The sequence below is a fragment of the Dipodomys merriami genome, unplaced genomic scaffold (genome assembly GCF_024711535.1).
Source record: "Dipodomys merriami isolate MVZ:Mamm:240054 unplaced genomic scaffold, mDipMer1.0.p SCAF_19, whole genome shotgun sequence".
In the NCBI taxonomy this organism is placed as follows: Eukaryota; Metazoa; Chordata; class Mammalia; order Rodentia; family Heteromyidae; genus Dipodomys; species Dipodomys merriami.
In genome coordinates, this window is record NW_027203270.1 from 29,390,833 (window position 1) to 29,518,024 (window position 127,192).

At 46.3% G+C, this 127,192-nt stretch overlaps 3 protein-coding genes across 4 annotated transcripts; 1 reads left to right on the forward strand and 2 right to left on the reverse strand.

Moving 5' to 3' along the window:
- Positions 1-16,905: 16,905 nt before the first annotated feature.
- On the reverse strand, positions 16,906-54,051 carry Socs7 (suppressor of cytokine signaling 7). Of its 2 annotated transcripts, XM_070028199.1 has the most exons (10): positions 52,935-54,050; positions 44,095-44,159; positions 39,101-39,205; positions 38,582-38,683; positions 37,613-37,743; positions 36,656-36,824; positions 32,291-32,419; positions 26,199-26,334; positions 25,188-25,337; positions 16,906-22,795 (listed from the first exon to the last, which is right to left on the reverse strand). In XM_070028199.1, exons 1-9 carry the CDS (start codon positions 53,924-53,926, stop codon positions 25,217-25,219), a joined length of 1,950 nt encoding a protein of 649 aa, XP_069884300.1. In that variant the 5' UTR covers positions 53,927-54,050; the 3' UTR covers positions 16,906-22,795; positions 25,188-25,216. The 2 variants fall into 2 exon arrangements, with proteins under 2 accessions (XP_069884300.1, XP_069884301.1); XM_070028200.1 differs by lacking the exon at positions 38,582-38,683 and having other exon boundaries at positions 52,935-54,051.
- Positions 54,052-61,251: 7,200 nt separating this feature from the next.
- Gpr179 (G protein-coupled receptor 179) lies at positions 61,252-78,966 on the forward strand. Its single transcript, XM_070026925.1, has 11 exons — positions 61,252-62,045; positions 63,902-64,010; positions 67,701-67,788; positions 68,293-68,525; positions 69,579-69,647; positions 69,787-69,896; positions 70,147-70,385; positions 70,610-70,748; positions 71,935-72,040; positions 72,560-72,706; positions 74,062-78,966. Exons 1-11 carry the CDS (start codon positions 61,252-61,254, stop codon positions 78,964-78,966), a joined length of 6,939 nt encoding a protein of 2,312 aa, XP_069883026.1.
- A 4,955-nt stretch (positions 78,967-83,921) lies between these two features.
- On the reverse strand, positions 83,922-98,642 carry Mrpl45 (mitochondrial ribosomal protein L45). Its single transcript, XM_070028201.1, has 8 exons — positions 98,538-98,642; positions 97,595-97,772; positions 96,062-96,179; positions 92,485-92,583; positions 88,987-89,035; positions 85,923-86,072; positions 84,562-84,735; positions 83,922-84,361 (listed from the first exon to the last, which is right to left on the reverse strand). Exons 1-8 carry the CDS (start codon positions 98,601-98,603, stop codon positions 84,275-84,277), a joined length of 921 nt encoding a protein of 306 aa, XP_069884302.1. The 5' UTR covers positions 98,604-98,642; the 3' UTR covers positions 83,922-84,274.
- Positions 98,643-127,192: the final 28,550 nt, after the last annotated feature.

A 127,192-nucleotide genomic window follows, 5' to 3' on the forward strand; every position in this document is an offset into this window, starting at 1 on the left:
CTCCAATAACCAAGAAAGGGTAGCCCCTCCTGTCTTTCACTGTGCTAGAAAGGTGTTTCTGCTAAGTCCTAGTCTTCCTCCTCCTTACTTCCTACAGCCCATGATGACCTCATCTCTATGCCTTTTTGCAGATTTTGTGTTTTTATTTTTTATTTATTTTTTGCTAGTTAGTCCTGGGGCTTGAGCTCAGGGCCTGGCCACTGTCCTTAAGCTTCTTTTGCTCAAGGCTAGTACTCTACCACTTGATCCACAGCACCACTTCCGGCTTTTTTCTGTGTATGTGGTACTGAGCAATCAAATCCAGGGCTTCATGCATGCTAGGCAAGCACTCTACCACTAAGCCACCTTCCCAGCCATGTGTTTTTATTTTCATTTTGTTATCCTGGGGCTTGAACTCAGGAAGGCAAGCACTCATCCAATTGAGTCACACCCCCAGCCCTTTGCTTGCTTTTGGCCTGGGCTAGCTTGGGACTGAGATCCTCCTACCTTTTCCTTCATGTAGTGGAAATTATAGATGTGAACTTCCACAACTGCCTTGTTCTTTGAGACAGATTCTTTCCCAGGCTGGCCTCTAATTGTGATCCTCCACTCCTTCAAACACTGTTTCCTAAGTAGGCCTTCTTGCAGATTTTTTGTTTGTTTTTTGTCAGTTGTGGGACTTAAACTCTGGGCCTGGGCACTGTCCCTCAGCTCTTCAGCTCAAGGCAAGCACTCTACTACTTGAGCCATAGCATCACTTCCAGTTTTCTGGTGGTTTATTGGAGATAAGAGTCTCATGGACTTTACTGTCCTGGCTGGCTTTGAACCATGATCCTCAGATCTCAGCCTCCTGATTAGCTAGGATTACAGGTGTGAGCCACCAGTGCCCAGCCCTTCTTGCAGTTTTAAAGGTTCCTGTAATTCCTGGGTTATGAAGAAAAGATAGAAGCCATAAAGAAATAGGAGATTTGGAGAGGGCAGGCCAGGGTAAGCAGGGAGCTGATTCTGTTTATTGGAATTGCCAACCTTTTGGACCAAGGAGTTCTCTTTTTCTCCTTTTCTTTTTTTGGCAGCACTGGGGTTTGAACTCAGGGCCTCCGGCTCTTTTTTTTTTTTTTCTTGTCAGTCATGGTGCTTGAACTCTGGCCTGGGTGCTATCCCTCAGCTCTTCAACTCAAAGCAAGCACTCTACCACTGGACCACAGCGCCACTTCCGGTTTTCTAGGGGTTTATGGAAGATAAGAGTCTCATGGACTTTCCTGCCTGGGCCTCCACCTCTTTTTTTTTTTTTTCTCTCAAAGTTGTTGCTCTACCACTTGAACCACACCTCCACTTCTGGCTTTTTGCTGGTTAATTGGAGACAAGAGTATTTTGGATTTGTATGCCTTGACTGACTTCACCCTGGGATTATCAGAACTCGGCCTCCTAAGTAGCTAGGATTATACATGTGAGCCACTATTGCCAGCCCAAGGAGTTCTCTTAACTTCTGTTTTTGTTACCCTCAGCAGCGCCTGAACACTGGTCAGCCCCAAGTCCCATGTTTGCACTTTTGACAAGAGGTCAGGAACTCAGGTCCTGGGAAGAGACTGAAGTGGCCCAGGCTCCAATTACATCATCCCTACTCCTGTGAGCCTCTGGGAGATCTGGACTGTTTTCTTTTCTATTTTATTTATTTATTTTTTTGGGGGGGTCCAGTCGTAGGGCCTGAATCTGGGCCTGGGCACTGTCCCTCAGCTCTTCAGCTCAAGGCTAGCACTCTACCACTTAAGCCACAACGCTACTTCCGGCTTTTTTCTTATGTGGTGCTGAGAAATCGAACCCAGGACCTCAGGCATGCAAGGCAAGCGCTCTACCATTGAGCCTCTTTCCCAGCCCCATGTTTTCTTTTTTAATTGTATGGCTTTGTTTTGTGTTAGTCCTGAAGCTTGAACTCAGAGCCTCTTTTTTTTTTTTTGTAAGTCATGGGGCTTGAACTCTGGGCCTGGATGCTGTCCTTCAGCTCTTCAGCTCAAGGCTAGTACTCTACCACTTGAGCCACATCGCCACTTCTGGTTTTCTGGTCGTTTATTGGAGATAAGAATTTCATGGCCTTTCCTGCCCAGGTTGGCTTTGAACTATGATCCTCAGAACTCAGCCTCCTACATAGCTAAAATTACAGGCGTGAGCCACAGGTGCCCTGAGAGCCTTATAGTCTTGCTTGGATTTTTCATTCCAGATTTGATATTCTACCACCTGAGTCACAGATCCACTTCTGGCTTTTTTTTTTCTGTGTTAATTGAAGATAAAAGTCTCACAGACATTGGGATTCGGGGGGAGGGGGAGGCTGGGAAGGGATGTGAAGGGTAAACAAAGGAGGAGGCTGCAATGCTTGGTAAGAAATGTACGCATTATCCTGCCCATGTAATTGTAACTCCTCTGTACAGTATGTTCACAATAAAATAAAATAAAATTTAAAAAAAAAGTCTCACAGACTTTCCTGCCAGGGCTGTCTTTGAACTTTGATCCTCAGATCTCAGCCTCCTGAGTAGGGATGATTACAGACTTGAGCCACTGGTGTCAGCCATTTCAAGCTTTCTTACTTGGAGATAACGGTTTCATAGATTTGCCTGCCCAGGTTGGTTTCGAACTGTGATCCTCAGATCTCAGCTTGCTAAACAGCTAGGATTATAGATGTGAGCCACCAGGGGTCTGCTGGACAATGTATGCTTTTTTTTTTAAGTCCCCTGTAGTCAACAGAAAAGAATCCTCTTTTATAATTATGCAGGGGCAGCTAATGACGCCTTTTCCTCTCCACCCCTTTTCATCATGGTCTTGTGCAGCCAGAAGGGATCCCCTTCTTCTAGAAAGTCCTTCCTGTGCTCTAATTGCAATCTATCATAGTGCCCGGATCTTGTTCCTTAATCCAGTCCCTGCGCTGCCTCTTTCTCCCCTGGACCTCCAGGCGCCCATTGTCCTCTGGGCACAGAGGTCTTTCCTCTCAGAACAAAGGGCAGTGAAGGGTTGGCATCTGAAATCCAGGCTGCACTGAAACTGTGGGGGTCAGGAGAAGGGTGGTGGCCCCTGGGGTACCCCTGGCTCATTTTTTCCAGAGCCTGATGCCCTCAGCTCCTGTAGGAGGTGGTGAGAGGAAATGAGCTCACACTGACCGGCAAGCGAATTCCTCCCTCCACAATGCACTCACAAGCCTCCCCCACCCAGTCCCACTTCCCAGAAAGTACTGCTCTCCCCCACCCAGCTGCCCTCCCCACCTCTTCCTGCACCTTGACCTGTACCCCCCTCCTGCCTGGCCCTTCCCATCCATCTTCTCCAGGCCCTCTTCCCCTTCTCTTTCCGGCCCCTCTAGTCCCTCCCCACCCCCTCCCAGCTTCTCAGACTCTGTGTCTCACTCTCTGCATCCTGCTGTATACCCCAAGTCCAATTTTCTCCATGGATGTTCTTTCTTTAGGATTTGGAGAAATAGAACTCCATATGTGGCAGGTGGAGCATGACCCACCTTGAGAATACTTTTTTTTTTGGGGGGGGGGAGGTCAGCCGTGGGGTTTAAACTCTGGCCTGGGCACTGTCCCTGAGCTCTTCAGCTCAAGCTGAGCACTCTACCTCTTGAGCCACAGCACCACTTCCAGTGTTCTGGTGGTTAATTGGAGATAAGAGTCTCACGGATGGACTTTTCTGCCCGAGCTGGCTTTGAACCGTGATCCTCAGATCTCAGCCTCCTAAGTAGCTAGGATTATAGGCGTAAACCACTGGTGCCTCGTAAGAATACTTCTTATATGCCACCTTTTCAAGTCTTTCCCAAGCAAGTGTCCTTTCTGCATCCACAAGAGTAATTTGGAATCCCTCACCTGGGAGGGCATAGGGGAGATCAGGAGGGCAAGCTAGGTGACCTTGGAGATATAAAAACTGTTGAACTTCTCCTCTTAATGGGCCTGGTCTTCTTTTTCTTTTTTCTTTTTGGTGGGTTGTGGGGCCTGAACTCTGGGCCTGGGCGCTGTCTCTCAGCTCTTCAGCTCAAGGCTAGTGCTCTACTGCTTGAGCCACAGCGCCACTTCCAGCTTTCTCTGTTTATGTGGTGCTGGGGAATCAAACCCAGGGCCTCATGCATGCAAAGCAAGCACTCTACCATTGAGCCACCTTCCCAGCCCCAGGCCTGGTCTTCTTAAATCTTGACTCTACCATAAGATCCTGCCAAACAGAGCTGGCAGGCCAGAGAGCTGACTGCAAAAGATGCAGTCTGGCTCTTTGGGATTTTGTGAGACAGGAGTGGCTGGAGAATGGGGCACCCCAGAGAGAATGTTTATCTTGGACAAAGGTAGAGTGGCAGGAGAGAGCAGGCTTCCGTGGTTGCATGGGTAGGAAATGTGGAAGGATGTGAAAGGAAATGCGGGATGTGACAGAGGAATGATGGGGCCTACACACTTAGATTCTAGACTGGCTTAGGCACAAACTTTGAGAAAAGATGTGTCACGTCCCCTCTGGCAGGCAACAGGGATGACAATGGAAAAGAGCAAGCTAAGAGATTAGATGAGGAGGAGGATTACCAGGTCAAGGGGCAGGGAGTAACAAATATCAGAGCTTTGAGCCCTTAGGACCTATGAAGGAAGAAGAAAAAAGATAGAAGAAGCTGGGTTCCAGTGGCTCATGCCTGTAATCCCAGCTACTCAGGAGGCTGAGATCTCAGGACTGTTTCAAAGCCAGGCAAGAAAGTCCATGAGATTCTTACCTCCATTTAACTACCAAAACAGTTAGAAATGGAATTGTGGCTAGCCTTGAGCACAAAAGGTTAGGGACGGTGCCCAGGCTCTGAGTTCAAGCCCCAGGACTGGCGTGCACACACGCGTGTGCATACACACACACACAGAGTTAAAAGAATCTAGAACAATTCCAAGACTTGGAATATGAGACAATCAGTTGTCTAGTTGTTCCCAGAGAGAGTGAACAGGCTAGTTGCTAAATCCTTTGTAAGGATTATTCCAGTGAAACTTTACAAAGACTCTGTAAAATACATTACTTTGTTTAACAGATAAAGAAAGGGAGGCCTAGGAAACTCAAGTATCTTACCCAAGACAACACAGGATTTTTTTTTTTTTTTTTGCCAGTCCTGGGGCTTGAATTCAGGGCCTGGCCACTGAGCTTCTTTTGCGCAATGCTAACACTCTACCACTTGAGCCACAGCACCATTTGCAGCTTTTTCTGTTTATATGGCACTAATGAATCGAAACGAGAGCGTCATGCGTGCTAGGAAAGCAATCTACCACTGAGCTACATTCCCAGGCCCAACCACACAGAATTTAAACCCATGTATATTAGCTCCAGAGTCCACACAGGACTTGATACCCCTGCCCAATAACCATGAGGCTCAATACCCTTGCCCAACATCACAAGATCTGCTTTATTAAACTTCCCACTTTGAAGTATTCCTATGGAATTTGTGTTGATATATTGGTTCACACAAAGTCCAAAGTCAAAAATTACTGTCTGTGGAGCTGGGAAGGAGGCTCAGTGGTAGAGTGCTTGCCTTGCATGTATGAGGCCCTCGGTTCAATTCCCCAGCACCACATAAGCAAAAAGAAAAAAAGCCGGAAGTGGTGCTGTGGCTCAAGTGGTAGAGCGCTAGCCTTGAGCTGAAGAGCAGAGGGACAGCGCCCAGGCCCAGAGTTCAGGCCCCACAACCGGACCCCCCACCAAAAAAAAAAAAAAAAAAAAGAAAAATACTGTCTGTAATGTGTGACCTGTAGGTTTCAAGAGACTAAAGGACATGACTAAAGGCTACAACAGCGGGGCCCATCCACCAAAGGGGAAAGCGCTCCCCCTGGTGGATGAGAAAGCAGGTCTTGCACCCATGGCTTTTCACCCCCACATTTTCTCCTGTCCCCTCAAGACAATTCTACATCCTCCCAATTTGATTCTCTAAAGCAGGTGGGATCCAGTTCAATTAAGTCAAATGATACTTATTAAGCATCTACTGCATGCAAGCTTCTGTGTGGGCTACTGGGGACAGTTTGATGAATCAGGTGTTGTGCCTGCCATTAATGAACCCCTATACTAGAGAGGGCAGTGAACCCAAACAAGGATGCCTGGGGTGCTACAATGGTGCTGAAATGAAGGAAGAAGGCAGGGGGGCTTGGAAGGCAGGCCAGACTTTGAAGGCCCTCAACTGGCACAGAAAGGACAAGGTAGGGTATTGGGTGGGGCAAGGAAACACTAAAGATCATGCCAGTCCCTACTGCTATCCTGGTTGCTAAGTCCCTGAGGAGTCCTGTGAAAGAAATCCCACCTGAATGCCCATTGGTGGGGGGAGGAAAGCTAAAGCTTTACCCATGGGAAAAAGAACACTGGGAAGCTGACAAACAGCCAGGCAACCTCTGAACAGCTGGCTCCAGGTGCAAATGAGGGACTGCAGTTTCCCTGGGCCAGCAGCAGGAAAAAGAGAACTACAGCCAGGCATGCCCTGGTCTGACAAACTGACAAAGATGCCTTGTGCCTGCCACTCTAGACCGGAAGTCTTTGGGAGAGTTGTGCTTAGAAAGCCTATGTCATGGGCCAGGAGAAGAAGAGGTCTTGGGCTGGGTCTCAGCTCTACTGGCTCCTAACTATGCCACCAGCACCTGAAGCTCCAGCAACATAAACTGCATAGTTGAGCATGTAACAAGGCTTCATGGTGACTTATAAAGATCAGGGCATCCTCTAGCAGGGCTTTGGAAATAGTAAGAGAGCAAAAGACCTGAAATGCGGAGCACCTCCTATCTACCACACTCTTTCCATACTTAATGCCCACAGCGGCACTGGAAGATGAATTGTTAGCCCCACTATGTAAATGAGGAAACAGGCTCAGAGAGGTTAAGTCATGTACCTAGGAACTTCCAGCTAGAGCTCAGGACTCCACAGCAAAGCCCTTCTTCTTTCTGGGGTGGCACATTCTCTCTGGAGAGCAGGGGAGACCTATCAAGCAGACTGTTCCAGCTCCAGGATACTGGATCCTATAACTCTGCGGTTCCATGTGAGGAACTTTCTGTTCTTCCTCTTCTGCTGTAGTCCCTGCCCCCACCCAGACTCTATCTAAACACCCATATTACTACCACAAGAGGTTTGTCCCACTCACCTGCCTGTCTATTCTGCCCTTCTGAAAGGTGCTTCTTTGAGAGATTCCAAGAAATAAAAGGGGAAAAAGAGCTCAGCCTCCAGTGGCTCACACCTGTAATCCTAGCTACTCAGGAAGCTGAGATCTAGGGATTATGGGTCCAAGTCAGCCTCAGCAAGAAAGTCTGTAAGGCTCTTATCCAATTAATTACCAAAAAGCTGGTAATGGAGCTGTGGCTCACAATGGTAGAGTACTAGCCCGGAGCACAAAAGCTCAGGAACAGTGCCCAGTCCCTGAGTTCAAGCCCCAGGAATGATAAAAGAAAATAAAAATTAAAAGAAGGGTGCGAAAGGAGGGAAGGGGGACATGGAGGAAGAAAGGAGAGGAAGAGAAGGGAGGAAAGGAGACAGGAGGGGTGGTTCCCACCTCCCCCAGGAAGCTCTGGAAATCCCCAGCAGCTGCTCCTCTCCCCTGTCTGGCCCTGAGCCAGACGTGGGTGGAGCAAGAAGAGTCCAATGAGGAGAAAGAAGGGGTGGGCCGATTATGGGGTGGGAGGGAACCCCCTTCAGTCCTGTCGCCCACTCCACCCGTAATTCCAGCCCCTTTGAGAGATTCCAGGCATGCTCCCCTTTAAGGAAACCTTACATGCCAAAATCCACACATACCAAGCAGACATATCAGCACTTGCTCTATAAAAGGATTCCTTACTTTACAAGAGGGCTCAGCACATGGAGAACTTAAAATAGGAGCTCTCCCAGTACATGGAAAGCAGCTAGGATCTCAGAAGCACCCATACACGCTGTTTTCTGAGACCTTGAGCATCAGCAACTAGCCTGGCCCACCTAGGCCCACCCCCTCCATTCTCATGTGTGCATCATGAGAATGTCTATCATGAGAACAAGCTTCTAAGTGTCCAGGGAGCAAGCTGAGGTGCTGTGCTTGAGAGAGGTGTCTAGAACATCTAGAGAGCCACACCCCCATAGCCAGGAGAGATTTCATAGCAATCTAGAAAGTGCATGCCTAGCTGAAGCCTCCTAGTGACTCTGCAGAGTCAGGGCAGAAGCCCATGGCCTAAAGCTATGCATGGTGGTTGTACACCTGTAATCTCAGACTCAGGAGGCTGAGGCAGGAGGACTACAAGTTCAAGGCTAGCCTTGGATACATAGTGAGACCTCAAGAAGAAAAAAGAAGGAAGAAAGGAAAAAAGGAAGGAGAGGAAGGAAGAAGGGAGGGAGAGGGAGGAAGGAAGAGAAGGAAGGAGAAATGAAGGAGGTATGAAGGAAGGAAGAAAGGAAGGAAGAAGGAAGGAAGGAAGGAAGGAAGGGAGGGAGGGAGGGAAGGAGGAAGAAAAGGAGGGAGGGAAGGAAGAAGGAAGGGAGGGAGGAAAAATAGAGGGATGGGGCCATAGGTAAAGAGATCAACACAAGCAAGGAAGAAAGAGAGAAAGGGAGAGAGAGAAAGATAGAGGGGGGAGAGGGAGAGGGAAGGAGGGAGGGAGGGAAAGAGAAAAAAAGAAAGAGAGAGAGAAGAAAGCAAGCCAGCTCAATGTATGATGCCCCACTCTTCTCCCAGGGGAGGGGCTGGCCAGGTCTGGGTAAAGGGAAGCACTGGCCCCTAGAATAAGTAAAGAAAGGAAGGAGCACTTTGACTGTGCTGTAGAGGACAGAATTGGTGTCCCTCGCCTTGCCTCTACTTTAAAATTGTGTGTGTGTGTGTGTGTGTGTGTGTGTGTGTGTGTGTGTGTGTGTGTGTGTGTGTTAAGGTGAAACATAACACAAAACTCATTCTTTTATAATAAGCATTTCAGTGGCATTTAGTAGCCACTTGCTTTTTTTTTTTTTTTTTTTGGCAGTAATGATAACAGCAGATAATGAAGAACGGAGTCTTTTTTGCTTTGCCAGCCCTTAATGCTCTGGGGAGCTGCCATTGGACATTTAAATTAATGCCCAAGATGCCAAACAGATCTAGAGGTAGAGTAGCTCACAGCCCTGCCCCAAACATCCTGGCCAGCCAGAGAAGATGCCTAGAATACTTCAAACCTCCTCTGGACCCCTCTCGAAGCCCCCAGATGGGAGCTCCCCATCACAGGGAAACCTCCACACAAACCCCTCGGCCTGAGCTTCCACAGAACCCAGGGCCCCAGAGCAGCCCCAAGGAGCCTGGGACAGGGAAAGAGAAGCTAGGTGGAAGACTCAGAACTTACAGACATGACTAGTGCCAGGAAAACTCACCCCACCTCTCCAGACCACACCCCAAAATCTCACTCCCAAGAAGCTGGGAAAAGAGAGAGACCACAAGAGGAGCATCTTAGCTAGTGTACTTTGCACCCACCAGCTGCCCCTCTTAGGAGCAGGGGCTGTGATCATTGATGGTTAGTCTGGCATTTGAGAAGTGCATCCAGGATGAGAGCTGGGACTGGGAGGAGGGTGTGTGTGTGTGTGTGTGTGTGTGTGTGTGTGTCTGTGTCTGTGTCTGTGTCTGTGTCTGTGTGTCTGTGCTTTCCCTGGCTACTATGCCCAGCCCACACCTTTGGAGCCATGTGAGGGATCCGGTGTGAAAGACAGACAATCTCCCCCTGCGCCCCCCCACAACACACACACACACACACACACACACACACACACACACACACACACACACTGGTTGCAGTGCTGCATTTGGGGCACATGTGAAAACGTCTCCCACCCCACCCCACCTTCTCACTGCCATGAAATGGTGGCAGCAGCTGCTGCAGCTGCTCTAACTGGGAGAGGACGCAGCCCGGCTGGGAGAGGTCCCTTGACGGGGAGGGGGAGGGGGAACTATATTCTAAAGTCCCACATGGGGGGCCGGGGTGGGGGTGGGGGCAGGGAAATTAATTGTATGGTTGGGAGACACCTCTCCTTACCCGCCCTCTCCACACCCCCCCCCCCGCAATCGCCCCCTTCATTCTGCAGACCTGCTGCTGCCCCTTGTTGACGAGGGCAGGGCTGGACTTTGCCTAGAAGGGGTGGGGGGCTTGTAAATGTGGGGTGCTGTCTTTCCGGAGCGGAGGTGGGGAGGGCGCGGTCTGCCAGCCTTCCCTGGGTGTCAGCGTGGGGACTCCGGCCGTGCCCCGCCCAGCGCCCCCGCGCCCCCGCCGGGCCCCGCGTGGCCTGGCCCACTCTGGATCCTCACGCGCCCACCCTCAACCCGGTCAGAAAGCCCGCACGCCGGCTCGGAGACCCGCACCCCGCACCCCGCGCCCGCTCACCTGCTCCATGCTGCGCCCGCTATGTCGTCCTCGCCGCGTCGGCCCCGAGGGGCGCAGGGGGCGGCGGCAGCCCCTCCATGCAAGACCTGGCAGGGGCAGCTGCACCCGGGGACCGCGCGCCGCCCGGAGCGCCTGCTGTCAGCCACCCAAGCCCCCTCCCCGGCCGCCGGCCCCGCCCCGGCCGCCCGCCCCGCCCCTCCGCCCGCCCCCTCCCCCAGCCCGGGGTGGGGGCCGCGCGGCCAGAGGCACCCTCCCCGCAGTCACCTTGCCACTCCCGGGTGCGCGCGCGCGCACACACACGCACACGCACATGCACAGTGCACACGGGCCTCACACACCCCCTCCCCCCCAATTCTGTCTGTCCTGGGGTCTCGCAGGGGAGGGAAGGTGCCCTTGTCATTGCAAGCGAGGTCGTCCCTCTCCTCACTCCTGAGGTTAAGGGGGTCAGAAGGACTCCATCTCACATTTTACAGGCTTTAGAGAGGGGCTTGGGCAAGGTCACACCAGACAGCTTGGTGGCAGAGCTGACGCCAATGCCCCACACCGATGGCCTCCTAGGCCAACGGGCCACTTCAGAGGTTGTCTGAGAACAAGAATGTCAACCCACAGAATACAGGGAGATGCGTCCCCACCGGGGATGGAGGTATAAACACGCAGCCATTTGTGTGTATTGGGGGGGGGGTGGTTAGCTGCTCCAGGCCACCAGGACCCAGCCTCTAGGCAAATGGATGGATGGAGATTGCTGCTACCCAGCCACGGTGCCAAGCTCCAGCCATGTGCCAAGCAGGATGATGACTTCTTTATCCACCGCCAGAGAAAGAGCATGTGAACTCCAGATGTCACCTGGGAACTTGAGTTGGGGATGGGGGGGGCCACCCACTCCGGCAAAGACTAAAGAGGTGTCAAACAGACTACTTCCCCAAGTCGCCTTTAACAGGGGTGGTTTCTGCAGGGCCCACTGCCTGTGTCCTGCCCCCAACAGGGCAGGGCCAAGCAGTTACATCACATGATAAGGCATGTGAGAAGCAGGGGCGGGGTATCCTTGTGGCAGGCAGTGAGGTGGGGCATCCCTGTGCAGAGGCTGGCTGCATTAGCCCTCTGGGCCAGTGTCCAGGCCGGCATGAAGGTGGCTTCATTCCTTCTCAATAAGCCCTGGCCTCTTCCTCAGGCACCCGAGGGTAAAGGGAGAAGGGGGCAGGGAGCGGAGATGGAGAGTTAAGATCCTCAATGGGCTAGACAAAGGGGGCTTTATAGTCTGGGTGCGTGTGTGGGGTGTGTGTGTGCTGGGGGTGGGAGGCAGGAATGTAAGCCCAAGACCCTGAGCTCCCAGCTGCTCATTTGGGGGCTGAGTTGGACCCCTTAGGCTCTCCCATCATTTGCAGAGCATTGGCAACTTTGCTCCTGAAACTAGAGCCCCTCAGGCACTCATCCATTCCTGGTGAAGGTCTGGTTGGCACTTCCCACTTACTCTGCCCAGCTGCCTGTGGCCTTTCTCAGCTTCCTTGCCATGCCCTCTAGGTGGCCTCATGCCCCTATCTGCTATGCAGGGCTGCTTGGGGAAGGGAGGGCACACTTGGGTGGGGTCATAAGGCTATGAGGTCAATGGGGCTCTTTGTCCCTTCAGATGAAATCTGTCCTGAACTAAAGAGACAGAAGACAGAAAAGGGCCAGGCCAACAAGTATGCTGTGTAGTTCCCCCCCCCCCCCCCCCCCCGCCAGCTTCACCCCACCCTACGGACCCTGAACCGGCCTCTCTCCCAGACCCTGGTAGAGCTTCCGCCAGGCTCCATTCTTTCTCATTGGCTTTCCCCTGGTTTGTCTTTCAGTGCCTGGGAGAGAAAGGTAATGGCAGCCACCCATTCTGAGCTTGATCAAGTCTAAGTTATGGTATTCTGCTTTACAAAGTAAAGAATTCTCTATGTAGTCAGGCACTGGTAGCTCACACCTGTAATCCTAGCTACTCAGGTATATGAAGTCTGAGGATTGCAGTTCAAAGCCTGCCAGGGGGAAAAAAGTCTGTGAGACTCATCTCCAAATAGTTGCCAAAAATGGAGCTGTGGCTCAAGTGGTAGAGCACTAGCCTTGAGCACAAAAACACAAAAGCTTAGGGACAGCCCCTAGGACCTGAGTTCAAGCCCTAGTACTGGCACCAAAAAATAAAAATAAAATATTAGCCAGCAGAGAGTAGAACTGGAGGTTGGCTCAAGTGATAGAGTGCCAGGAGAACAAGCAAGCTGAGTTAGAAAATCAAGCCAAGCAAGGACGAGGCTCTAAGTTCAAATCCCAATACCATTAAGAGAGAGGAGAGGGAGGAGAAGAGAGATGAAGGAAGGAAGGAAGGAAGGAAGGAAGGAAGGAAGGAAGGAAGGAAGGAAGGAAGGAAGGAAGGAAAAGAAAATGTCCAAGTTTCCTTAGCACCACATTTACCAACCATCTCTTGGTAAGGCTTCAAGTCCCACTAGAGGGAGACAGATCAAGATTAAAATGCACGAGTGGCCGGGCGCTGGTGTCTCACGCCTGTAATCATAGTTACTGAGGAGGCTGAGATCTGAGGATCACGGTTCAAAGCCAGCCCAGGCAGAAAAGTCCATGAGACTCTTATCTCCAATTAACCACCAGAAAACCGGAAGTGGTGCTGTGGCTCAAGTGGTAGAGCACTCACCTTGAGCTGAAGAGCGCAGGGATAGTGCACAAGCCCAGAGTTCAAGCCCCATGACTGACAAAAATAAATAAATAAAAATAAAATAAAATGCGTGAGTGGTGATCAGCTGAGTGATGATCTTGGGCAAGTATCCTCACGTCCCACACACAAGCTTCCGCTCTGTACACCAGGAATGATAATAGTGCTGCCTGACAGGCTTCTTGAAAGATTAGATGCAAATGTGGACAAGAGGGCTTGGTCCACGGGCAAGCTTACAAACACCCAACACTAGTTAAGTACTTTCTACAAGGGTTGAATAAGTTCATTTGACATTGATTACTAGCTTTAGTTTAGCAGGTGACAATTTCTGACCTTGTCACCCAACTCTGAGAGGCCATACCCTAGCTACAACCCAGTGTTCTTACAGGGGAGAGCACAGATATAATCATGGGTACACTCTAGCTTGGTCTCCTACTCCCTCCCTGTGCTTAAAGAGCTGAGAGCCATCACGGGAGGACTCACAACTCAAAGGTGCCATGGGCCTGGGAAGGTTGGGAGGAGGGAGGAATGGGGGGGAGGGGAGGTCCTGCACCTGCTGCTCTGAGAACAAAACCAAGCATGATGCAATCCTGGCTGGGTGCAGCTGAGGCTGCCAGGCCCTGAGAGAGGAAAGTGGGTATTGGGTAGGAAGGGCATGGGCGGCAGAGTAGACACATATTTCTTTGGACACCTGATTCTGGATTCACAACCCAACATGTGGCTCTTGTGTGGCTTCTGGCCCCCTTCCCAAGCTCCTTACCCAACAAGGCTAGGCCCCTCCCCAAATAGTCCCTAATGCCTTATGGACAGGAGCCTGACATGATGCAATGAAGGTATCATTGTAGGCAGCCTCCTCCCCTGGGTGAGGGACACATGAGAGTGTTACCCAGCATGCCTTGGGGTTCAGTCTCTGCTCCTTTCTCCTCTCTCCTCTGGAGACAAGAGGGCAAATCCTCCAGAGAAGGTGGGAAGGCGGCTTAGGAGAACCCCATCCCAAAGCCTGCACAAAACTGAATATGTTTATAGAATTAAATAGAACCTAGGGCAGACACTAAATAGAACCTAGGGCAGACACTTAGCATCTGTCACTAGCCAATGCCCAGGCAGCAGGGGTAGGGTGGGGCATGAGCCTCATACACCAACTTGGGGCGCACAGCTTCAGTTTCTAAACCCACCACCAAGAAGCCCATAAAACAAATACTTCCCACTCCCCCCTACCTGCACCAAGGTAACTTGTTCTACAAGCAAGGGACAGGTGGAGGATGTGAAGACCTGTATTGTCCAGGAGCAGGGCATAAAATGGGGCAGAAGAGGACTGGAGGTGATGTTTAAGAATATTTAGCTAGCCAGGCACCATTGGCTCACTTCTGTAATTCTAGCTACTCAGGAGGCTGAGATCTGAGGATCACAGATCAGCCTTGAGCAAAAAAAAAAAAACCTAAGGAACAGGGCTGGGAAGGTGGCTCAGTGGTGGAGCGCTGCTTTGCATGCATGAGGCCCTGGGTTCGATTACTCAGCACCACATAAGCAAAAAGAAAAAAGCCGGAAGTGACGCTGTGGCTCAAGTGGTAGAGTACTAGCCTTGAGCTGAAGAGCTGAGGGACAGCACCCAGGCTCAGAGTTCAGGCCCCACGACTGGACCCCCCCCACAAAAAAAAAAACCCTAAGGAACAGTGTCCAAATCCTGAGTACTAACTAGCATACTGTATTTCTTCACCTATCATTGCCTAAACTTGAGGGGCAGCTGGGTGGTCTAGCCTGTGCAGCCACTAGGTGGCAGGAAAAGGCCAAAGACTCTGGCTTCCCTTTATCACTACCAGCAGCAACTTCCTCCCGGGCCTGCCTCCTAAAGGACAGCCAGCCCTCAGCAGCCTCCAGCACAGGGCTCCTGAAGTCTATACATTCTTCTCAATGCCTTCTGAAAGGCAGACGTTCTGCCTTCAAAACATCATTTAAAAAACGATCAGACCAAACACCCATGCCTGTAATCCTAGCTATTCAGGAAGCTGAAATCTGAAGATCGTGGTTTGAAGCTAGCCAGCGCAGGAAAGTCTGTAAGACTCTTATCTCCAATTAACCACCAGAAAACCAGATATGGAGCTGTGGTTTAAGTGGTAGAGTGCTAGCCTTGAACACAAAGAGACTCAGGGACAGGCCCTGAGTTTAAGCCCCACAACAACAACAACAAGTCCCTTGAGATGGGTCCCTATTAGAGATTTAGCAATTTAGCTAGTACCTTTCCTGAGTTGGAATCAATTCTGTGTCTTTGGCTGAACATGAGAGGAAAAATGGTGGGTGTTCTGAACTAAAAGTGTGCTAGGATTGTACACAAGCCACAAGCTTCTCACACTATGAGGGGTTGGAGGGAACCAAGAAAGATAAGGAACCCACTTTTTTCATCTTCAATCAGGCGACATACAACTGACTGGCATGGGGAATCACCTACATTGTTTACTCTTGGCTTGTAAGTTACGTGTCTATGTGCTTTACCTTGGCTATAGAAGGCAGACAGAACAGCCTTTGGGATAGAATAAATGTGGTAGTTGGAAAGTGTAAACAGGGAGCACAAGAAATGGAAGTTTCACGGAGGGGGATGAAAAAGGCAGGAGAGGTAGCTTTATATTTGACTTTCCTGTCCAGACTGACTTGGAACCATGATTCTCCAGATGTCAGCTTCCTGAGTAGGTAGGATTGTAGGCATGAGCCACTGGTGCCTGACCTACCTATACTGTGTGTGTGTATATGTATGCATGCACCAATACTGGGGCTTGAACTCAAGACCTGAGTGCTATCCCTGAGCTTTTTTGCTTTGCCCAAATAGCCATAATTTACTAGATTCCAAGTGAAGCATTTTCCCTTGTAATATTCCTTTCATTGTTCAAGCTATTTCTCTTCCTCTTTCCCCCCTCCCTCTTTGTCTTTCTCGGTTTGTGTTTTGTGAGGCAGGGTATCACTGTATAACCCAGACTAGCCTCAAATTTAGGATTCTCTGATCCACCCATTTCATCCGAGTGCTGAGATTATAGGCATATACCACCATGCCTGGCAGAGGCACCCTTGCTTCTAAGAGGGAATACCAGGAGCTAATGCCACCAAAAAGACTATCAGAATTGACTAGATATGGTTCCATAACAACAAAAGTTGTACTGGGGACTCGTAAAGGATTTCAAGACTCCTTTCCTTCTCATCAGGCCCATAGAAATGACTTCCTAGACATGGAAGTCATCTTATTTGGTGTGCTTCCCTATTCTCTGCAGAGAATTTCCCCAAAAGGCACAAAGGTAGTCCATAGCCTCCTATAGGGTGAATTTGTAGAGAGATTGGGTGAGAAAGTGAAGCCAGGAGATCTGAGTGGGTCCAGGAACAAACTGGTGGTAAGTGAAAGGAACATAGCAGGTATTCTCTCCAAACGGCTCAAGAGGTAATGGATAGAAAGGCAGTAGGAAGGAAGAACTGGGCATGATGATTGCTGGTGTTTAATCCCAGCACTAGAGCAGTTAAGGCGGGATTACAAATTCTAGGCCAGTCTGGACTACATGGAAACTCCCTATATAGGCTCAAACAAACAAGTCAACTCCAAAATGGTAGCTGGAGAGATACATAGATGAAATGTATAAGAAATCTTGACTACCCACCATGGGATAACCACTGCCCAAACATGGGAAAATACAAAATCTTGTAGGCAGAGCCTACACCACTGCTCACCAAGGCAAGAAGCACCCAGAGGCTCTCTGGAATCTCTTGCACTTCCTGGGGAAGACCAAAGAGCCTTAAACAATGGCCATAAGCCTCAGGGGTTTTCCAACACCTCTACAGTGACCAGCTCAGCATCGGGTGTGTCCGAGCTACTAACACCACACCCTCCCATGCCGAGACAGGTGAGGAGGCAGAAGATGGGAGAGAGATTGAAAAACCACAAACTCCAATGGGATGAAATGATTTCTAAACATTTTTATTTCAAATCTCTTTTCACCCCTCCCCAAAAAGACATGGGTCGGTACAGCAATCATAAAAAGGAGATACAAACACAAGAGTCAAAGGTCTCCCGCACTGACACTTACAAAAACCTGGGAATTGTACATGGGATTTCCAAACAGGACCTGCAGCAGCTACTAATGTCCCTTTACAAGAGTCAAACATGCCTATTAATACAGTATATACAGACACCCCATTCTGGAACTAGTCTACAGGGACATCCCAATGCCCACCCCTCTATACCCAGAAAAATACCAAAACACACCCAAAGTGCATTTGTTTTGTTTATATCAAAACATCTTTCCCTCTCCCTAGCCCTCCCTCAGGCCCTCCCCCCCCCCATTTAAGATTGGCCTGCAAGTCTATTTTAACCATTTAGTCATTTTTTATAGTTTATGAAAATAAATTATACAGCAACTATTTTAATAAATTAAGCACAAAAGGGGAGAGGGAAAGGACAACTAAATGGGAAGACAAAAGCCAGGCCACGCTTTGGCTTGGAGGGCAGGGGTGGCTAATTGGGACAGGGTGGTTGCAGGGAGTGAGGCTCCCCTTCTAGTGAACTGGCAACCACACTGAAGCCAGAATGACACCCTTCATCATGGACTTCCTTAAAAACAACCAAAATGTACAGCAGTGGCTGTGCCATGGCAGCACCGCTTTGGGCACCCCAACAACTGGCCTGCCCACAGGGTGGTGCCCGGATCCTGCCTGTCCTATGAAGCACCAGGGATGGAGTGGTCAGACCAGCCTGCCACTCCATCGGAGCTGGTTAGGGAACTGTGGACACAGCCGAGTGTGGCTGTGTACAGGTACATGATTAGCCCGGATGGGTTCTAATGAATAGTGTCCTGTTTTCTTTATGTTTTGTCTCCAGGAGCAACTACAATCGCAGTCCAGCTGCGACCTGATGTAGGTGTCTTCTCGCCATGGTTGGCTGCTTTTGCCGGCCCCTTTATGCCTCCTGGCATGGAGGAGTAGGAGAGGGGAAGGGAGCACTTCTAGGAACCCTCTAAAACCTGCTGAATGAAATGGGAGTGAAGGCATGTCACAAACTCAGCATGCAGGGCTGGCTTCCTGGGAGGTAGATGAGAGTGGGAAGGAATGGGAAAGGTGCAGAGAGGGCAGGAAAGGAGACAGGAAGAACTAGGTGATCCCCCCTACCCCAATACACCCCATGCCCCAAAAAGCAATGAAAAGGACAAAGATGACATGAAATCTGCTGTAAGAAAGGTCTCTTCCTCTGGCAGATTAGAGAATCCATATTGTAAATGCAACTCATTCCTCTGTTTCTGAACTGCAGTACCTGAGTCCCCAGTGCCTGTCTCTGTGATTCAACCCATCTCATTTCTCCAAAAACGTTTCCATTTGCTCGAGGCCTCCTGTCATTCTGTGCTGAGCATGAGGGCTCCAATGTCAAAACAGGATACATACTGGGACTTGTGGACTTCTGTGGCCCCATAATCCTACAGCTATCATAGTATAATAGGGCATATTTTTTTTCTTTTTCTTTTTTCTTTTTTTTTTAATAAAAAAGGTTTTACTCCCCAGGAGCAAATAAATCATTTTGAACTACTGATAAACACTGCTGCAGTGAAAAAGAAAGATGGCTACATGTATGCAATAGCACAAATTCAGTGTAAAGACAGCTGTGTTGACGACTAGAGATAAAACCCACTTATCCATCTCTCCCTTTCCCACAAACCAAACCAAGAGGATTCCCATAGGGAAAATGTCTAACTCAAAAGCTCTTCCCCTACACATGGGGGCCATGTCATTCTCTTTAAGTGGAAAACAAATTCCAGTCCCCCACCAGTGGAGATGCTCTCAATACTCCAACTAGACACAAGACTTCTGCAAATGAAGACACATATACTCATTCACTCACCACACACAGACTTGCAGACCTTTCCAGTAGTCAGAGCTACATCCTAGTGCCTGGTCCTCTAACCTCTGGGCTCAAAATGAAGGGAGAGACAGCAAAGAGGAGAAAAATCTCACTTTGGGGGAGAAACCTCATTCTATCCCCAGTTCCTTCTGGATGGGAACTTCAAGCAGACTGTACTCTGCTGGGAGCCCAGTAGAAAAGGTTGGCTCTATTCCAGTCTCACACGCCTGGACCTGGGAGTTCTGACTGTCTCCACTCCCCAATCCTTCCAGATGAATCCTGGAGAGGATATGCTATCTCCATATCATTTCCAACCACACAATCAGCCCAAATGAAAAGAAGGAAAGTAAGGAGAAGAATCCAAGAAGCTCCCTGTCATCTTTCTTCTCAGGAGGTTGATACTGCCATCCATGTTCTCTTTTATCTTGGCATAGGTAGGAGACCAGGCCAAGGTCATCATAAGTGATCCCCAAATTATTTCAAGGACCAGCTGTCACTCATTTATCTAGTTCCCCACACCAAAGCCCCCACCCTGTTACTCCTGTGCTCTACATATAATACAAGCATTTCAAGTAACAGCAGGTTGCAGCAGTAGTTGACATTAGCTCACATTGGTACATACCAAGCTGAGCAATACAGTAGATCAGTCATAAACAAGTAAAGGACCTGAGAGTACTGACACTCCCCACCCACAACAGAGAAACCAACAATGGGTCTCTAGAAGTAAGAGCCTTTCCCAGTTCATGACTTTTAGCATAAAAGTAGAGAGGAATGAGTACACTGCACACTGCATTTCCACTGGCATGCTCAGCCCTGGACAAGTGCTAACCACCAGCCCTGCTCCTACTTTCCTCTGCCCTACTGACTCTAGCCAACCTGCACTTTAGTCAACAGTCTCAGTCCCCTTCTCTCCACTGCTTATCTAACTTGTTCTATACAAGGCCACGCCCATCTGCACCAAACACTCATACCTGATGGAGATTGTGATGCCCTTTGCAGTGTATTCAACTAAGGAAGGGTCAGGCCAGTCTAAGCTGTGAGAAAAGCAGATAGACCACATATGTGTAAACAGTCTTCCCCAGGAACTGGTGGGGGAGAGAGAGACAGGCAGTTGGGACATGCCTCTGCAAGCCAGTTTGGTTTTGTTCCTGAGTGGATGAATTCTCTACTGCAAACCTCAGTACCACAAAGGTACTCACTGTTGACTACTATCATCTCCTTCAGAGTTTGAGCAGATAAAGGTCAATAGTGAGGGGCTGGGCCATTGATAGTCACTTGGCTGATTTCTGGCTTTGGCCTCCACCTACCAGATACTTTTAACTTTTAGACCTGCCTCATGCCTGAGAAGCTTCCGTCTAGACCACTGCACTGATCAGATTTTGTAATGATGGTGCTCTGAAAGAACAGTATACGGCTCAGCACACACCATGCAGATTTCTGCTTCATTGCTTTTGTTCTGTATTTCTCTTCTTATGCTTCCCCTGCCTACAACCCAAAGCCTCACTGCTGCAGCACTCTCCCAGACCATCTGGTCTTCCCTGATCTCACCCACTCTAAATGTCTTTAAAGACAGGCCTTGATTCTCTGCTACAATGAGTCATTCTCCAATTACATCATGAGCAGCAGTGACTTGAAAGTTCCCTCAGTCCAGGGAACATGTTTACTAACTAGCCCTCAGCCATGAAAACACACTAAAAAAATAATTTTTAAATTATGAGTAGCTAAAATGGGGGGGGTGGGTGGGATGAAATTACAGGTAGTCTGCATATTAGCCACTCAAAGACCTCACTGGGTTTCATACCTCAGGCTCTATGGTAGGGTAACACTTTCTGCAAAATGGCAAACAACTTACACTCACCAGAGGCAAGACTCACAGGTTAAGCCAAGCTTTGGATCACTGTGTGTGTGTGTGTGTGTGTGTGTGTGTGTGTGTGTGTGTGTGTGTGTGTGTGTGTGTGTGTGTGTGTGTGTGTGTGTGTGTGTGTGTGTGTGTGTGTGTGTGTGTGTGTGTGTGTGTGTGTGTGTGTGTGTGTGTGTGTGTGTGTGTGTGTGTGTGTGTGTACTGGGGCTTGCACTCAGGGCCTCGTGCTCTTTGCTTGGCTTTTTTGTTCAAAGCTGATGCTCTACCACTTGTGAGTCATACCTTTACTTCTAGCTTTTTGCTGGTTAACTGGAGATAAGAGTCTCATGAACTTTCCGGCCAAGGCTGGCTTGTAACTGTGATTTTCAGATCTCAGCCACTTGAGTAGCTAGGATTACAGCCAAGAGCCATCGACACCTGGCTGGATCACAATTTTATACAACTGGTATTGAAACCCAAGAAAGGAGAGGTACCGTAGGATATTGTGGCTGGGTTTATGCTGCAAAACACATCTTGTGGGTCATCTCTTTATAGTAATAATGCATATTTCCTCTCTGTTCAGCTACAAGGAAGAAAACTAATCCTTCCAGGCAAGGCTTCCAGATGAGGCAATCCTATAAAACAACCAAGACACAGGGACCTTGCCCCCAAACTGACAGTATTATTTGTCTCCTGATCTGAGGCAGACACAGCATAGACATCCAAAAGACAGTCACATAGAACACAATGTAGAAGAGTAATAAAGACCCAACAGCTCAGCTGTCACATTTTAACAGCAAACCTCTCCCATAGAGAGTAACTATGAGAAAGCAAACTCACAATATTGTATGATTGGCAATGGCTGGCTGCAGGCATAATTAAAGATCACTGAAAAACACTTGAGTTTTTATCCTCCCTTTTTCATGTCCAGTTGTGAAACAAGCCATCTGACAGAACTTCCCACTGAAAGGAGGGCAACAGGATCTGACTCAGGAAATGTCTTGGTTGCTAGGATGAACATAAAAATAAAGAAGCCATTGCTATCTCTAGAACAACAGATAAACCCAAAAACCCGAGGTGATGCTCTTCCTCTGCACTAAGGAAATCTCATTAAGGCTGAGACACTGGGCTTCCTCTAGGAAGAGCACAATACTGTTTCTCACCTTCTTCTACATTCCCTTTCACTAACAGATAGATGGAGGCAACAAGGACGCTTAAACCATGGCCCCTGTTTGTCATGAAGCTACCGGAAGCATGTTCCATTAACCTCAGCATCCCAGATTGGAGCTCTGTACTGCTCAGGTGATGGAGCAGCCTCACCAGCTGGTAGAAGCAATAGCAGTGGAGGCAACAGGATGTTACCAGACTGAAACGAAATGGACAGTATCTCAGGGGAAAAGGGCTAAGGGTAAAAGGAAAATGGTGGTAACTTCAGGTGACAGAGCTTAAAGAATGAAGTAAAACAGAATGAAGACATATTCTGAAATCAAGTTCCCAACCCTTAAAAGGGAGGCTATGAGGAGTCACTACTTCCTCTAGCTAAGTATTTGCCAGTCTAACAATCTTCCTGCCGAGCACCACCCTCCTTTCTCCCATTCCTACTGACTCTTGGCAATGAGGAGCTGATTCTCCTTCCTGCAGAAACTTCCAGTTCCACTTTGCCCTTCTCTGACTCCTTGCCCTTCCTCAAGATCCACGGTGAGGACTCATATTTTTTGTTACTAGCTGAACTAGACTCCTCTACTCCCAACCCTTTGGACCTGATCTTCCTTTATACTACTTTCAGTCCAATGGGCACAAAGCTTAGCTGCCTTCAAAGTGAGTTTTCCATTCTGAGAAATGGAAAAATAAAAAACAAAACTTATTGAAAAAAAAAAACAAAAATAAAAACAGTGTTGAGACTTCTTCCAGTTTTTCAAGGAGCTTATCTAGTTCTGGGGTACCATGGGGTATGCAAAATGCTGGAGCCCCACTCAGAGTATGGCTGTGTGCTTCTTCCAAGCCCCAGGGCTACAGGGGAAACAAAGTCTGCACAGAGACTCCCAATTCTTCATATTCTCTCTTGTTTTTCCTAGTTCTTCTTTACATTTGGCTCTTCAAACTGGAGCTTGGCAATCATATGCCTAGGTAAAACACAGAAGGAAGAAGTTAGGATAGTTTGGTTCAACAGTATACAACCAAAATGGAGTGACAGAACAAACTAGCTGCTGGAGATTGGAGAAGTAAAGCTGAAAAGGAGAATAGAGCTTAGACAGCCAGATGCTTGTGCAAATATCACAGCTGGCTGGGTTAATGGAGATGACTTCTGTGTCAAGCATATTATTGAGTGCCAAAATGAGGTTCTGAAATAAATGAGGAAATATATCCTATAACATTACTCATATTCTCTATTCTCTTACCTTTTAGTTTACTACCACCCACTTTCCCTTACTTTTTCCTCTGACCCACTTGGTCTAGAGGCTAAAAAGAAAACTAAGACAGGAAGTGGTATATTTTTCAAAGACAGTTATTTTTCAGATAAGGTCTCTTATTTTTGCCTAGAGCTATTCGCAGACCCCAGTCTTCCAACTTATGTCTCTTGTATAGCTGGAATCACAGCTGTGAACACCACCACCTAGCTTGTTAGTTGAGATGAAGTTCTCACTAACTTTTTGCCTAAACACATTCCACATTTTCTTTCTGTATTTTTTTTTTCCCGGTTATGGTGCTTGAACTTTGGGCTTAGGCGCTGTCCCTTTGCTCTTCAGCTCAAGGCAAGCACTCTACCGCTTGAGCTACAGTGCCACTTCTGGTTTTCTAGTGGTTTATTGGAGATAAGAGTCTTACGGACTTTCCTGCCTGGGCTGGCTTTGAACCGTGATCCTCAGATCTCAGGCTCTTGTGTAGCTAGGATTACAGACGTGAGCCACCAGGGCCCAGCTCCTTTTTTTTTTTGGTCAGTTGTGGGGCTTGAACTCAGGGCTTGGGTGCTGTCCCTGGGCTTTTGTGTTCAAGGCTAGTGCGCTAACACTTTGAGCTATAGCACTACTTCCAGTTTTCTGGTGGTTAATTGGAGACAAAAGTCTCACAGACCTTCTTACCTGGGCTGGCTTTGAACCATGATTCTCAGATCTCAGCTTCTTCAGTAGCTAGAATTATGAGCATGAGCCACCAGCACCTGGCTACTTGGACATTTTAAAGTATTTCCTGTCCCCACCCCTCCCCTCCTTTTCTTCTTTTAGTGGTAATGGGACTTGAACTCAGGGATTTGCATTTGCTGGGCAAGTGTTGATCCCCTGAACCATGACCCCAGCCTTCTTTCATTCTTTCCTCCTTGCCTCCTCTCTCCTTCTCTCTTTTTCTTTGTGCTGGGCCTGGGACTTGAACTCAGGGACTAGATAGGTGCTATCTCTGAGTATTTTTGTTCAAAGCTAGTGCTCTACCATTTGAGCCACAGCTCTACTTCTAGCTTTTCTTCTTCTTTTTCCCCTACTTAGAGATAAGAGTCTCACAGACTTTCCTGCCTAGGCTGGCTTCAAACCACAGTACTCAGATCTCAGTCTCCTGAGTAGCTAGGATTACAGGCATGATCCACTGGCACCTGGCTTTATGTTTTTTGGGTATATGTATTTTTTTTGTCAGTTGTGGGGTTTCAACTAAGGCCTGGATGCTGTCCCTGAGCCTCTTTGTGTTCAAGGCTAGTGCTCTACCACTTGAGTAACAGTGCTACTTCTGGGTCTGAAGTGGTTAATTGTAGATAAGAGTCTCATGGGCTGGCGTTGAACCATGATCCTTAGATCTCAGCTTCCTAAGTAGCTAGGATTACAAGCACCCAGCTCTTTTTTTTTTTTTTTTGGGTTCCGGTCATGGGGCCTGAACTCTGGGTGCTGTCCCTCAGCTCTTCAGCTCAAGGCTAGCGCTCTACCACTAGAGCCACAGCGCCACTTCCGGCTTTTTTCTTTTTGCTTATGTGGTGCTGAGGAATCGAACCCAGGGCCTCAGGCATGCAAGGCAAGCGCTCTACCACTGAGCCACCTTCCCAGCCCCCCCCAGCTCCTTTTTTAAAGCCTATATATAATTCAGTCTGGGAGCTGGGAATGTAGCTTAGTGGTAGCGTGTTATCTAGCATGCATGAAGCCCTGGGTTTGATTCCTCAGTACCACATAAACAGAAAAAGCCAGAAGTAGTGCTGTGGCTCAAGTGGTAAAGTGCTAGCCTTGAGCAAGAGAAGCTCAGAGACAGTGTCCAGGTCTCAAGATCAAGTCCCAGGACTGGCAAAAAAAAAAAAAAAAAAAAAAAATCTAGTCTGGCTTTGAATCAGTAATCCTCCTGTTTCAGTGCTAAGATAATAGTCATGCACCATGCCCAGCCTAAGTATTCTTGTCTGACTTTCTTCTAAACAGAGTACATACTCCTTGGTGAGTCCAGATGCCTGGATTGGGGGTACACATGGGGAATTGTGGGGAGGCATGATGCTCAACACATGATGAAAACTGCCCAGTACATAGGCTGGGCAGGGAAGCAAAGAGTCCTTACCCTTGGTGGTGACCAACAGGAGGCCCTCGCTACGTGGAGGGCTCTACCTCTTGCTTCTGTTTGGAAATGAGCTGCGCTTCCTTAAGAGACAGGTATACCTCTTCCTGAGGATCATAGTAGTAGAACTTTCGGATATAAGATATCAGAGGTCTGTGAAAAATAAGGAGACACATAAAGGATAAAATTATAAGACATACTCTTTTTTTTTTTTTGAGTCATGGGACTTGAATTCTGGGCCTGGGCATTTGAGCCACAGTGCTACTTCCTGGTTTTCTGGTGGTTAATTGGAAAGTCTTATGGACTTTCCTGCCCAGGCTGGCTTGGATCTGCAATCCTCTAATCTCACCTCCCAAGTAGCTAGGATTACAGGCATGTACCATCGGTGCTCAGGCAAAATATACTATACTCGGTTTTTTTGTTTTGTTTTGTTTTGTCGGTCGTGGGGCTTGAACTCTGGGTTTGGGTGCTGTCCCTGTGCTCTTCAGCTCAAGGCAAGTGCTCTACTGCTTGAGCCACAGCACCACTTCCAGTTTTCTAGTGGTTTATTGGAGATGAGTCTCATGGACTTTCCTGCCCGGGCTGTCTTTAAACTGTGATCCTCAGATCTCAGCCTCCTGAGTAGCTAGGATTATAGGCGTGAGCTACCAGCGCCTGGCTACTCCTTTGTTTAGCTCTTCTTTCTTCTTCATTCCTCTATGACTAATATAATACCAAGGACTTTCTGTCAACCTAACAAAATTCCTGCCTTCTCCTTCATTACAGTTTTGTCTCTCTCTCTCTCTTACCACTCCTACTCTGCTCTCCATGGGGCCCATAAAAAAGGCTGATAAACTCTCTTTCTCCATTTTCAGCTTCACTGTGACAGTTCTAGAGTTAAGACACACGAAAAATGAAAGTATACTGCCTGTGAATACTTTAGGCCAGCCTCTGCCTGTGTGGGCAGCTTGCAGGACTCATTGCTATATGTAATCCACCCCAGTTCCTTCCCCAATCTAAACAACCCCACTGTACTTAGGCAGTGGGAGATCCGGGATGTGATCTATTCGGACGAGCTGTCGGATCCGGAATCTGCAAAGGTGCTGCAGGGATTTGACATTGCTGAATCGGGACACTGGATAGAGCAGCTGAACTGGAGTTGGCGGCAGTCCTTCAAGAATGAAAACAAAGAATATTCAGAGGGAACGATGAAGCGAACTACAACTTCCTTATGAATAGAGTTCAGGGAGAGGTAATAGGGCTTCTTTATATATACATTCTGTATAAGTCTTTCCACAAAGGGCTCATTTTCCACTTGCAAAATAATTACTACAACATTTCACACTCAAGGAACTTGTTCTCCTCTACTGATGGCTTCCTCAGATCAATTAGAACCCAGGGCCCAATGCATGCCAGGCAGATGCTCTACCACCTTAGCAATGGACCAACCCAACATCATCATTCTTAGCTAAGAATCTTGCTCCTCAGAAGAGCCCAGTGTGAAACGCCTAGCTAGAGGGTTTGCTTGGGGCCAATGGCCAATCCCAGGCTTGAAGCTTTCAGGGAAAGGCAAGAATTAAAAATCTCCCTGTTGGGTCTGAAGAGGATGAAGGTAAAGGAGGAGGTGGGCAAATGGTGAGTAAACACAGTCATAACAATACTCAATGTATATATGTGAAACTTGAGAGAATGGGTGAGGCTGGGTTAGATGCAGGGAGACAGGGAAGGGGTGACATTGATCAAGATGCTTATACAGGGTTAAGAGATTTATCTCAGTAGAAGAGTACTTGCCTAGCAAGTACTGAATTTAGTTCTCAGAATCAGGGGTAAAAGAAAAGAATCTAGGAGTAATTCTAGTTTGCAAACATTCAGAAGTGAATCTCACATAATTGCCATATAGGCAACTATAGCCATGCAGCCAGAGCAAGGAGGGGAGCACAATGTATGGCACAATTCTGTGTCCCTAAGAAAGGACAAAACACTTCTCCGGCAGGCACCAGAGATTGATCACAAATCTCTAAGATGGGTCCTGGCTCCTTTCACAAATATCCATGAAATTACTTCTTCTGAGTATATCTTTCATCTTAGCAGCAATTTTATGTGTGCTCTTCTATGGAATCATACAATATAAAGCAATGAAAGACAGTTTTTGCCCTGGAATACTGGGCAGTCAGATATAGAGGATGAAATAGCAGCAAACGCTACCTAGAGTCCTAGGTAGTCCTATCCGGTTCTTCTATACCTTAGAAACCACTGAGAAAAAAGTAACATATCTGGTGTTTACTCTTTATTTTTCTTTGGTCATGGGGCTTGATCTCAGGTCTTGGGCATTGACCTTGAGTTCCTTTTGCTCCAAGGATAGTGTTCTAACACTTTGAGCTACAGCTCCACTTCCAACTTTCTGGTGGTTAATTAGAGGTAAAGAGTCTCACAGACTTCTGCCAAGGCTGGCTTTGAACCATGATCCTTACTCAGCCTCTTGAGTAGCTAGGATTACAGGTGTGAGCCACCAGCACTTGTCTTACTGTTTACTCTTTGTTTTTTGCTTTTTGGGTCTGGTCGTGGGGCCTGAACTCTGGGCCTGGGCGCTGTCCCTCAACTCTTCAGCTCAAGGTTAGCACTCTACCACTTGGGCCACAGCGCCACTTTTGGCTTTTTGCTTTTTGCTTATGTAGTACTGAGGAATCGAACCCAGGGCCTCATGCATGCAAGGCAAGCGCTCTACCACTGAGCCATCTTCCCAGCCCTTGTTTACTCTTTTGTCAGAATTATCTTAAAACTTTTACATAAATTATTTTCTGCATTTTTTAAAACAACCCAACAAAATCACATACTATTGTCACCTTCATTTTGCTGATGAGGAAACTGAGGCAGACTAGTGTAACTAGTAGGAATAGGGATGGCACTCAGGTGTTTTGACTCCAGAACTGACAATTCATACATTTTCTCCTTGGCAGTGCTGGCTTTGAACTCAGGGACTTGTACTTGAGGGCTAGTGCTCTATCACTTGAGCCCTAGAAACTACACTTTTGTGTGTGTGTGTGTAGAGCTCAAATTGTGTGTGTGTGGGGGGAGAGCCTGGGCACTCTTCATGAGTTCTTCTGCTCAAGGCTAGCGCTCTACCACTTTGAGCCACAGCATCACTTCCAGTATTCTGGCGGTTAATTGGAGATGAGAGTCTCACAGACTTTCTTGACCCTGCTGACTTATAATCATGACCCTCAGATTTCAGTCTCTTGAGTAGTTAGGATTACAGGTGTGAGCCACCAGCACCTGGCTAGAAATACTTTTCAGCTCTACAACATATATTATTGGTTCCCAGCTGGGAATGATTTTGGCATCTGAGAATATCTGAAGGAATAATTTTGACTATCACAACCTGGGGAAGAATGCAACTCTACTCAATAGAAGTCAATGATGCTGCTAAATGTCCTCCAGTCCTCTAGCACAGGATAGCTCTCTGTAACAAAACTGTTCAGCCTAAAATGTCAAGGTACCAAGGGCCGCAAGTTGAGAAACCCTAGTACCTAAAATAGGGAAGGAATGTCATAGAGTGAGTAATTATAAGCTTAATGATGGTTACAAAAGATGAAGTTATTTTCTCAAAGAGTTGTCCAACCAGGCACTGGCAGCTCATGCCTGTAATTGTGGCTACTCAGGAGGGTGAGAATGAGGTTTGAAGCTCCCACTTGGCCAAAAAAGTCTGTAAGTTTGTTATCTCCAATTAACTACCAAAAAGCCAGAAATGGAGTTATGGCTCAAATGATAAAGCATTAGACTTGAGTGAAAAAGCTCAATGCCCAGGCCCTGAGTACAAGTCTCAATACCAGCAAAAAAAAATCCAATTTAAAGTGTGATTTTTTTGTGGGGGGGCTGGAGGGGTGTCAGTCGTGGGGCTTGAACTCAGGCTTGGGCATTGCCCCTGAGCTCTTTTGCTCAAGGATAGTGCTCTACCACTTTGAGCCACAGCACTACTTCCAGTTTTCTGGTAGTTAACTGGAAATAAGAGTCTTTCAGACTTCCCTGCCCAGGCTAGTTTTAAACCATGATCCTATTAGATCTCAGCCTCCTGAGTAGCTAGGATTACAGGCATAAACAACCAGTGCCTGACTCTCTCTCTTTTTTGTGCCAGTCCTGGGGCTTAAACTCAGGGCCTGGGTGCTATCCCTGAGCTTTTTTGCTCAAGACTGGTGCTCTACCACAGCTCCACTTCTCATTTTTCAGAGATTAATTAGAGATAAGAATCTCACAGGGGCTGGGAAGGTGGCTCAATGGTAGAGTGCTTGCCTCCCATGCATGAGGCCCTAGGTTGAATTCCTCAGCAACACATAAGCAGAAAAAGCTGAAAATAGTGCTGTGGATCAAGTGGTAGAGCACTAGCCTCGAGCTGAAGACCTGGGGGACAGTGCCCAGGCCGAGTTCAGACCCCACAACAGACACACAAAAAAAAAAGTCTCACAGGGGCTGGGAAGGTGGCTCAGTGGTAGAGTGCTTGCCTTGCATGACTGAGGCCCTGGGTTCGATTCCCAGCACCACATAAGCAAAAAGAAAAAAAGCCGGAAGTGGCGCTATGGCTCAAGTGGTAGAGCGCTAGCCTTGAGCTGAAGAGCTGAGGGACAGCGCCCAGGCCCAGAGTTCAGGCCCCACGACCGGACCCAAAAAAAAAAGAAGTCTCACAGACTTTCTTTCCCAGGATGGCTTCAAACTGTAATCCTCAGATCTTAGCCTCCTGAGTAGCTAGGATTACAGGCATGAGCCACTGATGCCTGGCCTAAAATTCTCATTTTAAGTTATTGGTTTCCTACAAATATCTAGTGCTTGTCAGTTTTCTTTTCTCAGGGCTAGAAAAGCAGATTCTGGGAATGGGAAGGTGGCTCAGTGGTAGAGTGCTTGCCTCACATACATGAGGCTATGGGTTGGATTCCTCAGCACCGCATAAGCAGAAATAGCTGGAAGTGGTGCTGTAGCTCTAGTGGTAGGGCCCTAGCCTTGAGCTGAAGAGCTGAGGGACAGCGCCCAGGCCCAGAGTTCAGGCCCCACGACCGACAAACAAAACAAAACAAAAAACTAATAGAGATGGCAAGTTTAGCACAATATGGGCAACCCTACAACAGATACAACAGATACCTCCTAAGAGAGAATGAATCTGGCCTCCTAGACATTTACTCACCATTGCCTTTTTGGTGAACACCTCACACACCTTTCTGCTTCTTAGAAAATGACCTGAGATGTTTTGGGGGTTTTGTTGGTGGTGGTGGTGGTGGTGGTGGTGGTGTTTTTGCCTTTTTTGTTTTTGATGTTTTTCCTTTTGGGAGAGTAACAGGGGTCACAGAAAGGATGAACAAAAGCAATCATGAGGACTGGGAAGTGGCTCAGTGGCAAAGTGCTTGCCTTGCATGCATGAGGCCCTGGGTTTGATTCCTCAGTACCACATAAGCAGAAAAGGCTGAAAGTGGCATTGTGGCTCAAGTAGTAGAACACTAGCCTTGAGCTGAAGAGCTGAGGGACAGTGCCTAGGCCAAGAGTTCAGGCCCATGACTGACCCCGCCCCCCCCTAAAAAGCAATCATGCTATTCAGTATATACAAAGTGAAAAATGACCTATGTAACTTGTGGGCAGAGACAGGAGGGTGAAATTTAGGGAAAATAAAGGAAGAGATAACATTATCCAAAAAAAAGAAATGTACTCATAACTTATGAAATGGTGGCCACTTGTATGACACATCAAAAGTTAACAACATTTTTTTTTTTGGGGGGGGTCCGGTCATGGGGCCTGAACTCTGGGCCTGGGCGCTGTCCCTCAGCTCTTCAGCTAAAGGCTAGCACTCTACCACTTGAGTCACAGCGCCACTTTAGGGTTTTTCCTTTTTTGCTTATGTGGTGCTGAGGAATCAAACCCAGGGCCTCAGGCATGCAAGGCATACGCTCTACCACTGAGCCATCTTCCCAGCCCCCAATTTTTTTTTTTTTTTTTTTAAGAAAATGAACTGAGAACACTCTCATTGTTCTTGCATGCAGTGTTGAGATGCCTGGATCATCAAGAAGACATTGTAGAATTTTAAATGTTTACATGATGCCTGGACATCAGGTGGGAGCTGTTTTCTCAAATTTATTAGAAGCTAAGTATGTTGCAGGATTAACATACAAAGGCAGGAGATTAGCCACTGCACTTTAGGAAGAATGCTTTTTAATTTTATTTTTTTTGGGGGGGGGTCCAGTCGTGGGGCCTGAACATTGGGCCTGGGCACTGTCCCTCAGCTCTTCAGTTCAAGGCTAGCGCTCTACCACTTGAGCCACAGCACCACTTCCAGCTTTTTTTTTCTTTTTGCTTATGTGGTGCTGGGGAATCAAACCCAGGGCCTCATGCATGCAAGGCAAGTGCTCTACCACTGAGTCACCTTCCCAGCCCTAATTTTTTTTTTTGTCAGTTATGGGGCTTGAACTCTGGTCCTGGGCGCTGTCCCTCAGCTCTTCAGCTCAAGGGGAGCGCTCTACCACTTGAGCCACAGCGCCACTTCTGGTTTTCTGGTGGTTTATTGGAGATAGGAGTCTCACGGTCTTTCCTGCCCGGGCTGGCTTTAAACCACAATCCTCAGATCTCAGCCTCCTGAGTAGCTAGGATTATAGGCATGAGCCACCAGTGCCTGGTTTTTAAATTTTTTTTAATTTTTATTTTTTATTGTGATTAAGTGATTACATACATTTCACAAATGTCATAATCTTGTGAGATAGTGATACTTAAAGTCACAAACACATTCTAAACTTCATGGGGCAAATTGTCTTTATTGTGGGGAAGAATGCTTTCTTTTTTTTTGGGGGGGGGGGTCCAGTTGTGGGGCCTAAACTCTGGGCCTGGGCACTGTCCCTCAGCTCTTAAGCTCAAGGCTAGCGCTCTACCACTTGAGCCACAGTGCCACTTCTGGCTTTTTTCTTTTTGCTTATGTGGTGCTGAGGAATCGAACCCAGGGCCTCAGGCATGCAAGGCAAGCGCTCCATCACTGAGCCACCTTCCCAGCCCGGAAGAATGCTTTCTTAACCACTAGGGAAAAAAAGCTTAAGTGTGGCCTTTGGAAGCAGGGAGAATTTTGATACTATACTGGATCATACCAAGTTTACAGACAGCCTTACCTGGAACCCTGGATCTCAAGAAATAGAGAAATTTCCCATTTTTAGAGTGCATGATGGCTCTCTTAATGAACTCAACCACAGACTGACAGCGATCTTCAAACTTGGGATGGCACCATAAGCTGAAGGTTCCTGAAATGTAAAGTTAAGAAGTAAAACTTTTAATATGGACATGGTAGACAGGGTAGCTCATGCCTATAATCTGGCTACTTGGGAGGCTGAGATTGGGAGAATCCAGGTTTAAGGGCAGCCCAGGCAAACATTTCAAGAGATTCCATTTCAAAAGAAGAAGCTGGGGCTGAGAAGGTGGCTCAGTGGTAGAGCACTTGCCTTGCATGCATGAGGTCCTGGGTTCGATTCCCCAGCACCACATAAGCAAAAAGAAAAAAAGCTGGAAGTGGCGCTGTGGCTCAAGTGGTAGAGCGCTAGCCTTGAGCTGAAGAGCTGAGGGACAGAGCCCAGGCCCAGAGTTCAGGCCCCACGACCAGACCCCCCCCCAAAAAAAAAAATCAAAAGAAAAAGTTGGGTCTAGTGGTATAAGTCTGTCTTGCGAGCTACAGGAAAAAGTATAAAATAGGAGGACTGAAGTCCAGGCCTGAGCAAAAAGCAAAACATATCTCAATGTGAAGGTTGGAGATATGGCTCAGTAGTAAAGCACTTGACCAGGAAGTACAAAGCCCTGATTCCCTAAGTTCAAACAATAGTACCACCACAAAGAGTTTTTTTTTTTTTTTTTTTGTCAGTCATGGGTCTTGAACTCTGGGCCTGGGCGCTGTCCTTGAGCTCTTCAGCTCAAAGTGAGTAACTCTACCACTTGAGCCACAGTGCCACTTCAGGTTTTCTGGTAGTAAATTGGAGATAAGAATCTCATAGACATTCCTGCCCAGGTTGGCTTTGAACCAGGATTCTCAGATCTCAGCCTCCTAAGTAGCTAGGATTACAGGTGTGAGCCACCAGCACTCGGCAAGAATTTTTTTAAAACATACTTTTTTTATGGAGGTACTGGGGATTGACCTCAAAGCCTCATATAGATTAAGAATTCTATCACTTAAGCTAAATCCCCAGCCATTTTAATCAATTAATTAATTAATATTTTGAGACAGTCTCCCTTACCTTTGCCTGGGCTGGTTTCAAACTTAAAATCCTCCTGTTTCCAACTGTAGAGAAGCTGCTATTTATAGACATGTGCCATCACACCTTGCTATAAACTTTAGAATGATGAGAAGTGCTGGCTGTGGTGATACACATCTATAATCCCAGCACTTGGGAAGTTAAGGTAGGGTGATTTGGCGTTTAAGGCCAACCTTGGCAACACAATGAGTTCTAGGCCAGTTTAGGCTATATGGAGAGATAATCCAGCACCTCATCCTCCATGGGGGTATAACTTCTAGAATCCTATGTCCCAACATGTGACTACATTGCTATCTTAGGCTCAAGTCTAAAATCCTAGCTATGCAGGAGGCTGAAATCTGAGAATTAAGGTTTGAAGCCAGGAGACAAATCTGAGACTCTTCAATTAATCATCAAAAAGCTAGAACTAGCCAGGCACCAGTGGCTCGTGCCTGTAATCCTAGCTACTCAGGAAGCTAGATCTTAGGATCACGGTTCAAAGTCAGCCTAGGCAGGAAAGTCTGTGAGACTCTTAACTCCAATTAACCACCAGAAAACCAGAAATGGCTCAAGTGGTAGAGTGCTCGCCTTGAGCTGAAGAGCTCAGGGACAGCGCCCAGGCCCAGAGTTCAAGCCCCAAGACCAATTAAAAAAAAAAAAAAGCTGGAACTAGTGGCATAAATCAAATGACAGAATGACTGTTGTGAGTGAAAAAGCTGAGCAGGAGCTCAAGGCCTTGAGTTCAAGTCTCTACTGGCATTTATAAAAACGAAAGACCCTACTCAAACTTCAGAATACCAAGCCAGAAGGAAATGTGAACGTTCATGACTTAAAAATCAAAACAAACAACCCAGAAAGCTTCAAAAGCTAAAAGCACTAGATTCCAAAAGAATACCCATAAAAAATGATACAAAGGGGCTGGGAATGTGGCTTAGTGGTGTGAGTACTTGCCTAGCATGCATGAAGCCCTGGGTTTGACACCTCAGAACTACATAAACAGAAAAAGCCAGAAGTGGGGCTATGGCTCAAGCAATAGAATGCTAGCCTCGAGTAAAAGAAGCTCAGGGACAGTGCTCAGGCCTGAGTTCAAGCCCCAGAACTGGCAAAAAAAAAAAAAAAGACACAAAGGAAGTATACTAATCACTCCAGGTAACCGCAAATTTCTTTTTCTTTTTCTTTTTTTTTTTGTCGGTCGTGGGCCTTGAACTCTGGGCCTGGTGCTGTCCCTCAGCTCTTCAGCTCAAGGCAAGTGCTCTACCACTTGAGCTACAGCGCCACTTCCGGTTTTCTGGTGGTTTATTGGAGATAAGAGTTTCACAGACTTTACTGCCCAGGCTGGCTTTGAACCATGATCCTCAGATCTCAGCCTCCGGAGTAGCTAGGATTACAGGTGTGAGCCACCGGCGCCCAGCGTAACTGCAGATTTCAAACCTCTAGCTACTCTTACAGTATATCACTTAAAATGATAAAGAAAAATGTCCCACTGCAAACTGGCAACAGAAAGGCCTCCATTTATTCAAGGGAGAAAAGCTTTTTTCAACAAGAAGTAATTAGAGAAAGAAGTTAATTCAGAAAGCTTTTATACCATCAGGAACCTAAAGACCAGATATTCGTCATTCTCAAAATATAGTCATTTATCATTTTCATAAGTTTAACAAACAGCTTCCCTCTGAAACATTTTGTTTTGTATTTCTGTTTTGTCTGTTTGACTTTGGTTTTAAGGAACAGCAGGAAAATAGGTAACACTCTCCCTGGTTGTTTGGGTTTTTTTGCTTTTTGTTTTTTGTCAGTCCTGGGGCTTGAACTCAGGGGTGGGCACTGTCCCTGAGCTTCTTTTTGTTCCAGGCTTACAGTCAGGGCCTAGGCACTGTCCCCGAGCTTTCTGGCCTATAACTAACGGTCTACCACTTGAGTCACATCTCACCTCTACTTTTGGCTTTTTGATGTTTCATTGGAGATAAGAGTCTCACAGACTTTCCTGCCCAGGCTGGCTGAAAAACCTCAGTCTTCAGATCTCAGCCTCCTGAGTAGCTAGGATCATAGGCATGAGCCACCAGCACATAGCTCTTCATGAATTTTTCATTTTTGGTGCCCCCTCCCCCATCCTGGGGCTTAAACTTGGCCTCAGCATTGTCCCTAAGTTTCTTTTTGCTCAAGGAGAGCACTCTACCACTTGACAGACACAGTGCCACGTCTGGCTTTTTTGAGTAGTTTATTAGAGATACACGTCTCATGGAGTTTCCTGCCCAGGCTAGCTTAGAACCACGATCCTCAGATCTCAGCCTCCTGAATAGTTAGCATTATACATCGTGGGGGCTGAACTCTGGGCCTGGGTGTTGTCCCTCAGCTCTTCAGCTCAAGGCTAGCACCCTACCACTTGAGCCCCATGACTGACAAAAAAAAAAAAAATTCCATCAGTCATGCTTGAACTTGGAGTCTGAGTGCTATCCCTGAGCGCTCTCTATTCAAGGCTAGCGCTCTACCACTTTGAGTCATAGTACCACTTTTAGTTTTCTGGTTAACTGGAGGTAAGAGTCTCATGGACTTTCCTGCCCAGGCTGGCTTTGAACCATGATCCTAAGACCTCAACCTCCTGAATAGCTAGAATTATAGTTGTGAGCCACCAGAGCTCAGGTCTAATATTTCTTCTAGTGACTAAAATTAGAGCCCATGTAAACATTAAAGAGCCTATGAGGGGCTGGGAAGGCGGCTCAGTGGTAGAGTGCTTGCTTCGCATGCATGCAGCCTTGGGTTCGATTCCTCAGCACCACATAAGCAGAAAAAGCCAGAAGTAGCGCCGTGGCTCAAGTGGTACAGCGCTAGCCTTGAGCTGAAGAGCTGAGGAACAGAACCCAGGCCCAGAGTTCAAGTCCCACAACCGACCCAAAAAAACCCAAAACAAAACAAAACAAAAAGAGCCTATGAAATTCCCCCCATCCCCAATTTCTAGTTCCATTCCTGTAAATCCTTCCCATGAGGGCTGGGAAGGTGGCTCAGTGGTAGAGTGATTGCCTTGCATACATGAGGCCCTGGGTTCGATTCCTCAGCACCACATAAGCAGAAAAAAAAGGCCGGAAGTGGCGCTGTGGCTCAAGGGGTAGAGCACTCGCCTTGAGCTGAAGAGCTGAGGGACAGCACCCAGGCCCAGAGTTCAGGCCCCACAACTGGACCCAAAAAACAAAAAACAAAAACAATCCTTCTCATGAAAAAGTCAAATACCATAGAGGGAAGAAGGCTAACAACAGTAATACCTCTTACCTCTATAATGCTCCATTCTAGTGTGGTGGGTGATACCCTGGGACCGGAAACTGAGGCTCAAGATGTAACGAGGATCGGAGCTGTCTCGTACCAGGAAAGAACCATCGGGTTTCCCTTTCAGCTTCATCTCTGCATCTTCCCAATTCATTGGCCCCCAATACCAACCACACTATCAAAGACCGGAAACAGCCAATTAGTTAGCAGAACAGAGAAGGTCAAAGTTTTCAGCACAATCTGTCTCACCAGGGGGAACCCCCCATTCTCTAAGTCATGGGAGTATGTAAAAGCCATTAGAAGAATCCCAACTATGCTTCTACTCCTCTAGGTAACAAAGACTCGGGGGCTGGGAAGGTGGCTCAGTGATAGAGTGACTGCCTTGAATGCATGAGGCCCTGGGTTCGATTCTCAGCAACATAAACAGAAAAAGCTGGAAGTGGAGCTCTGGTTCAAGTGTAAAGTGCTAGTCTTGAGCTGAAGAGCTGAGGGACAGCGCCCAGGCCCAGAGTTCAAGCCCTATGACCAAAAAAAAAAAAAAAAAAAAAAAGACTAATTCTACATTTTATTACTCAGGGACTATGAAGAAAATACTAGGTTTTCTGGTTAACTGGGTTAATCTAACAAAATCGGACTGTTTAAACATTTAAACAGCTCCATTTGTCTTTTCTGGGGGTCGGGGGGGTACTTAATGGAAGATAAGAGTCTCATGGAGTTTCCTGCCTAGGCTAACTCAAACTTTGATCTTCAGATCTCAGCCTCTGAGTAGCTAAGATTAACAGGCATGAGCCTGGTGCCTGGCTCCAAAACTCAGTTTTATTACATCTCTGGTGGAGTAAAAAATACTGTTCTGTCACTGTAAATATGGAAGCAAGGAAACTACTTCTAAAAATAATGAGAGCCTGGGTTCAAAACTCAAAACACAGGAGAAATGGTACCTGCCAGTCTTCAGGAATGACTTACCTTCTCCAACTCTCGGAGGCTGGCTGCAAAACTGCTTGAGTCAGGCCGGTAGAGGGGACACTGGAGGTGCTGAGGGGGCTGGCTATGCAGAGATTCAGCTGCTCGGATGGGAGCAATCCGGGGAAATGCATCTACAGGGCAAGAGAGTGAAAGTTACTTGTTCACCATCACTGCTCCCACCCACACGCAAAGCGCTCCCCCCAAAAAGAGATGCTAACTGAAGAGGGGAAAGGCATTAGAAGCTAAGCTGGAAAGGGTAGAAGCCAAAGCAGTGGGAAAGAGCTGAATGGGCTGGAACAAAAAGCTGTGTGGGCTCGTGTAAGCTGTGAAGGATGGGTGGGGGCATTTAACCCCAGAAAAGAGGTAGGGGAGCTGCTCACTAACCTGACTAAGGTGACTACTTCAGGGACTTCACCAGCCTAGAGCGATTCCAACTTCTCCCACCTAGAAGTGAAGTGCCAGTAAAGCAGCCTTGGAAATAGTGACTCGCTTACTTGCCCATGGAGAGTAATGATTTTGCCAGGCAAGTAGAAAACAATATGGACTGACTTTGTTCATTTTATTCCTTGGGTACAGGAGGCTGGCAAAGTAGATATGGGCTACTAAATGCTTAGTACTTATTTACAAGGCTGCAATAAATACTAAAAGCTTAGAAAAATCAAAGAGCTTTGAAAACCAGCAACATTAAACCTCTTCACTCTCCTAAGAGTAAGGCAGGTTCCTAAGTAACAGCAACTCAAGGACTACAAAGCACTGTCAGCAGTAGGCATGGAAAATTCAGTAGTCTTTTATCCCAAGAAAAATCAGATTCATCTCCGAGAAACTGGTTAGAAAAAATAGTTCTCGGCCTCAGTTCAAAGTTCTAGTCCAGCCATGGGGAAAGATTTAAGCTTTCTTAAAAGTTATTTCCATAAATAGATTTCTCCCGTCCTTCCATTCTGACAAGTCTTGCCTCTAAGCTAAGCTAACCTGGGGCATGGGGTGGAGGAGGCGGAGGTAGGGGGAAAGACTGCAAGGAAGACCCCATCGGAGCCACAAGGACTGATGTAGGCAGCGTCCCACTGATATCATCTAGAAGAGAGAACAAAAGTAAAAGGGTCATAAAAATGTGCACAGAATGAAGTGAAGGCAAAGAATGGGAGGATTATTGGGCTGCCCTCTGGGGCAAAGTGGTCTGACTTTTACCCTATGTTTTACACAACTTAAAACTGGTTTGCTTTGCTTAGAAAGCAGTAGAGTAATGATATTTGTGGCTGTTAGATTGAGGGCAAGATGAGTATAAAGCTAATTAACATATGAACAGTAAACATTACAGCATGCAGGTTTAACTGTCTAGGACGGTGACAGGGGAGCTGAGAAAGGGACAGGAAATAATTGGGCCATCATTAAAAACCCAGGAGCCTGTCTGGCTCCTAGAAAAGAGTAAATCCCTAGCGTTTACCCTCCCATTAAGGTGAGCTGGTAGAAAAGGGAGGAAGGAGACTATACCTAGGAGGCTGAGGCTTCTTCTTGGAGGAGGAGGGGGAGTTGGAGGATGTGGAGAGGTCAGGCCCCGCTGAGAAATATCCACATCCACAAGTGACACTGTTTCACCTGAGGGATTCACAGAGAAAGCAAGTTACAGAAGCACCTTGTCCGAAGCTGAAGGCAAAAGCAAAGTGAAACAAAGGGCAAACAAAGGAGGCTAGAGGTCTACAATTTCAAAGTGCACCCAAAATCTAATACTTCATAGGGCTGGAATCACCCTGAACACTAATTAAAATTCTATCATTCATTCCTTTGCCCTGTTAAGAGCCAAGGTTTATTTATTAGGTTATGGCTGGTACTGAGACTTGAACTGAGGGCCTCACACTTGCTCAGGTTGAGTCACACCTCCAGCCAGCTTTTTGTTGGTTAATGGGAGATGGAGTATTATATATTTATCTATGTGGGCTGGCTTTGAAGTACAAGCCTGAAGATCTCAGCCTCCAGAGTTGCTAGCATTACAGGTGTGAGCCACCGGTGCCCAGATGGGCCAAAAAGTTCTTTAGGATTGACAGTGGAAAAACCATCTAATACTTTCTGTCACTGATTTACCTTAAACTAGAGATGTAACCCTGAACAAAGAATCTTTTTATCATATGAAACAATATCATTTGAACTTGCAAACCAATTTCTGCCTTAGGGAGCAAGGCAAGTGGCATGTTATATGCCATGGAAACAGCTTTGCCACAAAGTGTTAAGAACTGCAGGGTAAAGCTGAATGCACATGAAGTTTCCCCAGGTTAGCTTGGAGGGCTTTCCAGAGTATCTACCTGTAAAAAGTATCTAACTATAACATATGAGTTAATTCTTTTCTTTTTCTTTTTTTCTTTTTTTTGGTCAGTTGTAGGGCTTGAACTCTGGGCCTGGGCACTGTCCTTCTGCTCTTCAGTTCAAGGCTACTGCTCTCCCACTTGAACCATAGCACTACTTTCGGTTTTCTGATGGTTTGTTGAAGATAAAAGTCTTACGGACTTTCTTGTCTGTCTTGGCTTTGAACTGTGATTCTCAGATCTCAGCCTCCTTAGTAGCTAGGATTACAGGTGTGAGCCACTGGCGCCCAGCTTCAGTTAGTTCTTAATAGCTGAGGTTACAAAGTCTGAAAGTACACTTGTAACCCTAAAAATTAATTTCCATAATCAGCTAAAAGTCAAAACTTAAGGGGAAGCTCCACAAAGAAACTTGGTGGAGATGGCACATGGTTTCCCTGACTTTCCAGCATGTCATCCAGTCTGTTCTCTGCCATATACCCATATGTTCTTGCCATTTGTGCCATCTAGACCCTAATTTGAATCACCAGAAAATAAAGGGTATTTCATTATCACAGGTTGGTGGTCAGGTTTGCTTTGGAAGGATTCATCTGTAGGTCAAAACACAGAACTTCTCAAACTGAGCCCTTGGAGTGTGATTTCCAATACCTTTTTCATATTCAGGGTTTAATTAGCTCTCAGCTGTATTTTAATGCTTCCCAATTGAAGCAATGAGGTGTCCAATATCTCTATAACCAGGAGCTAGGTTTTCAGAATCTAAATACATAGTTTCACAAAGGTCTTAAACACTGATTAAGGTAAAAGTAGAGGGCTGGAGGCATAGTAGTAGAGTGTCTAACATGTATGAGGCCCTAGGCTGGGCTTGAATCCCAACATTGAGGAAAACAAATGAACAGAAAAGCTCTCTTCAAAGTCACCACTTGAGGAAGCTGGTTGGACTCAACACACAGTTTGGTAACCAAGGACCTTGTTGCCCTGAGCAGTGCAACAGGCATGGACAAATGTCTCCCAACATATTAGAGTTCTAGGTTGGAGGTGTAGCAGTTAGATAAAAGATGTAATTCAAGGACTAGAGGTGTGGCTCAAATGGTAGAGTACAAACTATGAGCAAAAAGCTTATAAGCAGGCTCAAGACTGGTCAAGTCAATAAAAAAAAATGTAATTCAAGAGTCTGAACCTGAAATTACAAATTTGAGTGTAACTTACTTTACTTAGAAAATAATTACTCAATAGAAAGACATGTGGCCAAAAGGATAAGAAATCCTAGGTCTGGAGTAAGAACAGCAGCCACATTTTCTACTACAATCAATGTCTATACAGATACAAACTCATTAGTCCTGACAGCACAGCCAGCACAGCCAGCACAGCACAATCTATCCAGGTTGGGGCTGGGGGGGCGGGGTGTTGGGGGGGGGGAGGAACGACATGATGACAGAACTCACTGACATGTTTAACATCTTCCTTGAAATGCCCATTCCTAAATCATAATCCTTCTAATCACTTTTTTTTTTGTCGGCTGTGGGGCTTGAACTCTGGGCTTGGGTGCTATCCCTCAGCTCTTCAGCTCAAGGCGAGCGCTCTACCGCTTGAGCCACAGTGCCACTTCAGATTTTTCTAGTGGTTTATTAGAGATAAGAGTCTCAGGGCTGGGAAGGTGGTTCAGTGGTAGAGCGCTTGCCTTGCATGCATAAGGCCCTAGGTTCAATTCCTCAGCACCACATAAGCAGAAAAAGCCAGAAGTGGTGCTGTGGCTCCAGAGGTAGAGTGCTAGCCTTGAGCTGAAGAGCTGAGGGACAGTGCCCAGGCCCAGAGTTCAGGCCCCACGACTGGACCCAAAAAAAAAAAGTCTCACAGACTTTCCTGCCGAGCTGGCTTTGAACCGTGATCCTCAGATCTCAGCCTCCTGAGTAGCTAGGATTAGAGGCGTGAGCCACCAGGGCCCAGCTTCACTTTTTCTTTTTGACAGTTCCAGGGCTTGAACTCTGTGCCTCAAACTGCTGCTTGGCTTGCTTGATCACAACTGGTGTGCTATCAGTTGAATCATACTTTCAGCCCGGCTCTTTGTTATTTTGGAGATGGAATCTCTCAGACTTTTCTGCCTTAACTGGCTTTGAACTATTATCCTCCGATTTTAGCCTCCTGAGTAGCTAGGGTGTCAGGCATGTGCCACCAACATGCAGCTCGATCACCTCTTTAGAGGACACATTATACCCTCTTGCCTCAAACTCCCCAGTGTGAATTACAGGTGTGTGACAACATATCCAGCGAAGATTGACATTGTTTTTTAATGGCTTCTCAGTCACAACTAAGGAAAATATAACTTTCTGAGACTTGAGGTAACTTGAAAAAGACCTTCTTTCCTACAGTTTTTTAAATCAGGAGCTTCATATCCTATGAACAGAACAGAAGGTCTCCCTCTGAAACAGTTTGCCATAAAATGAGAAAGTAGTTATCCATTACTCAGAGGACATTCAACAGCTTTCCTACTTTAGCAACTGTGTTCCTTGCTAGAAGAGGAAAGACTTAAATTAGATAGAATGAAGAATGCTAACAGCTGCAAGAACTGCTAGCCCCTAAAATAGGTAAGATAAGCGCTCATGTAATCCCTTATGCCCCGAAGTCTTAAAAATAGACCAGATAAGCTGGACACCAGTGGCTCATGCCTGTAATCCTAGCTACTCAGGAGGCTGAGATCTGAGAGTTGCAGTTCAAAGCCAGCCTGGGCAGAAAAGTTCATGAGACTTTTATCTCCAATTAAGACTCTTATTCTCTAGTTAAGAAGGGGAGCTGTGACTCAAGGAGTGGAAAGCTAGTTTCAAGCAAAAAAGCTCAGGGACAGTGAGTTCAAGCTGCAGGATAGGCAGGAAAGAAAAGAAAGGAAAGATGAGACAGACTAGATAAACCAGGGGCTGATAGCTCATGCTTATAATCCTAATTACTCAAGAGAAAGACCTGGAGGACTACAGTTCAAAGCCAGCCTGGGAAGAAAGTCCATGAGAGTCCATCTCCTATTAATCAGCAAAAAGCTAGAAGTGAAGCTGTGGCAGCTGTGAATGAGAAAGCAGAGCAAGAGCTCAGGGTCTGGAGTTCAAACTCAAATACTGGCACAGACAGACAGATAGACAGACAGACAGATACACCACACACACACACACACACACACACACACACACACACACACACACACACACACACACACACACACACACACACACACACACACACACACACACACACACACACACACACACACACACACACACACACACGCGAGCTGGGCACTGGTAGCTCACACCTACAATCCTAGCTACTTAGAAGGCTGAAATTGAAGATCGAAAGTTAGCCTGGGCAAGAAAGTCCGTGAGACTCTTATTTTTATTTTTTTTTGTCAGTCGTGGGGGCTGAACTCTGGGCATGGGTGTTGTCCCTCAGCTCTACAGCTCAAGGCTAGCGCCCTACCACTTGAACAACAGCGCCACTTTCAGCTTTTTTCTGCTTATGTGGTGCTGAGGAATCAAACCCAGGGCCTCATGCATGCAAGGCAAGCACTCTATCCCTGAGCCAACCTCCCATCCCCACATGGATCATTTTTATCAGATAATCTATGAACTCCCTTGGAAGTAAGGATAGGAACTATATGACTTCTAGAGTTTGTGGGGTTTTTTTTTGTCGGTCGTGGGGCTTGAACTCTGGGCTTTGGCGCTATCCCTCAGCTCTTCAGCTCAAGACGAATGCTCTACCACTTGAGCCACAGCGCCACTCCTGGTTTTCTAGTAGTTTATTGGAGATAAGAGTCTCACGGACTTTCCTGCCCTGGCTGGCTTTGAACCATGATCCTCAGCCTCTTGAGTAGCTAGGATTACAGGCGTGATCCACCGGTGCCCAGCTGACTTCTAGAGTCTTTAATGCATTGTGAGACTATAATTTCTACTTGTATTTTATATGTGATGATTGTGAACTAAGCACTGTATAACTGCTAGGGATAGTCAATCATCAACAAGCAGGCTATCCCTCCTGGTACAAAGCACCGAAAGTCCAGAACACATTCTACACCATAAAAATAGCTTCACTCTAATGAGGGAAATTACTGTAGGCATGCCCAAAGCTCCCCTGGGAGGCATCTGCAAATGTTTTCTTGACAGGTCTCTAAACACTCAGATGTCAAAAGAAAGAGAAAGACATCATCCTTACCTGTGAACAGGGGACTGAAGGAGACTGGAGAAAAGGCACTTTGAGTTCTTGTCAATCTGGGTTTCCTGGGGAGTAAGAATAGAATAAAAGGGAGAAATGAACATGTATGCATTTAAATTACTACAACTCAATTCCAGATGCATTGAAAAACAAAGCAAAACTCCAGTCATCGTCAGAAACACTTTTTGTGATAAAGCCTAAAATTTAAGGGAGAATAATTAAAGCAATTCCTTAAATAGATTTGGCTACCAAATTTACCAGCTTACAAAGCAGTGAGAAATCCCTTTGAATCTCTCTAAACTCAACACATTAAAAAAAAGTAGAACACCTTGAATGGTAATTAGCAAGTCCATTTCAAGAGAAAGAGAGTCAGATAGAGTTGATTTTCATTTGGGAGCCAAGAAAAATGCTCTAGACTTGACTAGGCACTTGAAACAATAGCTTTCCTTCTGGGTCCACCTCTAAGAGCAAGAGGTCCCCAAAGAAATTGGTAAAACCAGAAAGCATATTCAGACTTGAGAAGGGCAATACAAGACACCTAACTTTCAACCAGAAGACTATTTCTGCCCAATTGCCCGGAAAACTGGGCCAAAGCCCTGTCTAAGCATTCTCAGGACAGAGGCTCTGCCTAGCAGCCAAGCACATCCCTTCCTCTCTTAGTCACATACTTCTCACTCTGACTCCTCTTTAATGCTGCTCCAGGAACTATACCTTTGATTACACACCAAAGACTGCTTTGTACAAATTTCAAATAGCATTTCAGAGAAAATCAAAAGAAATGAAGCCAGGGAATCAGTGGTTCATTCCTGTAATTCCAGCTACTCAGGAGGTTGAGATCTGAGAAGCCAGCCCAGGCAGAGAAGTCCCTGAGACTCCAATTAACCTCCAATTAATCACTACAAAAGTTGGTAGTGAAGCTGTAGCTCAAGTGGCAGAGTACCAGGCTTCAGCAAAAAAGGTAAGGGACAGTGCCCAGCCCCTGAATTCAAGCCCCAGTATTAGCGCGTGCGCGCGCGCGCACACACACACACACACACACACACACACACACACACACACGGAAGAAATGAAAAAGACTTTACTCCATTCTTCCCAAAAATATGCTAAACTAAAAAACTAAACAAAAAAAAACCTCCACCTGACTATAATGCAAAAATCACAATGCAAAGATCTTTTTCCTTTTCTTTGTACCAATACTAAGGTCTGAACTCAGGGCCTCACACTCTTGCTTGGCTCTTTCGCTCAATGTTGTTGTTATACATATACACTTGAGCCATACCTCTACTTTTGTCTTTTTGCTATTAATGGAGGAGTCTCATGAATTTTTCTGGCCCAGCTGGCTTCAAACTGCGACCCTCAGATCTCAGCCTACTGAATAACTAGGATTACAGGTCTCTAGAACCCAGCTAAGGCAAAGATATTGAGGTGATGGAAATAGGCTACATGCTCAATGATGTAGTTCTGGAGACTATATAAGTTTGTCAAAATTAGTAGAACTAGGGGCTGGGAAGGTGGCTCAGTGGTAGAGCGCTTGCCTTGCATGTCTGAGGCCCTGGGTTCGATTCCTCAGCACCACATAAGCAAAAAGAAAAAGAAAAATGCCAGAAGTGGCGCTGTGGCTCAAATGGTAGAGTGCTAGCCTTGAGCTGAAGAGCTGAGGGACAGCGCCCAGGCCCAGAGTTCAGGCCCCACGACTGGACCCCAAAAAAAAAAAATTAGTAGAACTAGACACCCTAAAGAGCTGAATTTTGTGGCATTTAAATTATACCTCAATCAACAAGACTTTAAAAAAATCTCAACCTACAATTGACTGATACCAAGCATTATAACTATAATTATGTGGTTCCTGACTACATACATTATAGTTGGCTCAACTTCCAAAAAGATTCTCACCCAAAAAGACTAAATAAATAGAAGGTAAACTGTCTTAGCTTTCAATTGCACCAATCAAGAGGGAAAAAAAAATCCAAAATGAAATCCTATTTTAAAGTTATTTGGCTTCAGAAGATGTTTGTGTATTTATTTACCTTTCAGAAAAGCTTCAACTGAGCTCCTTAAAATGCAAACGAAATTCTAAAACCGCACGTTCCTCAGAAGAAAACACTCACTGGTGAGTTCCCTTCTCTTGACCAGTCTTCACACCCTGTGTCATGCTGAGGCTTGAGCGATCTAACAGCATACACTGAACACCACACCCACAGCACTATATACAAAACAAGACAAACATAGTCCCTCTGTTTATAAAAGTTCGTGATTGATTGCAGCTTGGTGCCAACAATCCAAATGGCTAGAATGGAATATAAATTCCACTGAACATCAACCTTAAGACCACTAAAAAGCTTCTAAACTGAGTTTTGTACGATAACTTGTGGGTACATTAAACTCAGCAAGTAGAAACCAAAGCACTGGCCTTTGAAAAGGTTCACACCTCAGCCATTTGGCTGTTTGCCTCTTTTCAAAGGAAGCTGCATTACTCTGCCATCTGCCCATGCTGAGGACGAGGCTCTCAGTGCCAAGCACTGAAGAATGGCAGTACCCAAATGCACACATCTCGCGGAGGCCTTCTCACTTCAGCTCATCTTCTCCCCACCCCCGACATTTTGAAGAAGAAAAATCATAGTTCCTAGGCTCTAGAAAAAGAAAAACATCTGAATCTAAACTCAGGCAGAGCCATTTTAGCGTGCCAGGATGGTTTTTCTTGGCAAATAAGGGTGCTTCAGAACTGGAAGCGAAGAAGTAAAAGGTCTAAGAGACTGAGAGGCTAATAATAAATACCTGTACTTCCTTCTCTCTTCAAGGAAATGCTGCCTAACTAAACACCCAAAGCAGCATTCTACTGGCAGTCATTTGTGGGGGGAAAAAAATCTAAATGACTATATTAAAAGAGGAGGGGGGCTGAGAAGGTGACTCAGTGGTAGCGTGCTTGCCTCCCATGTATGAAGCCCTGGGTTCTATTCCTCCAAATAAAGAGAAAAAGCCAAAAACGGCGCTGTGCTCAAGTGGTAGAGCGCTAGCCTTGAGCTGAAGAGCTGAGTGATAGCACCAGGCCCAGAGTTCAGGCCCCAGGACCGGAAAGAAAAAAAGAGGGGAAAAAATGAATGATTAACACAAAATTGAAAATTGAGGGTAGCATTTCATTTATCTAAGGGAAAATTTAAATGTAATCAGGAAGCAACACTGGGGTCTTCAAAGGTACTCATAATATTCTAAACATATGCCAAGCTTAATTGTAAGACCTAGGTTTGTATTTGTTTTCATGTACATATATCTTTTTGTATATATTAAACATCTGGAATGATAAAAGCCTATTCTAAACTGATTTTTTGGAAGGCAAAACGAGTGATACGGCTTCAGATAAATATTTTAAACTAATCTTCTATATGACATACCCATGTTATTAATGCCTGCCCACATCTCTCTGACAATGGGCGGGTACAAAGTTAAGCCATTATAATTTTGCCAGTGGGCCACTTGTATCTTAGCAGCAGAAACATTTCAGTGGTAGATTGGGATGGGGTCAAAGGACTTAGGCTAAACGAAGAGACAAACAGTACATGGTCTCCCTGATAAGTGGATGCTAAATCCAAAATGTTAGGTGATATGACAAAACTAACAGGACTTAAGAAACAAAGAACTCCCACTCATTTGTTTGAACCACTGCCAAATATCCCCATGCTGCTGATCACATATATGGTATATAACATGTGAGCACCGTTATATATTACAGACTGTGATAGACAATTTGCTCCAGGAAAGTTAGAATGAACTTGTGACTTTAAATGAGCATCATTATTCCACAATACTATGAATTTCTGGAAATTATGTAATCACTTAATCACAATCAAAAAAAAAAAAAAAAGAACCTCGGGGAAGGGAGGGAGGGAGGGGATGGTAGGGGGAAAACAATGGAGGGGGTAACAATGTTCAAGAGGAAGTGTACTCATTACCTCACTCATGTAACTGTAACCATCTGTATAGTATCTTTACAATAAAAAAATTAAAAAAAAAAAAAGGACTTAGGCTAGAAGTCCTTTTGTGTCATTGTCTGTGCCTCCGTTCATCTCTACTGTCTGGCAACAAGATTTATAAGATAAAAGCAGTTATAAGTATGAGATTAGATAGGACAATACCACATAGATATAACCACTGTCAGTTTTCAAATTCCTTAAAACCAAAAATATAAACAATAAAATAGTAATGCCTTCCACCTTCTTGACCATAGATCCTCTCTACTGATGCCCTAAGACATATACATAGTCTTTTCCAAAGTAATTTCCAAACTAGGATGCCCAAATACTTGGTTGACTTAGGGTCCCAATGTACCTCTTGCCCTTGTTTAAGAACACAGTGCCAAGTCAAGCAGCCTGTGCCATTTCCAACACATCATAAGCCAGTGTCTGTCCATGTGCTACAGGCACAAAAACCATGTGTTCATTTTGAGTTCCAATACACAGACATCTGTGCAGCAAGGTCAGATCCAAAATGCCACCCTAAACCAGCTAAAGAACCCATAGAAGGAACTTCCAGGGAAAAGCCACCAGGGAAAAGCCAAGAGGCTCAGTCCAAGTCATAAAACCTTAGGAATGACATTGGCTGGGAAAGTACTGAGATGTAAAAGGCACAAGACTCAAAGGGTTAGAGATTTCTAAAGCCCGGGAGCTAGTTCTAAGAGAGCTGCCAACCACAACTACTTTGTGGAAAGACAGTTAAAAAGATCAACAGAGTGTAGACCCAAAACCCAAACGGCCAGGACTTCCTTACCATGCCATAAAATTATTTTGCTCTCAGCATGTTGTGCTCTAACATAAAAAGACTCCTACAGACCTCAAGACCCACAGAAACAGTGAAAAAAACTTTCTGAGCTGGGTGTCAATGGCCCAAGCCTATAATCCTAGCTTCTTATGAGGCTGAGAATGGAAGGATCACAATTAAGAGACCAGGCAGAAATTTGTGAGACCCCCTCCCCTAACCCTAGCTGGGTTCACTGAAGTGTGACTGTCATTCGAAAGTATACTGGAGGTACACAGCTCCAGGCCATCCAAGGCAGAAAAGTTTGTAAGATTCTTTCTCAACAGAGGGAAGCTAGACACAGTGGTGCACACCTGTCATCTCAGTAGCAACAGGCTGTCTAAATAATAGGCAAATTGTAGTCCAAGTGCATGTCAAAAATAACAAGTACAAAACATGGCCAGAGGCATGGTTTAGCAGCAGAGCATCTACTTAGCAAGCATGAAGCTCTGAGTTTGAACCCCAGTACCACTAAAAAATAAAATGAGTTTCTCCTGGGGGTGGGACGGTGGCTCAGTGGTAGAGAGCTTGCCTTGCATGCATGAGGCTCTGGGTTCGATTCCTCAGCACCACATAAGCAAAAAGAACAAAGCCAGAAGTGGCGCTGTGGCTCAAGTGGTAGAGTGCTAGCCTTGAGCTAAAGAGCTGAGGGACAGTGCCCAAGCCCAGAGTTCAGGCCCCACAACCAGACCCCTCCTCCTAAAAAAAGTTTCTCCTGTATGACAGGTCTGTCTAAGACAGCAGAGTCCCAAACTGATGCCAATATAGCCTGTAAAAGCCATCATAGAACTATGAAGACTGCCAGTAATAGCCTCAATGGTTGAATTCAGTAAAAACAAGTCTTTAAAAGAGAAAGAGAAAAAGGCACCTATTCCCAACCAAGTGTGTATTATATGACAATTCAAGGGCATATCATGCTGTTTCTCACCAAATCCAAAGGAAGACAACCAGCTCAACATATGTGAAGTAGACAAGGGACGTCCACTGCTTTTCCTGAAATAGCAAGCTCTATATTACATTGAGGCCCACAGGCATCAAGCCCAGTTCTCTGAATTACAACATATGTGTGGTATAAGGCCTAGCCTAGTTCCTAAGAATAGAAACCTGATTAATTGGCAGGCTCATTTCTTACTTCACTCAAAAGGCATTCTCTAAGCCTGGTGTGGCAGGGGGCTCACACGTGTAATCCCACTCAGGAGGCTGAGATCTGAGGATCGTTAGCCCATCTCCAATTAACCACCAGAAAACCCAAAGTGGCTTGTGGCTCAAGTGCTAGAGCACTAACTAGCCTTTAGCTGAAGAGCTCAGGCACAGTGCACAGGCCCAGAGTTCAAGCCCCATGACCAAAACAAAGCAAAACAAAAAAGTGTTCTCTAAGCTAACTTATACTCCTTTAAGACTCAGTAATATCCAAGCGGTCCATTTGGTAGACCCAAGAACAGGTGAAGGGAAGTCAAGTTTTGCTTAGTGTTAAATATAGGAAATGCTAAGTATTATAAAATGCTAGAAGTACTTTCTAGTCTAGCTGTGGTAAAGGTAGGCAGTAAAGGCAGATGTTGAGAATTATGCCTAGAGGTTATTATAAATGCTCAAATTACACAGCAAGAACAGCAGAGGCCCGTAATTAACTCCAACCAACAATAAGGAGGAAGACACACACCCTTTGGCAAAAGACTGAAATTTCTCACTGCTCCCAGGTCCTACCAATCAAGCGACTAAGCTAAAAATCCAAACTCATCCTTTTTCTCAACACAGCAGACTTGTGTGGAGGTACAGATCCACAAAAATCACACCCACCCTAGCCAGATTTACCACGTTTCTCACAGCTGTGAGGCTGCCAGCAAGACTGGCACATAGTAAGCTGTGGAAAAGCTAACAAGTAGCACCAAATCCTAAGCACAGAAAAAATCTACCAATTTAGTTTTATTACTTCTCTTCCAAAAGGTACAAAATAGTCCATCCATATTTCTTTTGTCTTCATTCTATTTCTATAGGAACAGGAACAAGATAGCTATTTCTCCCATTTTATGGATGAAACAGGGACGTATGAAGACAAATTTGGCCTCCATCTCATAGATAATGTTGGAGTTCTAAATAGAATCTAGACTTTCACATTCTTTATACAACATGCTGCCTCCAAATACCAGTCAGCCAAACGTTTACACACAAATGCCTAGCTCTTCTCCAATTCATCAGAAAAAGCCCTTGGACCAAAAAATGTAATTCTCCAGTGCCCTGAACTAAGCTTCTTTGCAGAAGTAGAGCCCAATTTCCTCTGCAGCAAAAATCTGTATTGTGCTTAGTGTGAGGGTTGGTGGCAGAGCAGCCGCCAATGACCATTAAATTCTGCTTCCAAAGGCAAAACATCATATAATATTATATGCCTTGTCCTCTTCTTAATCTATTAGCTGTTACAGCTAATTTCGTGCCACATCTCATATTTTTCATCTCTGGAATATTAGCCCAAATCCTGGTCAATATGTAACAAAGGCAGGGAAAAACGACAAGAAAATTAGCAATCTACCCTATGTTATTACCCACAGCTTTAATCCTGCCTTCCACTCCCGTCTGATGAAAATTCTGTCTGTACTGGTAGGTGGATCACCTAACATGCACATGCACACACATACACACACAAACACACACAAACTTTTTTAGCAGTCACACACTTTTTAAGACCTGAGTTCTTGGGATGAGTTCATCAGGAAACAAACAGAGAAATATGGTCCTACCTGAAGGGGCAAGACATTGATTTCTTTATGAAGTTTGGATTTGGTCTGATCCCCAAGAGAAACCCATGGCACAGCTGTTCAGAAAGGGCAACAAAATAAATTGAGTGCACACTTGCCTCTTGGAACACCAAAATGCCCATGAGAAGTCCATGGGTAAGTGGTTCAATTACAGGATCAACTGGGGAACTTTTTAAAATTCAACTTTTTGGCTCCAAACATATAAACCTTTTCAAAAAGCTCCACCAGTGATTCTAGTGCACAGCAAGGTTATCAATATATATGATTTACCAGTTCTTTGGCCTTGGTTTTGGGAGAGAGGGAGGGAAAGAAAAGAGAATTCATCATATAAGCCACATCAAAAACAAAACTAGGCCTGGTGTTAAGACCCATTCAGAACTAAAATCCACAATGGCAAGCTTCATCAAACGAAGTCTCATTTCACTGACACAAAACTTGGTTGTTTAGAAACTTGTCAGCTTTCTAAACCAATACTACTGATCTCATTGAATGTCAAAAATCAGTCCACCCTTTAAGAATTCAAGCAAAAAACAAAAACCCTCAATGTCTAAGTTTGGAATTTTCATTTATTGGCCTCAATGTTTAAGTTTGGAATTTTCATTAGTTGGCCTCAATACCAATTTTCATTAACTGGCCTACAGTACCCATGTCTATACTTCACTCACACTTAGAATTTTCACCTGGGCTTCAGAGAGAGCAAGCAAAGCTATTTTCTATTCCCACAGGCAGTGGTCAGTACACAGGCTTTAGACAGCAAGTACATCTAAGGGAAAAAAACCAGGAAAGCATTAAAACCAAATTTAAGATACCCAACTGACTGATGGCCTACACTGCATAAGGTCCTTAGCCTCTAAGGAGGTCCTTAGCCTCTAAGGGAAGAAGGGGGTGCAGGTCCACAGAAAAACCAGCAAGGTGGCCAACATAATAATAAGCAAAGTAATCAACACCCAGCCTTTTGTCCAAGGCCCATTTCCAGCAACCTCCCTGTGGGGGTAACGGTAGACAAGACACCTTAGAAAAACTTAAAAAAGTGAGGCCAGGATGGGGATGGGCAGATGGTTTCAAGTCATTCCCAAAGAGCGTGTTGCCAACCAGCAGAGAAGTGTCACGGAGTGTGAACTCTCTAAGAGTGAAAGCTGTTTCCACAATTAGCTCTTGATCTGAAAGCAAGATGTCACCACCTTTAGCCTCAAGTGTGCGCTTCGCAAAGAGCATGAGAACTGTTAGGATGATGCTAACAGGAAAAAAAAAAAAAAAAAGGCAAGTTTGTGGCCAGCTCCCCCGACCCCCAGACGGTCTCACCTCCCCGAGTCCAGCTCCCGGCCCACAGAGCCTCCCATGTCCGTCAGGCTCGCAGCAGAAGCAGCCAGCTCTCCAGAAGGCCTCTTGCCGGTGCCATCCCCACCTCCCGAGCCACCGTTGCAGCTCTTGGTGCGAAAGAGGCGACTGAGGCGGATTTTGAAGGAACCCTTCCTAGAAGGGCCCGCGTGGGGCCGGAGGGGCCCTGGAGGCAGCGGCGGCGGCGGCGGTTGCGGCTGCTGCTGCTGCTGCTGCTGCTGCTGCTGCTCCCCTCGATTCAGCCGCCCTGAAGGGACCAAGTCCTGCAGTGGGAAGGGCGCCGGAGGTAATTCGGGGCCTGGGGGCTGCAGCAGAAGCCGGCTGCCGCCTCCTCCTCCACGGCCGGGGCTGCTGAGCTCCTCTTCCGAGCAGCTGTTAGTCTCCAGGCTCTCGGCCTCCGATTCCAAGCCTTCCAGGACCAGCAGCGCGTCGCTCGTTTCGGTGGGGTCCTCCCCGGCCTGCGGGGCGGCAGCAGGCGGCTGGGGCTGCGGAGGGGGCGGCTGCGGGGGGCACGGGCACGGGCAGCAGCCCCCACCGACCGTCTTGACCCCCGGCCCCGCCGGCTGCCCGAGCCCCAGAGCCGCTAACTGTGCCTCTAGTCCAGCGACCGGGCCCCAGGAGCGCTCGAGCGCCAAGCCCGGTGGCAGGGCCTTGGGGTCCAGGGCACAGCGGTGCCGGGGACACAGCAGTTCCGAGGGTCCCGGCTCCGGAGCCGCCTCCGCGTCCTCCTGCTCGGGCGGTCGACCCACGTTGCGGAACACCATCAGCTGCGGCGGCCGGGAGCCCCGCGGGCCGGGCCGCGCGAGGAAGGGGGGCGGCGGAGGGCCATGGCTCGGGGGCGGCGGCGGTGGGCCTGGCTCGGGGGCCGCCTCGCCATAGCCGAGGAGGCGGCTTAGGACACGGTACGAAGCGGCCGCCGCCGCCGCCTCGCCATCCCGGAGCTCGGCCCCCTGCATCGGGGAGAGGGAGGGAGGGAGGGCGGGCGGCTGGGAGCCGGGCTGGGGTGGGGACTAGGCCGGGCCCCGCCGGAGCCCCGCCCGCCGCGGCCCCCGGAGCGACAACGCTAACGGCAGCCGCGGCCTCTTCCTCATAGAGGGGGGCGGGGGGCGCGCGGAGCCCAGCGCGAGCCCAGGCCGCGCGCCGCCGCCGCCGCCGCCCGCCGCCGCCGCCGGAGGACTGTCCCCCGAACTAGCGTCACTTCCGGGAGAAGTGGCCACGCCCCTCTCCGGGGCCGTGCTGCGCTGGTCTCCACTGCGCGTGACGTTGCGCGCATCGGGTCGCTATTGGCCCTAAGCTGGGTTTGTGCCCACGTCGGTCTCCGGCCTCGACCCCTGCGTTTCACTTCCTGGGCACCCAGGCCTCGACTCGTCCACTCTGTAGAGCGCGAGAAGCCCTGGTTCCTGAACGATAGCTCTGGCCTTGACAGTTATCTCTAGTTCTTGTCCCACCTATGTGTGTCTTGGACCAATCATTTCATTAATCTCCTGGCATTCACTCAACTATGGAAATGTCTACATGAACAAGGTTTCCTGATAATGTGTTTAACAACCAGCTCTCTATAGGAAAGGGACTGTGTGGCATATATAGAGATAAATAAACTGATCATAAGTTGTGTTGATATAAAGGTCGTATAGACCACAATTACTAAATAATAAAATATATTCAGTAACAAATTCTATATAACTGATGGTCATAGAATGCTTTCCGTGGTTTTTGCCAAACTCTTCTGTGTATTTTGGGGTGCTGGGGACAGAACCTAGAGCCTCATACACAATAAACAGGAACTCAACCACTGGGCTACCACTGGGCTAGTGTTTAGCCCTTACCAAGGAGTGTGACAGGAGGACACTTCTTTGCTAAATCAGAAAAGTATTCAGGGGCTGGGAAGGTGGCTCAGTGGTAGAGCGCTTGCCTTGCATGCCTGAGGCCCTGGGTTCAATTCCTCAGCACCACATAAATAGAAAAAAAAAGCAGGAAGTGGCTCTGTGGCTCAAGTGGTAGAATGCTAGCCTTGAGCTGAAGAGCTGACGGACAGCCTCCAGGCCTAGAGTTCAGGTCCCACGACCAGACCCGAAAAACAAAACAGAAAAGTTTTCAAATACTAAAAAAGAGTATTTTCTCAATTTTGTGCTAGTCACAATGTAACAACTATATAACATAAACTCTAAATCGGAATTATTAACATTCCCCCTCTTTTTATATTTTTTTCATTACTGGGTTTGAACTCTGGGTCTACTCCTTGGTTATCAGGCACTAATATTGATGAGCCACACCTTCAGCCCTATTTTTTGTGAGTTATTCTTGAGATCAGGTCTCCTCTGGATATTATTTGCCTGTTAGGCTTCTTAGCTATGAAGGATAAAAAGTAGACTGGATTGGAGCTGGGAAAGTGGCTCAGTGGTAGAGTGCTTGCCTTGCATGCATGAGGCCCTGGGTTCGATTCCTCAGCACCACATAAACGAAAAAGCCAGAAGTGATGCTGTGGCTCAAGTAGTACAGCGCTAGCCTTGAGCTGAAGAGCTGAGGGACAGTGTTCAGGCCCCTTGACTTTAGTGGATTAACCAGGATTCCATTGAGAAGGGATATTGTGAACTTTTCTGTTCAGGCTGGGTCTGCACCAAGTAGGCACTTGGGTCCCCTAGGATTGCAAGTGAGAGCCATCAGCAATAGGTGATTCACTTTCTTATATATAATTCATAAGTAAAACAATAAGTTAAACAGTGATTTGTAGCACTGGCCCAGTGGCTGATTATTCCCATCCACCTGACCTTACTAGACAGAGTTAAGATTGTAAGCCAGGTGTCAGTGGCTCACACCTTTAATCCTAGCTACTCAAGAAGCTGAGATCTTAGGATTGTGGTTCAAAGCCAGCCCAGGCAGGAAAGTCCATAAGACTCTTAGCTCCAATAACCACCAGAAAACCGGAAGTGGTGCTGTGGCTCAAGTGGCAGAACGCCCACCTTGAGCTGAAGAGCTGAGGGACAGCACCCAGGTCCAGAGTTCAAGCCCCATGACTGACCAAAAAAAAAAAAAGTGGATTATAACATATCTTTCACAATGGGGTAGTTTAATCATGTGCTACATTGAATATAAATAACCCAAGTGCCCAGGTAACATTATTAGGAAACAATGGGTTTGGGGAGCTTATTGTATTTGTTTTTGTTGTTCTCCAGAACTGATAACCAAAGTCAGGGCCTTGCACTTGGCTAGTCAAATCCTCTTCCATTGAGCTAAATCTCCAACTCCATTACCTTTGTTTTTGATAAACTTATTGTATGATTTTTTTGTGGGACTTGCACAATGTTTTGCTAGGCAAAACATTCTATCACTATAATGTACCCCTTTCCCCTCTAAGTTTGCATGATTAAACTTTAAATACTGGTTATGTTTAACAACTACTCTATAAAATTCCAGACATTTTAACAATTGACTTTCACAAGCTAGTATGAACCTGTTCTATAGTACCATTAGACCTCGATGTTTTCATCTGTAAAATGCAGAACATGCTTTACTTGGCAGGGGTGCTATAAGGATCAAATAAGATCAAGGTCTTTCTGGGAAGGAGGAGATCCTGAAGAGGAGAAGCCCAAATAAAACTCATTCTAATTGTCACCAAGGGAGATATTGAGATTCCCAGGGGATAAGGAAGGTGGACCAGTCAGCAAAACTTAGAAATCTAAGTGCCTAAACCCACATTGAGGAGAAGGCTGAGTCCTACAGCCTGAGAGACCTTTACAAAGGAGCGTTCCTGCTTTCCCATTGTTCTTAGGCTAAATACAAAGCTCCTTAAGGAGGTCTATGAGGCCCTGGGTGATCTTATCCCTGCCTCTCAGTGTTAGTGTTAATTGTCACTAACACTGTGTCCATTTCCCACATATATGGACATTGCAGAAGCTATTTTCCCTTCTATTCCACCCCCTTCTTTTCCCCCAGTGTTAGAGGTTTAACCAAGGGCTCACATATGCACAGCAAGCACGGGAATATTAAGTCATAGCCTCAAGCCCAGCCATTTCCCCCTTTCTTGGAAGACTTTGCCTTCTGTCTGTGCTTAGTAAACTCCTGTCTAGCGTTCATTTTGAACTCCGTCTTAATGGCACCAAGGAGATCTACTTGCCTGGACCCTTCCTCTTCACTGAGCTTGAGGACCACTCCTTTATTGCCCATAAGTGATTTAGTTAAAATCTTTAAAATCTTTAAAAACTTTAAATTCTGTGAGGAAGCCAGCCATTCTGACTTTCTGTTCTCATTGACTCTCCAAAACCAAGGATTGTGGCCTGGCAGAGAAGTAGGCCTTTGATACATAAACATGGAAGGTACAACCTTAGACCTCTTACAAGGTTCCTAATGCAAATCTATCCCTAATTCTATGAAACAGAATAGCCTTCAGCCAAGCACAGTGGCTCACATCTTCATTTCAGCTACTCTGGAGGCAAAGATCAAAAAGGTTGCTCTTGGAGGTCAGACAGGGCAAAAAGTTAGCAAGATCCTGTCTCAGTCAATAAGCTGGGAGTTGTGGCATGTGCCTGTGATCCCAGCTATGCAAGAAGCATAGGTAGGAAGGTTGCCTCTGAGGGCAACCCTGGGAAAATACTTGAGACCCTATTTGAAAAAAATTAACTAAAAACAAAAGGACTCCGAGTATGGCTCAAGTAATAGATTGCCTAGCAAATGACAGGTCCTGATTTAACAGCCTTCCTCAAATGCAATGAAACAAACTAAATCTCAATGAGCCATTTAGCTAAAGTTATTTGGTTCAAAACCAGCTGTTTGAAGATGTAATTCTCTAGCACCTCTCTCCCCAACTACTTCTCAGGTATTACTCAGGTTTCTAAAGAAAAGAACATTTTCTATAGCACCCTAAAGCATTCAAGGCCTAAAGAGGCCAACCTCCCAACATCCCTAGTTCTCTCTGGAAAGCTCTCTGGACCCAGAAATTATTTTATGAAAACAATGTTTGTGGCTTTGCAGCGCCCTCTACTGTCCAGTCACGTCCTTAGCATCCCATAAGATACAGAGTGGTAGCTTTAACTTGCACAGAAGTACATGCAACATCTTTGTAAGACAGGACAAGGATTGCCTCCTTTCTTTGCTCTCCTAATTTTCCAGTCCTATATCCTAAGTGCTGGGGGAAGGGAGAACACTGAAATTAATCTCTGAGAAAAGATGGAGTTTTCTGTTTGCTGAGCTGATTTTATAAAAATATTCCTGCAAGCTGAATGCACTGGTGTGGGAGATGAGGCAAGAGGATCACCTCACTTCCAGGACAATTGGAGCTATGTAGCAAAACTCTTTCAGCCAGGCACTGGTGGCTTGTGCCTTGTAATCTTAGCTACTCAGGAGGCTGAGACCTGGAGGATCTTGGTTCAAAGCTAAATTGCATAGAAAAGTCTGTGAGACTCCATCTCCAAATAACCAGCTAAAAGTCAGACTGGTGGCATGGCTCAAGTGGTAGTGCACCAGCCATGGATGAAAAAATTGACTGAGAGTTTAAGGGCCTGCATTCAAACCCCAGTACTAGAAGAAAAATATGCATTTCCTGCAGTGGTAGAGCTTTAGTTAGAAATTTTTATGAAGGGCTGGGAAGGTGGCTCAGTGGTAGAGTGCTTGCCTTGCATGTATGAGGCCCTGGGTTCTATTCCTCAACACCACGTAAGCAAAAAGAAAAAAGCCGGATATGGCACTGTGGCTCCAGTGGTAGAGCTCTAGCCTTGAGCTGAAGAGGCTCAGCTGAGGGACAGTGCCCAGGCCCAGACTTCAGGACCCCCCCCAAAAAAAGAAATTTTTATGAAAACAACCTAGAGACTCAAAAGAAGAAATTCTGAGGTTCACTTAGTTATTCTAAAATAGGTAATGTTTGGGCACTGAGAACTACGTTTTCTGCCTCTCTGGACTTTGTGACTGGTCAGATTTGAGTCCTAATTATGTAGTGATCTGGCTATATTACTGAACATACATGATTCAACTTCTCTACATAGTCAGGCATTATTAGGGCAGAGGCAAGAAGATTGCTCTGTGACTAGCATGGTTATAATAAGCAAGACTTCATCTCAAAAATAATAATTAACAAAACAAGCCAGGTGATGGTGGTTCATCCTTGCAATCCTACTCAGGTGGCTGAAATCTAGGGGATCCCTGCTTGAAGCTAACCCAAGCAGAGAATTCCTTGAGGCTGTAATCAAAATAACCAACTAAAAGCAGAGTTAGCAGTGTGGTTCAAGTGGTAGAGCACCAGTCAAGCAAACAGGCTGAGCAAGCTCAAGGTCCTGAGTTCAAATTTCAGCACTTTCAGGCAATATTTGTCAAGTGTTTAGCTAGAGGACATAGCTGGCATAGAACAAAACCTTTGTAATTGCATTAGTAGCATAGTTAGCTTTGTATGACTTTGTGTGCACGTGTGTGGGGGGGGGGGGTTCTAGGGCTTGAACTTATGGCCTAAGTGCTGTCCCTGAGCTTTTTTGCTCAAGGCTCTATCACTTGAGTCCATAACTCAAGCATTTTGGTGGTTAATTGGAGCTAAGAGTTTCATAGACTTTCCTGCCTTGACTGGCTAGGATTACAGGCATGAACTTGAGCTATAGCTCAAGTAGTAGAGCACTCACCTTGACAGTGCTCAGGCCCAGAGTTCAAGCCCCATGACAGACAAAAAAATGAAAAAAATAAAAATAGCAAGGATTACAGGCATGAGCCACTGGTACCACACTCCAATATGACTCTTTTTTTTGGGGGGGGGGGTCCGGTCGTGGAGCCTGAAATCTGGGCCTGGGTGCTGTCCCTCAGCTCTTCAGCTCAACGCTAGCGCTCTACCACTTAAGCCACAGCACCACTTCCGGCTTTTTTCTTTTTGCTTATGTGGTGCTGAGGAATTGAACCCAGGGCCTTATGCATGCAAGGCAAGCGCTCTACCACTGCGCCACCTTCCCAGCCCTGACTTTTTATATTAATAAGATCTCAAGTTAAAAGGCAATATTGCTGTGTGTGTGTGTGCACACGCATATGTGCTGCTAATACTTCATGCACATACTTCATGCTCTACCACTGGAGTCATATCTTAGTCTGACATTTTGCTGTTTAATTGAAGATGAGTTTTTGCAGACTTTTCTTCCAAGGCTGGCTTTGAACTTGGATCCTCTAGGTGTCAGCCTCCTGAATAGCTAGGATTATAGGTATGAGCCATCAATGCCTGACTGCGGCAGTTTTGCTAGGTAATTTGAGCTGCTTTGGAACGAAGGTCTTGGGGGTGGGCAGTCTCTGTCTCTGTCTCTGTACCTGTGAAATAGGGATAACAATATTCATTATACATGGCTGTGGGACAGAATCCATTGAAATGATGTGTAGGAAAAAGATTAGGGGGCTGGGGATATGGGTTAGTGGTAAAGTGCTTGCTTAGCATGCATAAAACCCTGGGTTCAATTCCTCAGTACCACATAAAACAGAAAAAAACAGTAGAGAAAAATGGTAGAGTGCTAGCCTTGAGCAAAAAGAAGTTTGGGGATAGTGCCCAGGCTCTGAGTTCAAGCCCCAAGACTGGCAAAAAAAAAAAAAAAAAGATTTGGGACTGCCTCAGTCTTGACAAAGGCTGATTCTAAAGATCGTTCCTACCCTCACCACTCCCAATCATGATTCTGGCTAAGCAGCAATGTCAGGGGATGCAAGCACCCAGAGCAGACTGCCAGGAGATGCTGCCTGGCCCTTTATCAAGCCTGTTGTCACTGCTGCCAGGAGGCCGAGTGGAGCAGAGGGGGTGGGGAGAGGGGCCTGGGCTCATCTGTGGTTGCTATGGCACCCCATCCTGGATTTACCCATCACTCCTAGTGGAGCAGAGGGCAGAGCGAGGGAGGGCTAGGGAGGTCGCAACTGGTCCCCTCTCCTTCCCTCCCTGTTTCTTTCTCTGAAGCAGATGTGTGGTGGGGGAGGATGGAGAGAGACTGGGACTTGGATCAGAGATGGGGGAAGAGTGGTATGCTAGGATTAAGAGGGCTTGAAATAGGGGACCACAGTGAGGGAGGAGGGGCAAAGCCCTTATACCTACGTCCAGGAGCCAGCTGATGACGTTAGAGAGAAGAAAAAAGCATGCCAGACAGTGCCAGCCTGAGAGAGAGAAAGAGAGAGAGAGAGAGAGAGAGAGAGAGAGAGAGAGAGAGAGAGAGAGAGAGAGAGAGAGAAGAGAAGAGATACAGGGAATGCAGGCAGGCCCAGACAGCAGACAGCCTCTGTCAGACCTTTCTTGGGCACCAAATCCCCCTGGCAGCCTGGAATCCAGGGGACCAAGAGCTGTCCTGAAATGGGCACCAGGGCAGTGGTCATGCGCTCTTCTGTGTGGGGGCTGCTGGGCTTCTATTTCCTCTCTGGCTGGGCTCTAGGAGGTCCAAGGCTGCCCCGCTCTCTGCCTCCACTGTCTTCCCAAGCCAAGCCAGGATCAGTGTCCGCGTGGGAGCTCCCACAGGGGGCTGAAGCAGCCCTAGCTTTTCTGTACTCTGGAGAGGCCCAACAGCTGTTGGGGGCAAATTGCAGTGAGCGCTTTGAAGCTCATGGGGCAGAAGCAAAGCCAAGACTTCCCCCAATTCTACAGAGAGCAGCAGGCACCCTGACTCAAGCCGCCAACTTTCTCAACATGCTTTTGCAAGCCAACGACATCCGTGAGTCCAGTGTAGAGGAGGATGTGGAGTGGTACCAGGCCCTGGTCCGCAGTGTGGCTGAGGGAGACCCAAGGGCCTACAGAGCTTTGTTGACCTTTAACCCTCCACCAGGGGCCAGCCACCTACAGCTGGCCCTGCAAGCCACCCGAATGGGAGAGGAGACCATCCTTCAAGACTTATCTGGGAACAGGGTACAAGAAGAGAACCCAGCTGGAGACATGGAGAACCCTAATCTACAGAAACGGGTGCTAACCAATGACCTAAGGAGCCTCAACAGTCCCAAGTGGCCACGGGGAGATGGCTATGTGGGGGACATACAGCAGGTGAGGCTGTCCCCTCCCTTCCTGGAATGCCAGGAAGGCCGGCTCCGTCCTGGCTGGCTGGTCACGCTCACTGCCACCTTCTATGGACTCAAGCCAGACCTTAGTCCAGAGGTCAGGTAAGTGGGCTTGTGCGGGTTTGGATGGTTTGATGGGGATGGGGAAGGGGTAGAAGGGACACAAGGCTATGCAGCTGTGCATGGTCATTTAGCAAGAACATGTGGATGTCTGGGGACCTAGATGTGTATATTTGCATCCAGCAGTATGTAGTTACAGCCACCTCTGGGAATCTATAACTACTTGTTAATGCATATAGGTGTAAGTGTACATAATGTGTACAAGTCAATCCATGTACAAGTATTTATCTGGGCATCTATTTGTATTTGGGTGCTTGAGCACAAGAATGAATGTCTGTGAGCATGAGTGAATGTGTATGTGTGGCATACAGGTAGGTATGCATATATAAGCATATATTTATATGTATGTGTATACACATGTGTCCAGATGTGTGTGTGTGTGAGTGAGTGAGTGAGTGTGTGTGTGTGTGTGTGTGTGTGTGTGTGTGTGTGTGTGTGAGTGTAGACAGGAAGGGGTCTTGGCTATCAGGTCTGAGGAATGGGCTTGGGACAGATGACAGTGACAATCCATGTACCAAGCTTCTCAGAGACCCTTGTAGACATTCCAGAAGGACAATCTCTGTCAAGAACTTGGAGCCAGTTAGACACTGTAATTCTAGCCACTCAGGAGGCTGAAATCTGAGAATCACAGTTCAAAGCCAGCCAAAAAAGAGAAGTCTGAAAGACTCTAATTTCCAAAAATACTACCAAAAATCCAGAAATGGAGCTCTGGCTCAAGTAGTAGAGGGAAGAAGGAGGAGGAGGAGGAGGAGGAGGAGGAGGAGGAGGAGGAGGAGGAGGAAGAGGAGGAAGAGGAGGAACAGTGTCAAGGCCCTGAGTTCAAGCCCAGGACTGGCACAAAAAGAGACTGGAGCCAATGTTCGGGAGTTGGCTGCATCACCAGGGACATTCCCAATGACTTTTTTTTTCTTTTTTTCTTTTTTTTTTCCCATCATGGGCCTTGAACTCAGGGCCTGGACACTGTCTCTGAGCTTTTTCACTTAAGGCTAGTGTTCTGCCATTTTGAACCATAGCACCACTTCTGTTTTACTAGTGGTTAAGTGGCGATAAGAGTCTCATAGACTTGCCTGCCCAAGCTAGCTTTGAACCACCATCTCAGATCTCAACCTTTTGAGTAGTTAGGATTACAGGCATGAGCCACCGGTGCCCAGCTCCAATAGCTGTATTTTTACATAGACCAGATCCCTCTGTTCTGTCTGTCTTAAGCCAGGAGCTTAAAACACTTCCATTTGGGAGCCTATTGGGAAGAGGGTAGCAAATGAACATAGAACTGCAAGGCTTTCAGCAATCAACATGGCCTTGCCAGCTCTGTGTCCCTATTCATTGTTCCCAGAAGGGTTCCCTTCCTGCAAGCAGGCATGCTGGCTGCTTGCCCGCTCTCTTCCCCCCTCAGCCCAAAGGAAGGTTGGAAAGCTTCTAGTCTAGGCAGCGTCAGCTTAGGGCTTCTCTGTTCCACACTTCTTTTGCTGTGATTAGTTCATGACTTGGGTAGAGTGAGCATGATTAATAGCTGAGCTCTGTGTGTGTGTGTGTGTGTGTGTGTACATACCACAAGCGAGTGTGAAAATCCCCTTCAGAGAGATCATCAGAGCCCTGGTTTCTTGACATGTCTCTCCCCTCTACTAATTGATGGAAACCAGAAAATGACAAGATGTTGAAAAGTGGAGGGGGAAGGAGTTGTTGCCACAGAGACCGTGGAGAAATGGCATGCCTATGTGCCCCACACTACAGTCATCATGCTGAAGTTTGCCAAGACTGCAACATAGTCTAGCACCTAAGGACAGATATCCACCTTGGCATCCAATACTAAACCCCTAACTGCTAATTCACTGTCCTAGAGGCCAGGTGCAGATGGACATAGATCTCCAGAGTGTGGACATCAATCAGTGTGCAAGTGGCCCAGGCTGGTACTCCAACACACACCTGTGTGATCTCAACAGCACCCAGGTAAGGATGAAAAAGATGAGGGACCACTAGATTCTGCTTTCTCTCCTCCTCTCCTATCTCCCATGTGCAGCTGACAAACCTACATCAGCATCTTAGGGCTTTGAGGGTATCCCCAGGGATCGGCAGAGGTGACATGCCAGGCTTTTTAGAAATGATGGCCCTCACAGCTCACTCTATACTTCCTGCTCCCACCCCAAAACAACTACCTCTTGCATCCCTTTGGAGTCTCAGAGTGCCTGCATTTGCTCTCTGTTCTGGTATTCAGTGCTCCTGGATCCTATATCCTCTGTAAATCGTCTCCTTTCCTTCCCCTGCACCACATGCTTCGTGTTAACACAGCTCTAGGCTTTTTATGGCCTGCAAATGATACTCCATTATTGTATTAGTTGAAATAAATGGTGTTGGCTGTTGTAATCTAGAAAGAGTCTAACCAAAGAAGAAACCTTTTTCCCCTTTTTATACTTAGTTTATACACACACACACACACACACACACACACACACACACACACACACACACACACACACACACACAATCCAGCCCACAATAATCCTCTGCAGAATTGGACTTGGGGTAAGAACAAGGTACATGGTACACAGCGTTGCTTTCACTGCCAGGGCAGGAGCGAGATGGTAATGAATGCAACTCTCCCAGGAGGAGCAGGGCAGAGTTTACTGCCCAGCCGTACTTAACATTCATGGGGGTGAAGGGGTTATAGGAGTCTGTGATGTGCTGGTGGTTTTGCCAGGAGCATGTTCCCAGGGTGGCAAGACATTCATCAAGAAAAATGGTGCCTCCAGCCATAGCTGTTGTACTGTGATCATGGCTATTTGGGCCTTCTCTACTTTGTTTTCTCCTCCACAAAGCATGTATTCTTCACACTCATCATGAACACCATCATGGCTGTGAAGCCCGGCACTTAGCAATGCCACCTTTTGGGCCTAAGTGGCCAGCATGGCCATCAATTCCAGGAGGGAGGCCTGGGTGAGACAGGAGTTCAGGAGACCCGGGTGTGGGCTCATAAGACCAGTTCCAGTCCAGCCCTATGGCTTAGCCCCAAGGTATTTATCTCTCCTAGCTCCCAAGGAACCTCAGGGAATCTGGCTGTGGCTCCCCAATCCTGCCTTCTCCACAAAGAAGGAAGTTGAAGAGGTCTGGAGTAGTGCATACCATGACTACATGCAGACAGAATTGGAGCCAGGATGCGGGTACATTAGGATGATTGATAACACTGGCTGGTACTTCCACAAGCCCAATACTGGGAGACGGGAAGGCCAGGGAACCTGGCCACTCCATGATTACTCTGACTGCATGTACTCACAAGCTGAACTGAGGTCAGGGAGGACCCTGAAGCCGCAGTTTACTGTGCTCAGCATAACTGCACACACAGGTGGCCACTACTCTTTAGGATACGTATGTTTGGAGCTAATATGTTCAGAAATAGAGAAGAGATTCCCACTACAAGTTTGATGGGGGAGGGAGGTGTGCACTTGCACGCATGCATGCACATGCACATACACGCACACACACACATGTATTGGGGACTGAACCCAGAGCCTTTTATGTCTAAGCTTGCACTCAGTTCTTCCCTACCCCCCACCAGTACTGGGGTTTGAGCTCAGGGCACTCCACAGCTGAGTCACACCTCCAAGCGGGTTTGGTTTTTTTGAGGGTTTTTTGTTTTTTGTTTTGTTTTGTTTTGGTCATGGGGCTTAAACTCTGGGCCTGGGCACTGTCCCTGAGCCTTTCAGCTCAAAGCAGGTGTTTTACTACTTGAGCCACAGCACCACTTCCAGTTTTCTGGTGAATTGGAGATAAGAGTCTCTTCGAAGCCGGGCGCTGGTGGCTCACGCTGTAATCCTAGCTCCTCAGGAGGCTGAGATCTGAGGATCGCGGTTCAAAGCCAGCCCGGGCAGGAAAGACCGTGAGACTCCTATCTCCAATAAACCACCAGAAAACCGGAAGTGGCGCTGTAGCTCAAGTGGTAGAGCGCTCGCCTTGAGCTGAAGAGCTGAGGGACGGTGCCCAGGCCCAGAGTTCAAGCCTCATGACCGACAAAAAAAAAAAAGAGTCTCTTGGACTTTCTTTGTCTGGGCTGCCTTTGAACCGCAATCCTCAGATCTCAGCCTCCTGAGTAGCTAGGATTATAGGCGTGAGCCACTGGTATCCGGCTTCCAAGCATTTTTTACACTAGTTTTTCTTGAGGGAGGATCTTGCTTTCTTCCCTGTCTTGTCCTTGGAACTCCACACCCATCTATCTTTAGGTTTCCTGTTGTAGATAGGATAACAGGCATGTGCCACTGCATCTCCAGAACTTTTCTGCCTGGGCTGGCCTCAAACTGTGATCCTTCCAATCACAGCCTCCCAAGGAGCCAAGATTACATATGTGAGTTCTTGTCTCTCTGTTCACTTTTTTTAATCTAGTCACATTTACTTCACTGGGTACACAGTGAGGAGCAGAGCATATTCAAAAGTAGTCCTGGCAAGAGGAGAAGCTGATTTCCTAATAGCAAGTTTCCTAACTCCCCAGGTGAGTCAGGGGCTAGATATAGAATCTCCCAAGGTGAACTCCATCTTGTGATCTACTGGTATTCCAATCCCTCCTCACAACAGATCTGACTCAGCAGACTCTGAGGCCTGCTCAGTCCCTTGCTGGGAAAATATCCATGGGCAGAGGTGGAATAAAGGGCTGACCTAGGCATCCCAGCAGCCTGGTATTAGCCTGACATTAGGGCCAGGGAAAACAGTCCTGTACCAGAGCCAGATGCCTCCCGATAGAGGAAGTTGTTCCTCTGCAGGAGCCTTTTCAACCCACCTGTGTGCCAAAGAGGGCAAGTGATGGGGCCCCTTTGAAGCAGAATGCACACATAATGTGTGCCACAGAGCTGACCTCTCCCTGCTCTCACCTCCCCTAGTCTCTTGCCCCAGCAACAGCTCAGTTCAGGGAAATGAGACATAAGGCTCTTGTTACTGCATCTCACCAGAAGGGTGACCTATCCTGTACTCTGTCTCTTTGAAGAGGCTTACAATAGGGATAGAACTTCCATAAAGGGAAAGCACTATGGAGGCTACTGATGGGAGTCCCTAGTGTAAACCCGTAAGTCATATGTAAGATACTATGTGTGACCTCCAACTTCTGGGAAGGAAAGCTCTTCCAGAGAAAGGCCCTATAGAAACACAAGTTGTTGTCAGGCACTGGTGGCTCACATCTGTAATCCTAACTATTCAGGAGGTTGAGATCTGAAGATTATGGTTCAAAGCCAGCCTGGGAAGGAAAGTCCCTGAGACTCCTATCTCCAATTAACCACCAGAAAACCAGAAGTGAAGCTGTGGTAGAACACTAGCCTTGAGAAGAAAAAGTGATATAGTGCTGGGGCTGGGAAGGTGGCTCAGTGGTAGAGTGCTTGCCTTGCATGCCTCAGGCCCTGGGTTCGATTCCTCAGCACCACATAAGCAAAAAGAAAAAAGCCAGAAGTGGCGCTGTGGCTTAAGTGGTAGAGCGCTAGCCTTGAGCTGAAGAGCTGAGGGACAGTGCCCAGGCCCAATGTTCAGGCCCCACGACTGGACCAAAAAAAAAAAAAAAAGTGATATAGTGCTAATCTTGAGCAAAAAAAGCTTATACATGGTGCCCAGGTCCTGAGTTCAAGCCCCATGCCTGGAAAAAAAAAATGTTGTTTGTCATCCCCACAGTGTGTCCCCCTGGAGAGTCAGGGTTTTGTCCTTGGCCGCTACCTCTGCCACTGCCGACCTGGATTCTACGGGGCAAGCGGCTCTGGGGGTAAGTGAGTGGACAAAGGGTCAGGCAGGTATGTTACAGGCTAGGCTGGCTGGGAGGAAGACCTGTAGAAGGAAGGCAGGTTGGGGAAAGCCCTGGGAGGAAACAGTAGAGTGGGGGGTGGGGAAGGGGGGAGGTGGCAAGGACAGAAGATCAAAAGAAGCAGAAGAGGCCAAGGGAAGTCTGCCTTCAGAGAAGAAACCCAAACATAAGAGATGATACAAGTTGGCTATCCAGTGAACCCTACCTGGCATTACTACTTCCTGCTACCCTGCCCTCCCCTGAGCATTTGTGCTCAAGGCTAGTGCTCTACCACTTTGAGCCACAGTGCCATTTCCAGCTTTTTGGTAGTTAACTAGAGATAAGAGTTTCATGAGCTTTCCTGCCTAGGCTAGCTTTGAACCACAATCTTCAGATCATCAGCTTCCTAAGTAGCTAGGATTACAGGCACAAGCTGCTGACATCTGGCTAGGTGCCTCTTCTTAATGCTCATCTTGTTCTTCGTAGGGTTAGAGAGTGCTACGCAGACAACCAAGCAATTTGGGTCCCCACAGAGCAACTCAGGGAAGCTATTGCGATGCCAGCCATGTTCTAAGGGCTGCACCAGCTGCAGGGACGCAACACCATGCCTAGTGGAAGAAGCCCCGGCACTGAGGGCGGCAGTGCTGGCCTGCCAGGCCTGCTTCATGTTGGCCGTCTTCTTGAGCATGCTGGTTTCCTACCGCTGCCGCTGGAGCAAGGCAAGGAGGTCCCACATCCCACCCTGAACACACACACCCTACCCATCTCCACTAGAAACCTGTCTTGATTCTAAATCTATGTGACTTTAGACAGTGACCTGCCCCCCCCCCCCTTAGACCTGTTCCCTGACCTGACCTGCAAAATGAAGGCTTTAGACTTAAGGCAGCAAATGCTAGTTGAAGGTCAACTCTAAACAAAACACTGCAGAAACGCGATGCAGGAGCAAGCAATTTGGTTCCCGGAGCTCTCAGCCTAATGGAAGAAGCACACGTGTAACTAAAATGACAGCACAAAGCTGGGTGCTGGTGATTCACGCCTGTAAGCTTCGCTATTCAGGAAGCTGAGATTTGAAGATTGCAGTTCAAAGACAGCCAGGCAGGAAAGTCCATGAGATTCTTATCTCCAATTAACCACCAGAAAACTGGAAGTGGAGCTGTGACTCAAAGTGGTAGACTGCTAGGTAACCTTGAGCAAAAAGATCTCAGGGACAGCACCTAGGCCCTGAGTTCAAGCCCCATGACCAACAAAAAATAAAATAAAATGGCAGCATAGGGAGACAGGCACAAGGATGGAGGTGGCTGTCCGTTGCTATGGAAGCTCAGGCAAGGGACCCAGTTATCCAGCTTGAGAGGCCACTGGAGGAACACTCTGGAAAAAGTGACAATTGAGCCAGGTTTGATATTAACTGGATGCTTCTGGGGCAGATAGGAGCATCCTATTTAGGCCAGGTACAATCTGCCCCAAAGCTTGGAGCAAGAATAGAGATCCTTTCTAGACTCTTATCTAAGTCCAAGGCAGGACTGAGTGTCCATGAGCCTGCAAGAGAGCCATGTAAAACCTTGGCCTTAGCCATGTTTAGAGCCAGTACAGCTAAAGCCTGGTGTGGGAGTGAAGGAGTGGGCTGTAAGTAGAGGATGAAACTAGTGTTAGAGGCTGAAGCCCAGAGTGATCCTTTTAAACAGTCCCTAGACCTCCAACACCATCATCCAGGCTCAACTCCCCCCACTCCCCCATGGCCCTGCTCACCTGCCTCTCTCTTTCTGGGCTCACAGAGGATCCGAGCATCTGGAGTTGTCCTGCTGGAAGCCATCCTTTTTGGATCCTTGCTTCTCTACTTTCCTGTGAGTCTGTGGCTAGCAGTTGGTCCCACTTTCTGGGATGTCTGGAAATGGCTAGGGGAATTAATCATGTGTGTAGTGTGGGCCTAGCACAGAGTATAAGGGTAGTGGCGAGCAGCTCTTTCTGTCACCTTCCCACCAGGTCTTCATTCTGTACTTCAAGCCCAGTGTATTCCGCTGCATTGCTCTCCGCTGGGTCCGGCTACTGGGTTTTGCCATCGTCTATGGAACCGTCATATTAAAGCTTTATAGGTAGGGCCTAGATCGGGCCTTGATCACTCATTGCTCACCCTAGGTCACCCAACTCATACAATGGAGTTTTTCAAGGCCAGATCCTTACCAGCTCCATTTCCCTGTGCTACCAAGCCTGTCCCGAGACTTAGCCTTCCCTTCCATGTAACTTTTCGGGGACAGTGAACAATGGGAGGGCCAGGTCAGGTAAATGCAAGCGAGGGGCCAGCTCAGTCCTCCCAAGCTTCCGTGTACACTCTACCCCTTGCAGAGTACTACAGCTGTTTTTGTCTCGAACTGCCCAGAGGGGGCCACACCTGAGCAGTGGACAGCTACTACGGCGCCTGGGGCTGCTCCTATTGCTTGTGCTGGGCTTCCTGTGTGTGTGGACGGCGGGTGTCCTGGAGCGAGGCACCCAGCACATACCTCTGGTAACCCGAGGCCACACTCCTACCGGCCGACACTTCTACCTCTGTCATCATGACCGCTGGGATTACATTATGGTTGTGGGTGAGCCATTTCCTCTGAGCCCAGCCTCCCTCTGCCCTCTTACCCCCCACCCCCAGAACTTCCAGGGACCTTTTTGCTGCTTCTCCTGTCTTGTTTCCATACTCTGCAGTATGTCCTGCAGAAAGGAAAAAGGCAGGCTGCTAAGGTGGTGTTTGTATTCCATCTGTCTGTCTATCTGTCTCGCCTTTCTTCCTCCCAACACACACACACACACATACACACAGCTGAGATCCTTCTGCTATGCTGGGGCAGCTTCCTGTGCTACGCCACCTGGGCTGTCCCTTCAGCCTTCCACGAGCCACGCTACATGGGCATCGCACTGCACAACGAGCTGCTGCTCTCTGCTGCCTTCCACACGGCCAGGTAAGGATGAGTCCATCTGCCCCTCCTCCTTGGCTGAGGTATAGTGGTGGTGCAAGGCAGGTCATGGGGTGGGTCTTCTCACCCTGACATGACTTCTCGTCTCCCAGGTGAGGCAGGCTGTCCCAGGACCCATTTGACAACACTTCTAGGCCTTTCTGTAGGACAAAGAGGAGCCCCATTCATACTCCTCCCCCACCCCATGTCTCACCTGTGTGAGGAGGTCCTAAGCTACCAGAAGAGGAAGTGTGCCCTACTTCTAATTCCTCTCCCACTCCTAAGCCACCCCCTTAGCATCCCCAACATACCTCTTCCCATTTTTCTTTCACTTCTCCCTAACTTCTTCTGCACACTTTAGCCATTCAGGCAACAGGCCTGTGTGTGTTCATGTGAACTGGGTCCTAGGGTAGAGGCAGAATCTATCTACAGAGCTATCCAAGCAAAGTGCTGAATACAATTCTGTTCTGTAAGCTAGGCAGTCAGAGAAAATGAGGTGGAGTAATCTGGGAGGACTTCTTGGAGGTGGGCCTTGCAGTTGTATCCACATCTACAGGAGGGCAAGAAGAGTGCTCTTTTTAGCTGGGCACCTGTGGCTCACATCTATAATCCCAGGTACTCAGGAGACTGAGATCTGAGGTTCGAAGCCACAGAGAAGATAAATCTGATAGACGTGTGTAACCAATTAATCTCCAGCAAAAAGCTGGAACTGGCTAGGTGCCAGTGGCTCCCGCTGTAATCCTAGCTACTCAGGAGGCTGAGATCTGAGGATCATGGCTCAAAGCCAGCTCAGGCAGGAAAGTCCGTGAGACTCTTATCTCCATTTAACCACCAGAAGACTGGAAGTGGAGCTATGGCTCACAGTGGTAGGATGCTAGCCTTGACTGATAGAAAAAGAAAAACAAAGCTGGAACCAGAGATGTGGCTCAAAGTACCAGTGTGAGTGAAAAAGCTGGAAAAGCAAGACCCTGTTCTCTCTCCTTCTCTCTCTCGATCTCTTTATCTCTCTCTCTCTCTCTCTCTCTCTCTCTCTCTCACACACACACACACACACACACACACACACACACACACACACACGAGTACTCCCTCCTTGCCCAGCTCAGAGGTGGGTTGTGAGAATCAATGATGTAAGGTGGGAAGGCTGCTTCCATCTACACTATCAATAATCTCTATCCCTTCTGGCTCTCAGGTTTGTGCTGGTTCCCTCCCTGAATCCAGACTGGACCCTCCTCCTCTTCTTCTTCCACACCCACAGCACAGTCACTGCCACACTGGCTCTGATCTTCATCCCTAAGGTGAGGCCTTCAATTTTCTTGCATGAGGCAAGCCTCAGCCCCTTGGTAAGAGCATAGTAGATCTGTCATCGCCACAGCACCTTCTCTAGGTCAGGGCAAAGAGGAGACAGTGCTGAGGATGAAAGTTCTGAGCACCCGGGGCTAGGACTTCAGTTGGGGAAGGAAGTTGCTCCCTGTTTCCCAATGAGGGAAATAGTGTTTGTACTGAAGGAAGTCCTTTATACACAGCTGATGGAATTCTGAAACTCTGCTCAGAAGCAGTTACAAAGAGATAGGTTGGAGAGCTGATGGCAATCTATGACTTGGAACTGTAGGGACAGGAGGGTAGCATAGACTCAGTCTCTAAACGAGGGAAGAAGGAAGGGAAATGAAATTCTACAGACCTCTGGAATTCCAAATCAGAAAAAGAGTGAAGACTCAGAACGTACATGCACTCCATAAATACGGCAAGTGAGAATAAGGGTCGGCAGGAAGACACAATGACTCAGTGGGTCTTCCTCCCTGCTGTCTACATTCTAGTTCCAGAAGCCAGGAGCACCTCCCCGGGAAGAGATCTTGGATGAGGTATATGAGGATGAGCTGGACCTTCAGCGCTCCGGATCCTACCTTAACAGTAGCATTGCCTCAGCCTGGAGTGAGCGCAGTCTGGACCCAGGGGACATCCGGGTAGGTGCTACCTCCTCCCCAACTCCTTTGATACCAGATTTTAAGGACTGAGTAGAGGGAGCAAGCACGCTGCTCTCCCTCCAGTATTCCCTCCCTTCAAGACTAACCCACCCTTTGCTACCACTTCCCTCAAATGACTCACCTGAATAATCACGGGAGGAGATGGACTACTCAAGTGAAAAGGCCTCAAAAGGCCAAAGCCCAGACTCCAGAGGTCCAGGTCATATGGCAATTTAAAGACATAGTCAAAAGTGGATACTGAAATGCTTTGGGCCTGCATCATGAGGGGCAGACTAAGAAACCCCCTGGTCTTCAGCAAAGTGAGACAGTTGTTGACCTTAAGGCCACCTATTGAACTGGACAGTTCAGACAGTGAATGGCCACCAGAAGTTCCTTTCCCTGCATCTGGCAAGCTGTGAAGCAAGGAAATCCTCCCCAAACTTGCACTTAGAAGGATATTATGCCACCTCTTGTTTTCCTACCCAAGATCATCTATAGACACAGGAACCTTAAGGAAAGACAGTAAGAAATTAGGATACCTGCAAGACTCCTGGGTTTTATAAAACCTAGGCATAGAAGCCATCTTGGGAAGCCATTTGTTCATCCCCTTCAACTCAACTGGGGCCCTTATACCCTGAGTTGACCACAGCTTGGCAAAGGAGTTGCCCACATGCCCCAGCCCTTCCTTATCCCAGCTGCCTCTGCCCATTTTCCCATGTCCTCTTCACTCTTTGAGTTCTGCTTGCCTTCTGTTCCCTTTATAGAAAATGCAGAGAGGTGGAGAAAATAGCTTTGAAGTATACATGGCTCAGCAGTTGAGACTTATTCCCTGTCTCTCATGCTGGTGATTTTCCACAGTGCCCCCAGAGAAGGAAGGCATTCTAGATCTTGCATCCAGCTTGGAACCAGGTTAACACTGCTTTTGCAGGAATAGAGTGGTAAATTCTGAGTTTTAGAAGCCAGCAAAGAATAGAACTTGGTGGGCTGGGAAGGTGGCTCAGTGGTAGAGTGCTTGCCTCGCATGCATGAAGCCCTGGGTTCCATTCCTCAGCACCACATAAGCAGAAAAAGCCAGAAGTGGCGCTGTGGCTCAAGTGGTAGAGTGGTAGCCTTGAGCTGAAGAGCTGAGGGACAGTGCCCAGGCCCAGAGTTCAGGCCCCATGACTGACATACATACATACATACATATTAAAAAAAAAAAAAAAAAAAGAATAGAACTTGGTGGGAAAGAGCTCCCCAGAGAAAAATGATCTAAACAAGACCTGAGGGGGAGACCAGCACAGCCAGGGCCTAGCAGATCTCAGCTGTCCCCCTTAACCACAGTTCTGCTCTCTTCATCTCTCCTTGCCCTGTAGGACGAGTTGAAGAAGCTCTATGCCCAGCTAGAGGTCCGTAAGACCAAGGAAATGGCCGCTAATAATCCTCACCTGCCCAAGAAGCGGGGCAGCTCACGCCAAGGGCTGGGCCGCTCCTTCATGAGGTACCTGGCTGAGTTCCCCGAGTCCCTGACCCGGCAGCACTCTCGGGACTCGGGCTCCCCAGGCCGCAGCAGCCTGCCTGGCTCCTCTCGCCGCCGGCTCCTCAGCTCCAGCATCCAGGAAGCAGAAGGGGCCCCAGCCCTGCACAAATCCTGCAGCACCTATGACCAGGGGGAGCCAGACTCACCTCTCCTGAACTCCCTACTGAGAAGGAATCTGTCCAAGAAAGCTTCTCATGTGGAAAGCCAAGAGTCTGTGGATGGGCCCCCTGCTTTGGGTTTCAGGTCAGCCAGCGCCCACAACTTAACAGTGGGAGAGAGACTCCCCAGAGCCCGGCCTGTGTCTCTGCAGAAGTCACTCAGTGTGGTGACGGGCTCCAGGGAAAAGGCCCTGCTGGTGGCCAGCCAGGCCTACCTGGAGGAGTCCTATCGGCAGGCGAAGGAGAGAGAGGAACGAAAGAAGGCTGAGTTGGCCATTGCAAGCCCAGTGCGGAGGCCATCAGCTAGGAGGCTGGAGCGGGCTCCTGGGGCCCCCCTGTCAGCCCCACCTTCTCCTGCCAAGAGCAGCAGTATAGACAGCTCGCATATGTCTGGGAGACTTCGTGAGGAAGCTGGGAGGAAGCTACCTCACCCACCTATCAGGCACCAGGTCTCCACACCCATCCTGGCTCTGTCTGGAGCCTGTCTTGGAGAGCCAAGGATGCTTTCTCCCACCTCGACCCTGGCTCCAGCTCTGATGCCAGCTCTGGCCCCAACTCCAACCCCTGTCCTCGCTCCTGTCCCAGTTCTGGCCCCCACCCCTACCCCTGTCCTCGCTCCTGTCCCAGTGGTCCCACAAAGCCCCAGCTTGCTCACCTACATCTGCCCCTGGGAGAATGCAGAACTGCCAGTCAAGAAAGAAAATGTGGTCCAGGAAAATCCCCCAGGGCCAGAGCGAGGTGGCCACTCTTCTGCTCCAGCTCGAGCCAAGCTCTGGAGGGCCCTGTCTGTTGCAGTAGATAAAAAGGGTGCTGGGGAGAATGAGATTGACACAGAGGATGGGCGTTTCCAGGGGGAGGCTGATGTGGATGAAGACAGGCCCAAGATCTCTAAATCCCATAGCCTCAAGACCCCTGTGCAGCAGGGTTCCATGCGCAGCCTGGGCCTGGCTATCAAAGCTCTGACCCGTTCTCGGAGCACATACAGAGAGAAAGAAGGTGGGGAGGGCAGTCCTGAGAAGAAGGACAGGCCTACGGGATCAGGCATGGGGGTTTCTCTCCGCTCTCCCCGCTTAGGCCGGCCCAAGGGAGTGAGCAAACAGGCTGCACTTGCCCCGTGCGATGATGAGGAGTCCCTCCAGAACCAACAGAACGTTCACACCAGCAGAATGCTGCAAGTCTGTCACCAGGAGGGCAGCAGAGAACAAGAGGACCAGGGCCTAGGGGAGCGGAAGGTGGAGAGAGCAAGTAAAACAGGACTTGCCACACTGAAGCAAATTTGGGGGGACAAACATGCTGAACAAACAAAGGAAGCCATTGTGGGATGCCAAGAGCTACCCAATGCTGGCCTCCAGTCCCTGGGCAGTGCTGATAGCAAGGTGGCAGAGGTATGCCCCTGGGAAGTCACTGAGTCAGAAACATGCCAGCCAGATAGTAGTGACAAAACTAAAATCTGCCCCTGGGAGGAGAGTGAAGGTGGCCCTGAGAGGAAGGCATCAAGACAAGATCTAGGTGACTCCCAAGACAAGATGGGGAAGGCTCCAGAAAAATCAGAGCCCAGAGGAGTGGTTGTCATTGCTCGGAAAAAGCCAGAGAGGCTGGTCAGGGGCCAGGAGGCAGTGTGTCCCTGGGAGAGTGCTGACCCTGGAGGTGTCTCCCATCCATCAGCTCCTCAGGACTCTGACAGAATGCAGGGCAGGTCTGGGGAAGTAGGCAGTGTGGAGACAAGAGCAGAGACACATCAGGGAGAAGCCCCAGGTCCAGGGGCTTGTTCACCTAACACTACCAAGGCAGAGCTGTGTCCCCCAGAGGTGAGGGATGGGCAGGGAGGAACACTAACCCAGAGAGTAAAGGAGCTCCCTCAGGAAAGGCAGAAAGCCCCCAAGAAAGCAACCTTCTGGAGTGAGCAGAAACTGGCTGGGAACTTGGAGTCTCTCTGTCCATGGGAGAGTACAGATTTTCGGGGGCCCATGGCAGTGTCACTTCCGGCCTCTGGAAGCCCAGGACAGTCGGGAAGTTGGGGCAGTGGCATTGTGGAAGTGTGTCCGTGGGAAGCAGGAGAGATGCCTGCTAACAGGAAAGCAGAGGTCTGTCCCTGGGATACAGGTGATGAGCGAAGAGAGGAGGAAACACTGAATCAAGGGGCAAGTGGAGAATCTCTTCGTCATAAAGATAACACTTCCAGGAAGGGGATCTTAGGAGAGGTGGAGGAGAAAATTGTGGAAGCAGTACCAACAGGAAATCAACAGCAGGAGTCAGTGCTCAAGCCAGAGAAAAAGGAAGCAACACCTGCCACAGCAGAAATCTGTCCCTGGGAGGTAGATGATGCGACAGAGAACTGGACATTGAGACAGACACCAAAAGGAGGAGTCTCTCAAATGGACAAGGAGAAAATGCCTGGAAAAACAGGAATTGAAGATGTAACAGCATGGAAAAAGTCTGAGGAACAGAACCAAAAGCAGCAAACAGTCTGCCCCTGGGAGAGTGTGGCTTCTGGCAGCTTTCCTACAAAAGACACAGAGAGGCCAGGCAGTATGGGAAGCAAAGCCACTGAGATCTGCCCATGGGATATAGAGGATACCTGGACAGCTGAGAAAGCAAAGATCTGTCCCTGGGAGGTGGATGCTGGAGTAGCAGAGGAAAAGACTTTGGGAGATGAGGCCATTAGGAAATCTCCAAATGACACACAAGATACAGATTCTGGACCCAGTCAGACAGCAGTTCCTGCTCCAAAGAAGCCAGAGAGACCAGCTCTGAAGCAGGAAGTGGTATGTCCCGGGGAGGGCTTGAGTCCTGGGGGCTTCTCTCAGCATCCAGATACTCCTCACACGGATAGACCAAAACCTGAACTGCAGGAACTGGCACATGTGGGCTGCAAGCCAGCAGACGTGTGTCCCTGGGAAGTGGAGGAAGCTCCCACCAGTGAAAAAGTCAAGATCTGCCCCTGGGAGATAAATGAAGGAGCTACAAAGAAAGAACTAGAGCAAGAGATGAATGAATTGGCAAGAGAGGAAGATAAAATGCTAGAGAACAGGGAGCTCACATCCCAGGAAGGAGGTATATCAAAACAGGAGGCAAAACTCCAAGAGCAGAAAGCTATTTGTCCTTGGGAGGACACAGATTTGAGAGAGCCATCTGCTCAGACCCCTAAGGGCTCAGTCTTGCCCAGTAGCACTGGCAACCAATTGGGAGAGGGACATTCCTCAAAAATGAGTGACAAAGTAACAGAGAAGAGGGATCTGAGACAAGACCCAAAGACAGGCTCCCTCCCAGAGCACGTGACTCCAGGAAAAGCTTCAGCTTTGACTGCAGAAGTTGTTACTCAAGATGGGGGGAAAACAAGCAACAATGAGCTTCAATCTGTCTGTCCATGGGAGAGTATGGTAACAGCGGGATCTTCCTCCCAGACAGCCAGTCAGTTTCCTGACCAGCCTACAGTCAGTACCCAGAACCTGGTCAATACTGGGAGCAGGGTTGCTGAGGTGTGTCCATGGGATGTTCCTGTCCTAGACAAATATAAACCTGACAGTAGCACCAAGGCTGAGATCTGTCCTTGGGAAGTAACTGAGCAAATATCTGAGAAAAGAGCCTCGAAACAAGATAGAAAGGAGGAAGTTCAAGAGACGGAAAAAGCCCTGGACAAGCCTGAGAGCAAAGGTGTGGCAGTTCAGAAAATGACAGAGATGGCCGACCCCGGGAAGCAGGAGGCTGTGTGTTCTGGGGAGAGTCAAGACCAGGGGAGTCTGTCAAGTACTTCTAGTAGAAGCAAAGGCAGTTCTGAGACTGCAGGCTGCATGGGGGCTAGCATGGCCGAAGTATGTCCATGGGAAGCAGAAGAGGTTCCCTCTGCCAGGAAAGAGGACATCTGCCCTTGGGAGGTAAATACAGGAGCAGCAGAAGGAGAAGGAGAAGGAGAAGGGGGACTGAGACAGGACAGAGGATCACAAGGGCAAGGAGAGGAAGAACCCAGAGGGACTGAATGCTCCCCCAAAGCAGCAGCAAAACTTAGCAGTGAGTCAGCGACAGTGTGCTCCCGGGAAAGCACAGGATCAGGCATCCAGCAAGAGGCTCTGGACACTGACAACGAAGCCAAGGTCAGCCCTGATGGAGCAAGCAGCATGAGGAGAATAGCAGAGCTGTGTCAATGGGAAGTCACAGACCCAGAAGGAAATAAAATAAAGGGCACCATGGCAGACATCTGTCCTTGGGAAGTAACTAGAGCCCCATCAGAGGAATCTGGCTTCCTGGCTTTAACAGCAACTGCAACAGAAAATGTCTGTCCATCCTCTGAACAATCATTATGCCTTTTAGTTCACAGACCTCTGGATAGCTTCTTTCCAGACTTCAAGAGCTCTCACCCTGAGGTAAGCGAGCCATGGAGTACCTTTACTCCAGAAGGTGTCATTGAACTACAAGGACCTTCAGGGCGTGGGTCAAGGACCAACTTAGCCCCAAATTCAAGTCTCCAAGAAGCTGAGGGTCAGAAGTCTTCCCACTTAACTGAAGATCAAGGACAAGTAGCTTCTCAAGCTCAAGATGAAGAACTTGGTCCTCCACCCACCTACCCTTGGGACTGGGAGCAATAGCTCTATCACATGAGGTCAAACACAGAGCTAACTGTCTCTGAAGCCAAGTTCTAGTGTTCCCAAATCAAGACACGTGGCAAACTATGCAAGAAGGGAAAAGACCTCCTGCTTCTAAAGAATCTTCCCACTCATCAAGAGTACTTGACACAAGGGCTAAGGGTATGGCTCAAATGGTAGAGGACATATCTAGACAGCATGAGGCCATGAGTTCAAACCGCAGTACTACCAAAACCAAAACAACACACAGAAATACAAGAAACCAAGTAACAGAAAACAACACAACTCTTGACTCAACTCTTCTCTGAAGTCTATCAAAGAACTACTTTTTTTTTTTTTTCTGGTGCCGATACTGGGGCTTGAACTCAGGGCCTAGCACTGTCCCTGAGCTTTGAGCCACAGCACCATTTCCAGCCTTTTGGTAGTTAATTGGAGATAAGGGTCTCACAGACTTTCCTACCCAGGCTGGCTTTGAACCATGATCCTTAAATCTCAGCCTCCTGAGTAACTAGGATTACGGGCATGAGCTACCTATATCTAGCAAAACTACTTGTTAAGAAGAAACTAAACTAGACTAGAAGCTATAAGGTTACTATATGAAGCTAGCCATGTAATTCAAATGTAAAAGTAGAGAGAAAACTAAAAAGACTCAAAATAGATGTCCGCAAAACCTTTTAGGACCTTAACTTTTTTTAAGACCTTAGCTTTATTGCTCCTCATATCTGCCCTGCTTGCCTGATGAAGTAGAGATAACTGGACACTTTGACATCACGATTGCATCTGGAATCCAAAGTGACATCAGAGACAGAGAAGGAAAAGCAATTTCTTCAGGTCCTCCCCCACGCTGGGCAAAGAAGAGCTCTTCCTTCCAGGTGTCCTCAGTATGCCTCTTGCTAGCTTTTTAAGGCAATCTCCCTCTCTTCCACCCCAGCTCTGACCAGTCTCCAGAGCTGATCTTTCTTGTTCCTTCTCTTCCTCCTAGCCTTTCAGTGCTGTCAGCATAAGGACCCCTCTTTTACCAATGCAATAGCCCAGGGGAATCTCTTGCAAGAGCCACTCCAATGTTCTTGCTTGGTAACAAGAGTCCACATAAGTCTCCTTCCCAGAGGAGTCAGAGAAAGGAGATCCTGTTTATAGTCAGCAGTCCAACTACTGCTGCCTTAAGAGTAACACTCTGGGCAGGTTAGAAACCAGAAGGCTGGAAAGGCCTAGTATAAATACAAAGCCTTCTTTCTTAGGGAGCTTTCTTAGTTTGTCTCTCTTTTCAACCATCAGTTTAGTCTACTCTGCTTAAGCAGTGCTAGATAGCAGAATGCTGAGATCAGATGACCCCAGAGAGAAATGAGGAAGGAATAAAGCATACAAAGAAGTCCTAGGGTTTGGGAGAGTTGAAGTGTGGGGTGAAAACAGGCAAGCTAATGTGGCAGAGCTGAGAGGGACAGTAGAAATAGCTCACTATGGGTATGGATGTCATTAATGGAGAGAAGGAAAAAAAAGACTAAATATCCAGTAAGCAAACAGAGTTTGCAATGTGAATACTCTGTGCTCCATTTCCAAAAAGGCGAAGAGGAATGGAGTAAACTACTCTCTTTTGAGGGCCAAATGTCCTCATTCCCATGCTGAACATTCCAGCTTACCTTTAGGCTTTTTAGCACTAACAAATATATTGTTCAAGGCTCTGACTACTTAACCCCATAGCTTCTGAGTCTAACTGTGCTAACTGTGCACCCTGGGAAAATCCCACTGGCTGTGGTCCATCTGAAAAGAGCAAAGTTGCCCCTCCATTCCCTGCTGTGCAATAAGCCATGAGGGGAAAGAATAAAAGAATGCTTTTTTTTCTTCTCAATCTTTGCCTTTGGCTCTAGTTTATTCATAATGATGATTTTCATTTTCAACACAGGAGCAGCAAATAGATAAGAGAGAACAGCGCCTGCTCGAAAGCTCAGGATAATCCCACTGCATGTAGTCTTAGGACTCCAGGTAGTCTGGCTAATTCTCTGCCCAGAACTGTAGTTGACATTGCACATGCCTTCTGCCAACCCTTCACATCTGGGACCATTTGATCCCATGGGGAAATGAAAATTGCACTTATCTCCTGGTTCCCTGGTGGCCACTGCTTAGCTGCTATTTAGGATTATCTAGAGACCCCTGAGATAGATCCAGGGGAATGGGATGAAATAGCTTATTTGAAGCAGTTTTAATGCATTCAAGAGAAATCAATGAAATGTTTGCCCACTAAGCGTGCTCTTTTTATTTGCCTCCCTCACCCTGTGCGCATTACCTCCCCCGGCCCCTCCACACTGGCTGTGGATGCTGCTCAAAGCACTTCTCATTTTACCTTAATCCATAGCTCAGGCAAATAGGATCTGACTGACCAAACTTCACTTGGGTTGTAGTGCTATAAACTGATGTACATTTTAAGCCAAGAGGGTTAAGACTAAGTGGCATGATGAGAGTAGTTGAACTAGCCCACCAGTGCTGTCACTTTTTTTGTTTTTGTAATAGTACCAGGGTATTTTTGCTCCCTGGTAGAACTCTACCACTTGAGCTATGCCTCCAGGACATTTTTGCTGGTTAATTGGAGACTTTTCTGGCTGGATTTGAACTGCCATTCTCAAGTCTTAGCTTGAGGACCTAGAATTACACACACGAACCACCACCTGACTAGTGCTGTCACTTCTGTAGCATAAACATATGTCTCTATTTCCGTAATTCACACTCAGTAGATGTTACAAGAGCACTTTTTTTTTTTGTCAGTCAGGGGGCTTGAACTCAGGGTCAGGATGCTGTACAAGCTTTTTTGTTCAAGGCTGGCACTCTATCACTTTAAGCCACAGCTCCACTTCCAGTTTTTTGGTTAATTGGAGATAGGAGTCTCACATACTTTCTTGTCCAGGCTGGCTTTGAACCATGATCTCAGATCTCAGCCTCTTGAGTAGCCAGGATTACAGGCTTGAGCCACCAACTCCCTGCTAAAGCACCCATTTTCTCTAGTCAGTTCTCATCTATTTGCTGCTTACTGAAATCTTAGCTTCAGAGAGAATAAAGGCTTAGGTTACTTATTCTTGACCTGATTAAAGGTTCTTTGCACTCTACTCTCAAGACAATGTCAGAAAAGATTATTCCTCATTTTAAATGATACCTTAAAAGAAATGTTCTTAAAACTCCTTATACATGGGGCTGGGAAGGTGGCTTAGTGGTAGAGCGCTTGCCTTGCATGCCTGAGGGCCTGGGTTCGATTCCTCAGCACCACATAAGCAAAAAGAAAAAAGCCAGAAGTGGCACTGTGGCTCAAGTGGTAGAGCGCTAGCCTTGAGCTGAAGAGCTGAGGGACAGCACCCAGGCCCAGAGTTCAGGCCCCACGACCAGACCGCCCCCCCCCCCACACACACACACAAAACTCCTTATACATGTTCTGTCTTGGGTCTGCATAACAAGGGAAATCACTTTTTTTTTTTTTTTTTTTTTTGTCAGTTGTGGGGCTTAAACTCAGGGTTCAAGACTAGTGCTCAATTAAAAAAAAAAAAAAAAAAAAAAAAAAAACTAGTGCTCTAACACTTTGCACCATAGTGCCACTTCCAGTTTTCTAGTGGTTAGAGGTGTCTCATAGACTTTTTTGCCCGGGCTCATTTCAACTGTGATCCTCAGATCTGTCTTCTGAGTAGCTAGAATTACAGGCGTGAGCCACCAGCACCCAGCTGAAATCACTTTTTTCCAGCTTAACTTATAAATGAGATAGATTTCATCAATCTAGTGTGGGCTCACATTTAAAAATAGGGCCTTGACTTATTTTTTATTTGTTTGCCAGTCTCAGGGTTTGAACTCAGGGCCTGGGCACTGTCCCTGAGCTTCTTTTTGTTATTTTCTTTTGTCGGTTGTGAGGCTTGAACTCTGGGGCCTGGGCGCTATCCCTCAGCTCTTCAGCTGAAGGCTAGTGCTCTACCACTTGAGCCACAGTGCCACTGAGCCACTTCTGGCTTTTTCTGTGTATGTGGAACTGAGGAATCAAATCCAGGGCTTCCTGTATGCTTAGGCAGCACTCTACCACTAAGCCACATTCCCAGCCCAGAGCCTTGATTCTTAAACTTTCTCTTTTTCAAGCCTAGAGGGCAGAACATGTATGCCACATCCTTCTTCTGACAGTCCACCTAGTGTAAGGTACAGAGGCTGGGCTGTTTTACTCTATAGGAGTTTGTACTCTGGTGTCTGCCTTCCCCATAATGGACTAGAAAGACTTATCTTCATTTCCAGGAGGTAAATTAGGGAAGTGAATCCTGATGAATTTTCTATATGTACCAATCCCTTCTTGACTGTACCTCCTCTCAAACTTTCTAAGGCCATACCAGGAAGCAGCTGATAATTAAGAGCATAAGGATGGAGCCGGTGGCTCATGCTTGTAACCCTGGCAACTCAGGATGAGATCTGAGGATCATGATTCAAAGGCATCCCAATCAGGAAAATCCATGAGGCTCTTTATTTCCAATTAACCATCTAAAAACCACAGGTGGAGCTGTGGTTCAATGAAGTAGAGCACTAGCCTTGAATAAAAAAAGCTCAAGGAAGTGCCCAGGTCCTGAGTTTAAGCCCTATGACCCACAAAAAGAATACAAGACTTGGGATGTAGTTCAGTGGTAGAGTTACTACTAGTTACCTAGGAGTTCCATGTAAGGCTCTGGATTCAATCTCTAGTGCCAAAAAGGGTAAAAAGCTAATAATACAATCCAAAGGCTAAGGGATTAATTATTTCTTTGGATATATATCAACTGGTCTTTGGATTTATACACAAATGTTGATTCATTAAGACTTTCTTAGGTGATATCCTAATAAACACTCTTCTTTCCAAGCCTAGATTTCCTAGAGTTAACATCATTCATAATTAGGCTTGTCTTCATTTCTGCCTTTAGAAGACTGTTCCACTCTCAGTTTGAACCAGGAAAAGCACACAGAACCCATCAAAATTTGTCCAATATGCTGAAAATGTTTTATTTTAAACTGTGATCCCTGCCCTGTGATGAGAAAAAGAATGCTGCCAATTTGTTTCCACAGTCCCTGCTGTGAAAAAGCTGGTATCTGATGTTCATTCTCTGAAACATATTGCCTTCATGTGATTCAGTTCTTTTAGAAAGAAGGGCGGTGGTGTGCATACCAGCCATCCACCTGGGCCTAGTCATTAGCTACAGTTGTGAGGACGAGTCTGATGAAAAGACTCAAGCAGAACAAGAGGGAACAATTGAAGCCTGATGATGGCGGATGACTCTCAGCTTGCAGCAGCTGCATCACCCAAGCTTCCCCCTTAGAAATCCTTCTGCTATTAGGCTAGCTGAGGCTTATGGGCCTCTCCTTGTACTTCTTCATAGTCTTCCCCTGGATTCAGCTTGGGACCAGGAATCATCACCGTCTGAAAGAGGAAAGGCTGAGTTACCTACCAAATCCATGGCTCACTCAGAAGCTTCATCCCCATGTCTACCTTACCCCATGCCACAACCCCCTTACAAAGCATGGCATCAACATGCATCTCCACTAGGTGGAGCCCAGGAGGGTGGCTAAGGATGCCGCAAGCATTGCCTGAGGGCTCATACACAGTGCCAACTACCTTACCTTGAGGATAGGCTGCTTAGGGGGTGCCCATGAGGGCACAATCTTGCCATGTACTCTCCAGCTTCCGTACGGGTTCGTCAGGTGTTTTTCAAACACCACATACTCCAAGACATCCTTGGGCACATCTTCCTGTCCATACATTAACCTGCCAAACCGATCATAGATGGCTAGAGTCTGCGAGAGTGAAAACAAATCTGGTATAATCAGTTTTCTGGATTTTTTTTTAAATACATGATTTTTAAAATAATCTTAACAAAAACAAATTTTTTTTTTTTTTTTTGGGTCCGGTCATGGGGCCTGAACTCTGGGCCTGGGCGCTGTCCCTCAGCTCTTCAGCTCAAGGCTAGCGCTCTACCACTTGAGCCACAGTGCCACTTCCGGCTTTTTTTTTCTTCTGCTTATGTGGTGCTGAGGAATAGAACCCAGGGCCTCAAGCATGCAAGGCAAGCTCACTACCACTGAGCCACCTTCCCAGCCCCCAAAAACAAAATTTTAACGGTTTTAATTACCTCAGATTTCTAAACCTAGGACTTAACTAATCAACTGTGACACTTAATTCTTTTTTATTGCTATTCTTCCTTCTTTTTCTTTTCTTTTGCCAGTCCTAGGGCTTGAATTCAGAGCCTGGGCACTGCCCCTGAGCTTCTTTTGCTCAAGGCTAGCACTCTACCACTTGAACCACAGTGCCACATCTGGCCTTTTCTGTTTATGTGGTACTGAGGAATTGAACCCAGGGCTACATGCATGTTAGGCAAGCATTCTACCACTAAGCCACATTCCCAGCCCTATTGATATTCTTTTATGCTGGTATTAGGGCTTGAATTCAGTGCCTCAAGTTTTTTGTTTGGCTTTCTTGCTCACAGCTGATATCCTACCACTTGAGCCACACCTCCAATCTGACATTTTGCTGGTTAATTAAAGATGGAGTTTAGGGGACTTCTCTGCCTAGGCTGCCTTCAAATCCAGAGTCTCCAGGTCTCAATCTGAGTAGCTGGCATTACAGGTGTGTACTACCCCACTGGCACTTGACTTAACACTTTATTAAGAGGGTCTTTGGTGGGATTCAACAGCAGAGAGTCAACACTAGGAATTGGAAGAGACTATCCTTATATCTATCATGTCTTAGTGGAGCTAACTTTAGCAGTGGGAAGTGGTCACTGACAGAGCAAGGAAGACTGTGACAAATCTTTCCTTAGAACCTACAGTCTATGACTGGTAGTGGAACTCTTTGCCTAACATTTAAGGCCCTGGGTTCCATCTACAACAATTCAAGAAGAAAACAAACAAACAAACAAATACTCTAGAGGTAGGCGCCCAACCTGAGAATGAAGAGAAGCTAGAAGAAAACGAAGTGACTCTACCTGCCGAGTGTGCATGCGGACAGTCACCTGGCCATACATGTTGCTCTGCTTCATTAGGCTTGAGCAGCGAACCTGAACCACTTGGGCAGGCTCTAAAGATTCCACAAAGCTCCAGCGGACTGTCTTATATTTGAGGTCCCAGACCATGTCCTAAGGGCAGAGGAGAATAAATTAAACTGAGCTTTCCCTTTCTTATTCAGACACTGCTGCCACTATACCTGTACTTGCATCTTGCAATATTATAGGCAACAAGCACTTTCAGCTAAATGTACCTATTTTCTTCCCAAGTTGTTTTGTTTGTTTGTTTTTAATGATGATCCTGAGGCTAGGACTCAGAGCCTCCATTCCCATTCTTCTTGTTTGCTCATGCTTGGCACTCTACCATCTGAGCCATGCCTCCAGCCCAGATTTTTGCTGATTAACTGAAGCTAAAGCTTGGCAGACTTTTCTACCTAAGATTGGCTTCCAACCAAGATCCTCCAGGTCTCTGCATCCTGAATAGCTATAAATATATATAGGAGTTACTTTTTTTTTTTTTTTTTTGTCGGTTGTGGGGCCTGAACTCTGGGCCTGGCCATTCCCCCAGCTGTTCAGCTGTAGACCAGTACTCTACCACTTGAGCCTCAGCCCCACTTCTGGCTTTTTCTTCTTATGTGGTGCTGAGGAATCGAACCGAGGTCCTCATGCATGCAAGGCAAGCACTCTACCACTGAGCCACCTTCCCAGCCACTATAGAAGATACTAGTACCCAGATTCTTCCCAAGTTTTGATTAAAAGATTGCACAAGCTCATTCTTTTCATCTAAATCAAGACTGAAGACCTGCTACCTCTTGGAGGACCCTTTACATGCCACATGGTAAGATAACCAATACACCATGCTTCCTTACTTACACATTCATAAATATGCATATACTTCTGTTGAGTGCCTGTCCCCTGCCCCACAACATGTTTTAGCAGTGAAAGGCGGAAATTTTGTAAGGACATAAGGATTATACTGCTAATACTTGAGAGAATACTAAAAACTTAAGTTCTACTGACAATAAAGCTAAATTTTAGAAGAAGTTTTTTTTGGGGGGTTGGGGTCTTTTGTGCTGGTCTTGGGGGTTGAATTCAGGGCCTGGTAGCTGTCTCTGAGCTTTTTTTGTTCAAAGCTAGTGCTCTGTCACTTGGGCCAAGCTCCACTTCTGGCTTTTTAGTGGTTAACTGGAGGTGAGTCTCCTTCCCAAGATGGCTTCCTGAGTCCTTATGATTATAGTTATGAGCCACAAGCACCTGCCTAAAAATGAACTTCTTATTCTTTGTACCATTCTTGCGGCTTGAAGTCAAGACCTGGACACTATTCCTCAGCTCTTTTTTGCTCAAGGCCAGTGCTCTGCCACTTGAACCACAGGCTCCACTTCTGGCTTTTTAGTGGTTAATGGAGATAAGATTCTCACAGACTTTCCTGCATGAAAAGCTTTGAACCATGATCCTCAGATCTCAACCTCCTGATTAGCTAGGATTACAGATGTCAGCCACAGTCACCCAGTGGAAGTTCTTATTATTGAATTTCTAACTGAACCAACAGAATCCACCTTCTTGTGCATCTAGCACCCTCATCAACTGGCTAAATGATTCACTGTAGTATAAACATGTATAAGTGCAGCATCAAGTAGCCTGTTCTGCCTCTGTGGTTCAGTACTACCCACTAAGAGACTTTTTACTTTTTACCAACCTCTGCCAATCATTATCAGTCAGCAAAAAGTAAAAGACTTATGTTTATGTCTTAAACTTTATGCACTTTCAAAACCAGTCCTTCTGGGGAAAAAAACAGACCCTGATGTGTTGCTTCATGTATATAACCCCAGCAATTGGGAGACTAACGTTTGAGACAAACTTCCTGGGCTACATAGTTAAGGCCATGTTTAAAAACAAAAAGTCAGCTGGGTGCTGGTGGCTCATGCCTATAATCCTAGCTACTCAAGAGGCTGAGATCTGAGAATCACGGTTCAAATCCAGCCTGGGCAGAAAAGTCCTTAAGACTCTGATCTCCAATAAACCACTAAAAAACCAGAAGTGTCGCTGTGGCTCAAGAGGTAGAGCATTCACCTTCAGCTGAAGAACGCAGGGATAGCGCCCAAGCCCAGAGTTCAAGCCCCATGACCAAAAAAAAAAAAAGTCAGCACTGGGCACTGATGGCTCACATCTGTAATCCTAGCTACTCAGGAGGCTGAGATCTGAGGACCGTGGTCAAGCCAGCCCAGGCAGGAAGTCTGTGAAACTCTTATCTACAATTAACTACCAGAAAACCAGAAGAAGCACTATAGCTCAAAGTGTTAGCATACCAGCCTTGAATGTAAAAGCTCTAGGACAGTGCCCAGGCCCTTAATTTTAAGCCTCATGACTGACCAAAAAAAAAAGACCCCAGAACTCAGGTGGCTCAAGGCTTTAATACCAGCTACTCAGGAAACAGATCAGAAGGATCAGTTTGAGGCTAGCCTGGGCAGAAAGTTAGTAAGACCCCCACCCCCCACCCCATCTCAACCAATAAGCTAAGCACGGTGGCATGTGTCTATGTACCCAGCTATGCAAGAAAACATAGGTAGAAAGTTCAAGCCATAGGTAGAAGCTAATCCAGGAAAAAAATTGAGATCCTACCTAAAAGTATAAAAAGAAAAGTGCTACCGGGCGCTGCTGGCTCACGCCTGTAATCCTAGCTACTCAGGAGGCTGAGATCTGAGGATCGAGGTTCAAAGCCAGCCCGGGCAGGAAAGACCGTGAGACTCCTATCTCCAATAAACCACCAGAAAACCGGAAGTGGCACTGTAGCTCAAGTGGTAGAGCGCTCGCCTTGAGCTGAAGAGCTGAGGGACAGCGCCCAGGCCCAGAGTTCAAGCCCCACTGTCGACCAAAAAAAAAAAAGAAAAGGGCTAACAGTATAACTCAAGTGCAGACCACCTGCCTAGCAAGCATGAGATCTCAAATTCAAATTCTTGTATTGCCAAAAAAAAAAAACCACAAGCTACAAGTAATACCTAGAATCTGCCTACTCTGACATCATGCAGTTTTAAGGATAAGAACCTACCGTAAAACAGTGTTCAGTTACCAAAGTATGAAGCCGGTCATGGTCTGAACTAGAAAAGAAAGAGATATTTCCATCACTGATTCCTGCTTTTACGATATCCTGTAATGGAAGTTAAATATAGCCATGAAAGTGAAAATTTAATTATTTGTTTTGTGCTGGTCCTATGTACTCAGGGCCTGAGTACTATCTGTGAGCTTTTTTGCTCAAGACTAGCACTCTACCACTTGGGCCACAGTTCTAGTTGTGGCTTTTCAGTGGTTAATTGGAAATAAGAGTCTCATCGTCTTTCCTGCCCCAGCTTACTTCAAACTGCAATCTTCAGATTTCAGCCTCCTGCGTAGCGAGGATTACAAGAGGAGGCTATGGGTACACAGCAAAATAATTCATTTATATAAATATTTTCTGTACATCTATTATAAGAGATAATGTGGTCTATTCTAGGGACACAAAGATGAATGATAAGATTTATCAAAAACCATTGGAATTTAATAGCATAGTAAAATTATCCTATGGAACAAAAGGAAATTTCTCTGAAATTGTATCTCTAAGAAAGGCAAGTATCCTCAGTGGAACATGAGAACTCATTTTTGCTTTAAGCTAATATGGGAACAGAGCCCAACACCATATACCCATAAAAAGATGAGTCTTATTTCCTTACAATTACCTTTCATGCATCATTGGTACCAATCAGCTTGGCCCTGTATCCTATACCCTCATCTTTGGACCTAATGCAAGATAACCATCTGTCTTTTTATTGGCCTATGTAATAGCTATATTGCCTAGGTCAATTTTTAACTTTGAACTTTGACCTCGGCCTCCCAAGTGCTGGGATTACAGGCGTGTCTAGCAAAGATAACATCTTCACTATGCTGACAGAAAGTAACTATCACACCTGCAATCCTAGCTACTCAGGAGGCTGAGATCTAAGGATTGTGGTTCAAAGCTAGTTGGACAGGAAAGTCCATGACTCTTATCTCCAATTAACCACCAGAAAATTGGAAGTAGAGCTGTGGCTCACAGTGATAGAATGCTAGCTTTGAGCAAAAAAGCTCAGGGTCAGGGCCCAGTTTGTGAGTTCAAGTTCCATGACTGAAAAAAAAGATGAAAAATACAAAAAACAAGGTTGAATGTTAAAAAAGTAATGTTTCAAAAAGATATCCACAAGCTAGGGATGTCGCTCACTGATAGATCACCTGCTTAGCATGGGGCAAGATCTTTTATTTGATCCCCCAACACTGGAAAAAAGAGTATGTTTGGGGCTGGGAAGGTGGCTCAGTGGTAGAGCGCTTGTCTTGTATGCCTGAGGCTCTGGGTTCAATTCCTCAGCACCACATAAGCAAAAAGAAAAAAGCCGGAAGTAGCGCTGTGGCTCAAGTGATAGAGCGCTAGCCTTGAGCTGAAGATCTGAGGGACAGCGCCCAGGCCCAGAGTTCAAGCCCCACGACGGAACCCCCGCCCCAAAAAAAAAAAAAAAAAAAAAAAAGAGTATGTTCAATATATTACCTACATTTTTTTCCCCGGCCCTGGGGCTTGAATCCAGGGCCTGGGTGCTATCCCTTAGCCTCTTTGTGCTCAAGGCTAGTACTCGACCACTTGAGCCACAGTGCCACAACCAGATTTTTCTGAGTAGTTTATTGGAGATAAGAGTCTCAAGGACTCTCCTGCCTGAGCTGGCTGAGAACTGTGATCATCAGATCCCAGCCTCCTGAGTAATTAGGATTATAGGCATGAGCCACCAGCACCCAGCTCATAAATTTTTTAAACACATAAAATAGTAAGAATATCACTTTTTTTTTAGTCATGGGCTTGAACTCAGGGCCTGGGTGCTTTTCGCTCAAGGCCAGTACTCTACCACTTTGAACCACAGCACCACTTCTGGTTTTCTGGTGGTTAAATAGAGATTTGAGTCTCTTAGACTTTCTTGCTCAGAGTTGCTTTGAACCACAATTCTCAGATCTCAGCCTCCTAAGTAGCTAAGATTACAGGCATGAGCCACTGGTGCTTGGCTAGAACATCACTTATAGATGTGCTTATATGATAAAAACACAGGGTCTCTCCCTGTGCTGGCCAGTCTGAAACACAATGCTATTCAGACACAACACTAACTGATCATCTTGGGAGTTCTGACCTGCTCCATTAACATCCTGGGCCAATTTCCCCCTCCTTAGGACATCCTGCTCCTGGGAGAATACCTTATTGGTGCCAAATTTAGTGTGGATACCTGATCAGAACTCTTAGACTCAAGGACTCAAGAGATCCTCCTTCTTCTAAAATGGCTGGGACTACATGCTAGAGCACCCAGCTTATTTAAAAGGAAGTTACATGAATTATGTCCTTCCTTGCATTTCAAAAAAAAAATTTGTTTTATAAAACTACCAACATGTTTCTGAAAGCTATGTATAAAATATTAATCCTTGGGCTGGGAAGGTGGCTCAGTGGTAGAGCACTTGCCTTGTATGCATGAGGCCCTGGGTTCGATTCCTCAGCAGCACATAAACGGGAAAAGCCGGAGTGGTGCTGTGGCTCAAGTGGTAGAGTTCTAGCCTTGAGCTAAAGAGCTGAGGGACAGTGCCCAAGCCCACAGTTCAAGCCCCACAACTAACAAAAAAAATAAAATACTAATCCATAAGGTAAAAATAAAATCCAGGTATTTCCTGAATTCAAAATTTTGGATGTCTATATTTTGCTTTGTCTTTCATAAGTACATTTTTTGTTTCAAATACTTCACAATTAAATTTTTTTTAATGGTGCCAAATACTTCACAATTAATTTTTTTTTAATGGTGCTGGGGTTTGAACCCAGAGGCTTGCCCCCATGGTAAACCAGTAGTGCTCTACTATTTCTTTCTTTTTTTTTTTTTTTGTCGGTCGTGGGGTTTGAACTCTGGGCCTGGGCGCTGTCCCTCAGCTCTTCAGCTCAAGGCAAGAGCTCTACCACTTGAGCTACAGTGCCACTTCCGGTTTTCTGGTGGTTTATTGGAGATAGGAGTCTCATGGTCTCTCCTGCCCGGGCTGGCTTTGAACCGTGATCCTCAGATCTCAGCCTCCTGAGTAGCTAGGATTACAGGCGTGAGCCACCAGCGCCCAGCTTCTACTATTTCTATACCACCAACTATAAAGAAAAAAATTTAAACAAAAAATTACAGCTTCACACTTGTAATCCCTACTACAGGGGAGGTAGAGATCTGGAGGATCAAAGTTTGAGGCTAGCCCAGGCACAAAAGTTAATGAGAGCCCAACTCAATCAATAGCTGGGTGTGGTAGCCTGTTATCTCAGCTAAGGATTTACATGGAAAGTGTAAATAGGATTGAAGACCAGGCCAGTCCCAGCAAAGACCTGAGATCCAACTCCAAAAAAAAAAAAAGAGGCAAAAGCATGGAAGGACAAGGGGGCATGCCTAAGTGGTAGAGCATCCGTCTAACCTGCACAAGGCTTCAAGTTCAAGCCCTAGTACCACCAGAAACAAATGAACACGTAATACATAGGGAATTCACTTACTTGTTTAGACAAAGGTGAGCTTCAATAAAGATATCCTTAGCTTTTTCAGGGAAGTCCTTTGTTTTAAAATTAGCATCATATTCTTTTATCTTCTGGATTCTGTAAAAATTAAGCAGAACCATTCTAAAAGTCTTCACATAATTCCCGTAATGAGAGTTTACACTAACCTCTGTAAATGCCTACTTATTCAATAATCATTTTTTAAATTGCCTTTCCCTTATCTTCTTTTCACTATGTAGCCTAGGCTAGCCCTGAACTAACAATCCTCTGGCCTTAGCGATCAATCATTATTTTTGGAATGTGCTACAAACAGTAAACTCAAACCCCTTCTCAAATCAATCATTATAAAGATCAAAGCTTCTTGGTCAGCAACAGTGGCTCATACCTGCATTCTTAATTATTTGGAAGCAGAGATGTGGAAGATCATGGATCAAGGTCAGCTTGGGGCAAAGAGTTTATAAGATAACCCTGTCAAATCTCAAACCAGGACTGGGACATAGCTAAGTGGCAAAGCACTTGCTTAGCAAGTGCAACGTCCTGGGTTTGATCCCTAGTACCAAAAAAAAAAAAAAAGAAAAAAGAAAGAAAGAAAAGACAAAAAAAATACACTTTAAAAAAAACAACCAAACAAACAAAAAATTTCAAACCAGGGCTGGGAAGGTGACTCAGTGGCTCAGTGGTACAGCGCTTGCCTTGCATGCCCGAGGCCCTGGGTTCGATTCCTCAGCACCACATAAGCAAAAAGAAAAAAGCCGGAAATGGCGCTGTGGCTCAAGTGGTAGAGTGCTAGCGTTGAGCTGAAGAGCTGAGGGACAGCGCCCAGGCCCAGAGTTCAGGCCCCACGACCGGACCCCCCCCCCCAAAAAAAAATCTCAAACCAATAAAAAGCTGGGTGCAAGCAAGACGCCAGTGGTTCATGACTATAATCCTAGCTACTCGGGAGTCTGAGATCAGGATCATGAAGCCTCAGGAGACTCTTATCTCTTCTTAAGCACCAAAACAGCTGAAGTAAGAGGCTCAAGTGGTAGACTACTAGCCTTGATCAAAATAGATTAGGGACAGCACCCGGGTACTGACTTTAAGCCCAGGGACCAGGACACAAACATGGGTAGACAGATGGACACATGGACACACACACACACATATAAACCTGCATACAGTGGTTCATAACTGTCATCCCAGCTACACATGGGAAATGTAATAAAAGGATGGCCTAGGCATGAATGTGAAACTGTATTTCAAAAATAAAGCATTCCAAGGTCTGGGAACATGGCTTATTGGTAGAGTGCTCACCTAGTGCTTGCCTTGAGCTGAAGAGCTGAGGGACAGCACCCAGGCCCAGAGTTCAAGCTGCACAACCAAAAACAAAACAAAACAAAACCCAGAAGCCCAGAGACAGTGCCCAAGCCCCGAGTTCAAGCCCCATGATCGACCAGAAAAATACATAAATAAAAATAAATAAATATATGTAAGTATGTATCCATGCATTCATGCTAGTCCTGGTGCTTGAACTCAGAGCCTGGACACTGGATACTGTTTCTGAGCCTTTTTTTTTTTTTGGGGGGGGGTCCAGTCGTGGGGCCTGAACTCTGGGCCTGGGCGCTGTCCCTCAGCTCTTCAGCTTAAGGCGACCGCTCTACCACTTGAGCCACAGCACCACTTCCGGTTTTTTCCTTTTTGCTTATGTGGTGCTGAGGAATCGAACCCAGGGCCTCATGCATGCAAGGCAAGCACTCTACCACTGAGCCATCTTCCCAGCCTATTTCTGAGCTTTTTTTGCTAAAGGCTAGCACTTCTACCAGTTGAGCCACAGCTCCACTTCCAGTTTTGGTGGTCAGTTGGAGGTAAGAATCTGATGGACTTTCCTGTCTAGGCTAGCTTTGAACCAAGATCCTCAGATCTCAGCTTCCAAATAAAGAATAATTAGAGATAAGAGCTTCATGGACTTTCCTGCCTGGTCTAGCTTTCAACTGTGCCTCAGCCTTCAGCCTCCTGAGTAGCTAGGATTACAGGCATGAGCCACCGGAATCCTGCCAAAGTAATACTTTTAATTTAGGAAAACGTATTTCCTACACAGAATTTTATACCTGGGCAAATAAATGCTGGGAAGGTTAAAAAAAAACTTTATTTTTTAGATTTGCAAGATCTCATTTATTTGCCCCAATTTGTTTTTTTGTTTGTTTTATTTTTGGTGTATGTGAATCTGTGTGCAGGTCTAGGGCTTCAACTCAGGATGTGGATGCTGTCTCTAAGCTTTTCTGCTCAAGACCAGCACTCTACCATTTGAGCCATAGATCCATGTTCAGCTTTTTTTGTTGCTGGTTAATTAGAGATAAGAGTCTTAAAGACTTTCCTTCCAGGACTGATTCTTAAACATTGATCCTCAGATCTCAGCCTCTTAATGTGCTAGAATTACAAGCACAAACCACCAGCACCAGCTTACTTGGCATTCTTTGTGAGGAAGTTGGAAGAAAATGCTCTACTAAAGTGAAAAATGGGGGCTGGAAAGGTGGCTCAGTGGTAGAGCACTTGCCTTGCATGCATGAGGCCCTGGGTTCGATTCCTCAGCACCACATAAGCAAAAAGAAAAAAGCCGGAAGTGGCGCTGTGGCTCAAGTGGTAGAGCACTAGCCTTAAGCTGAAGAGCTGAGGGACAGCGCCCAGGCCCAGAGTTCAGGCCCCACAACTGGACCCAAAAGTTTAAAAATTAAATAAATAAAGTGAAAAATGAACTAGATCTCAGGATGCTGAGATCTAAAGACTGTAGTTCAAAGCCAGGCTGGGCAGGAAAGTCTGTGAGACTCTTATCGCCAACTAACCACCAAAAGAAAGCACTAAAATTAGAGTTGTGGCATAAGCAGTAGAATGCTAGGCTTGAACAAAAAAGAAGGGGCTGGGAAGGTGGCTCAGTGGTAGAGCTCTTGCCTTGAATGCATGAGGCCCTGGGTTTGATTCCTCTGCACCACATAAGCAAAAAGAAAAAAGCCGGAAGACACGCTGTGACTCAAGTGGTAGAGCGCTAGCCTTAAGCTGAAGAGCTGAGGGATAGTGCCCAGGCCCAGAGTTCAGGCCCCACGACCGGACCCAAAAAAAAAAAAATTTTTTTTTTAAAAGTTAAAGGAGATTTGAGTTGGGCTGGGAAGATGGCTCAGTGGTAGAGCGCTTGCCTTGCATGCCTGAGGCCCTGGGTTCGATTCCTCAGCATCACATAAGCCAAAAGAAAAAAGCTGGAGTGGCACTGTGGCTCAAGTAGTAGAGTGCTTGCCTACCACACATGAAGACCCAGGTTCGATTCCTCAGTACGACATACACAGAAAAATCCAGAAGTGACACTATGGCTCAAGTGGTAGAGTGCTAGCAAGCCTTGAGCTGAAGAGCTCAGGGACAGCGCTCCCATGACCGACTCAAAAAAAAAAAAGATGAGAAATAATAGCAAGTGGAGTTTATTTTAATGTAAGGTGTGCTTAACATTTAAAAATCAACTAGTATAATATGCCATATTAACAGAATAAAGATCAAATACCACACGATCATCTCACTTGACACAGAATATCAACCACTTGTTTCAAACACATACGACAATCGTGATGCCACGTTCTTCTTCAATCGCTCAGCTCTCTGTTTCAGTCCTTCCTTTGCAAGAGAAGATATCCGGGCATCACCTTCAGGAGGAATATAGGCATCAAAGATGCCCGCTATACAGAAAAAAAGGAGACAATGAAGTGCTGTAAGACTGAAAAGTCATCTTGAGTTCTTGCAAAATTGATATGAGGAGGCAGAGGAGAGGACCCTAAATTCGTGACTATTCCAGGCAAGGTTCTATCTCAAATACAAAATAACATCTAAAGGACTGGAACATAGCCCAAATGGTAGAGCATTGCCTAGCAAGCTCAAGGCTCTAGTTTCCATCATCACAGCCACCACTCCCCCCACCAAAAAAAAAAAAGAACTTCCAAGGATTCTGGATTCAAAGTAGATTAACAACAGACTTTCACATAGAGGGAACTATCTCATATTAAAAATAAAATTAGCCAGGCACTGGTGGCTCACGCCTATAATCCTAACTATTCAAGAGGCTGAAATCTGAGGATCACAGTTCAAAGCCAGGCTAGGCAGGAAAGTATGTGAGATATATCTCCAATTAGCCACCAGAAAACCAAAAGTGGAGCTGGGGCTCAAAGTGGTAGAGTGCTAGCCTTCAGCAAAAGAGTTCAGGGACAGTGCCCAGGCCCTAAGTTCAAGCCCCCACAACCAACACACACACAAAAATTATATGTGTGTGAGTGTATTAAATAAAAAAACAAAAACACAGAATAACACTTCTCTCAACCTGTTTCTATTTCTACCAAATAGGGATATTGCATTCTCACTTAAAACAAATAGTATGAAAACAAGATCAAAGATGGTCTTATGCCTGGGCATGGTAGCCTATACCTGTAATATCAATATTTGGGACACTGAAGCAGGAGGATAGTGAATTTGAGGCAAGCCTGCGCAACAGAGGAACACTCTGTCTCCCTCCCCCCCAAAAAAAAATTTAAGCCCTTATGAAACATAAAGTAAATTACTGTAGTTCAACTGACTTAGTAGCTAATTTGTTATCAATCATAATTCAAACTAGTCCAAGCTCAAGATCTCCTATAGGGGACTGGGAAGGTGGCTGAGTGGTACTGTGCTTGCCTCGATGCATGAGGCCCTGGGTTTGATTCCTCCGCACTACATAAGCAGAAAAAGCCAGAAGTGGCACTGTGGCTCAAGTGGTAGAGCGCTAGCCTTGAGCTGAAGAGCTGAAGGTCAGGGCCCGGGCCCAGAGTTCAGGCCCCAGAACCGACAAAAAAATAAATAAATAAATAAATAAAAAATAAAAAATAAAAAAATCTCGGGGGGGGGGAGGGGGGTATAATTGGGTGGGGGGAGGGGGGAGGCTGGGAAGGGAGGTGAAAGGTAAACAAAGGAGGAGGCTGCAATGCTTGGTAAGAAATGTATGCATTATCATGCCCATGTAATTGTAGCCCCTCTGTACAGTATGTTCTCAAATAAAATAAAATTTAAAAAAAAATCTCCTATCATAGGGGATTGGGTCAAGGTCCCAGAAATCTTAACACTTTACCTGTACAGGCAATATGTATCGGACGTTCCAAAGTTTCTGGAGGAATAACCAACCCTGCTTTCCGGGCATGTTCTAGAAATTCCTTTTCTGTTCTGTATTTGGGTTCATAAGTAGGGGGCGTGAAACGTGCTTTGGTTCTTACTGGAACTATAGCTGCGGACTGAGTCACCAACACTGGCTGAAAAGTGAGGGAAAGGTTAAAATATAGGTAACTTAGAAAAAGAAAAAAAAACCTATCTTGAACTTAAGCCTTATAGGAAGGGTATAGCTAAAGAATACTTCAGTAATAAACAATTCTAGGAGGGGGAAGGGAAAATTGGACTCTACGTGAATGAATTAAAAAGCTCCAAAGGAAAGTTTAGTGCGTTCCATAGTACTATGAGGTGTGCTGTTTAAAGCAAGGTGTCAATTTTCAAAAAAATTTAACATGATGAGGAACTTGAATACCAATGCAATATCAAGACGAACTGATGCAATTATTAAAGCATAAGCAAAGTCCTTTTCCTAACATCTCTCCCACAAGAACACTTCGTTCAATCTAAGGGAAGTTTCCCGACAGACTTGATTGCTCGTGCTAACCCCCAACTAAAGGCCCAGGCAACCTTTTCTCACGAGGTTTGCTCAGGCAGAAGAGTGACGACCAGGGGTCCTTCTTTCCCAGCTGCAGTTCAGTTTATGTATTTATAAGAATACCAAGCAGTGGGTTCACCTTCCAAGCCACAACTTCCCCCTTTCACACTTCCTCTCCAGCCAGATCCAGGCCTTGGCCTCCACCAAAGCCCACCCCAATCCGCCACTGAGGTTATAAGTAGGAAGATCTCGTCCACCTCAAACTTCTCCCAGCCTAGGTCTGACCCCCAGGATAACTGCACATAGAGTATTTCCCTTTACTCCATCCTCCGCCTTAAGTCCCTAAAGTCTTATCCATTCTGTCTCTACCCACCTGCCGAGACCACCATCCCAAAGCCCTGGATAAGCAAGACAACCCCCGATGCACGGGGGCAGCCATTTTGCTCCCGCAAAGGCCACTGGGATAGGGGCGGAGCGTAAAGAGTGTTGGGTTGGAGAGGTCGCCTGAAGGGTGGAGCGAACTACGAAGTGGAATTTTCCAGGGCGCGCGCGCCCGCCGCGGAAATAAGAGCCGCAAGAACGCGCACGTGCTCGTGGCGGGAGGGGGGGGGCGGGAAGGAGGAATGGAAAAAGTGGGACGGGGGTGGAGTTCTGTCTCGCGCGTGCGCAGTAAGAGCATCATGGGGGTAGGGTGACCTGCACGACTGTCACGCGCCAGTCGGAGTGCTTGAACTCAAATTGCGCCTGCGCACGAGGCTGGCTCGCTGACTGGCTGGACTTGTAGGGTGATTTCCTTCCTGTTCGTTCGGTGCATGGATGCATAGTATTTACATTCGGGGGGGGAAGGAAAAAGAAAAAGAAGAGAGAGTTGTTTTTCTCCCGCAGTTAGAGGGCCCTGAGATAGGTGTTTTTCCCTTCGTTCCTGGAGTACATCTTGGCCATGGATTGTTTTGAGCTCCAAACGCTGTATAATCTTAAACCTGATGCCTGTTTTTCCCTATCTGTCCTGTGAAGTACTCAGGGCCTGGGTGCTGTCCCTGAGCTTTTCCGCTCAAGTCAGGCCTTCCACCTTTGGCTTTTTGCTGGTTAACTGTAGAGAAGAGTCTCAGGGACTTTCCTGCCCAGGCTGGTTTCCAACCATGATCCTAGATCTCAGCCTCCTTAGTTGCTAGTTAGCCATTAGTTCTTAGTCTGTCAGTTATTGTAAGTTTAACACTTAAAATATTTGTCCAATGAGTTAGGAGCTGTAGTTGGTATGTAAAAGCTTTTTATTTTTTATTTTTTTTTTAATTTTTTGTCTGTCATGGAGCTAGAACTCAGGGCTTAGGTGCTATCTCTGAGCTCTTTTGCTCAAGGCTGGTGTTCTACCACTTTGAGCCACAGCACCACTTCCGGTTTTATTTATTATCATTAATTATTTTATTTTGTCAGTCGTGGGGCCTGAACTCTGGGCCTGGGCACTGTCCCTCAGCTCTTCAACTCAAGGCTAGAGCTCTACCACTTGAGCCACAGCACCACTTCTGGCTTTTTCTGTTTATGTGGTACTGAGGAATTGAACCCAGGGCCTCATGCATGCAAGGCAAGCACTCTACCACTAAGCCACCTTCCCAGCCCTTATTTTATTTTTTTTGTCATTCAAAAGCTTTTAGAGTTGATTACTATAAAGGTCAAAGTAAAGTGTTAGGAACTAACACTTATGGAGATGGAAGGTACTGTTTTAAATCTTACTATATATTGAAATTTTTTCAAGGGTAAATACTCCTACAAGTTTTAGCCATAACTCTGAACATACAGCAATTACTCAGTAGTAACATAAAATTAAATGATACTGTATATGTTTTTTGGGTTTTTTGTTTTTGTAGGTTGAGGGGCTTGACCTCAGGCTCTGGGTACTGTCCTGAGCGAACTCTTTTGCTCAAAGCTAGCCCTTTACCACTTTGAGCCACAGCACCAGTTCCACTTTTCTGATGGTTAATTGGAGATAAGAGTTGCATGGAAGCAGGGCGCTGGTGGCTCACGCCTGTAATCCTAGCTACTCAGGAGGCTGAGATCTGAGGATCGCGGTTCAAAGCCAGCCCGGGCAGTAAAGACCGTGAGACTCCTATCTCCAATAAACCACCAGAAAACCGGAAGTGGCGCTGTAGCTCAAGTGGTAGAGCACTCACCATGAGCTGAAGGACAGCGCCCAGGCCCAGAGTTCAAGCCCCACAACCGACAAAAAAAAAAAAAAGAGTTGCATGGATTTTCCTGCCTGGGCTGAACTGCAATCCTCAGATCTCAGCCTCTTGAGTAGCTAAGATTACAGGCTTGAGCTACCAGCCCTTGGATTAATGAATATGTTAATTAAAAAATATTTACTGGGGATGTGGCTTAGTGGTAGAGTGCTTGCCTAGCCTGCCTCAGTACCACATCAATGGAAAAAGCTTGAAATAGTACCATGGCTCAAGTGGTAGAGTGTTAGCCTTGAGCAAAAGGAGCTCAGGGACAGTGCTCAGGCCCTCAGTTCAAGCCTCAGGACTGACTAAAAATAAATAAATAAAAAGTATTTATTAAGTATTTAAATGAGTGGCTCAGTTATTATCAAACTCCAGTTGTTTGTTCTCTAGAAAATAAAATGTGAGGGGCTAGGAAGGTGGCTCAGTGGTAGATTGCTTTTCTCACATGCATGAGGCCCTGGTTTCGATTCCTTAGCATCACATAAACTGAAAAAGTGGGAAGTGGCCCACGACTGATTCCCCCCGCCCCCCCCCCCCCAAAAATGTGAACTATTTATTGGTATATCTATAGAAGTGAAGAAACCTTACTCCATAAGTGAGTGGCTTTTTTTGTTTTTTGGTCCATCATGGGGCTTGAACTCTAGGCCTAAGTGCTGTCCCTGAGCTCTTCAGCTCAAGGGTACTACTCTACCACTTGAGCCACATTTCCACTTCCAGCCTCATGCATGCGAGGCAAGCACTGTACTGCTGAGCCACCTTCCCAGCCCCATGAGTGGCTTTTGAGTCATCTAGAACACTGACATAATTTATCTGGGATGATCTACTCCATCGTCAAGTTCATTGTCACACAGTAACGTGCATCCCAGATCATCTCTGCCTATACTATGATCAATTTCTCCCCAAAATTGTTATAGTCAGCTAGAATTAAATAATAAGGAGAACCAATGTTTTTTAGTTCAATCTAAACTATGTATTGTGGGTATTATTTGATTAGCTGCTGCTTTAGAAAATTCATATGATCCTTCTACTTCATTAACTCCAAAGATAATCGGAAGCTGTCAGGAAATTACCACCAAAAGGTATTTCTTCTGACGAAAAAAAAAAAGGTATTTCTTTTTTTTTTTTTTTGTCGGTCGTGGGGCTTGAACTCTGGGCCTGGGCGCTGTCCCTCAGCTCTTCAGCTCAAGGCGAGCGCTCTACCACTTGAGCTACAGCGCCACTTCCGGTTTTCTGGTGGTTTATTGGAGATAGGAGTCTCATGGTCTTTCTTGCCCGGGCTGGCTTTGAACCGTGATCCTCAGATCTCAGCCTCCTGAGTAGCTAGGATTACAGGCGTGAGCCACCAGCGCCCGGCAAAAGGTATTTCTTAATCCTATAACCCTAGTAGTTTATGTTTCTCTAAACACACTTTTTTTTTAAAGTCTTACTTCGATGATGGGAACAAGAGAAGAAACCTCTCTATTATTAGAAGAAGGAATGGTGACAGGGCACCAGTGGCTCACACCTGTAATCCTAGCTACTTAGGAGGCTGAGATCTGAGGATCCTGCCAGACCAGGCAGGAAAGTCTGTGAGACTCTTACCTCCAATAAACTACTCAGAGAAAGCCAAAAATGGCACTATGGATCCAGTGGTAGAGTGCTAGCCGTGAGCAAAAAAGAAGCTCCAGCACAGAGCCCAGGCCCAGAGTTCAACCTCTAGGACTGAGGAGGAAAGTTAAAAAAAAAAAAAGAAGAAGAAGAAGGAATGGTGAAAGGGCTCAAGCTGGGAAAGAACGGTATTGCACATAGTATACACTCAGGACAATAAGACCAGCATTCAATAGGCTAAAGCAGGAAGATCTCAAGTTCAAGACAAACCTTAGTTATTAGCAAATTATAAGCCAGTCTGAGATACATAGCAAGACCCTGTCTCAAAAATAAAATATAAAGTAAATATGGCTGTCTGGAGGGCACAGCTCAAACAGTAAAGTACTTGGGTTCAGTCCTCAGTACTGCTAGAAATAAATTAAGAAATAAAGAGTATCACAGATGAAATGTTATAAGGCAAAGTGATTTCCTGTTTCTCCCCTTATTTTCATATTAAAACTTCTAAATGGGACCTAGAAAGGATACAACTCCCTGTGAGCAATGGGGGCACATATTTTTTTTCTCCCTTTTCCAGTAGTAGATAACAGCAAAGATCAAAACTTTTGAAATGGGGCTGGGAAGGTGGTTGAGTGGTAGAGTGCTTGCCTTGCATGCATGAGGCCCTGTGTTTGACTCCTCAGTACCACATAAACAGAAAAAGAAAGCCAGAAGTGGTGCTGTGGCTCAAATGGTAGACTGCTAGCCTTGAGCTGAAGAGCTGAGGGACAGCGCCCAGGCCCAGAGTGCAAGATCCACAACGGACCGAAAAAAAACAAAAAAACTTCTGAAATGTTGCCAAGTAACCTACATCTAGGAGAAGCATGGCTGATTTAAAAAGGAAACTTCTGGTGAACAGGAAAGATCTCATCAGTCGGATTCTTGGATTGAAGTAAGCAAGCAATAGACTTTCTGGATGGCTACAGAAAGCAAAAGAAGTTGTCAAAGGTCAGGAGACAGAAGAAATAAGAATCCTTACTTCTTGGAAGTATTCTCAACTGATCTTTTGCTAGCAATGTCAGCAAAACTTTTTTGCTATCCAAGTTAGTTATCTATGGCCCTCACATAGTGGTTCAGAACCATCATATTAGGCTGGGAATGTGGTGTACTGGTAGAGTGCTTGCCTAGCATTGATGAAGCCCTGGGTTTGATTCCTCAGTACCACATAAACAGAAAAAACCAGAAGTGGCACTGTGTCTCAAGTGGTAGAGTGTGGGCTGGGAAGGTGGCTCAGTGATAGAGTGCTTGCCTTGCATGCATGAGGCCCTGGGTTCGATTCTTCAGCACCACATAAGCAGAAAAAGCCGGAAGTGGCACTGTGGCTCAAGTGGTAGAGGGCTAACCTTGATCTGAAGAGCTGAGGGACAGTGCCCAGGCCCAGAGTTCAGGCCCTCAACCGACAAAAAACAAAACAAAACAAAACAAAAAAAAAACCTCAAGAGGTAGAGTGCTAGCCTTGAGCAAAAGAAGCTCAGGGACAGTGCCCAGACCCTGATTTTACACCTCAGGACTGGCAAGAAACAAACAAACAAAAACGTATTGTACTTGAGCTTGCACCTTAGCTCCACCTCATCTTAGCTCCTTGCCTACAGAAAAGGAATAATTTATTACCTAACTCAGAATTGGTGGGGGAGAGTGTTTTGTTGGTTATAGGGCTTGAACTCAAGGCCTGGGTGCTATCTTTGAATTCTTTTGCTCAAGGCTAGTGCTCTACCACTTTGAGCCATAGCTCTACTTTTAGTTTTCTAGTGGTTAATTGTAGATAAGAGTCCTGTGGACTTTTCCTCCCTAGACTGGCTTTGAACCTCTATCCTTAGATCTCAGCCTTCTAAGTAGCTAGGATTACAGTCATGACTCACCAGCACATGGCCTCAGAATTGTTTTGGGAGGCTTGAACTCTGGGCCTGGGCTCTGTCCCTCAGCTCTTCAGCTCAAGGTGAGTGCTCTACCACTTGAGCCACAGCTCCACTTCCAGTTTTCTGAGTGGTTTATTGGAGATAAGAGTCTCTCAGACCTCCTGCCTGGGCTGGCTTTGAACAGTGATCCTCAGATCTCAGCCTCCTGAGTAACTAGGATCATAGGCTTGATCCATCGGCACTTGTATTTGTTTTTGTTTTGTTTTGGAGGGTCAGTTGTGGGGCTTGAACTCTGGGCCTGGGTGCTGTCCCTGAGCTCTTCAGATCAAAGCAAGTGCTCTACCACTTGAGGTACAGCACCACTTCCAGTTTTCTGGTGGTTTATTGGATGGAATCTCACGGACTTTCCTGCCAGGACTGGCTTGAACTTTGATCCTCAGACCTCAGCCTCATTAGTAGCTAGGATTACAGGCATGAGCCACCATTACCTGGCTGGCTTTGTTTTTAACTATTTAAAATTAAATGAGTTAATACACAATTCCACTCTTGCTTATTTGCAATTTCTGCTTCCAAGTCCCATGATAGCTTGGAAGGAATATGAGTTGTCTAGCAGAGTCTTGCACTTTCTGCTGGACATAGATAAGATCTCTGCCTCCAGAGCTATGTTCTTAAGCTGAGATAAGAACCAGAAATCCTCAAAGTACCCCAGGTGTTACGTCTCTTTCCCAAAATGGGAGTTCTCATCTCAGTTGAAGCTAACTTCCAAAACCTAGGTAAATTTTTTTCGGGGGGGGGGGGGTCCAGTTGTAGGGCCTGAACTCTGGGCCTGAACACTGTCCCTCAGCTCTTCAGCTCAAGGCTAGTGCCCTACCACTTGAGCCACAGCACCACTTCCGGCTTTTTTCTTTTTGCTTATGTGGTGCTGAGGAATCAAACCCAGGGCCTCAGGCATGCAAGGCAAGCGCTCTACCACTGAGCCATCTTCCCAGTCCAAACCTAGGTAATTTTTAAGCCCTAGAGGTATCCCTCTCTCCCTCCCTCCCTCCCTCCCTTCCTCCCTTCCTTCCTTCCTTTCTTCCTTTCTTGAACTCAGGGCCTGAGCTCTGTCCCTGAGCTTTTGTTGCTCAAGGGTAGCACTCTACCTGTAAGGCCACAGTTCCCTTCTGGTTTTTATTTTTTTGGGGGGTGGGGGGGTGGGGGGGTGGGAAGAGCAGCTAATTGGAGATGAGAATCTCCTGGTTTTTCCTGCCCTGGCTAGTTTCAAACTGCAGTCCTCAGATCTCAGCCTCTTGAGTAGCTAGGATTATAGCCATGAGCCACCAAGGCCCACCTGATTCCTTATTTCTATGCTACTCAACTTTCTTCTTTCAGCTGCTGCTCTTCATTCTCTTTTATCTTTTCACTCACCCCTACTATCCAGGACAAAGTCTTTGCCTCTTTTTTCCTGTCCTAGATTCCTTATTCTAAAGGCATATTTAGGATGAGATATTGCTCATTCTGGATCAGAGAGCAAAGAAGCCCATGCATTCCATTGCTCAGGCTAGGCCTAGAATTAATCTCCTGCCTCATCTTGCTCCACTTTCACCCCAGCAGGCTAAATCAAGCAATAATCCTAAAAGGAAATTTCAAGCTGTTGTGCCCCCCCCCCCCAATGCTGAGAATGGAGAGAGCAAAGCCGTTGGATCAGAGTAATCTGTTTCTAACCCACTTCCATTCTCAGGGATTACCTCTGCAGGGGAAGGGAGGGAGAAATAAATCTAACACCTTAGTGCTGAGAATTTGAGGAGGAAGCTTCAGGAGTATCCTGGAGAGCTGAAGAATGGGGTCCCAAGAAGCCTGTGAACCCCGCTACTCATTCTGGCACACACTGTAAAAGGGCCTATAGAAAGGAGAAGAGCAATAAGAAAGAGTAACAGGTTGGGAATATGGCTTAGTGGTAGAGTGCTTGCCTAGCATACAACAAGCCCTGGGTTCGATTCCTCAGTACCACATAAACAGAAAAAGCTGGAAGTGGCACTGTGGCTCAAGTGGTAGAGTGCTAAAAGAAGCTCAGGGACAGTGCCCAGGCCCAGAGTTCAAGCCTCACAACCAACAACAAAGAAAGAAAGAAAGAAAGAAAGAAAGAAAGAAAGAAAGAAAGAAAGAAAGAAAGAAAGAAAGAAAGAAAGAAAGAAAGAAAGAGAAAGAAAGAGAAAGAAAGAAAAAGAAAGAAAGAAAGAGAAAGAAAGAGGATCAAAGTACATTATATGCTGCATGTATGAGAATACCAAGACAACCCCTTTATATAATTAATAAATGCTAATAAAAAGATACAGATAAACAGATAGACTTGAAAATCAATGTTTAGTGTTTAGAAATAATAAACACTCAATAATTACATTGAACAAAAGAATGAAGAGTGCATAGTTGGTTGTCAGATGAAGATTACAAACAATCTCTGGCCAGACACTGGTGGTTTACACCTGTAATCCTTGCTACTCAAGAGGTTGAGAAGTAAGGATTGAGGTTCGAAGCCAGCCCAGGCAGAACAGCCCACATGATACTCATATTCAATAAATCACTCAAAAACTGGAAGCAGCACTGTGACTCAAGTGGTAGAGCACTAGCCTTGAGCACAAAGAGGCTCAAGGACAATGTTGGGCCCTGAATTCAAACTCCACAACCAACAACAACAAAAAAATCTCTGATTATACCTACAACTTCCCTGTCCTTAGTGCACACTACATTAAGACTAAAATAAGCAAATAAAGGGCTGGGAAGGTGGCTCAGTGGTAGAGCGCTTGCCTTGCATGCCTGAGGCCCTGGGTTCAATTCCTCAGCACTACATAAGCAAAAAGAAAAAAGCCGGAAGTGGCGCTGTGGCTCAAGTGGTAGAGTGCTAGCCTTGAGCTGAAGAGCTGAGGGACAGTGCCCAGGCCCAGAGTTCAGGCCCCACAACCGGACCCAAAAAAAAAAAAAAAAGCAAATAAAGAGATGTGACATGGTGGGAAGAGTTGGATTTGGAGATAGGAGAGAAGGGTTCTAATCCCACTTTTGCTGGTATTGATTTGCCCTGTCACTTTGGGCAAGTCATTTTGCATCTCAGACCAATAATTTTCCTCCATTTGATTTTTTTTTTTTTTTTGGTTGGTCGTTGGAGCTTGAAATCTGGGCCTGGGTGCTGTCCCTCAGCTCTTCAGCTCAAGGGTAGCACTCTACCACTTGAGCCACAGCACCACTTCCGGTTTTCTGGTGGTTAATTGGATATAAGAGTCTCACAGACTCTTCTGTCCAGTCTGGCTTTGAACCGTGATCCTCACAGCTCAGCCTCTAAGTAGCTAGGATTACAGGCGTGAGCCACTGGTGCCTGACTTCCTCCATTTAATTTTTTTAAGGCAAACTTGTTATCTCAGGCTTGTAATCCTCTCTTCTTGGGAGATGCGGATCAAGTGATTGTGGTTCCAGGATAGCCTGAGAAAAAAAGTTCATGAGACTCTATCTCAACCAATGTCTGGATACAGTGGTGTGTACCTGTCATCCCAGCTAGATGGAGAATCACAAATAGAAAGATTGCCGGCCAGGCCAGCCCAGAAACGAAGCAAGACCCTCTCTTGAAAATGACCAATGAGGGCTAGGAAGGGGCTAGAGTGCTTGCCTCGCATGCATGAGGCCCTGGGTTTGATTCCTCAGCACCACATAAGCAGAAAAAGCTGGAAGTGTGTGTCACTGTGGCTCAAGTGTAGAGCATTAGCCTTGAGCTGAAGAGCTGAGGGATAGCGCCCAGGCCCAGAGTTCAAGCCTCATGACCAAAAAAAAAAAAAAAATAAGAAAAAAGGAAAATGATCAATGCAAAAAGGGACTAGAAGAGACTAAGTGGTAGATTGTGAAGTAAGCAAACAAGAGGCTCTGAGTTCAAATGCCAGTACTACAAATTTTTAAAAAAAGGAAAAAGGTCTTCCTCTAGATCCCTAAAAGCCCAGAGTATGGTGCACATTGAACTCCTATTAATAATGCCCCAAAGCCGGGCACTGGTGGCTCACACCTGTAATCCTAGCTACTCAGGAGGCTGAGATCTGAGGATCATGGTTCAAAGCCAGCCCGAGCAGGAAAGTCCTTGAGACTTTTTTTTTTAATTTAATTTTATTTTATTTGTGAACATACTGTACAGAGGAGTTACAATTACATGGGCAGGATAATGCATACATTTCTTACCAAGCATTGCAGCCTCCTCCTTTGTTTACCATTCACATCCCTCCTTGAGACTCTTATCTCCAATAAACCACTAGAAAACCAGAAGTGGTGCTGTGGCTCAAGCGGTAGAGTGCTTGCCTTGAGCTGAAGAGCGCAAGGACAGCGCCCAAGCCCAGAGTTCAAGCCCCACGATCGACCGAAAAAATAATACTAATGCCCCCCAAACCTGAGCCACTTATGTGCTGACAATGACACTTTGGAGGGTACCTGGTGAATCAGGGACTTGGCACACATTCTACTTCTTCCTTTACCACCATGGATCCAGACATACAAATATGTCGTCAGGTTGCTCTGTGGCGGGGAGAGAGTGTGTGTGAATGCAGGAACCTTCCACTAGAGGGTACCAAGGCTGCACTGGGATCTCAGATTTCAGGGAGGTCTGTAACCTAACAATTCTAGGATTTTAAAGTGAGATTCAGAACTCTCCATTCATTGCTCATTAACTGATCTGCTCCTTAATGTGCTTTGGTAAGCTTAAGAAGTCTCTACAATTTTGGCATCATTTCGATTTGATTCAACTATATCTGGCAACTGACCAATATAGACCTTGCTCCATGATTGCCATACTCTATGAGCAAATTATTTAATCTACTGTGGCTCAGTAGAAACATGTGAAATAAGGATCACAGAGCTGACCTCCTCAGAGTATACAGAAATGTGACTGGAAGAACACAGCTATAAAACTCTGTATACAACACAAGAGAGTTCTAAGACTTGCCACAAAATAGAAATTGCAGTGTTGAGTAAAGAGAGATGGATTTACAGGATTGCTGTTTTGCTTTTAAACCTTACAGATTTGGCTGGGTGCTGGTGGCTCATGCCTGTAATCCTAGCTGCTCAGGAGGCTGAGAGCTGAGTCAGCCCAGGCAGGAAAGTCTGTGAGATTCTTATCTTCAATTAACCACTACAAAACTGGAAAGTGGAGCTGTGGCTCACGTGGTAGGAAAAAAGGAGGGAGGGCAGAGCAGTGGCATGGCTAAGCTGCTGTGAATGACAAAACATAATGAAGAGATGATGCTGAGTGCCCACTGGCACCAGCCTGCAAACTGCAGGGGGCGGGGGTGGAGGGAATCAGTCATGGGGCTTGAACTCAGGGACCTGGGTGCTGTCCCTGAGCTTTTTTTGCTCAAAGACAGAGTTCTACCACTTGAGCCACAGCTCAGCTTCCAGCCAACCAGTGTGTGTGTGTGTGTGTGTGTGTGTGTGTGTGTGTGTGTGTGTGTGTGTGTGTGTGTGTGTGTGTGTGTGTGTGTGTGTTCATTTAACTGAAGAGTCTCACGTTTCCCTTCAGGGGCTGGCTTGGAACTGAGATCCTCAAATCTCAGCCTCCTAAGTAGCTAGGATTACAGATATAAGCCAGCCGCTGAAGCCCCAGCTCCTTGACCTTTTCATTATCATTGTTTCAGTGGAGGTGTGTTAAGTTTCGATTTCCTATTCACCTCCTCTGGAAGGCTCTTGTATTTTGCCCTGTGTTTGGTTGAAGTGCCGCATACGCTGCCTAATTCTGTCTTTCCCTTTTACTCTCATTTCTCCTATAGTCACTGTGGGATTTCTGAGATGGAGCAGAGGTTTGGGAATGGGGAGGGACAGAGTGTCCAGGGCTTTCGTGTCAGCAGACACGTTACAGCTGTAGGGCAAACGGGGGTGAAACCACAAGGCAGAGGCCCTAGGCAAGCAGCCCAGAGGCCCGCCCCTTGGCTCCTCTCATCTCTGTCTCACCCCAGAGGTTTCCTGGCAGGAGTGGGAGAGGTTAGTATCGAGTCCTTGAGCTCTGACTCATTCTCTGCCTAGTTGGGTGTTACTCAGTTATCTCCCAAATATCTCTCCAGGATCCTGTGCTAGCCACACCACAGGACAGTGTCATCCCAGACAGGAGACAAAGAAAGGAGGGAAGCAGACCACCTAGTTATTTCATTCTCATCCGATGACCCCAATAACACATGCAAACTTCATAGTCTTCATGGTTCCATTGTACTATTCAGGAGCTTCTCTTGGTTATAAAATGAGCAAGATCATCTCATATTACAACATAAGGGACTTGTTACATTTCCGATTGCTTTATAGAAATAGTCACATTTAACTTTGTCCAGAAAGAATAAAATTGTTATTCCCTTTTACATGGGCAAGGGAAGTGAGGTTGGGGAAGGAAAGTAAAGAACATGGGGACGTGGAGCCAGGAAGTGACTGGCCATTATCACACCGTGAGTCAGGAGCCTATCAAGTGATATAACTCAGGTTTAGTTACCTCACCCCTAATTCTATTCTTTCCCTCAGACTACTTACTTACAGAACCTCAGTCATACTCTATGTTTTTTTTTTTTTTTTTTGCCTTATAAAAGATCTTATAATTGCCAAATTCCTGAGGGTTCAATAGGAAATCAATTCTATTATGTTTCTGGGTTTTATATTTGGTCCTTTTCATCCTGTGGAAAATGTGAAATATATTTTGTATTGCCTCCTAGACAATTTGCCAAAAACAACCTTTAAAGTAATCTAATATTCAAAGAAGACCAATGTACTAGTCTGTGGTCGTGAGGTTAGATCTCAGAGACTGCACTTTTAAATCATTTGGCACTCAAGATTCTAATATCCTTGTGAGTCCCTTTACCAGTAGATGTTGGGAATATTTCCTACCTTCATTTTATTCAAAGGTTCCAATCCCTCACAAACTAGGGTTGTGCTTCCTAAAGATATTAGCTGGTTTCCAGAAAAGCAGCTTTTAGCTTTATCCCTTGGCAGAGAGAATGGAGTTATTGCACACAAGCCAGAACATTCTTTCTGCCAGAGCTCCCCATCTGGAAGAAAGGAAAAGAGTTTCAGAATTTCCATAAAAGCTGCCTAAAGGGGAGGATGGGATAGTGAGCCACTGAGAGAGAAAAAGAAAGCTATAGCAGGAACCCCAAGCTCTATGGTTTGAATAGATCAGATTCCCCAGGCCTGGAAATCTGGCATTATTGCCTATCTTCCTTTCTCCTAAACTTTTGCCAGAATGTCTTTTGTCCCTTATTTGTTTATTCACTGATTTATTTGAAGCAGGGAGCTTACTGTACAATCCAGGCTGGCCTTAAACTTGCTATTCTCCTGCCTCAGCCTCTTAAAAGCTAAGATTACAGGTATGTATCACCAGGCTTAGCTCAGTCCTTTAACTTTCATATGTCCTCATCCATCTGTCCCACCTCAGCACTTTTCTTTTGTTCTATAGTACTTTATTTTATTGTGCCAGTAGTGAGGCTTTAATTCAGGGCCTCATGATGTGTCTTTGGCTTCTTCCCACAAGGCTGGCTCTCTACCAAGTGAGCTACACCTCTACTTCAGGCTTTTTGCTGGTTAAAGGGAGATAACATTCTCAAAGGCTTTCCTGCCTGGGCTGGTTTTAACATGATCCCCAGATCTCAGCCTCCGGAGTAGATAGGATTATAGGGGTAAGCCACAAGCACACAGTTCCTTCTGTTCTTTATTTCCAGTATATGCTCTTCCTATGGATGACTCTGTGAGGCTCTTAGATATCTTCCTCTTCCTCCTTTTGAGTTTGAACTCAGGACCTTGTACTTGCTAGGCAGATACACTACCACTTGAATAATGTTTCCAGCCCAGACTACTTCTTCACACTCCTCAGAAAAACAAGATTGCCGAATTATAAGGAACTTTCTTCTCCATGGGACTTTTGAAAGTCCAGGGAGCTTCTGAAAGCAAATGTCAGTTACAGTACATATTTGCATCTTGGCAAGAAAGCCCATAGCTTCCATCAGGCTCTTAAAGGGTTCTGTGATCATACCTTCCATTCCAATGCCTGCTCTGGGCTAGGGGTATAACTCACTGATAAAGCATGTACGTAGTATGCATCGAGTTTTGGATTTGTTTTGTCGCTCATGGGACTTGAACTCTGGGCCTGAGCGCTGTTCCTGAGCTCTTGAGCTCAAGGCTAGCTCTCTGCCACTTAAGCCACAGCATCACTTCTGGTTTTCTGTGGTTTGTCGGAGATAAGAGCCTCACAGACTTTGCTGTCAAGGCTAGCTTTGAACCATGATCCTTAGATCTCAGCCTCCTGAGTAGCTAGGATTATAGGCGTGGGCCACTGGTACATGGCGCATAGAGTTTTGTGTTTGATCTCCAACATTTAAAAAAAAAAAGTTTGGGGGCTGGGAAGGTGGCTCAGTGGTAGAGCGCTTGCCTTGCATGCATGAGGCCCTGGATTCGATTCCTCAGCACCACATAAGCAAAGAAAAAAAAGCCGGAAGTGGTGCTGTAGCTCAAGTGGTAGAGTGCTAGCCTAGAGCTGAAGAGCTGAGGGACAGCGCCCAGGCCCAAAGTTCAGGCCCCACGACCGGACCCCCCCCAAAAAAAAAAAAAAAAAAAGTTTGCTCTAGGTTATGCAGTTCAGTGTTTAGGAATGAAGTTGGAAATCCAAGTTCATTTTGGAATCTTTTTTTTTTTTTTGTTTTTTTTTGGGTCCGGTCATGGGGCATGCAAGATGAGTGCTCTACCACTGAGCCACCTTCCCAGCCCTGGAATCATTTTGGAAACTGGATTATGGCCTCCATTTTCAGAATGAATAAAATAGAATATAAACAATCTCACTGATTTAATGAGAATTTATGGAGTTCCATGTAGCATGGGGTACAAAAATGAATGAGACATGTTTTTTGGCTCAAAGGTAGCTCACATTTGGTGTGGAGAGGTAAGTATATAGTAACTTGCAAAAGAATGCTAAGAGCACTGGGTGCCAGTAGCTCATACTCCTATCTACGAAGGAGGCTGAAATCTGAGAGCCTGGGTAGGAAAGTCTGTGAGACTCTTTTTTTTTTTTTTTGGACGTGGGTCTTGAACTCTGGGCCTGTGCACTGTCCCTCAGCTCTTCAGCTCAAGGCTAGCGCTCTACCACTTGAGCCACAGCGCCACTTCCGGTTTTTTTCTTATGTGGTGCTGAGGAATTGAACCCAGGGCCTCTGGCATGCTAAGCAAGCGCTCTACCACTGAGCCACCTTCCCAGCCCCATATGTGAGACTCTTATCCCCACTAAAACTACCACTTGGGCTGGGAAGGTGGCGCAGTGGTAGAGCGCTTGCCTTGCATGCATGAGGCCCTGGGTTCGATTTCTCAGCACCACATAAGCAAAAAGAAAAAAAGCCAAAGTGGCGCTGTGGCTCCAGTGGTAGAGTGCTAGCCTTGAGCTGAAGAGCTGAGGGACAGCGCCCAGGCCCAGAGTTCAGGCCCCATGACCGGACCCAAAAACAAACAAACAAAAACAAATAAAACTACCACTTGAGTGGTAGGGTGCTAGCCTAGAGCAAAAGAAGTTCAGGGACAGTATCACGGCCCTGAGTTCAAGCCCCCAATCTGGCACCAAAGAAGAGAGAGACAGAGAGAAAGAGAGAGACAGAGGAAAGAGAGAGAGAGGGGAGGGGGTAAGAGCCACTACAGAGTCAAGCACTAGGTTCAAGGTGGTATAAAGGACAAAGCATGATAAATCTGGGGAATTTAGGTGGGGCCATACTTGAGTCTGGAGAGATGACTTAGGAATTTGCCTAATAGGAAGCTGTGAAATTGTAGGTGTAAGGATTAGCTTAATAGTGTGAAACCACCTGGAAGGACCAGGATTCTCTTGAGTTGGCTGGTGCATCATCTCTGTAATATAGGGTCTAGCTAACACTGGTTACGGATGCAGGCTGGATCAGGGAGTCTGTTCCAGGAGACAGACAATTATGAATATCTCTAGCAACCTGTCACCTAGTTCTGCCCAGCCTCTCTCACTGACCGGGAACCTAGATCTTTGTATGGTGGCTCATTCTGCTTTTCATTTTTCCTTTTGCTTGTTCATTTTCCCCCATGCTTGGGATCAAACTCAAACTTACCTTGCACTTGCTAGGCAAATTCCCTTCCCTGAACTAAACCACTGAGCCTTCATTCTGCTTTTGAGCATCAGCTTGCACCAAATTCTTTCCTGTATTTGTATAATACATGTTCCCCTCTTTCATCTGATGATTCTTGTTTGTCCTCTGTAATATTTCAAAATGAGGGCTGGGAAGGTGGCTCAGTGGTAGAGTGCTTGGCTTGCATGCCTGAGGCCCTGGGTTTGATTCCTCAGCACCACATAAACAGAAAAAACCGTAAGTGGCGCTGTGGCTCAAGCGGTAGAGTGCTTGCCTTGAGCTGAAGAGCTGAGGGACAGCGCCTAGGCCCAGAGTTCAGGTCCATGACCGGCATAAAAAAAAAAAATTTCAAAATGAGTCTTTATCCTTTTCTATTAGGCCGAAACAAGTGAAATAGCTATTTTTATTGATCAAAGCAGTTGACTATGGCTCACACTTGTAATCCTAGCTACTCAGGAGACTGAGATCTGAGGATCCCGGTTCAAAGACAGCCAGGGCAGGAAAGTCCATGAGACTCTTTTTTTTTGGTCATGGGGCTAACTCTGGGCCTGGGTACAGTCCCTCAGCTCTTCAGCTCAAGGCTAGCACTCTACCACTTGAGCAACAGCACCACTTCTGGTTTTCTGAGTGGTTTATTGGAGGTAAGAGTCTCACAGCCTTTCCTGCCTGGGCTGGCTTGGAACTGCGATCCTCAGATCTAAGCCTCCCAAGTAGCTAGGATTACAGATGGGAGCCATAGGTATGGGCCTGTGACACTCTTATATCTAATTAACCACCAGAAAACTGGAAGTGATGCTGTGGCTCAAAGTGGTAGAGGACTAGCTTTGAGCTGAAAAGCTCAGGGACAGTGCCCAGGCCCAGAGTTTAAGCTTCATTACAAAAAAAAAAAAAAAAAGTTGAATATGGACAATATCATATTGTTGTTTTTTTTGTTTTTGTTTTTGTTTTTTTTTTTGTCAATTGTGGGGCCTCAACTCTGGGCCTGGGGTGCTGTCCCTCAGCTCTTCAGCGCAAGGTTAGTACTCTACCACTTGAGCTACAGTGCCATTTCCAGGTTTTTCTGCTTATGTGGTGCTGAGGAATCAAACCCAGGGCCTCATGCATGCAAAGCAAACACTCTACCAATGAGCCACCTTCCCAGTCTCCATAGAGTCAGTCTTTTTTTTTTTTGGGGGGGGGGAGGGTCCGGTCATGGGGCCTGAACCCTGGGCCTGGGCCCTGTCCCTCAGCTCTTCAGCTCAAGACTAACGCTCTAGCCCTTGAGCCACAGTGCCACTTCCGGATTTTTTCTTTTTGCTTATGTGGTGCTGAGGAATCGAGCCCAGGGCCTCATGCATGCAAGGCAAGCGCTCTACCACTGAGCCATCTTCCCAGAGTTAGTCTTATATTTGATGATCAGCTATTTGAGGACAGCTATTAACACCTTAATCTTCTCTTTTCTATATTTAGTATCTCTAAATTCCATCAAATTCTTCCTCACCTCATAAAGTTTCTAGATCCTCCTAGCATTTATCCCTCACTAGGCACACACTAATTACTCAATTGTTTCTTACTAGGGATAGCCTGAACTAGTCAATTCAAAATACAGTGAGATTTTTATCTCTTTTAATCTGACATGGTATCTTCTCATGAAACTGTAATTGGTTTGTGATGTTTAAACCTTTTTCACCTAAAATGCAATTAAGACAATCTAGCTCCTTCCTGTGCAATTGATTTCTTTTGTGTGTTCATTTTTAAATCTAAATTTAGGTCTTCACTTTACCTGCGTTAAATATCATCTTGTTGATTTTTGGCACTTTGTTTCATTATTTTGAGGTGACTTGATCACATTGTAAACATATAACAAAACATCACATTGTATAACATTCATAATTTCATACACAATTATTAATTTGTGAATAAAAAATAAAGGTTTTTTTTTTTTAAACATTAGCCAGGCGCCAATGGCTCATGCCCGTAAGCATAGCTTCTCAGGAAATTGAGCCATCTGAGGATCGTGGTTCAGAGCCAGCCCAAGTAGTCTGTGAGACTCTTGTGTCCAATTAATTACCAGAAAACTGGAAGTGGTGCACTAGCTCAAAATGGTAAAACACTAGACTTGAACAAAAAGAGCTCAGGTATAGTGCCCAGGTCCTGAGTTCAAGCTCCATGGACAACAACAACAAAAAATTTGAAATCTTATTTCTATCATCCATCCTATTATTTTTCAGATAATTTATCCAGGCTATTGATTTGTAAAATTGTTTTCCTGGGTTGAGCAAAAAGAAGCCAAGGCCCTGGTTCAAGCCCCAGAACCACACACACACACACACACACACACACACACACACACACACACACACACACACACACACACACACACGTGTTTTTGGTCAGTTGTGGGGCTAGAACTCAGGGCCTGGGTGCTGTTCCTGAGCTTTTTCCACTCAAGGCTAGTGCTCTACCATAGCTCTACTTTCAGCTGTCTGGTGGTTATTTGGAGATAAAAGTCTCACAGACTTTCCTGCTTGGATTGGCTTTGAACTAGGATCCTCAGATCTCAGTCTTCTGAGTAGCTAGGATTACAGCAATGAGCCACCAGCACCCGGCTACTAATATTCTTTGAATTTAATAGAAAAGCTCATCAAAAGCTATGTAACTTTAGAAGGCTGAGATCTGAGGTTTTAGTTTGGAAGTCAACCCCCAGGACAAACAAATCTGTGAAACTCTTATCTCTGATTAACCAACAAAAAGCCAGAATTGAAGGCACAGCTCCAGTGTGAGAGTTCTAACCAAAAACAAACAAACTGAACAAGAATGAGAGGCTGTGAGTTCAAGCCTCAATACTGACACCAAAACAAAACAAAACAAAAAGCACCACATAACTGTTACTCATTACAAGTAGCAGAAGAGTGGGTAGTCCTTTCTTCACCCATTATAAAGGGCTCTGGCTGGGCTGGGAAGGTGGCTCAGTGGTAGAGCGCTTGCCTTGCATGCCTGAGGCCCTGAGTTCGATTCCTCAGCACCACATAAGCAAAAAGAAAAAAAAGCCGGAAGTGGCGCTGTGGCTCAAGTGGTAGAGCACTAGCCTTGAGCTGAAGAGCTGAGGGACAACGCCCAAGCCCAGAGTTCAGGCCCCACGACCGGACCCAAAAAAAAAAAAAAAAAAGGGCTCTGGCTACCATCCCTACAACAAAAAACAAGCTAACGAGAGAAGTGTAACCAATTTATTTCATTATTTTATGTGACATGAAACTAAAGACTAAAGACTCAAAGACCTAGAATGAACTATTTATCTATATGCTTAGTTCTATGGAACACCAATAATAGTGTACTAATATGATTGATCAAATATGATCTGTCAGGCAATGGAGCTCTCAGGAGACTGAGATCCAGAGGACAGCTGCTCAAAGCCAGCTCTAGCAGAAATGTTTGCTAAGATTCCATCTCCAAAACAAAACACCTGCAAAAAAGCCAGGCTAGAGGCATGGCTCAAGTGGCAGAACACCAGCCAAGCAACCAAGTTGAATAAAGGGGAGGCCTTGAGTTCAGATGCCAGTGCCATAAAAGGGAAAAGAAAAGGATATGATCTAAGAGTAATAGACTTCGTGGTGGAGGAATCCAGCAAGGCCTGTTTGTTGAGATTCTTGGCCTCTCGGTGTAACATTCATTGCTTCCAGGTATGAAGCAAGATCCTTTTTGGAATGGGTGGGATATCTTATGAGTTACAATCAAAGTAGGTCAGAGAATTTCTTTGTAGTCATCTCTTACACAAAAAAATAGGAAAGACTATTTTGAAGTTACAGGGCTAGTTTGGGAGACAGGATATTTCTACTCTTGCTCATTTCTATGACCTGCTTTGAGGAGGAACAATCCTAGTTTTTGTGGCTAGCCTAGGGAGAGAACAGGGTTAAAAGTGAGAAAGTCTGGCTGGGAAGGTGGCTTAGTGGTAGAGCGCTTCCCTTGCAAGCATGAGATTCTGGGTTCGTTTCCTCAGCACCACATAAGCAAAAAGAAAAAAGCCGCAAGGGGCTGGGAAGGTGGCTCAGTGGTAGAGCGCTTGCCTTGCAAGCCTGAGGCCCTGGGTTCGATTCCTCAGCACCACATAAACAAAAAGAAAAAAAAGCCGGAAGTGGCGCTGTGGCTCAAGTGGTAGAGCGCTAGCCTTGAGCTGAAGAGCTGAGGGACAGCGCCCTTGGCCCAGAGTTCAGGCCCCACGCCCAGACCCAAGGAAAAAAAAATGAAAAAGGCCTGGGGCTGAGAAAGTGGCTCAGTGGTAGAGTGCTTGCCTTGCATGCATGAGGCCCTGGGCTCGATTCCTCAGCACCACATAAGCAGAAAAAGTCAGATGTGGCTCTGTGGCTCAAGTGGTAGAGCGCTAGCTTTGAGCTGAAGAGCTGTGGGACAGTGCCCAAACCCAGAATTCAAGCCCCATGACTGCCCCCCCCCAAAATAAAAGCAAATCTGGGTGCAAATCTGTAATCCTAGCTACTCAGGAGGCTGAGATCTGAGGATCATGGTTCAAAGCCAGCCCAGGCAGAGGTAGAAAAGGTGGTAAGACTCTTTTTTTGGGGGGGGTGGGGGGGTCCGGTCGTGGAGCCTGGGCACTGTCCCTCAGCTCTTCAGCTCAAGACTAGCACTCTACCACTTGAGCCACAGTGCCACTTCCGGCTTTTTTTTTTTTCTGCTTATGTGGTGCTGAGGAATAGAACCCAGGGCCTCATGCATACAAGGCAAGCGCTCTACCACTGAGCCAACTTCTCAGCCTGGTGAGACTCTTATCTCCAATAAATTACCCCCCAAAACCTGGAAGTGGAGCTATGGCTCATGTGGTAGAGCACTAGCCTTGAGTATAAAGAAGCTCAGAGACAGACCTTGAGCACACACACACGCACACACGCACACACACACACACACGCACACACACACACACACACACACACACACACACACACACACACACACACACACACACACACACACACACACACACACACACACACACTGAGAAAGGCAGATGATCAGAGAGAAACTTAGCTTCTGAGAGCTTTGTTTTTGGAGTATTGTGTTCTAATCCATCCACAACTCCCAGGAAGGCAGCCAGCCTTTCCTTTATCCCTCCCTCCCTCCCACCTTCCTGCCTGCTTGCTTGCTTGCTTTCTCCTTTTCTTTCTTTCTTTCTTTCTCTCTCTCTTTCTTTCTTTCTTTCCTTCTTCCTTTCCTTTCCGTCCTTCCTTCTTCCGTCCTTCCTTCCGTCCTTCCTTTCTTTCTTCCTCCCTTCCTTCCTTCCTTCCTTCCTTCCTTCCTTCCTTCCTTCTTTCTTTCTTTCTTTCTTTCTTTCTTTCTTTCTTTCTTTCTTTCTTTCTTTCTTTCTTTCTTTCTTTCTTTCTTTCCTGTCGTGGGGATTGAACTCTGGGCTTGGGCACTGTCCTTGTGCTCTTCAGCTCAAGGCAAGTGCTCTACCGCTTGAGCCACAGCACAACTTCCAGTTTTCTAGTGGATTATTGGAGATTAAAGTCTCATGGACTTTTCTGCCCTGCCTGGCTTGGAACTGCGATCCTCAGATCTCAGCCTCCTGAGTAGCTAGGATTACAGGTGTGAGCCACCAGTGCCCGGCCAACCCTTTTGAAAGAGGTTTTGTGATTTCTAACCTTCACTGCCCCCACCAGCCACTGAAAACATGATCGCTAAAATTTTCCAAGTATGTATGTATGCATGCATGCATACATGTAATAGGTATTTTTTTTATGCTGGTACTAGGGCTTGAACTCAGCCTGGGTACTATCCTTTAGCTCTTTCACTCAAGGCTGACATTCTACCATTTGAGCCATACCTCTACTCTGGCTTCTTGGTGGTTAACTGGATATTGAATCTCATAGACTTACCTGCCTGGGCTGGCTTTAAACTATGATCCTCAGAGATCAGCCTCCTGAGTAGCTAGGATTACAGGCTTGAGCCCAGTGCCTGGCTCTTCTAAGTGTTTAAACTCAACATCTTAGACTTTTGCCCAGCTATACTTTTTGGTTTCTTTTGCTCCTCTTACCTAGGACAAAATTCTTTGTAGCTTGCCTGTTGTTTCATAAATAGACATATCTGGGCTTTGGGGGTTATTTTGGCAGTACTGGGGTTTCAACTCAGAACTTTACTCTTGTAAAGTGGGTGCTATGTTTAGCTGGCTCTACTGGACCAGCCTGGACCTTATGTAACTTCACATAGTTAAAATATTGTATCAGGGAGCCTGGGAATGTGGCCTAGTGGTAGAGAGTGCTTGCCTAGTATGCATGAAGCCCTGGGTTTGATTTCTCAATACCACATAAACAGAAAAAGGTGGAAATGGAGCTGTGGCTCAAGTGGGAGAGTGCTAGCCTTGAGCAAATGAAGCTCAAGAACAATGCCCAGGGGCTGGGAAGGTGGCTCAGTGGTAGCTTGCTTGCCTTGCATGCATGAGGCCCTGGGTTCGATTCCTCAACACCACATAAGCAAAAAGAAAAAAAGCCGGAAGTGGCGCTGTGGCTCAAGTGGTAGAGCGCTAGCCTTGAGCTGAAGAGCTGAGGGACAGCGCCCAGGCCAAGAGTTCAGGCCCCACGACTGGACCCCCCCCCCAAAAAAAATAAAAAAGAACAGTGCCCAGGCGCTGAGTTCAAACCCTAGGACTTGCAATACATATACATATATGAGAGAGAGAGTATTGGGGCTGGGAATATGGCTTAGTTGTAGAGTATTTATCTAGCATTCATGAAGCCCTGGGCTCAATTCCTCCAAAGCACATACACAGAAAAATCCGGAAGTAGTGCTGGGCTCAAGTGGTAGAGTGCTAGCCTTGAGCAAAAAGAAGCTCAGGGACAGTGTGTAGACCCTGAGTTCAAGCCCCAGGACTGGTAAAATAAAAAGTAAATAAAATACTGTATTGATACTATTTGAACCTAGATAGATCCCAGATGCCATCTTTTTTTTTTTTTTTTTTTTTTTGGTCGGTTATGGGGCCTGAACTCTGGGCCTGGGCGCTGTCCCTCAGCTATTCAGCTCAAGGCGAGCGCTCTACCATTTGAGCTACAGCTCCACTTCCGGTTTTCTGGTGGTTTATTGGAGATAGGAGTCTCACGGTCTCTCCTGCCCAGGGCTGGCTTTGAACCGCGATCCTCAGATCTCAGCCTCCTAAGTAGCTAGGATTACAGGCGTGAGCCACCAGCGCCCGGCAACCATCTTCTTAATCCTTTTAGACAGATATTCCTCTTGGATTGGCCTACTTAGGTCCCTATCATATTTTTTGTTTCTGGTTGTGGGCCTTGAACTCTAGACTTCGGCACTGTCCCTCAGCTCTTCAGCTCAAGGCAAGGGCTCTACAGTTTGAGGCACAGCGCCACTTCTGGCTTTTTTTCTTTTTGCTTATGGTGGTGCTGAGGAATTGAACCCAGAGCCTCAAGCATACAAGGCAAGTACTCTACCACTGAGCTACCTTCCCAACCCCCTCTAGTGGTTTATTGGAGATAAGAGTCTCATGGACTTTCGTGCCCAGGCTGGCTTTGAACTGTGATCCTCAGATCTCAGCCTCCTGAGTAGCTAGGATTACTTGCATGAGCCACTTTTCCGGTCCCTATCAGGTTTTAACCTAACCTGATCCCTGCATTATAATTCAGGCACTACATAGCTAGTTCTGTTAGTTAGCTTTACCCTGTTTAAAAAAAAAAAAAAAAAAAGACCTGTTAAGCGTAGGGGGGGAAAAACAAGTTTCAGAACTGTCTTAGCCTGTAACAGATTAGAGATAGGTGGGACCACAGACATCACAGACAGAGGAGAACATCAGGCAAGACTTACCCCTCTGCAAAGTGTGGCCTCCCAGTTGTGCTTTGGGTGGGTCATCCCAGACAGGAAGGGAGCAGTTGGCATTGTTAGTTGGTCTCCTTTTCCCCTGGAACTCAGCCCACTGTGAAATTCAGGAGATGCCTGTGGGCAATTTAGGCAAGTGCTATTCAACAAATATTTATTAAGACCCCCCAAGTTCCATAATTTACAGATGAAGATCAGCACTTCAGTTGCCCATTACCTAAATGTAACAAGTATCCAAATAGGCAGAGTCTTTAGTGTATTGTTCGTAGTGAGAGCTGTTGAGTGGAGAAAGAGAAAAAGGAAAGTAGGATAAGGTGATTATCCCTAGGGGTTTTGATTCTAAGGAAACAATCCAGGTTAGGGCAAGAAAAAGTCAAGAAGGATTGCTGGCAAAGTAATGTACCTTCTAGAGCACTGAGTTCAAGTGAACATGAGTCAAATTTGGATGCTGAAAGGAAGGAAAGTATGAAGGCAAGAACAGTGGGGGAAAATTCCAGGATCTATGAACATGAGTGTGTGTGTGTGTGTGTGTGTGTGAGAGAGAGAGAGAGAGAGAGAGAGAGAGAAAGAGGTAGACAGACAGACAGACAGAACAGAACAGAACAGACAGACAGACAGACAGAGACAGAGACAGAGACAGAGACAAAGAGACAGAGAGACAGAGAGATCTTCCTGCTATTTCTTGGCAGCTTTTCTGGAAATTATGGTAACAGCTGATGGTGGGAAAATCACTGAAATCATTAATGCATATTGCTTTTTTACCTCTAGGTGGCTAGCTAACTAGCACCTAAGCTATTCCAGAAGGTGGACTGCTCTGAAGTCTTTATTTTTCTCTTGCTCATTTAATATAGTGAAGGTATTGTTGGTCATTTTGTTTTGTTTTAGGAAGGAAGAGAAGTTCCTTTTTCAAGTGCAATTAATAAGCCAGTCACATTGTCCACATTAACCAGGCAGCTTCTCTAGACTAAACCCCTGGATAAGAGTCCACAGAGGGATGAAATTTCTGGGTTTTGAGCTGCTCCAAGTTCTGTGAGCTTTAGAAATTTACAACCTATCTCTGTCATTTCTTATTTGTGCATTGTGAATTTTTCTCTCAATATACTGAAAAAAAAATAGAGAATAGCAAACATTTAATGCCCTTAGGAAACAATGCTTTGCAGAGATTTATTTTATTGTTTTTAATAATATCGTAGGCTATTTCAGGAAAGTAAATTGACCATGACTAACATACACCGTTAAAATGGATGCTGGGTGCTGCTAAGGAGCCTTTCTTGAGTAACTTCCTTCTCTTAACTGGGACAGAAATTCTGGCTGTTGACACAAGCCTACAAGGGCCAAAATAGAACTTAACTGTTCTACAACTTCTTGTTCTCAATAGACTACACTTAGCACTTGTTTTTCTTCAAAGCTAGGTCATTGGCCAGACACAGTTGCAATGCCAGAACCTGGGAAGCTAAGTCAGGAGGATCTCAAGTTCAAGGCCAGCCAGGACTACATAGTGAAACTCTGACTCAAATATATGTATAAATGCAGCTAATATATATATATATATATATTATATATTACATATGTATGTATAATACATATGAGAAAAGGCTAGGGAAAATGCACTGATGAAGTACAATTGGCCAAAAACTCTGAAAATATAGGTGAATATACATAACAAGAGGCTTGTATTACAAAATATGCAGTATTCAACAATATTTTGAGATATGGTCAGTATATATTATTTTATTTTATTTTATTTTGTTAATTGTGAGCTTGAACTCAGGGCTTGGGTATTGTCCTTGAGCTCTTTTGCTCAAGGCTAGCGTTCACCACTTTGAGCCACACAGTTCCACTTACGGTTCTTGAGTGATTAGTGGGAGATAAGAGTCTCATGGGAGCCTGGCGCCTCACGTCTGTAATCCTAGCTCCTCAGCAGGCTGAGATCTGAGGATCGCGGTTCAACGCCAGCCCGGGCAGGAGAGACCATGAGACTCTGATCTCCAATAAACCACTAGAAAACCAGAAGTGGCGCTGTGGCTCAAGTGGTAGAGCACTCACCTTGAGCTGAAGAGCACAGGGACAGTGCCCAAGCCCAGAGTTCAAGCCCCATGACCGACAAAAAAAAAAAAAAAAAAAGTCTCATGGGGACTTTTCTGCCTGGACTGGCTTCAAACCATGATCCTCAGATCTCTGCCACCTAAATAGCGAGGATTATAGGCATGAGCCATCGGCATCCAACTAAAATGGTCAGTATATTACTCCTTGTTAGAAATGTTTAGCTCAATATGCTTCACTAACTTGCAGCACATGCTGTGCAAATGAAGCATTTCTATCAAGCCCTGCCAATGAGCTTGCAGTGCCTTGTCTCAGATAGTTAACTTTGATATTTACTGAATAAATCTCCATAGTCCCAGGGCTGGGAAGGTGGCTCAGTGGTAGAGTGCTTACCTTGCATGCCTGAGGCTCTGGGTTCAATTCCCTAGCACCACATAAGCAAAAAGAAAAAGAGCAGGAAGTGGCACTGTGAGATATTATTCCTGACCAAAAGTCAAATAAATGCAAAACAGACATCAATGAGATACTGTTTTCACTTATCTAATTGGCACGTGTTTGGAGGTGGGGGGGACTGAGAGGAGAAACATAAAAGGGTGGATTGATATGACCAATGTAGTATTATATTCACATATGAAAATATCACAGAGAATCCTATTAGTTTGTTTAATCAACATGCAAAAATTATAACAAAATATACTTTCAAACACATAAACAGCTGGGCGCCGGTGGCTCACGCCTGTAATCCTAGCTACTCAGGAGGCTGAGATCTGAGGATTGCCATTCAAAGCCAGCCCGGGCAGGAAAGTCCATGAGACTCTTTATCTCCAATAAACCACTAGAAACCTGGAGGTGGTGCTGTGGCTCAAGCGGTAGAGCGCTTGCCTTGAACTGAAGAGCTGAGGGACAGCACCCAGGCTCAGAGTTCAAGCCCCACCACTGACAAAAAAAAAAATCAAACAAAACATAAACACAGGGGCTGGGAAGGTGGCTTAATGGTAGAGTGCTTGCCTAGCATAGCATACATGAAACCCTGGGTTTGATTCCTTAGTACCACATACACAGAAAAGACTGGAAGTGGCACTGTGGCTCCAGTGGAAGCTCAGCTCAGGGACAGTGCCCAGGTAAACAAAAGAAAACCAGGTAAATTTCCTTTTCTTTCTTTCTTTCTTTCTTTCTCTCTCTCTCTCTCTCTCTCTCTCTCTCTCTCTCTCTCTCTCTCTCTCTCTCTCTCTCTCTCTCTCTCTCTCTCTCTCTCTCTCTCTCTTTCTCTTTCTCTGTTATGGGGCTTGAACTCTGGGCTGGGGCACTGTCCCTGCACTCTTCAGCTCAAGGTGAGCACTCTACCGCTTGAGCCACAGCACCACTTCCAGTTTTCTAGTGGTTTATTGGAGATAAAATCTCATGGGCTTTTCTGCCCAAACTGGCTTTGAACTGTAATCCTCATTTCTCAGCTTCCTGAGTAACTGGTGCCCAGCTTCCTTCCTTCCTTCCTTCCTTCCTTCCTTCCTTCCTTCCTTCCTTCCTTCCTTCCTTCCTTCCTTCCTTCCTTCCTCCTCCTCCTCCTCCTCCTCCTTCTCCTTCTCCTCCTCCTCCTCCTCCTCCTCCTCCTCCTCCTCCTCCTCCTCCTCCTCCTCCTCCTCCTCCTCCTCCTCCTCTTCCTCCTCCTCCTCCTGCTGTGGGGTTTGAACTCAGGGCCTAGGCACCATCCCTAACCTCTTTTGCTCAAGGCTAGCACTGTATCACTTTGAGCCACAGTTCCACTTCTGATTGTTGTTGTTTTTCCCCGTCCTGGGACTTGAGCTCAGGCCCTGAGCATTGACCTTGAGCTTCTTTTTGCTCAAGGCTAGCATTCTACCACTAAACCACAGTGCCACTTCCAGCCTTTTCTGTTTATGTGGTACTGAAGAATCAAATGCAGGCCTCCATGCATGCTAGCCAAGCACTCTACCACTAAACCTCATTCCCAGCCATCATTTCTGGCTTTTGAGTGGTTAATTGGAGATAAGTCTTAGGGACTTTCCTGCCCAGGCTGGCTTTGGACAGTGATCTCAGATCTCAACCACCTAAGTAGCTAGGATTACAGGTGTGAGCCAGTAGTGCTGGCACTAGGTAAATTTTCAGTACTGTCTAGAAGAAGAAATTCTTGCCTGTTTCTGAGGGAATGTTAATTTAGTACATTTCTGGAGGTCAGTATGGCAATGGGTATGAAGAACCTAAACAAGCCGTATGCCGATGGCTCATGCCTGTAATCCTAGCTAGTCAGGAGGCTGAGATCTGAGGATTGCCATTCAAAGCCAGCCCAGGCAGGAAAGTCCGTGTGAGCAATGGATTATAGGTGTGAGCCACTGGCGCCTGGCTCGTTTTGATTTTTTGGCATGGGGCTTGAACTCTGGGACTGGGCGTTGTCCCTCGTATCTTCAGCTCAAGGGGAACATTCTACCACTTAAGCCATAGAGCCACTTCCACTTTTCTGGTGGTTAATTGGAGACTAGAGTCTCATGGACTTTCCTGCCCTGGCTGGCTTTGAACCGCAATCCTCAGATCTCAGCCTCCTGACTAGCTAGGATTACAGGTGTGAGCCACTGGAGCCGGCTCCTTTTAGTTATAGTTTTTGTTATTTTTTTTTCTTTGGTCGTGGGGCCTGAACTCTGAGCCTGGGCACTGCCCCTCAGCTCTTCAGTTCAAGGCTAGTGCTCTATCACTAGAGCCACAGCGCCACTTCCAGCTTTTTCTGCTTATGTGGTGCTGAAGAATCGAACCCAGGGCCTCATGCATATAAGGCTTGAGGCTCTACCAGTGAGCTACTTTCCCAGCCCTCCTTTTAGTTTTTTGTTTTGTTTTTGGTGGGTCATGGGGCTTGAACTCTGGGCTTGGGTGCTGTCCTTCAGCTCTTCAGCTCAAGGCGAGCGCTCTACCACTTGAGCCACAGCACCACTTCCAGTTTTCTAGTGGTTTATTGGAGATAAGAGTCTCATGGACTTTCCTTGCCTGGGCTGGCTTTGAACCTGGATCCTCAGATCTCAGCCCTCCTGAGTAGCTAGGATTACAAGAGTGAGCCATCGACATCCGGCTACATTTCTTTTCAACAAGAGACATCACTATGTAAATGAATAAATGGTCCAACAAAAGCATGGGAATAAATTCATAGTACATATTCCTGACAAAGGATTTATATCTAGATAATATAAGGAATACTTATAAACCAACAATAAAATATTGAACTATTCAATTTAAAAATGAGCCAAAGAAGTCAGGAGCTGGTGGCTCATACCTGTAATCCTAACTACACAGGAAGCTGAGATCTGAACTGAGGTTCAAAGCCAACCCAGACAGGAAAATCCATGACACTCTTATCTCCAATTAACCACTAGAAACCCAAAAGTG

Bases quoted from the DNA above. Each gene is read 5' to 3' on its own strand.
- Socs7 (XM_070028199.1), bottom strand. From the start codon at position 53,926: ATGCAGGGGGCCGAGCTCCGGGATGGCGAGGCGGCGGCGGCGGCCGCT. The intron at 32,420-36,655 runs GTAAGAGGTATT...TTTACATTTCAG, and splicing joins TAGAATGGAGCATTATAGAG to GAACCTTCAGCTTATGGTGC. The intron at 26,335-32,290 runs GTAAGGCTGTCT...TCATTCTTGAAG, and splicing joins CTTGAGATCCAGGGTTCCAG to GACTGCCGCCAACTCCAGTT.
- Mrpl45 (XM_070028201.1), bottom strand. From the start codon at position 98,603: ATGGCTGCCCCCGTGCATCGGGGGTTGTCTTGCTTATCCAGGGCTTTG. The intron at 97,773-98,537 runs GTGGGTAGAGAC...CTCACTTTTCAG, and splicing joins TGGGATGGTGGTCTCGGCAG to CCAGTGTTGGTGACTCAGTC. The intron at 84,362-84,561 runs GTAAGGTAGTTG...TTCCTCTTTCAG, and splicing joins CTAAGCAGCCTATCCTCAAG to ACGGTGATGATTCCTGGTCC.
- Gpr179 (XM_070026925.1), top strand. From the start codon at position 61,252: ATGGGCACCAGGGCAGTGGTCATGCGCTCTTCTGTGTGGGGGCTGCTG. The intron at 62,046-63,901 runs GTAAGTGGGCTT...TCACTGTCCTAG, and splicing joins GACCTTAGTCCAGAGGTCAG to AGGCCAGGTGCAGATGGACA. The intron at 64,011-67,700 runs GTAAGGATGAAA...TCATCCCCACAG, and splicing joins GTGATCTCAACAGCACCCAG to TGTGTCCCCCTGGAGAGTCA.